This window comes from Sciurus vulgaris (genome assembly GCF_902686455.1).
Source record: "Sciurus vulgaris genome assembly, chromosome: 12".
Lineage (NCBI taxonomy): Eukaryota > Metazoa > Chordata > Mammalia > Rodentia > Sciuridae > Sciurus > Sciurus vulgaris.
Window position 1 is genome coordinate 58,134,324 of NC_136473.1, and position 132,546 is coordinate 58,266,869.

General features: G+C 37.9%; 2 protein-coding genes across 4 annotated transcripts; one reads left to right on the forward strand and one right to left on the reverse strand.

Annotated features, from left to right (window-relative positions):
• The first annotated feature begins 4,914 nt into the window (after positions 1-4,914).
• Positions 4,915-97,621, forward strand: LIN9 (lin-9 DREAM MuvB core complex component). Of its 2 annotated transcripts, XM_079106688.1 has the most exons (15): positions 4,915-5,246; positions 10,747-10,779; positions 13,097-13,191; positions 14,634-14,738; positions 25,302-25,435; positions 26,786-26,911; positions 32,928-33,085; positions 53,032-53,165; positions 55,550-55,669; positions 55,947-56,048; positions 58,223-58,303; positions 91,218-91,343; positions 95,873-96,052; positions 96,207-96,304; positions 96,786-97,621. In XM_079106688.1, the coding sequence occupies exons 1-15, from the start codon at positions 5,168-5,170 to the stop codon at positions 96,889-96,891; spliced, it is 1,677 nt and encodes a 558-aa protein (XP_078962814.1). In that variant the 5' UTR covers positions 4,915-5,167; the 3' UTR covers positions 96,892-97,621. The 2 variants fall into 2 exon arrangements, with proteins under 2 accessions (XP_078962814.1, XP_078962815.1); XM_079106689.1 differs by lacking the exons at positions 4,915-5,246; positions 10,747-10,779; positions 13,097-13,191; positions 14,634-14,738 and adding an exon at positions 22,215-22,346.
• Positions 97,622-101,989: 4,368 nt separating this feature from the next.
• On the reverse strand, positions 101,990-105,037 carry MIXL1 (Mix paired-like homeobox; the record flags this gene model as incomplete). Of its 2 annotated transcripts, none has more annotated exons than XM_079105968.1 (2): positions 101,990-103,388; positions 104,624-105,037. In XM_079105968.1, 2 exons carry the CDS (start codon positions 105,035-105,037, stop codon positions 103,086-103,088), a joined length of 717 nt encoding a protein of 238 aa, XP_078962094.1. In that variant the 3' UTR covers positions 101,990-103,085. The 2 variants fall into 2 exon arrangements, with proteins under 2 accessions (XP_078962094.1, XP_078962093.1); XM_079105967.1 differs by having other exon boundaries at positions 104,600-105,037.
• Positions 105,038-132,546: the final 27,509 nt, after the last annotated feature.

The following is a 132,546-nucleotide window of genomic DNA, read 5'->3' on the forward strand; positions in this document are numbered from 1 at the left end:
ATTTTGCCAAGAACAATGTCTTTAGAAGCAGTATTTCGGAAAGGAACTGACAACATTTTGTCCCTTCTGGGTACAGCTTAGGAAAGCAGGACATAAGATAGAGTGGTAGAGGGCTGGTGTTCATGTGCTGGGATGTGAGCCAAGTATTTTACATAAGTGATCTCATTTAATTCTCACTATAGCCCTAGGAGATAGGTTTAATGATCTCCTCCTCCACTTTAACCAAATGGTCCTTTTACCTGAGTCTCAGGAGATACAGGTATTTGATGACCCTCCTAGGACTTGTTCTAAAAAAACAGGGTCTGTTAGGAATTCAGTTTGCATCTTCCTGTAGCCACTTGGGTCCAACAGGAAAAGCAGTTTCTTTTTCTAGCATATTTGCAGGCTAGTAAGATGTTTGGAAAAAAAGTCAGAGTGGAAAGGATAGCAGTTTAATGTCAGTCTTTTATTTGTACCAATCATTTCACATCTCCCAAAAGAGTGCCTCTTTGACTTATTTTCATTGAGTGACTTAGAAAGGGATCTGGTACAAAAAAAACAAAGATTTTAGATGGAGACAAATCCTAATGTCTGTGCTATGGTTTGGATCTTGAATGTTCACCAAAGGCCCATGTGTTAAATGCTTGGTTCCCAGGGTGGTGTTATTGGGCAGTGCTAGAACCTATAAGAGGTGGGACCTAGTGAGCTGTTGTTAGGTCACTGGGGATGGATATGCCCTTGAAGGGGGTTGAAGGACCCCAGTCCCCTTTTCATTCTTTTTTGTTTCTGGCCATGAGGTGAACAGTTGTGTTCTGTCATATGCTACATTGCCACAGGCCCAAACCAATGGTCCAATGAACCATATATTGGAACCTCCAAAATGTGAACCAAAATAAACCTTTTTCTCTTTGTAATTTGACAAAGTGACAAAACTGATTAACAGTCTGAAAATGAGATTTTTTTTGGCAACAGCTTTATTGAGATATAATTCATATATAATTCACCAATTTAAAATGTACAACTCAATGGTTTTTAATATATGCAAAGAATTGTACAACCATTACCTCGGTTAGTTTTAGAACATTTTTCTCACCCCAGAAAGAAACCCTGTACCCTTTACTAATCACTCCCCGTTCCGCCCTTCATCCTCACCAGCCCCTGGCAACTGCTGATCCGCTTTCTGTCTTTATAGAATTGTCTATTCTGAACTTTTTATATAAATGGAATCATCCAATATATGCTCCTTTGTGACTGGCTTCTTTTACTTAGTATGATGTTTTCAGGTTTCATCTATACCATAACATTTATCAGTAGATTCTTGTTTGGCTGAATAATATTCAGATATTCAGATAATAATATTCAGATATATATCATTGGTATAGATATACCACTTTTTTTCTATGGCTGTTTTTATTATAAAAGTATTTTAAAATTTTACTGTAAAAAAGTTATGAATACATGTATAAATAAAAATCACCCAAATCCCACCATCCAGAATCAGCCACCATTAACATTGGGTATCTTGTATTGTTTAGTCTATGCAAATATATTTAGTAAATTGAATTATATTATGAGTGATATTTGTATAATATGAATTTTTTAAATTGTGGTTGCTGTTTTTTGAACGTGTCCCCAGACACTGGGCAGAGTGGCACATACCTGTAATCCCAGTGATTTAAGAAACTAAGGCAGGAGAATCATAAATTTGAGGCAAACCTGGGCAAATTTAGTGGGACCCTGTCTCAAAACAAAAAAATTATAAAATATCTGGAGTTGTAGCTCAGTGGTGGAGCACCCCTGGGTTGAATCTCCAGTCAAAAAAAAACAAAAACAAAAAACAAAAAATATGTCCCCTAAAGTTCATGCATTGGAAACTAAATTCTCAATTCAACAGTGTTCAAAGGTAGGAACTTTAAGAGGTGATTAGGTCATAAGGGCTCTGTCCTCATGAATGGAAACCTAATGTTATTGTGGGAGTGGATTAGTCACCAAGAGAGTGGGTTCCTGATAGAAGTATGAGTTCAGCCACTTCCCTCTCTCACATGAAACCTCTTTCCTTTCTGTTTTCTACCATAGGATGATGCAGCATAAAATAAAATTCAACATTTATTTAATTAGTTTAGGTACTTGGGATTGAACCCAGGGGTGCTTTACCACTGAGCTATATCCCCAGTCCTTTTCATTTTGTGTTTTGAGACAGGTTGTGATGCGTTGCTGAGACTGGGCCTTGAATTTGTGATTCTCTTGGCTCAGCCTCCCAAAACACAGGGATTACAGGCATGAGCCACTGTACTCATTTTATTATCTCAATTTTTTTCACTTTATCTTCATATTATAATCTAGATAGTACAGTGTGTAAGTCAGTTTTCCATTACTATAACAATACCTGAGCCAGTTTTTTTTTTTTTTTTTTGTGGTGCTGAGAATTGAACCCAAGGCCCTGTGCATGCAAGGCAAGCACTCTACCAACTGAGCTATATCCCCAGCCCTGATCCAGTTTTAAAAAGCAGATTATAGGGGGGAAGGGAAAAAAAAAAATAACAGAACGAATCAAACAACATTGCCCTATGTAAATTTATGATTTTTGATAAAAAAAAAAAGAAAAAAAAAAGCAGATTATAGGGGGAAGTGTCTAAAAATATTGATTCAATCAGCAACCCTGCTGTAATATGTATGTAAAAACTACCTCAGAATAAAACCTAGTTTACCTTGGTCTAACAATACTCCAACAATCATGACATCACAGAACTTCTTCTCTCACACCCCCAGTCTCCTTCATGTTTGTTTCTATTTTATCATTCTAAGAGGGTAGATTTTTCATAATCTCATCTCCAAATTGATGGTGAAAGGCAAGCTGCTGAGGCCCCCCCAGGTGCTAAGACCAGTTTTCATCTTAGAGAGATCAGAATGTGTTAGAAGGCACAGGAGGGGTTAAATTCACTGTGAAGGATTACTTTGTCAAATTAAAATTCCACCCTCCTTGCTTCCCTCCTATTGTTGCTCAAAACTTGGTCCTTGTCCCCAATGCCAATTCAAATAACAAGGACACGGTTTTGAGAAAAAAGGAAAAAGGTTTATTGCTTTGCTAGCAAAGGAGAAACACAGGAAACTCCTGTCCAAGAGGCTGTGACTCTACCCATCAGCAGGAATAGGGGGCTTTAAAGAGGTGATTCAAAGGCTACATTATGTGTTGTCTGTTGAAGTTGTAATTCACTTGCTAATTTGGGAGACAGTCATTTCTGAGATCTTCTAGTGCCATCCCCCTGTCTGGATTACTTTATTCCTATGGTTGATGTGTGCTCCAGGGCAGATAAATTTGCCTAAAATGCGTAAGAAAGGTAATCCTGTTTCCCCTGAGAATAGGTAGGATCAGGAAGAAAGGAAGAGAAAAATGTCTATTTTAAAAGTAAGTTGTAGTGACAAAGCACCAGGGGATATATCCAAGGCATTAAGTGGACCACATTACACTATCCTAGTACTTAAGTTATCCAAGGAACAAATTGGCTTCACCAATGATACTCTTCCCCACACCAGAGTGACTCAGCTAGCCCTTTCCCCCCATACTTCCACATTTCTTTGAGAGGTGGATTTCACCCCTACAACCTGTCACATTCTATCCAGTGCCATAGAGGCGGTAGTAGTGGCTAACTGTTGCCTGCTAGTAAGCTATTACAAGGTCTTTACATCTATCAACTTATTTAATCCTCAAAACAACATTCTTACTACCTGCATTTTACAGATAAAAAGTTGAGGCACCCAGAATTAAGAAGCAAACTTGCCTGAGATTATACAACTAGCAGCCAGAATTCCAAGCAGGTCTCTGCACAACCTCTGAATTTCTACAGCCAGGAGAGGAGGCATCTCTCTGCTGTCCTTCACTTGCCCCAACAGCCTTCCTTCTGCCTGGTTCCCAAACTCTCATCTTGTTCCTCTTCAATTCATTTCTCACATTTTTTGTTTTAAAACAAATGCAAACACGCCACCCCCATTATTTAACACCAACTTCTTCATTGCTCCAGTGCTTTCAGCAAGTTCAATTTCTTAGCCTAGGCAGGCCTGTGCTCTGTTCTCATCTTCATCTATTATCTTTAACTTTTGAGTTTCTGGAATTCATCCATGTGGTTTTTTCAATTCTTAACTCTCCTATCCCTCATTCACCATACATTCCTGGAGAAAAAGCTCGGAACTCACAAACATTTGTTAAAGGAATTGTCGAAAAACAACAGTGGTTTATTACTGGAAAGTGTTACAAACAAGAATTTGTGAAATCTTTCCGTGGGCTTCTTTCAATAAAGGATAAATTCTCATCCAGTGTCCTCATTTGGATCAGGGTACTTAATCACCTTGTAGTGCCACTGTTAGTTCTAGTATGTATCCTCACGAAGCCATCAGTTACTCTTTTAGTAATTCTCTCCCAGCTCACTTCACGTATTATTGTCTTAAGGATGAACAAGCTGAGCAGAAACAGTCCTTAGTTGCCGGCCTAAATGACTAACTTCACGACCTCTCAAGGTCTCTCTTTCCGGGCTGCATGGGCAGCTCACGTTTCAGCCTTCAGGAACTGAGGAGTCCCCGGCTCACCAGAGGCCGCTGGGACCCCCCAGTCCTGGACCCACACGTTATGTGGCCGCTGCAGTCTGAGCTCAGGGCTGGAGGTGACCAAGGAGCCCGAGAAACGTGGGTCTGGGCAACCCGGAACATTTGACTTCGTGGAAAGCCCCCTTGCGTAACGTGATCAAGAACTATGGGCTTCTCGCTCCGCGCTGAGGCCACAGGTGCCCCCTCCCTGCCCCACGCCGCGGTCCGCCGGGGCCTCCCTCCCGTTCGCCTCCCGGAACAAACAGCTTGCAGTTCCCGCAGCTGCAGCGCGAGCCGCGAAACGCGCGCCGGGAGCGAGCCCCGGCGAGGGCGGGCGGCTCGGCCCGGGCGGGACACCCGAGCTGGCGTTGCGCCCCCCGCGCTCGGGCGCCGGGCCTCTCCGCGCGGCCTCCCTCCTCCCACCCTCCGGCCCGGGGCGGGAGCGAGGGCGGAGGGCGAGGCGCGGCCACCCCGCGCACCCCCTCCCCGGGCAGGCGCGGGCGGAGCAGGGCCAGCCTTGGCTGGCCGCGGCGGGAGAAGCGCGGCGCAGCGCCGCGGGCAGCGAGCTCCGCATTCGAACCTCCCTCGCAAAGACAGTCTCCGCCCCACAATGCACCGCGGCGGGCAGCCTTTGAAAAAGCGGCGCGGCTCGTTCAAGATGGCGGAGCTCGACCAGTTGCCTGACGAGAGTGAGTAGCACCTCAAAGCACCCCCCTCTTCCCGCCGGCCGCCTGTCCCGCGGCTGCACCGACTGGGATAGGCTGCCGTGCTTTCCGGCGGGCTGGTGGGCTGACTGCCAGCTCCATCGTGGTCCCCTAGTCCTCCTACTCCGGTGTTGCCGCCGCGTCGCCGCCTTTGTTATGGTGTCTGTGTGTTGGTTTCTGGGGTTGTGCGAGCGCCAGGGCCGGAAACCGAAAGCCCGGGAGTCCAGCCTGTGTTGGGCGGAGGCGGTGGCTGCTCCCCTGGCCCGACTCCAGCCCCCGGCGGAGGTGGGGAAAGAGCAGCCCCCGGTCGCGGGGGCTGCCCTAGCCGCCTGCACCACTCGCCCGGCGCCGAGAGACGCCCGCCGGGGTTATGTAACTCGCCTGTCCGGGGGGCCGGGGGAGGGCTTGGGCTGGGCACTGGGTGGTCACAGCCCCCTCCTCTTGCCCCAGCCTCTGATCTTGACAGCTCCTGCCTCTGCAGGCACTTGTGATCTTCACTACCCACCCCCCATCGCGTCCACCCCTGGAAGTGTTTCCGTGTCAGAGGGTTGTCCCCTTCCCCAGGGACCACAGGTGGCTGTGGACCTTTCTGGAGGTAATCCAGAATGGATACACAGTGTTCAGGTAACCCCCATCCCGCAGGCATTCTTCTGTTAGGATGTATCTTAAGAATCATGGGGGTGTCTTTACACATGGAGGTGACCAGCACAGCATACATGTACTGTTCTCTGCCTGACACCCACTCCTGTGCATTGCCTCATTTATCTGTGTTTACTCACCCCCGCCTCTTAAGACACGGATGCCCATTTGTGTGGACTGGGCATCAGTGCCATAGTTGAAGGACAATGAAACTGAAGTTTGCAATTTTCAGTATTTCATAAATTATACGAAAAGGCAGGTATTTCAGTTTAGCTAATTACAAAATGGTCCTGAATTCCCACTCACTGTTCAGTTTGTGTATGTGTATCACTTGGAGAGAGTTTTAGTATAAGAAAAAGCTTAATCGCTGTTAAATCTATCTGCACACAAGGCAGATAGACTTTAAAAAATGAGAGCTCAAGATATTGCCAATGCTCTTTACTTTGTGAGGGCATATATTCTTAATGTATTATGAAGTTAAAAGTTCAGGTTGCCAATCTAGTGAAAAGTTGTACTGAAATGTTTGGGTTTTTAAATGTGATCTAGACTAGCACTAAATCCCAAAAGAACTTTGTCAGTGTTGGAAATATTCTTTTTTGCAATGCCCAGTAGAGTAGCCATTAGCCATATGTGGAACACTTCAAATGTGGCTAAGGAACACTTAGAATGTGGCTACTGTGTTGGACAGGGCACAGCTATAGACCATCCAAGAGTTTTATTATTTCTTTTTTGGAGAATACAATTGATTGTGACTTAGGATGCTTGCAAATAAAGGTGGGCCTAATAATCACAATGTATTTATCATCTAAAAAACTTTTTCTTACTGTGGTTCTTTGTAAAGACTTGGAATTTATACAGAGTTCAAATTCCAACTACATTCTCAAACTGAATAACCTAAACATTTGTATTACTGTGTGACATCTCTGGTACATAGGTGTGTTGGGTGGGGGGCATGCAAACTTGTTTGTGTGGTATATGTCTTGTTTAGTCAGACTACACCTTGGTTGAAAGCCTGAATTGCTTTACCTGCTTGTCAAATATACATAAATACATGATTTATATGGAACCAAATGTGGAGTAGTAGGCATTATTAATTAAAATGGACAGGATCTTTTTTTAAATTTTGATTCATCGTACACAAATGGGGTACAACTGTTGTTTCTCTGGTTGTACACGAAGTAGGGTCACACCATTTGTGTAATCATACAGGCACATAGGTAATGATGTTTGTCTCATTTTGTTATTTTTCCTTCCCCCTACCCAGGACAGGATCTTCAAAAAGAAAAGCGATTTCAGTTTAATACTGGAAATAGCAAAAATTTTTTTGCCAAGTTTAGTCAAGGGAGCTAGCTAATATATTAATTAATAGCCACTGAAACATTATCAGTTATAAAAACTATCATTAATAGAGTACTTAGCTATGAACCAGATGCTGTGCAAAATGTATTACATGTATTTGCTCATTTAATCTTAATTTGAATTGATGCAAGTATTGGAGGACACTGAAGCTATCTTTAGCCCAGATCTTTCCTCTGAGCTCCTCCTGTTCTTCATAATCTCTTGTTATTTCATATCTCTTTTTGGATACTTCAGAAGCCCCCTCAAACTTCACAGGTTCAAAATTCACCTCATAATCCCACCCTAGGACATAGATAACTTTCATTTATTCTTGTCTTAATGAATGGTTCCACTTTGCATTCAGCTGGCAGAGCAAAAACCTAGAGGTTATCTTTGACACTTCCCTCTGTTTCATTTCACATGTTTAAACCTTTACTAAGTCTTGGATCTTTTACCTTCTAAATGTCTCAATTCTGCCTGCTTCTTACCATCACCAAGCCCAAGTTGTCACCATCTCTTCTCTACACTAATTACTTCAGCCTTCCATTAATCTACTCCCTTCCCTCATATACAGGTCAGGGGGATTCCTTCAAAATGTATACATGTCATCCTTCTGTTTAAAACCTGTTTGTAGCTATCTATGAGGCCCTTTGTGATCTGGCTACTCCCTGCCTCTCCAGCTTCACTATCACCCTCTCATTTTGCCCCTTTGAGTTAAATTGGACCTTTCTCATTCTCACCAGGGTCTTTTCTGCAGGGCCTTTGCACATGCTTTTCTCAACTGGAATACTCTTTATTCCTCTCACTTCCTGTTAACTTCTAGTTATCCTTTAGACCCCATTTTGAACTTCTTCAGAGAGTTATTTTTCTGTCCTCCTGGACTAGGTTATGTCTTTAATCTTTTCATGCCACAGTGTAATTTCTTAGTGGCAGCTGTCATAGTTGCAGTTTCTTGCTTGTTTATGTGATAATTCAGTTAGTAGCCTAACCAGACCAAAGCAGGTACTGTTTCTGTTTTCCTTTATATTACATTTCTAGTTCTATGCATAACACCTGGCTTTCCCTCTGACCTTTTCTCTTACTACTATTTCCTTGTAACCTCCCCCCAGTACTCCCCTCCTCTTTCTTATCATTTTTATATTCTAACCTCTCTTTTTAGGACTTTTTCTGTTTCTTCTGCCCATACTGCATGCTCTGACTCCTATGCTTTCATAGCTAGCTCTTTTCAGATGTCACCACCTCAGAGAAGCCTTCCCTAACTACTCTATATAAAGTAACTTCTCCCACACAAATATCACCCAGTTCATTTTCTTTATAGCAATTATCACAAACTGTAATTATTATTTTATGTACTTGTTTATTGTATGTCTCTTTCCACTAAAATACAAGCTTCCTGAGAGCAGAGGCTTTGTCCATCTTGTTCCTTGAGTAACCTCAGTCACTAAAACAGTGCTTATGGAATGCTGGGGATGTTGTTCAATGGTAGAGCACTTGCCTAGCATATGAGAGGCCCTGGGTTTGGTCCCCAGCACTGCAAACAAAACAGTGCTTATGGGAAGCATTCAGTAAATATTGGTTGAATGAATACCCAGTTACAGCAGGATTCTAAATCAGATTCACTTGCCTTTAAAATTCATGTTCTTTTTTTTTTTTTGCGGTGCTGGGGATTGAACTCAGGGCCTTATGCTTGCAAGGCAAGCACTCTACCAACTGAGTTATCTCCCCAGCCCCAAAATTCATGTTCTTAACCTAAAAAGATTTATAAATCGATCAAAGCAATACTAATAGTAAGCACTATGAAAATTAGCCATGTAATGTGTACACTTTTGCACATAAGTTAACTTATTTACTTATTTGCAAATGAAGAAACAGCACAGAGAGGTTAAGTAACCTTGGGGAAGTAACATTGTGAGAGTGACAGAGCCAGGATTCAAACACAGCTAGTCTCAATCTAGGACCTGTTATTTTGACCACTAGACCATACTGCCTCTCAGAAAAAGAAAAAAAGCTGGTAGGTCAGAGTTCCTAAGATATGGTTCCTGTGTTCATGGAGCAGAAATGAATATCTTTGTGACTTATGCTTCTTTCTTCAGATCCCTGCTCCAACATCACCTTTCAGAGCAGCTAATTATGAGCAATTTATATAAAAATAGTCTGCCCTTCCCCTACTCCCACACTCCCTAGCCCTGTTATCCTGCTGTACTTTTTCCATAGTGCTCACTGCCACCTGATGTGTATTTGTTTGTTTATCTCCCCCCAGTAGAATGTAAGTTTCAGAACAGGGACTTAGTCTGTTTTGCTTTCTATTGTATCCCTATTGCCTGGAGCAGAGACTGGTGGGCAGTCTGCACTCAATACATTCTCACTGCATGAGTGAATGGTTACTACTTTTTTCTCAAATGAACTATATTTGTCTTAGTAGCTGCAAGGATATGTGCGCTGTCTGCTTTGCTGCTTCCCTGTTGTGTTGTGTTGTTTGAAGTTTTTTAGCAAGATTTTATGGCATTCGTCCCCAACTCCTCTCGTCCTTGATTTTACTGCCTTTGGTCATTATACTTCAAAAAAATTTTTCCCTATTGCTTCTCTTACACCCTCCATCCATAGATATTGTCCTTTATTCACACCAAAACCTATAGCTTAGTGTTTCTCAAAGTGGATTACCTACAATAGATCCTCCTTTATTAATAATATGGATTCTGTGTGTATGAGGAGCTTTCTGGTTATTCTAATATACCGTAAAGTTTGCTTTATCTAGTGAATCCCTCCAAATTTATACTGGCCCCTTTTGTCTGTTTTAAACTCCTTTTTCTAGTTTGGATCTTTTAAATATCATGCATACCTACATTCTAGTCTTTCCAGGGACTTATGGCCTGCTATGACAGTCTCTGAATCGTTTCCATTTTGCTTTTTCCACTCCATTATCTCTTCCGATCTTTCCTGAATAAATGCCATTTCAATTTCTCTTTTCCTTAGGATCAAAGTACTTTTTGAATGAAGATCCAAAATTATTTCTGTCCCTATTCTTTTTCCCTCTCTCCCTACATTTTCCTCTCTGGGAATGGTTTCCAATTCTCACAACTTCAACAAGACTCCCTGATGTCTCTCCAGTTTTTTCTTACCCTATTTGAGTTCTGAATTATAGTTTGAATTGTGTACTAGTTATTTCCTGGATACTGGGACACTTTACCCTTAAGCTTCATCCCCAGCCCCCCTCCCTGTTTTTTGTTTGAGTTTGGGTGTTTCATATTTTGGGGGGCGGGGGGAGACAGGGTCTCTTGAAGTTGCCAAGGCTGGCCTTGAATTTGTGATACTCCCAGGTAGCTCTGATTACAGGTGTGTACCACTGTCCGGCCATCCACTTATTTCTAATTGCACGTGCCAACATCACTTCAGACGCAACACTGCTCAAATGAAATGGATTACTTTTACCCTCAAATCACATTCTTTTTCTCTCACTTTGATTTTGAAATGATTATTGATTTTTTTTTTTTTTTTTTTTTAATTGCAGGCTCTTCAGCAAAAGCGCTTGTCAGTTTAAAAGGTAAGAATTATATTGTTTTTAGGGATGTTATAAGCTAGAAATTCAATTCATAAAATTAATTTGGATATTATTTCTTTTTTCCTTCTAAGTTATGATTTATTTTAGTTTTTCAGTATTGATTTTTACTGATAAGTTGAAATTCATATGCTTTTAGAACATATGAATGGGGCTGGGGATATAGCTCAGTTGGTAGAGTGCTTGCCTTGCAAGCACAAGGCCCTGGGTTCAATCCCAAGCACCACAAAAAAAAAAAAAAAAGAACATATGAATGGTCCTGAGTTGTTAGAAATTAAGTTTTTTTCTTAAAATTATTGATTAAAGGACTTCCTAACTACACATTCTAGAAAAATCTTATTTAAATTTAAAACATTTATTAAGTTTGTGCTGAGCTGTATGTTTGCATAATGGTTTATCTTTCCTTCTAAGTAATAAGGCAAGTTCCTTGTAATAAAAGAATAGTACTTTTCTCTTTCTGAGAAAAAAGCTAGATAACTTTCCTTGATCTTGTTTTGATTAGATATAGTAGACTAGCCCTCTTAATATGGTTCACTTTAAATTTTACATCTTGGTTAAGATTCTACTAGGTAACGAAATTGGGAACCAAGCTAAATATTCTCAAAGTTCATTAGTACTTTGTGTCTTTAAAACTACTGTGTTGTGCTTTGGATTAGTGATTTACCAAATGAAGACCTGCTTGAGACAACTTATCTTAAAGAATTCCTTGGTCAATTTGCGAAGAAGGATCAATTCCATCCCCCCCCCCTTTTTTTTTTTTTTTTTGGTGCTGGGGATTGAACCCAGGACATCATCACCTACTGTGACACTGAGCTTTATCCCCAGCCCTCCACCTTGTTTCTTTTGTGCTTCTTAAATTGTACATGTGGGACTGAGTGCCCATGCCTGTAATCCCAGTGACTCAGGACACTGAGGCAGGAGAATTGCAAGTTTCAAGGTCAGACTCATGCAACTTAGTAAAACTCTGTCTCAAAATAAAAATTAAAATTAAAAAGGGCTGGGGGTATAGCTCAGAGTGCCCCTGGATTAAGTCCCCAGTATCTCTCTCTCTCTCTCTCTCTCTCTCTCTGTCTCTCTCTCTCTCTCTCTGTCTCACACACACACACACACACACACACACACACACACACACACACACACACACACAAATATCTGTCTGCAGGTAGATCAGTCAGTCTAGGAGTTTGGGGTATATAATGGTAGAACACTTTTCCTAACATGTGTAAGGCACCCTGGGTTTGATCCCTAGTAGTGGCGCCCACCCTGCAAAATACAAATGTATATCTGAAAAAGCATTCCATTCTTTTTCTCTCTGTATTAAATCCATTTTTATTTTTATTTTTGTTTTTGAGACAGATCTCCCTGTGTTGCTCAGACTAACTTTGAACCCCTGGGCTCAAGGTATCTTCCCAAGTAGCTGCAGCTGTAGGTGTGCACTACCATGCCTGGCTATGTTTTATCTATTTTGTATGTGTGTATTTTTTTTTGTTTGTTTGTTTATTTGTTTGTGGTGCTGGGAATCAAACTCAGAGCCTCATAGAGAGCAAGCACTCTACCACTGAGTCATACCCCCAGCCCTATTTCTTTTTTAAAAAAGAATTATACAATTAATATAAATTTCTTTTAGAAAAAAATAGAAAATACTGATGAGCAACTAGAAAAGACTAAAAATAACCATCCTGTCTATATTCATCCCAGTTTTCTGTGTTTCTCTATATGGTTAAATATCCCTTTCTACAAAAATTAAACTCACTCCCTTTTATTTTTATAATATATTTAATCGATCATTTGTTTGGATTCTTCCTGGTTGTGTACAGCTCCAAAGACATTTCTTTGAATTAAGAAAAACAGAAACATCACACTAATTTCAATTTTCATATGTCAAGGATTCCACATATTGAAGCAAAAAAACATGTAGAGATTTGTCCTAAATTCAGAGTTAGAAGGGCTTTTTTCCATTTTCAATTGCCTGCTTTCAGTCAATTCTACCAGGAATTTTGAGTTTTTGGCAATTGAAGTGAAAGAATTATTAAAAACCAAAAAGAAAGAAAAAAGATGGTATATGTTTCAGTATAGAAATTTAATACCTTTAAGATGTATCATTTTATCAAATTATTAAGGGAATTGAACAGAAAAATACAGATAAGATTTTTCATTCATAATAAACTGAGATTATTATTACATATTTTTTCCACATTGGTGTATATTTCAGATATATTGCTACCATTAAATAGATAATGCTCCTGGTATGAAATCCTCTGAACTAAACTTATATTTTATTAGTATTAATTATTTATTACAGAGGGAAGCTTATCTAACACATGGAATGAAAAGTACAGTTCTTTACAGAAAACCCCTGTTTGGAAAGGCAGAAATACAGGCCCTGCTGTGGAAATGGTAAGGAATGTGTTTTTCTTAGACTTTAGAATAATTATAGCTAACTTTTATTATTGTTATTTATAAATTTTTATAGCACAGGAGAAAAATTCCAAGGTTTTTTCCTAACCACCGGCCTTTGAGTCTTTAAGTGAAGTGTCATTGAATACTATTTGACCTTAGATAATTGTCTGTAGCCAGTGATATCTGGTCATAATTAAGTATTTTTAAAAGAATTATAGTATATTTAAATAGGAAAAAACAAACAGCAAAACCCCAGCAACAGCCAAAAGTCTTATTTTTATTAGATACACAGAAAGTTTTATGTGACTCTTGTTCCTGCAACAAGATATATAAATAAGTGATAAGGTATTAAAATCTTGTGTAGGTCAAAGATAAGTGCATTTTAGAGGTAAAAAGTAGAGATGAGCATATAATTGCATAACTAACAATTTTAGATCCTCTGTCTTTTGCCCAGTCAGGTAGCTAGCAGGTCAGTCATGAAACAAGTCTAGAACTGGAATGGACAGCAGCAGTAGCCTGGGCAGTGGCCCTAGTGAATGTGGGGAATTTTTCCTCACTCTTTCGGTTCCATCACATCAGTTTCATTATTCTCTTCCCCTCTCTACTCATGGTCCAAGAAGGGGCCAGGGTAGAAGGAATTTATGGGCTATGAAGTGTGAAGATTCAGTGGGTTTAATTTTAATTTGGTCAGTTAGTTACTGACCATATTAGCCCTCTGTATACATTTCCCTTCTAAAAAGGCCTGAAAATCTTTCTTGAGTGGAGGAAAAGCCTTTTGAAAAAAGATGTGGGTCTTATTGGGCTCTTATTTCTGTTGTGTCTGTTCAAGAAACTTCTAAACCTAAGGTGAACTATAAATTTTTTTAAAAAATGTTACCAATTAGTGTATTATGTACTTTTGCTACTTAATTTTTTTTTTAGTTCTAAATGTAGTTTTCAAGTATCTGTTATATGTATCTTGTATTTTTTCTTACAAATGGAAATTCAGTTAATAATTTTTGACAGCTGATTAATATAATATTATATATATTTAGTCATATTATTCTAGAGTCAGTTAATGTCTTTGTCCCAGCCCAGCTTTATGCAGCAGACATGTAATACACCCTATTGGTATTAACCAACATAATTTGAACTGGAATTTCTGGAACTTACTTTCCTATCTTCATAATCCAACTCCCAGACTACTAAGGAGAGTTAGAGTTTAGTTTTAGTTTAATCAGAGAAGTGTTGCATTTGTGAACACACTGCATAAACATGTATTTTAATACTTTCTAAATCTAAGATTATTTGGCTTTGTGTACTTTGTATTACTTGTACTTAGTCCTTCTATTACTGCTGATAATCCAGAGTTAGCTATATTTTCCAAATATAGGATTATATTTTGGAACAAAAAATGAGGAGTATTCTGTTTCTTCATTAAATAAAAATTTATATCATAGCCTTTTAGAAATTCAAAACGAAGTCGACTCTTTTCTGATGAAGATGACAGACAAATAAGTACAAAGTCACCTAAAAGAAACCAGAGGGTTGCAATGGTTCCACAGGTATGTGTGTGCTAAAATTTTGTTTCATGTGAAAGGAAGTAAACAGTTGCTCAACATGAAGTTTATATTCATTCTTTTACATTTGTGTAATAATTTCTTTTCTTTAAATCAGTACTGCTACTCAGCTCCTATTTTAGTGACCTAGAAAATTTTGTGGTTTTTTTGGTTGACTTTAAACCAGAGTAGAAAGCCAGTCATCATTCTGTAACCATGAAGATAGTGAACATTAAACAAATTTGATTTGGCAGTATGGAATCAGTTTGGAATTTTACATGGAAATAAGTGGGGGAAATGTTTATCATAAAGAGAAATATTTTCTTTATCCAAAAGAGGAAAATACATAACATGAAATCAGATTTCCTTTTTTATTTTTATTTTTTGGAGGTACTGGGGGATCAAACCTAAGACCTTAGACATTGTCAAGCACTCCACCACTGAACTACACCCCCAACCCTTCTTTTGTATTTTTGACATTTTTTAAAAAACTCATTGGAGGGCTGGGGTTGTGGCTCAGTGGTAGAGCACTTGCCTGGCATGTGTGAGACACTGAGTTTGATTCTCAGCACCATATATAAATAAATAAAATAAAGGTCCATTAACAACTAAAAAAAAAAAAAAACCTCATTGGACATGTAAGAATCAAAGGAATGGAAATTAGACAAGAAAATATTAACTTTAAAAATAATGTAATTTTTCTCTTATCAAATTTATAACTTGATATAATTATTCTTATTTTCATTTTTTTCAAAAAGTATTACAAAGCAAAAATTTTTTTCAATATAGTAATAGAAGTTTCCCATCAAATAAAGACATGCCCAGTAATATGCCTTACTCCAAAAACTCTTACCTTTATGATAGTCTTAAAAAGTAAAATATGTTCGTGTTTTGTAGAATGAAAAAACTGCATATTAAACTTTTTTTAAGTATCAAGAACAAATGTATAGAAACACCTGACATGCAATTTAAAATTTTTATCTCATTGAAAGTAAAATGTATTGTGTTTCTTGGCTTGATAGGTATTGAATACAAGGTCAAATGAATACAAGAATAGCTAAATAACAATTATGTTAAGACTTTGGAAGAACTGTGTCACTAGAAGTCTGGATGACTCACACATACAGAAAACTTTGGTCTTTATGATCCCGAAAAAGCCCTGTCCCAGCTTTTTCTTCTGTCCTCTTTCTCAGGAACATTACTCCTTCTAGGAATGTTTCCAAAGTCCTTTCTACTTCTGAGCAGTACAGAACAATTATAAGACAAACATGATGTGAGATTTTTTTTACATATGGGAAAAGTTTTTATATCTTCCTGTTTTCTCTTTACTAGTCTTTATATCCCTCAGTTCTTTGCATTTTCATTTATGTGATGTGGTTTATTCTCTTACCCTTCTAGTCCTAGTCTCTAAATCTGTATGTTTTGACTATATGTTTGTTTGTTTGTTTGTTTGTTTGTTTTTGTGGTGCTGGGGATTGAACCCAGGACCTTGCACTGCCACGCAAGTGCTTTGCCTCTGAGCTACATCACTAGCTTCTCTGTATGTTTATTTAAAGGATACCATCCAAAACTCAAAAACTATGAAAATCAACTTGCATTGAGTACTTCCTAAGTGCCAGATCCTGTTCTAAGCATTTCATATGTATTACTTTGATTTAATCTTCAGGCTGGGGATATAGCTCAGTTAATAAAGTGCTTGCCTCACAAGCACAAGGCCCTGAGTTCAATCCCAAGCACCACACACAAAAAAAGAGGAATATTAGATTTAATCTTCAACAACCCCATGAGATAGATTACTATTCTATTGCTCCCCATTTTTCAGATGAAAAAGCAGACATACAGAAGTTAAATACCTTGCTCAAGATCAGAAAGCTGGGAAGTGAAGGCTGATACTAAAATGGTAGGCAGCCTGTCTCCAGAGTCCTACTTTTTTAAATGAACAGGTTTATTGAGATATAATCACATGTCAGATAATTCATCCACTTAAAAGAATATGCTTTAATACAAAAATATATTAAAAAGATAGTGCACCATGATCAAGTGAGTTTTATCCCAGGGTTGCAAGGTTGGTTCAACATCTGGAAATCAATAAATGTCATTCACCATATCAACAGACTTAAAGTTAAGAATCACATGATTATTTTGATAGATGCAGAAAAAGCATTCGATAAAATACGGCATCCCTTCATGCTCAAAACACTAGAAAAAATAGGGAGAGTGGGAACATTCCTTAACATTGTAAAGGCCATCTACACTAAGCCCATGGCCAATATCATTCTAAATGGTGAAAAACTGAAAGCATTCCCCCTAAAAACTGGAACAAGGCAGGGATGCCCTCTTTCACCACTTCTATTCAACATCGTCCTTGAAACTCTAGCCAGAGCAATTAGACAAACCAAAGAAATTAAAGGGATACGCATAGGAAAAGAAGAACTCAAACTATCCCTGTTCAATGATGACATGATTATATATTTAGAGGAACCTGGAAATTCCACCAGAAAACTTTTAGAATTCATAAATGAATTCAGTAAAGTAGCAGGTTACAAGATCAGTGCTCATAAATCCAATGCATTTTTATACATTAGTGATGAATCTTCAGAAAGAGAAGTTAGGAAAACTACCCCATTCGCAATAGCATTGAAAAAAATAAAATACTTGGGAATCAATCTAACAAAAGAGGTAAAAGATCTCTACAATGAGAACTACAGAACACTAAAGAAAGAAATTAAAGAAAACCTTAGAAGATGGAAAGATCTCCTATGTTCTTGGATAGCCAGAATTAATATTGTCAAAATGGCCATACTGCCAAAAGTGCTATACAGATTCAGTGCAATTCCAATTAAAATCCAAATGATGTACCTTACAGAAATAGAGCAAGCAATTATAAAATTCATCTGGAAGAATAAGAAACCCAGAATAGCTAAAGCAATCCTTAGCAGAAAGAGCGAAGCAGTGGGTATCGCAATACCAGATCTTCAACTCTACTACAAAGCAATAGTAACAAAAACAGCATGGTATTGGCACCAAAATAGACAGGTAGATCAATGGTACAGAATAGAGGACATGGACACAAACCCAAATAAATACAATTTTCTCATACTAGACAAAGGTGCCAAAAATATGCAATGGAGAAAAGATAGCATCTTTAACAAATGGTGCTGGGAAAACTGGAAATCCATATGTAGCAGAATGAAACTAAATCCCTATCTCTCACCCTGCACAAAACTCAACTCACAATGGATCAAGGACCTTGAAATCAGACCAGAGACCCTGCGTCTTGTAGAAGAAAAAGTAGGTCCAAATCTTCACCTTGTTGGCTTAGGATCAGATTTCCTTAACAGGACTCCCATCGCACAAGAAATAAAAGCAAGAATCAACAACTGGGGTAGATTCAAACTAAATAGCTTTCTCTCAGCAAAGGAAACTATCAGTAATGTGAAGAGAGAGCCTACAGAGTGGGAGAAAATCTTTGCCACTCATACTTAAGATAGAGCACTAATTTCCAGAATATATAAAGAATTCAAAAAACTCTACACCAAGAATACAAATAATCGAATCAACAAATGGGCTAAGGAAATGAACAGACACTTCACAGAAGAAGATGTACAAGCAATCAACAGATATATGAAAAAATGTTCAACATCTCTAGTAATAAGAGAAATGCAAATCAAAACTACCCTGAGATTCCAACTCACCCCAATCAGAATGGCGATTATCAAGAACACAAGCAACAATAGGTGTTGGAGAGGATGTGGGGAAAAAGGTACACTCATACATTGCTGGTGGGACTGCAAATTAGTGCAGCCACTCTGGAAAGTAGTGTGGAGATTCTTCAGAAGGCTTGGAATGGAAACACCATTTGACCCAGCTATCCCACTCCTTGGCCTATACCCAAAGGACTTAAAATCAGCATACTACAGAGATACAGCCACATCAATGTTCATAGCTGCTCAATTCACAGTAGCCAGATTGTGGAACCAACCTAGATGTCCTTCAATTGATGAATGGGTAAAGAAACTGTGGTATATATATAATGGAATATTACTCAGCCATAAAGAATAATAAAATTATGGCATTTGCAGGCAAATGGATGTATTGGAGAATATCATGCTAAGTGAGATAAGCCAATCTCAAAAAACCAAAGGACGAATGATCTCGCTGATAAGCAGATGATTACACATAATGGGGGTAGGAGGGGACAGTGTTAGGGTTAGGGTTAGGGTTAGGGAGGGGGGCAAGAATGGAGGAAGGAAGGACTGTATAGAAGGAAAAGAGGGGTGGGAGAAAGGGAAAAAATAACAGTGAATCAAACAACATTACCCTATGTAAATTTATGATTACACAAATGGTATGCCTTTACTCCATGTACAAACAGAGAAACAACATGTATCCCATTTGTTTACAATAAAAAGGACAACAACAAAAATAAAATGAAGAGTGTTACGAAAAAAAAAAGGAATATGCTTTAATTGTTCTTAGTATATGCAGTCATCACCACAGTTTTAGAACATTTCATTACCCCAAAAAGAAACCTTGTGCCTACTAGTAGTCACTCCTCATTTTTCATTTGTTGAATCGATCTCCAAAGTGTAGTTGCTATAAGAATATTTACATTTAAAATTTGGAAGATACTATCAAATAATTATCCGTAAAATTGTAATAGTTTGAGTATATTTCCTCACACCCAACAGAAGGGTCTTTAATAATTTTATTATATGTTACTGGATGTATATAATATACATTGGGTATACGTCATATATCCAATGAGACACCAATATCTTATTTAAAAATGTGGGTCACTACATAGAAATGGCACTTTTCGTTGTAAGAATATGTGATGGTAACTTGGTTGTTTTTTATGCTAAACATTTCCTGAATTTCAAACTTATTATTTTTACATTAAAATTTTAATTTTCATACAGCCAGAGGAAGGAGAAGTTGTGCTCCATTTGTGTACAATGTGTCAAAATGCATTCTGCTGTCATGTATAACTAATTAGAACAAAGTAAAAGAGAAAAATTAATTTTTTAAAAAAAGTTTCAAGTATGAGATCCTGAATGGATTCTAAAACAGAAAAATTGGTATTAGTTTTTTTAAAAAAGTGGAATCCAAATAAAGTTCTTACTTTAATACTGTTATTTTGTGCTGACAATATAGCTCATCTTGTAGAGCGCTTGCTTTGGAGGCAAAAAGACCAGGGTTCAAATCCCTAGAGCGGCAGAATGGAGAGAAAAAAAAAAAAGAGAGAAAAAAATACTGTTATTTTGACAAATACACCATGATTATATAAGATGTTAACATTAGGGAAAGCTGGGTGAAAGGCAAATGGGAACTCTGTACAATCTTTGTATCTTTTCTGTAAATACACAATTTTTCCAAGCTAAAAAGTTTATAATAAAGAATTGACCTCAATTTACCATCCTCCTAATCTTCTATTTCCCTTATCCAGTGATAGACACTATAATTAGTTTGATTATTCTTTTAAGACCTGTAGTCATAGGAAATATGTAACAGTATTTAACACTTGTAGTTTTTTAAAATATAAATATTTTTCCAATTACACTTTAGCATCATTTCCCTAATAGTATTTCTTGCATCATTTTGTGTCTTTTTTTCCCCCCACTCAAAAGTTTTTGGGTTTTTTTGAGCCAGACAAAATGGTGCACACCTGTAATTGCACCTATTCAGGAGGCTGAAGCAGGAGGATCACAAGTTCAAGGCCAGCCTGGGCAATTTAGTGAGGCCCTGCCTCAAAATAAAAATAAAAAAGGCTGGGGATATTGCTCAGTGGTAGAGTGCCCTGGGTTCACTATCCAGTACCACAGAAAAAATACTTTTTCCTTGAGATCTGGCTACATTGATACATAGGCAAACAGAATTCAGTATTTTGCTTCTTTTTACCAATGTATAATATTCAGTCTTATACAATACCATAATTTATTTACAAGTTCTCACATTTGGGAGCATTGAAATGGTTTCTAAGTTTTCACTCTTACAAACAATGCTGCAGTGAACATCCCAAGCATGTTTGTATGAATTTGCAAATGTTTTTCTAGGACAGATGCCTAAAATGTGGAATTACTGGATCATAGGATATGCACATTTAAAGTTTTTAAAGTAGTGCCAAATTATGTTTTCAACCAGCAATAGAGCAGTCTTAATTTTCCCAGATGCTGGCCAACTCAGCATATAACCAAACTTCCAGATTTTTCTAATCTGTAGAAATAAACTCTCCCCTCTAGTACTGGGGATTGAATCCAGGGCCACTCTACCATTGAGCCATATCCTGGGCTCTTGATACTTTTTATTTTGAGACAAGGTCTCAGTAAGTTGCCAATTCTGGCCTCAAATTTGGGATTCTCCTGCCTCAGTCTGTTGAGTAGCTGGGATTACATGTGTGTGCCACTGTGCCTTGTTTCTGTTGGCATTTCATCTGTGAGTGAGGTTGAGATACAATTCAAAAACTATTTCTTCTGTAAATTGTCTTTCTCCTGTTTTTCTGTTGGATTTTGGTTGTTTTCTTGCTACTGATAAGACTTTTTTATATGTATTAAGAATATTAACCCTTGCCTGTTTATATTGGTTATAATTTTTTTTCTTTTTTAGTTCTTGTTTTGCTTTTGCTTTTATATTGTCCAACAAGCAGGATTTTATAAAAATTTAAGGATCAAATATAACTTTGCTTTTTATAACTTCTTGAGTTTGTCATGCTTGGAAAGGCCTAATTCCCTAACCTAAAATTTATAGTTTCAGAATTCTTTGATATTTCCTCTTACTTCAGTTTTTTGAATGTTTAAATCTTCAATACATTTGGAACTTATTTTGGATTAAGGAAGGAAGGAAAACTGCAACCTATTTTTTTTCTCCCAACTTCTATTAGTTGGCCTGGTAATATTTATTATAATCCAGCTTTTATATATTGATTTAAAATGCTTTCTTCATCACAAACTAAATTCATATATATATTTAACTAAATTCATGTATATATTCATATACATATATATATATATGGGGTTACTTCTAGGCTTTCTATGTCTAGTATGTCTCTTTATGTGCTAATATCAAATTGTTTTTACATGACTTTGTTATGTTTTAATGTCTGGCAAGATATTATGTATTCTTATTTTTTTAGATTTTTTTTTGCTAAGTATTCTTGTGCGTTTATTTTTCCATATGAACTTTAGAATCGACTTGAATAGGAAAAAACTTTATTGTATTTTTATTGAGATTGCATAATATTATAAACTGAATTGTAGGAAATGCCATATATGTAAAATCAAGACTACCTATCCAAGCATTGGTTGTGATTCCACTTATTTTAGTCCTTAATTGCTTTCAATAGTTAATTTTTTTTCCATTTCTTTGCACATTTCTTAGGTATATTCTTAGGTACTTAATTTTTGTTCTTATCATTTTTGCTACCATAAACAGGATTTTTCTTGTTTTTGCTCCATCCCCCTTACTGGGGATTGAACCCAGAGGTGCTGTACCACCAAGCTACATCCCCAGCCCTTTTTATATTTTATTTTGAGACAGCATCTCTCTGAGCTGCTGAGGCTGGCCTCGAACTTGCAGTCTTCCTGTCACATCCTCCTGAGTTGCTAGGATTAACAGGTGTGTGTACTCAGCTTTTCTTGTTTTATTATCTAACCAATTCTCATTTATTTTTAGAAAAGACAGTGACTTTTATATTGACTCTTTAGGATACTGATTTTTACATATCAAATTTGTATTCACCTACTTTATTAAATTTTCTTAACTTAATGATTACAGTTGATTTTTTTTTTTTTTTTTTTTTCACTTTTCTGGGGCAGTCATGTCACTTTCATATAGTGGTAATTATCTATTTTTTATTCCTGTTATCTATTTGGCCAATTCCTTCAAAATCATGTTTAAAAATAATGGTAATAGTTTATATCTTGTTCATATTCCTCACTTTAATTAAACTGCTTTTAGTATTTTATTTTTTAGTACCAGGGATTGAACCAAGGATGCTTAACCACTAAGCCACATCCTCACCCTCTGTATTTTTAATTTTGAGACAGGATTTCTCTAAGTTGCTTAGGGCCTCACTAAATTGCTGAGGCTAGCTTTGAACTTGAAATCCTTCTGCCTCAGCCTCCCTAGCCACTAGAATTACAGGTGTACGCCACACACTCCCAGCTGTTTTTGGTATCTTAACATTAAAAATGATACTGATTTCTTTTTCCCCCAGTACTGGAGATTAAACCTAGGCCCTCAACTTGCTAGGCAGGGGTTTTACTACTGCACTACATCTCCAATCAAATACAGTTTTTTGGACTGGAGTTTAGAGAAATGTGTTTTATCAAGTGTCTTAGTCTGTTTTCTGTTGCCATAATTGACTACCAACAACTGATTATTTATAAAGAAAAGAAGTTTATTTTGGCTCATGGTTCTGGAGGTCTTAGAGGGTAGTATTGGCATCTGCTCAGCATCTGATGAGGGCCTTCTTGCTCTGCTGGATTATGGCACAGCAGATCATATCACATGCCAACACAGAGCCAGGGTGCCAGAGAGATCTTGCTTTTATAACAAAGCCACTCTCAACTACCCATTAATCTATGAGTGGATTAATCCATTCATAAGGGCAGAGCCCTCATGATCTAACACACCTCTTAAAGGTCCAGCCGCTCAAATACCATTAACTTGTGATTTGGGGAATTAAGTTTCTAACACATGAAATTTAGTGGACACATTCAACCTATTGCATCAAGTTATGAAAGGATCTGTTTATTTTTATTTCTTTGGTCAGTCTAGTTAAAGGTTTCTTGATCTTTTCAAAGAATTTGTGGTTTCACTGATTTTTAAAAAAAAAATTTTTTCTATTTTTCTTATTTCTGCTTTAATCTTATTTCCTTCTTTCAGGTTGCTTTGTATTTATCTTGCTTTCCTTTTTCTTGTTTCTTAAGATGGAAAGGTAGTGCTGTGGTTTGTTTCCCCACAGTTTCATGTGTTGAAATATAATCCCTACTGTGAGGTATGAAGATAATAGAAACTTCATCTGATATGGTGTTTAAATGTGGGGCTTTTGGGATGTGATTAGATTTAGATAAAGTCATGGGGTGGGGCCTCCATGATTGAATCCTCTTGACTTTATAAGAAGTTGGAGAAAGACCAGACTAGTGCTTAGACACAAAATCCACAAGCTCCCTGACTTTTACCACATAATGCCAAATGTGGCCCCTTGGCCTTGGACCCCCAAAACTGTAAGCTGAAATAAACCTCTTTATAACTCACCTACTCTATAGTGCTGTGTTATTGGCAACAGAAAAAAGGTTAATATTGGTAGTTTGAGATCTTTCTTCTAATAGAGTTTAGACTTAAAACTAAAGTTTATAAATTAAATTTTCCCCCAAGCACTATATTAGTCTATCATGAAATTTTTGGTATGTTGTATATTTGTTTTTTCAGGAATCTATTTCTGTTCTAGTAAGTCTGGGTTTGGTTTTGTTTTTGATACTGAGGATTAAATCCAGGGGTGCTTAACCACTGAGCCACATCCCCAGCACTGTTTATATCTTGTTTTGAGACAAGGTCTCGCTAAGTTGCTCAGGGCTTCCCTAAGTTGCTGATGCTGGCTTTGAACTCGAGATCCTCGTGCCTCGGTCTCCCAAGCCGTTGAAATTACAGGTGTGCACCACTGCACCCAGCCTGTTAAGTTTGTTTTTAATGGGTATTATTCAGATGTCTTTAGCATCAACGGAGGTAACTTTTCTTATTTTGATTTATTAATAATGGAAGTACATTAATACTTTCCTATTACTGTATCATCCTTATATATTTGATATGAATCCCACTGAGTTGTGTTGTATTCTTTTGATGCTCCAATGTTAAAGTTTTGTTTTTTAATTAAGTTTTATTAAGGATTTTAAAAATCTATATACAATACATGAATGATATTTTCTGAAGTTTTCTTTTATTATACTTTGGCAGCTTTTGTTATAATGTTGACTTAACACTAGGGAAATTTTTTTTTCTTTCTTCAATAATCTAAAATATTTGGATGGCATTAGAGTTCTCTGACTTGGTATAGAGTTCACTTCTGGGCCTAGTGCTTATCTGCATGCATATGTGCATTCCCTCTTTTTGCCTTCTCAGCAGAGTACCTTTACTATTTTTATTTTTTTGGTTGCTGGGAATTGAACCCAGGACCTCACGCATGCTAGGTAAGTGTTCTGCCACTGAGCTACACACCTGGCCCAGCAGAGTTCCTCTTACTGAACTCTTTTGACCCGTGACGGGTAGGAATATTTCATATAAGTCCCTTCTTCCTATATATTTAAATTGATAATGTATTGCACAATGTGAACATGGTGGGGGTAAACATTTCACCTTCTGGTAAGACTATGTTATGAAACTTGAGGCTTTAACTTTGTCAGAAATAATCAGGATGTTTGTTTATTAAACAATAATTTTAAAATTTCATGTTAAGTACTATAAAAAATTTTTGAGTACTTAAATATAACTTACCTTTTTTATTCACTGTTTTAAATGTTCATTTTTACTAATGGAGCTATAATTTATCTTTTTTTTTTTTTAATCATATAGAAATTTACAGCAACAATGTCAACACCGGATAAGAAAGCTTCACAGAAGATTGGTTTTCGGTTACGGAACCTACTCAAGCTTCCCAAAGCACATAAATGGTGCATATATGAGTGGTTCTATTCAAATATAGATAAGTATGTATCATGGCTTATATCATGAATATTACCTGAACTAGAAATTTTAAGTTTTTCAAATGTTATGAGCTGCAACTTTTCTATAGGTCTATTTTGATCTTAGATCTTATTTTTTCCGAGTTCACTTTTCTTTTTCTCTCTTTTTTCTTTTCTTTTTATACATGGTCTTGTTATTATTATCCAGGCTGGTCTCAGTTCCTGGGCTTAAATGATTCTTCTATCTCAGCCTCCCAAGTAACTGGAATTACAGGTGTATGCCACCAGCAGTTGAATCCAGTTTTCTATTCCTCATTTCAGTTGGATTCATTTCTGTTTTTCATCGTTTTCTACCCTACCCCTTTGGGGGAAGTAGTTATATATTTTTGTTAAAAATTAAATGAAAGTATAATTTCTACATTATAGTTAACAAAGACTATAGAGATACCCTAATCAAAGCTCCATTATTTGCAATGAATGAGATTTATTTTATAAATCCACTGCTAGTATAATAATATAGAAACTATTACTAATGGTAAAAATGACTCAATAAGATGTTTTAGGAGGGTAGTCTTTATATTTTAGGAATGATACTTAAGCACTTTAATTATACGTACGTTTTTAAGTAAAAGAGATTTGGCTGAAATCTTGTTATTTGAAAATAGAAGTTAATGAGGAAAAGTTCTGATTTCTAATCCATCCTTGTATGTCTGTTATTGGTGCATATTATGCTAGCTGTTTATCTTTCCTTCTAGTTTCCAAACCATTACCTACTCTGAAGCTTGTGAATCTGAGGGGTGTACTTTGAGCCAAGGCACTATTGTATCATTGTTAAGACTGGATTCCTGGTTTCTCACACTGTGAATAGTATTTTTTTTTTTTTTCCCCACAGCTTATGAAAGCTTTCAGGGTATCTTAGTGTGATCTGAGTTCTTCTGGGATTCCCTAAAACTAATCTAATCCTCCGGCATCCTCCAGGGTTAGTCACAAAGAGTGATGATATTACCCTTAGGACAAAGATACTTTATTAAAGCTGGCATTATTGCTTGTCTTTACCAGATATAATGCCTGGACCAGGACAGCATCCCAAAATATATAGTCATATAGATGATTGAACAAAATCAGTTTCTTCTGGAATCTCAATCACAGACAGTATTTCTTGAATAACTTACATATGTCAGTTGTTTCACAGTGCCAAGGATTTAGTTTTAATATTTTGAATTTGTACCTGTTTTGTCTATAGATAAGGTCAGTGTGAAAGTTTGACATTTTGTGATTAGTATGGTGTGGAAAATTGGAATGCATATTTTGAATTTTGTGTCTGTTAAGAAAATAATATGTATTAACCAATAAAATACCATTTCTATTTTACAGACCACTTTTTGAAGGTGATAATGACTTCTGTGTATGTCTAAAGGAATCTTTTCCTAATTTGAAAACAAGAAAATTAACAAGAGTAGAATGGGGAAAAATCAGGCGGCTTATGGGAAAACCACGGAGGTAAAAAGTGATTTTTTTTTTTAAATAAAAGTAATAAATAGGTGATAGTATCACTATATTAACTCTGTGTGTGTGTGTGTGTGTTACTAGGGATTGACCCAGTTCTTTGCTCTACCATTGAGCTACATCCTTAGTCTTCTTTATTTTTTGTTTTGAGGCAAGTTGCTGAGGCTGGCCTTGAACTTGCAGTTCTCCTGCCTTAGCCTTCCTACTCACTGGGATTACAGGTGTGCACACTGTACTTAGCCATTAATTTTTTTTTAATCTTCTAGATAACTAGAATAATTTTCAGAATACTTTATATGTCATTTATATTGTTAGCAAACTTTAATGAAGGTGCTTTTTATATTTATCATCTTATGATTAAATGTACAATTTTCGTTCTGAACACAGGTTTTAAGCATAATTCTGTTTTGTTTTAAATATTTTTTGTTGTAGATGGACACAATACCTTTATTTTATTTATTTTTTGTTGTGCTGAGGATTGAACCTAGTGCTTCACACATGCCAAACAAGTGCTCTACCACTGACCTACAGCCCCAGCCCCATAATTATGTTTTAAACATAATTTTACTATTTTAAATTACCTGAGTCCCACTGTGTTCCAAAAAATATTTAAGAATGTCCTAGAAGTATTTAAGGAAGCTCTAAAATTAGGTGTACATTGTTATTGTTTGAAACCCTCATCACTTCAAGAGGTTTCCTTCAATTACCTATTTTACTTTATATAAAACATTTGAAAAGTTAATCTATCCAGTGTTACTTTTTCAAAATGTTTTTTCATGCAAAATGACTTTCCCTTTTCTAGTGTTATCTTGGTAACACATTAGAAACCTTATATTACTTTTGAGTGAAATTTTGAAATATGTCAGAAGCAGAATTAGATTATTCTTTGTCTGCTTAGTAAAAGCATGTGTAAGACTTTTTCTTTTCAATGGTGGGAAAGTTCAAGAGAGGCCTAGAAATATAAAGTGACTTAGACAAATAGAAATGGAATTTAGTTTTAACAACTTCTGTAGATGATGATGAAATGCAAGGAGACCCAGCAGCTCGGAAGGCTGAGGCAGGAGGATCCCAAGTTCAAAGCCAGCCTCAGCAATGGTGAAGCACTAAGCAACTCAGTGAAACCTTTGTCTAAAAAAAAAATACAAAATAGGGCTGGGGGTATGGCTCAGTGGTTGAGTTCCCCTGAGTTCAATCCCCGGTACCCCCGCCCCCCCCCAAAAAAAAATGCAAGGAGAAATTTTTAATTGAGGGTTGGGGACTTTAACTCAATGATAGAACTCTTGCTTAATATGCATGAGTCCCTGGATTCAATCCCCAACACCACAAAAAAAAAAGAAAGAAAGAAAAAGAAATTTTAATTGAACTTCTAATAGTATTTTATCTGTCTTTTATAAGATGATCTCGCTGATGATGTTTTTAATATTTTCAACATTTATAAGAACAAAATTAAAATTTAGTTTATTACTTGATGTGTTTCATACAGAAAATATATGATCTCAGGCTATTTGGGATTTTTTTGGATGGATTTTGTGTGTTTTAGCATATTGAGCTACACTATTTCTTTTTTTTTTTTTTTTTATTGTAAACAAATGGGATACATGTTGTTTCTCTGTTTGTACATGGCGTAAAGGCATACCATTTGTGTAATCATCAATTTACATAGAGTAATGTTGTTTGATTCACTCCGTTATTTCTTCCCTTCCCCCCACCCCTCCCACCCCTCTTTACCCTCTATACAGTAGTTCCTTCCTCCATACTTGCCCCCCTCCCTAACCCTAACTCTAACCCTAACACTAACCCTTCCCTCCCCCCCATTATGTGTCATCCTCCACTTATTAGTGATATCAGTCGTCCTTTGGCTTTTTGAGATTGGCTTATCTCACTTAGCATGATATTCTCCAATTTCATCCATTTGCCTGCAAATGCCATAATTTTATCATTCTTTATGGCTGAGTAATATGAGCTACACTATTTCTAATTATAGAAGATAGGATATTAGTCACTATTTATTTTACTGTTTTAATTCTGTAGTTTTTTTGAGTACATATTTCTCTTGTTAATTTATCCTCTATTCTTACTTACCTCTATTACTTAATCTTATAGTCCTTTAATTCATCAAGGTTAATTGAAAGTTGAGGTCTTTTTTTCAACAACAGTTTATACTTTTTCTTTCCCTAAAGAAGTCGGAATATAATTCATATTATTCATACAATATACTTTTTGAAATATTCTAATCTTAAAAATCAACTGGTAAAACTACATCCAGTTAGAAGATAAAAAGGAGCTGGCACAGTGAGTGGCACATTGCCTATAATCCCAGTGACACTGGCGGGCTAAGGTAGGAGGACCAAAAGCTCAAGGCCAGCCTGGGGAACTTACTGAGACCTTGTCTCAAAATTAAAAATGAAAAGGGCTGGGATTGTAACTTGGTGGTAGAATGCCCCTGGGTTCAATCCCCAGTACAGTACCACAAAAAAAAAAAAAAAAAAAAAAAAAAAAAAAAGGAAGATACAAATACATCTGAACAAGTGGGAAGACACCCATGATCTCAGAAAAGAAGACACAACATCCTAAATTCATCTGTAAATTAATCAGTCCCAATGAAAGTATCAGTAACCTCTTTTTTTTCTTTTAAGCTAATAATTCTAAAATTCACATTTGAAAAGGAAAAATCAAATAGAGAAATTCTGAAAATACAACTAATGAAGAGAGACCAATTTATCAGCTGCTAGTTGAAGTATTGAAATAATCACTAGGATTAAGATTGAAAACATAAGGGCTAGAGCACAAAATAGGTTAAGTGACCATAATTAAAACTGTGAGAGTGGTACATAAATAGAAAATTAATTAAAAATAAACAGTCCACACACAATCATGGAAGTCTATTGGAATTTAGTAAAAACAGAGTGGTTACCTCTCAAGTACATGGAGAAGGAGAATGAATTATTGTTTGGTTTGGTACTGTGGATTAAATCTGGGTTTGTTTTACCTTTGAGCTATCACCCCAGCCCTATTTTATTTTTATTTTTTTGAGAGAGCGTCTCACTAAGCTGCTGAGGCTGGCCTGGAACTTGCGATCCTCCTGCCTCAGCCTGGGATTATGGGCGCACACCACCATGCCCAGCCGATTGTTTAATAGAGATTGAAAGTACTGTGTAGGGCTGGGGTTGTGGCTCAGTGGAAGGACACTTGCCTAGCTAGTGTGAGGCACTGGGTTCGATCCTCAGCACCACATGTAAATAAATTAATTAAATAAAGACCCATGGACAACTAGGGAAAAAAAAAAAAAATATATATATATATAAAAGAGAAAGTACTGTGTATAAATCTGGAGAAAAAGCAAGTGGGTCTCATACCTTATACCAGGAAAAAATTGAAAAAAGATAAAAGATTTAAATATGTTTTAAATGAAACAACAAAACTATTGGAGAAAAACAGCAATTTGTGTATCTTGAATTGGAAAGTGTTTTTCTAATAGGCCCTAAAGCTAGGAGCCATAAGAAAATATCAATAAATTTGACATCCTAAAAATAACGTTTTTCATGACCAAGAAACAACAAAAAGTCAAAAGATAGTAACAGAAATATCTATAATTTTTATTACAGAGGATTAACTCCCTAATTTGTAAAGAACTCCTTAAATCATAGGAAAAAATCAAATAACTCATAGTAAAAACTGATTATAAATAGGTAATTCAAAGGAAAGGAAAAAAATAGCTCTTAACATGAAAAAATTGCAGTTTTCCTCATGGAGAACTCCAAATTAGGGCTGGGGTTGTAGCTCAGTGGTAGAGTACTTGCCTAGTATGTGTGAGATGCTGAGTTTGATTCTCAACCCTGCATTTAAATAAATAAAGATTTATCAACAATAAAAAGAAAAGTCAAAATCAAAATATGCTGGAATACTGTTTTTTAATTTTCAAATTGACAAAGTTCATAAAGTTTACCATATTGGGTTGGCAGTGTTAGGATAAAATAGTCATTTCTTTATGTTTTGCTGGTGAGAGATTACTTGTATATAATCTCTGTGGGGGAAAATTTGATAAAAATTGATCAAATTTACAAATTTTCATATTCTTCAACCTAACTGTTCTGAGTTCATACCACAGAAATACTTGCACATAGGTGAAATGACATGTGCAAAGGTACTTATTACAGTACTATTTGTAGTATCAAAAGATTGGCAACAATCTAAATGTCCATAAATTTGGGAAAGATTAAAATATGTTACTTAGAATAGAAAATTTGAAACCATTTAATGTAAAACAAAAACATGAACTGAGAGTGTAGTTCAATGGTAGAGTACAAGCTTAGCATGTGCAGAACCCTGGGTTCGATACCTGGCAACAGAAACAAAAACAGAAGATGCTCTTTGTGTATTGGTAATAGATTAATTGATAAGATATATTAAGAAAGAAATGCAGAATACATAACAGCATATTGTAGCCATTGAGAGAAGTAGAGGAAGAATATAAGCTTTTTTTTTGCTTATATATGCATAAAATATCAATGAAAGACAAAAGAAATGTATAATAATGGTTCTCTGGGAAGCAGACTGGGTAATTGAGGAACATGGATATTAAAATTTTCAGTACCTTTTGAAAATCTTTTAAATTGAAAACCATGTTAAATACATTAAATATGCAAAATATTATGTTTAAATAAAATTTGACTAATGGAAGCATGTATATGATAACCAAAATGTGTGAAGAACGCTTCAAAATTCAGTCAAACTTAAATAGCCCAGTTAGCAAATTGGCAAAAGATTTAAATGATGCTTTACCATAGATATAAAGATATTGGGCCGTGCACGGTGGCACACACTTGTAATCCCAGCAGCTTGGGAGGCTGAGGCAGGAGGATCGTGAGTTCAAAGCTAGCCTCAGCAAAAGCAAGGTGCTAAGCAACTCAGTGTGATCCTGTCTCTAAATAAAATATGAAATAGAGTTGGGGATGTGACTCAGTGATCAAGTTCGCCTGAGTTCGATCCCTGGTATCCACCTCCACCAAAAAAAAAAAAGATTGAATAAGCACATAGAATGATGTTCAACATCATTAGTTCTTAATAAGACACAAATTAAACTGCAATGTCCAAAATTTACAAGACTGAACATACCAATTGTTGGTGAGGATATAGGGAAACTTACAGTCTCCTACACTGATGGTGGGAATGTAAAATGGAAAACAGTTTGGCTCTCCTAGGTGGAGTGGAATGAAAGGATATGTTTATACAAAAACTCATACACTAATGTTCATATCAACTTTTTTTTTTTTTTTTGTGGTGCTGGGGATTGAACCCAGGTCCTTGTGCTTGCAAGGCAAGCATTCTACCGACTGTCTCCCTCAACTTTTCAATAGCAAACTGAAAGCAGCCCAAATGTCTGAACAAATTATGAAATATACAGTAGAATATTATCCATAAAAAGAATGTACTGTTGATACATGGCAACAACATGGAACTTGTGAACCTCCTGCCTCATCCTCCCAAGTAGCTGGGATTACAGTTTTGCACTCTTCTAAATGCTTTGAATCATCTTAGAATTTGAAAATGGAAGTAAGATGGGCCCTAGAGTTAAAAGTGAATTCATTATTCATACTTAAAGGCAGGAAGTATGATTAATTAAAAGTTCATATACTGGCAGGTCTCATCTTTAAATCTACATTGGTATGCTTACTGGTTCAGAAAGAAAATGTCATATTCTTCTGAATAGAATATTGAAATTGAACTTTATCTTTAAAAGGAGACCTAGGATCCAGACAGTTTTGTCAAAGGATGGTGAACAAATCCTACTTTGTAGGAGGAATAATCTAGAGCTACATATCTTTGTCTTGCAACACTGTTTTTTTTTTTTATTAAAAGTAATTTACAGAGAAATAATTTCTACAATCCCATTTTTAAATATAGCACTCAAAAAATGAGAAGGAAAAGGAAACAGTGAGATGGATGGTCAGACTTTAAGTTTCTGTGTAGGATAGTTATCAGTTTATATGATTTTTATAATTTATTCTAGATGTTCTTCTGCATTTTTTGAGGAAGAGAGATCAGCATTAAAACAGAAACGACAGAAAATAAGACTCTTACAACAAAGGAAAGTTGCAGATGTTTCACAATTCAAAGATCTCCCAGATGAAATTCCTTTGCCCCTGGTTATTGGAACCAAAGTTACAGGTAAGTGAAGAAGATGAGCTTGTTACTATTGTGACTTGTCATTTTTAGACAAGATAATCCCTATTAGAGATTTAAAAAAATAAAGATTCTGCAGTAATTTACTGTATATGTTACTCTCTTTTCATGTATGAAATACACTTTTTAAAGTAATCAGTATACTGGTTCAAATTAACATGCACAGCATAAACTAAAGCAAACTACTATGAAGATAAAATTTTAAATTCATTAAAATAAGTACAGCTATGAATTGTTAAAATTTTTAAAAAATTTCTTAGGAGGCTGAAGCAGGAAGATTGCAAGTTGGAGGTCAGCCTCAACAACTTAGTGAGATCCCATCTCAAAATAAAAATAAAAAAGGGCTGGTGAGTGAAGCCCAGGGGTAGAGCACCACTGGTTCAATCCCCAGTGCCCTCCCATACACACACTTGCACTCTAATTAATTAACTTTTAAAATTTTTAATTTATTCTTCTTTGCCTCTACATCATTCGTTTTCCTTTCCTAACCATCCTTGTCTAGGTAGCTCAGAAAAACCAGCCTGGGCAACATAACTATAAAAAAACAAAACAAAACAAAACTCATAAAGTGTAAAAACTGTCAATTTTATAGATGTGATTCTTTGTATATATCTGGGATTATATGAGAACTCAGTAGTTTCTACTCCGTTTTGTTCTGAACCTAAACCTACTCTAAAATATATATTTTTAAAAGTTACTCAATAAATTTAAAACATCATATCACCATATATACCAAGAATAATAATAGTCCTATCAAATAAATACCAAAAGTCACTTGATAGTACTAATACTCATTCATTTGTGCTAGAACTGGAATTTCCTTAACCTGATAAAGTTCATATACAAAACTACTGACTGCTATATACTTATTAGTGAAGTTTTTTAATGTTTTGCTATTAAAATTAGGAATGATGTAAGGATGCTCACCATTTCTATTCAACATTCTATTGGAGTGCTATGAAGCAAGATTACAGATTAGAAATAGATCCACACTCAATATACGCAGTTAGCTTCATAATGGCACCAAAGCACTTCAGTGGAAGGATTAGATACCTGTATGGAAATAAACTTAATCTAAGGGTGACCAGTGGGTTGAACATAAAAGCTGAAACTACAAAGCTTCTAGAATCAAGTACAGGAAAACATCTGTGTCATCTGAGCATAGGCAAAGATTTCTTGGTGTGGACAAAGAGTTACCAAAAACACAAAAGATGATTCAACTTTATTTAAATTAAAATCTTCTGTGCATTAAAGGGCACCATTAGGAAAATAATAGGCAAACCACAGACTGGGGGGGAAAATGATTCCAGGACATATCTGAAAAAGGACTTAAACTAAAAAATATAAAGAACTTCATAAATTGGTATTAAAAAGACAATTCGATTTTTAAAAATACAGCAAACCTTTGAATAGACATTTAGCATTTCCCAAAGAAAGATCAGTGAATAGCCTTTATTGGCACATGAAATGCAAATTGGCAAAAATATGGAACTTCCATATCTTTGTGGGATTATAAAATGGTATATACCACTTTGGAAAAAAGCGTGACAGGTTTTTTTTTTTTTTTTTTTTTTTTTTTTTTTTTTATAAAATTAAATACCTGCCCTAATTTCCAGTGGTTCTGCTTCTAGGCATTTCCTAAGAGAAGTGAAAAACAACTGTCCACATGATAATTTGTACAAGAAAGTTCATGGCATCTTTCAAGCACTCTAATCATTCTAATCTTGTAGCCAAAGTTGGAATCAACCCATCATGAGGATACTAGATAAACAAAATGTAATTTCTTGGAGTGGAATACAACTCAACAGTAAAAAGAAATGAGCTACTGACATTATGCTGAGCCAAAGAAGCTAAACACTAAACAATGCTTACATTGTATGCATTGTATTGCTCCATTTGTACAAAGTCACAAAATGGGCAACACTAATTCATGTTGAAAAAAATCAGAAAAAAATGGTTGTTTCTGAAGAGGGACTTAACAGGGAAGAAGGAACCTTCTGAAGTGATTACCATTCTGTAACATGGTAAAGGTGTTTTTTTATGGATATATTCAAAATGAAAAGGACTGGGTATGTAGCTCATTGGTAGAGTGGTCCAGTCCCCCAGTACCACAAAGAAACAGTGACTGAACTTAAAAAAAAAAAAAAAAAAAACAGGAGTTTTAAGGTATTCAAAGTGATAAAAAATTTGAATGGCAGATAAGTGTCCAGATATGAAACTTTAGCTACATTATACAAATATCAATTACTGTGAACTCTGTGAAGTGAAAGAAATTACTTGAAAAAGGATTAGTTCCAAGAGTTCAGTTCTTCAAATATCTCAACAAATTGATACAGGTACATTAAAATAGTTTGGAAATTATAATCTAGAACTTATATATCTTTATATATGTCTGTATATGTTTGTGTGTGTGTGTATGTGGAAATTTTTTTTCAAGTGCTCTAACCATTCACTTATTACTTTCCTCAAAAGAATAGAATCAGGCTACTAGTGGGGCTCAGTGGAGAGCACTTGCCTGGCATGCACAAGGCTGAGTTTGATCCCCAGCACCACATGCACACAATAAGAATAGAGCTCTAAAAACATATTATTTATCTCAGAATGACCATAAATGATATATTTGTTTTATTTTTTTAAAATGTTTTTTCTTCTTTATTTTTTATTCTTTTTATATATACATGACAATAGAGTGTATTTTGACATATTATACATGCATGGACTACAATTCTAATTAGGATCCCATTTTTGTGGTTGTAAATAATGTGAAGTTTCACTGGTCATGTATTCATAGAGAAACATAGGAATGTTATGTCCAATTCATTCTTTTCTTTTCCCACCCCTCCTCCTTTCCCTTCATTCCTCTTTGTCTAATCTGCTGAACTTCTATTCTTCCCTTTCCATCCCCTTCCCATTGTGTGTTAGTATCTGCATATCAGGGAGAACATCTGGCCTTTGGCTTATTTCACTTTAGCACTTAGCATGATAGTCTCCAGTTTCATCCATTTACCGGCAAATGCCATAATTTCATCTTCTTTATGGCTGAGTAATATTCCATTGTGTATGTATACCACATTTTCTTTATCCATTCATCTCTTGAAGGCACCTAGGTTGGTTCCAAGCTTAGCTGTTATGAATTGAATGGCTATAAACGTTGATGTGGCCACATAACTGTAATATGCTGATTTTATGTCCTTTGGGTATATACCAAGGAGTGGAATAACTGGGTCAAATGGTGGTTCTATTCCAAGTTTTCTGAGGAATCTCCATACTGCTTTCCAGAGTGGTTGCACCAATTTGCCGTCCCACCAGCAATGTGTGAGTGTACCCTTTTCCCCACATCGTCACCAACATTTATTGTTATGCTCTTGATAATTGCCATTCTGACTCAAGTGAGATGGAATCTCAGTGTAGTTTTAATTTGCATTTCTTTGATTGCTAGGGATGTTCAAAATTTTTTCATATATTTGTTGACCATTTGTATTTCTTCTATGAAGTTCCTGTTCAGTTCCTCTACCCATTTATTGACTGGGTTGTGTTTTTGATGTTGAGTTTTTTTTTATATATCCTGGAGATTAATGCTCTATCAGGTGGCAAAGATTTTCTTCCATTCTGTAGGCTCTGTCTTCATGTTCTTGATTATTTCCTTTGCTGTGAAGAAACTTTTTAGTTCGATAACCACTCCATTTCCTGATTCTTGATTTTACTTCTTGTGCTTTAGGAGTCTTGTTGAGAAGTGGGTTCCTAAGCCAACATGATGGAGAGTTGGGCCTACTTTTTCTTCTAGTAAGTGCAGGTTCTCTGGTCTAATGCCTATGTCCTTGATCCACTTTGAGTTGAATTTTGTGCAGGGTGAGAGATAGGGTTCAGTTTCATTCTGGTACATATGGATTTCCAGTTTTCCCAGCTCCATTTGTTGAAAAGCTATCTTTTCTCCAGTGTATGTTTATGGCACCTTTGTCTGGTATGAGATAACTGTATTTATGTGAGTTTGTCTCTGTGTCTTCTGTTCCATTGGTCTTCCTGTCTGTTTTGGTGCCAACACCATGCCATTTTTGTTACTTCAAGTGTAGTATAATTTAAGGTCTGGTATTATGGTGCCTCCTGCTTCACTTTTCTTGATAAGGATTGCTTTGGCTATTCTGGGCCTCTTATTTTTACAAATGAATTTTTTTTTTTTTAATTTATTTTTATTGTAAACAAATGGGATACATGTTGTTTCTGTTTGTACATGGAGTAACAGCATACCATTTGCATATTCATAAATTTACATAGAGTAATGATGTTTGATTCATTCCATTTTTTTTCCTTCCCCCCCCACCCCTCCCACCTCTCTTTTCCCTCTATACAGTCCCTCCTTCCTCCATTCTTGTCCCACTCCCACCCCCCATTAAGTGTCATCATCCGCTTATCAGTGAGATCATTCCTCTTTTGGATTTTTGAGATTGGCTTATTTCACTTAGCATGATATTCTCCAATTTCGTCCATTTGCCTGCAAATGCCATAATTTTATTATTCTTTATAGTTGAGTAATATTCCATTGTATATATATACCACAGTTTCTTTATCCATTCATCAATTGAAGGACATCTAGGTTGTTTCCATAGTCTGGCTATTGTGAATTGAGCAGCTATGAACATTGATGTGGCTGTATCTCTGTAGTGTGCTGATTTTAAGTCCTTTGGGTATAGGCCAAGGAGTGGGATAGCTGGGTCAAATGGTCGGTCCATTCCAAGTTTTCTAAGGAATCTCCACACTGCTTTCCAGAGTGGCTGCACTAATTTGCAGTCCCACCAGCAATGTATGAGTGTCCCTTTTTCCCCACATCCTCTCCAACACCTATTGTTGCTTGTGTTCTTGATAATCGCCATTCTAATTGGGGTAAGATGGAATCTTAGGGTAGTTTTGATTTGCATTTCTCTTATTACTAAAGATGGTGAACATTTTTTCATATATCTGTTGATTGCTTGTACATCTTCTTCTGTGAAGTGTCTGTTCATTTCCTTAGCCCATTTGTTGACTGGGTTATTTGTATTCTTGGTGTAGAGTTTTTTGAATTCTTTATATATTCTGGAAATGAGTGCTCTATCTGAAATATGAGAGGCAAAGATATTCTCCCACTCTGTAGGCTCTCTCTTCGCATTGCTGATAGTTTCCTTTGCTGAGAGAAAGCTATTTAGTTTGAATCTATCCCAGTTATTGATTCTTGCTTTTATTTCTTGTGCTATGGAAGTCCTGTTAAGGAAGTCTGATCCTAAGCCAACAAGGTGAAGATTTGGACCTACTTTTTCTTCTATAAGATGCAGGGTCTCTGGTCTGATTTCAAGGTCCTTGATCCATTGTGAGTTGAGTTTTGTGCAGGGTGAGAGATAGGGGTTTAGTTTCATTCTGCTACATATGGATTTCCAGTTTTCCCAGCACCATTTGTTAAAGAGGCTGTCTTTTCTCCATTGCATATTTTTGGCACCTTTGTCTAGTATAAGAAAATTGTATTTATTTGGGTTTGTGTCCGTGTCCTCTATTCTGTACCATTGATCTACCTGTCTATTTTGGTGCCAATACCATGCTGTTTTTGTTACTATTGCTTTGTAGTATAGTTGAAGTTCTGGTATTGCGACCCCCCTGTTTCATTCTTCCTGCTAAGGATTGCTTTAGCTATTCTGGGTTTCTTATTCTTCCAGATGAATTTCATGATTGCTTGCTCTATTTCTGTGAGGTACGTCACTGAGATTTTAATTGGAATTGCATTGAATCTGTATAGCACTTTTGGCAGTATGGCCATTTTGACAATATTAATTCTGGCTATCCAAGAACATGGGAGATCTTTCCATCTTCTAAGGTCTTCCTTAATTTTTTTCTTCAATGTTTTGTAGTTTTCATTGTAGAGATCTTTTACCTCTTTGGTTAGATTGATTCCCAAGTATTTAATTTTTTTTGAGGCTATTGCAAATGGAGTTGTTTTCCTCATTTCCCTTTCAGCTGTTTCATCGCTTCTGTATAAAAATGCTGTAGATTTATGCATGTTGATTTTATAGCTTGCTATTTTGCTGAATTCATTGATGAGGTCTAGAAGTTTTCTGGAGGAGGTTTTTGGATCTTCTAAATATAGAATCATGTCATCCGCAAATAGTGACAGCTTAAGTTCCTCTTTTCCTATTTGTATCCCTTTAATTTTTTTAGTCTGCCTAATTGCTCTGGCTAGAGTTTCGAGGACAATGTTGAGAAGAAGTGGTGAAAGAGGACATCCCTGTCTTGTTCCTGTTTTTAAAGGAAATGGTTTCAGTTTTTCTCCATTAAGAATGTAGTTGGCCATGGGTTTAGCATAAATAGCCTTTACAATGTTCAGGTATGTTCCTACCATCCCTATTTTTTCTAGTGTTTTGAGCATGAAGGGGTGTTGTATATTGTCAAATGCTTTTTCTGCATCAATTGAAATAACCATATGATTCTTATCCTTAAGTCCATTGACATGATGGATTACGTTTATTGATTTACGGATGTTAAACCATCCTTGCATTCCAGGAATGAACCCCACTTGATCGTGGTGCGCAATTTTCTTAATATGTTTTTGGATACGGTTTGCCAAGATTTTGTTAAGGATCTTAGCATCTATATTCATGAAGGATATTGGTCTAAAATTTTCTTTCCTTGATGTGTCTTTTCCTGGTTTGGGTATGAGAGTGATATTAGCTTCATAGAATGAGTTCAGTAGGGTACCCTCCTTTTCTATTTCCTGGAATACTTTGAGAAGTATTGGAATGAGTTTTTCTTTGAAGGTCTTGTAGAACTCGGCTGAGAATCCGTCTGGTCCTGGGCTTTTCTTGGATGGTAGGTTTTTAATGGCTTCTTTTATTTCATTGCTTGATATTGATCTGTTTAAATCATGTATGTCCTCCTGGTTCAGTTTGGGAGGAGCATATGTCTCTAGAAATTTGTCAATGTCTTCGGTAGTTTCTATTTTGTTGGCATACAGATTTTCAAAGTAGCTTCTCATTATGTTCTGTATCTCAGTGGTGTCTGTTGTGATATTTCCTTTTGCGTCATGTATTTTAGTAATTTGAGTCTTCTCTCTCCTCTTGGTTAGTGTGGCTAAGGGTTTATCTATTTTGTTTACTTTCTCAAAGAACCAACTTTTTTTTATGTCAATTTTTTGAATAGTTTCTTTTGTTTCGATTTCATTGATTTCAGCTCTGATTTTAATTATTTCCTGTCTTCTACTACTTTTGCTGTTATTCTGTTCTTCTTTTTCTAGGGCTTTGAGCTGTAATGTTAGGTCATTTAATTGTTGACTTTTCATTCTTTTCTGGAATGCGCTCATGCAATGAATTTTCCTCTTAGTACTGTTTTCATAGTGTCCCAGAGATTTTGATATGTTGTATCACCATTCTCATTGACCTCTAAGAATTTTTTAATCTCCTTCCTGATGTTTTTTGTTATCCATGTTTCATTCAATAGCATATTATTTAGTCTCCAAGTCTTGGAGTAATTTTTGTTTTTTATTTTGTCATTGATTTCTACTCTCAGTCCATTATGATCTGATAGAACACAAGGCAGTTTCTCTATTTTTTTGCAATTCCTAAGGGCTGCTTTGTGGCATAACACATGGTCTATTTTCGAGAAGGTTCCATGTGCTGCTGAGAAGAAAGGGTATCTGCTCGTTGATGGATGGAATATTCTATATATGTCTATTAAGTCTAGGTTATTGATTGTGTTATTGAGTTCTATGGTTTCTTTGGTTGGATTTTGTTTGGAAGATCTATCTAGCGGTGACAGCGGTGCGTTAAAGTCTCCCAGAATTATTGTGTTGTGGTCTATGTGATTCTTGAAATTGAGAAGGATTTGTTTGATGTACAGGGATGCACCATTGTTTGGAGCATAAATATTTACTATCGTTATGTCTTCCTGATTTATGGTTCCCTTAAGCAGTATGAAATGTCCTTCTTTATCCCTTCTGACTAACTTTGGCTTGAAGTCCAGTTTATCTGATATAAGGATGGAAACCCCTGCTTTTTTACTGGGTCCATGTGCGTGGTAGGTTTTTTCCCATCCTTTCACCTTTAGTCTGTGGATGTCTTTTTCTATGAGATGAGTCTCTTGCAGGCAGCATCTTTTTGGATCTTTCTTTTTAATCCATTCTGCCAGTCTATGCCTTTTGATTGATGAGTTTAGGCCATTAACGTTCAGGATTATTATTGAGAAATGATTTGTATTCCCAGTCATTTTGCTTATTTTTGGTTTTTAAGTTGGCTTGGTTTCTCCTTTGAGTGGTTTTTCTCTAAGGTAGTTCCTCCTTTTGCTGACCTCCATTGTTGTTTTTCATTTCCTCCTCATGGAATATTTTGTTGAGAACATTCTGTAGTGCAGGCTTTCGATTTGTAAATTCTTTTAACTTTTGTTTATCATGGAAGGATTTTATTTCATCTTCAAATCTGAAGGTTAGTTTTGCTGGGTATAGGATTCTTGGTTGGCAACCATGTTCTTTCAGAGCTTGAAATATGTTGGTCCAGGCCCTTCTAGCTTTTAAAGTCTGGGTTGAGAAGTCTGCTGTTATCCGTATTGTCTCCCCCTATATGTAATCTGATGCTTTTCTCTCGTGGCCTTCAAAATCCTATCCCTATTTTGAATGTTAGGCATTTTCATTATAATGTGCCTTGGTGTGGATCTGTTGTGATTTTGTGCATTTGGTGTTCTGTAAGCCTCTTGTATTTGATTTTCCATTTCATTCTTCAGGTTTGGAAAATTTTCTGATATTATTTCATTGAATAGGTTGTTCATTCCTTTGGTTTGTATCTCTGTGCCTTCCTCAATCCCAATAATTCTTAAATTTGGTCTTTTCATGATGTCCCATAGTTCTTGGAGACTCTGTTCATGATTTCTTACCATCTTCTCTGTTTGGTCGATTTTATTTTCAAGATTAAATATTTTGTCTTCATTGTCTGAGGTTCTGTCTTCCAAGTGGTCTAGTCTTTTGGTGATGCTTTCCATTGAGTTTTTTATTTGGTTTATTGTCTCCTTCATTTCAAGGATTTCCGTTTGGTTTTTTTTGAGAATCTGTATCTCTTTGATGAAATGATCTTTTGCTTCCTGCAGGTTCTCTTTCAGCTTATTGGTATTATCATTCATTGCCTGCATTTGCTCTCTTATCTCATCCTTTGCTTCATGAATCATCTTAATCATGTATAATCTGAAGTCCTTTTCTGACATTTCTTCTAATATACTGTCATTGGATTCTATTACTATAGAATCTAGATTTGTTCGGATCATTTTATTCCCTTGTTTTTTCATGTTGTTCATGTATCTTCCCCTCGAGCGCTGCAGATCTGGGGTATTGCAGGTTTCCCCCTATAGGGTTATAGTGGCCCTATAGGTTTCCAAAATCCTTTCTTTAAGGGGAGATGAATATTAGCAGTGCCCAAATCAGACACTACGCAATTCTAGACCAAATAGCCCCTATGGGGACAATGACATCATGTAAATAAGGGAGAAAGCGACTCTGAGGGAACAGGTAAACAGAAGGAAAAGAAAGCAAGAAACGTAAAGAAATAAAAACTTAAATTTTTTTTTTTTAAAAAAGGAGAAAAAAGAAAATCTACTGTATAATAGTCATATGCTAATGAAACCTCCCAGTGTTCAGTAGCCTGATGTATGAGAGGTACCTGACAATGAGCTTCAAGCCTCCAGCAGGCGTCTCGGGTGGGATTTGCCCCACTCGAAGATCAGAGCTACAGCTTCCAGGATTATCCAAGATGGCTGCTTTGGCTTCAAATGTGTTGGCAAATGGGGAGCTGCAGCTCAGGGGTGGACGTGGTCAGCTGGAGGTCCTGGAGACAGGATGCAGTTGGTCCGGCAGTGGTCCTAAAGGTCAGGTGTGTTTGGTGTGGTTGTGGGATCCAGGAGGCCGGATGCAATCAGTTGGTCTGGGTTCCCGGTGATAGGGCACAGTCAGTTGGTCTGGGGGTCCGGGCGGCAGGGAGCAGTCCGGTGATAGGGCGCAGTCAATTGGTCTGGGGGTCCTGGTGGCAGGGAGTAGTCAGTTGATGTGAGGGCCCCAGAGGCAGGGAGTGATCAGTTGGGCTGAGGGATCCTGGAGACGGGTCTCAGTCAGTCCGGCCAGGGGTCCTACAGGGCCTGGCTGTTGTCTCAAAATGGCGGCAGCCACATGTATTCAAACCTGCAGGTACTGTAACAGTGAACTTCCAGGCAGCAGCAGGCAGCTGGTGCTCCACTGGCGGTCTGCGGTCAATATGCTGGCCGCTGTCGGACAATCAGGAGGTGAACCTCGAGCGTTGGGTGATGGATAGGGGTAAGGCAGGCAATGGACAGGCGAGAGGCAGGCAAATGGCAGATGATAGACGCCTGACAGTGAGCAATCTGCTCTCAAAAAAGGCGTCGATGTGCTGGCAGATTGCAGGTGATCACAGCAGACAAATGGGGTAAAGAGCAGGGGATCGATAAGCAGCAAAAACTGCCTCACCGAGAAACAGGTATCCTCTGCTTGAATCTGGCGTTGCGGAGCGACAAGGAACGCAGCCTCCCTCTAGACCGCCATCTTGGATCCCTACAAATGAATTTCATGACTGCCTTTTCTGTTTCTATGAAGAATGTCATTGGAATTTTAATAGGGATTGTATTAAATCTGTATACCACATTTGGTAGTATGACCATTTTGACAACATTAATTGTTGGAGGTCTAAGAATGTGGGAGATCTTTCCATTGTCTAGGGTTTTCTTCAATTTCTTTAGTGTTCTGTAGTTTTCATTGTAGTGGTCTTTCACCTCTTTTGTTAGATTGATTCCCAGATATTGTTTGTTTATTAGTACCATGGATTGTCCTGAGGGGCATTTAACCACTGAGTCATATCCCCAGCCCCTTTATATATTTTATTTAGAGACAAGGTCTTACTGAGTTGCTTAGGGCCTTGCTAAGTTGCTGAGGCTGGCTTTGAACTCACAGTCTTCCTGCCTCAGCCTCCCGAGCCACTGGTTTTACAGGCATGCACCACTGCACCTGGCTTGCTTGCTTACTTGCTTTATTTATTTATTTATTTAGTTAGTTAGTTAGTTAGTTTAAGTCTATTGTAAATGGAATAGTTTCTTAATTTCTCCTTCAGTTGATTAATCATTGGTGTATAGGAATGCAGTTGATTTATGGGTGTTAATTTTATATCCTGCTACTTTGCCAAATTTATGAGTTCTAGAAGTTTTCTCATGGAGTTTTTTGGGGCTTCTAAACAAAATCATGTTATCAGTAAATAGGGATAGTTTGAGCTCTTTTCCTATTCATATCCCTTTAACTTCTTCATTTTGCCTAATGCTCTGGCTGGAGTTTCAAGGACTATGTTGAATAGAAGTGGTAAAAGAAGGCTTCCTTGTCTTGGTTCCATTTTTAGAGGGAATGCTTTCCATTTTTCTCCATTTAGAATGATATAATGTTGGCCTCGGGTTTAACATGTATAGCTTTTACAAATGTGAGCTATGTTCTTACTATCCTAGTTTTTCTAGGATATGTTTTGAGTATGACTGGATGCTGTTTTTCATCAAATGCTTTCTCTGCATCTATTGAGATAATCATGTGATTCTTGTCTTTAAGTCTGTTGATGTGATGAATTACATTTGTTGATTTTCTTATGTTGAACAATCTTGCATCCCTCGAATGAACCCCACTTGATCATGGTGCACTATCTTTTTAATATGTTCTTGTATGCTATTTGCCAGTATTTTATTAAAATTTTTTTATCTATGTTCATCAGGGATATTGATCTGACGTTTTCTTCTTTGATGTGTCTTTGTCAGATTTTTGTATCAGGGTGATACTAGCTTCATAGAATGAGTTTGGAAGGGTTCCTTTCTTTTCTATTTCATGGAATAATTTGAGGAGGGTTGGTGTTAGTTCTTCTTTGAAGGTGATAGAACTTGGCTAAGAAACCATCTGGTCCTGGGCTTTTCTTTGTTGGTAGGTTTTTGATGGAGTCGTTAATTTCATTGCTTGAAATGGATCTGTTTAAATTTTCTATGTTTTCCTGATTCAATTCGGGTAGGTCATATGTCTAGAAATTTGTGGATGTCTTCACGATTTTCTGTTTTATTGGAGTATAAATTTTCAAAATAGTTTCTGATTATCATCTGTATTTCAGTAGTGTCCTTGCTATTATTTCCTTTTTCATCATGAATTTTAGTAATTTGAATTTTCTTTCTTTATCTTTGTTAGGTTGCTAAGGGGTTTATCAATTTTATTTTTTCGAAGACCCAACCAACTTTTTGTTTTGTTGATTTTTTTTTTTAATTTCTGTTTCAATTTCTTTGATTTCAGCTCTAATTTTAATTATTTCCTGTTTTCTGCTTTTGGCGTTGTTATGTTCTTTTTCTAGAACTTTGAGATGCAATGTTAGGTTACTTGGTGATTTTCTATCATTTTTATGTGTTCCTTTTTGATGTACATGAGAGTAGAGTATATTTTGACATATATACATGGAGTAAAACTTATTCTATGGTTGTATGTGATGTGGAGTTTCACTGGTTGTGTATTCATATACAAACATAGGAAAGTTATGTCCGATTCATTCTGCTGTCTTTCTTATTCCCATCCCCCACCCCTCCCTTTATTCCCCTTTATCTAATCTAAAGAACTTTTATTCTTCCCTCTTTCTATTCTTTTAATGAATAAATATATGTTTGTTTTTCAATTTTAAGTTTTTTATATGTGTCCTATGTATGTCACAATGGAACATAATAGGTTGAAATTGTTGGTTTGTTAAGAAATTGTCAGAATCTTAAATTCTCAGTAAAATCAACAGTAATTCCATAACAGATTTTCTATAGCTTATCTAAAGGGTAAATGGAAAAAGAAATCATAAGGGGACCTGAAAGATGATTTGTAGAAGTAAATGTAAAGGTGGGAGTTAATAGCTCCTGGTTAACTCGATCCTAATCTGTTGTTAAAGGCTCTCATCAGTAATCTTTAAAACAGTCCCTTTATGCTTATAAGGGAAATTACTTTCAAGACTTGGAATTTTTGGATGCCATTAGGAATGTTCACCACACCCCATCCTCATCTGATGTGCTTGAAGTATTTCTCTCTCTCTCTCTCTGTCTCTCTCGGCATTATATATCTGAGCTTAGAAGATAATCAAAGAAATAGAGTAATTGTATAATTTATCAAAGGCAGGCATACTTTTGAGAATAAAAGGAGATGTTAATAATTTCACTACAATAATAGGTGTAACCAAGAATACAAATAACCCAGTCAACAAATGGGCTAAGGATATGAACAGACGCTTCACAGAAGATGTACAAGCAATCAACAAACATATGAAAAATGTTCACCATCTTTAGTAATAAGAGAAATGCAAATCAAAACTACCCTAAGATTCCATCTCACCCCAATTAGAATGGCGATTATCAAGAATACAAGCAACAACAGGTGTTGGAGAGGATGTGGGGAAAAAGGGACACTCATACATTGCTGGTGGGACTGCAAATTAGTGCAGCCACTCTGGAAAGCAGTGTGGAGATTCCTTAGAAAACTTGGAATGGACCTACCATTTGACCTAGCTATCCCACTCCTTACCTATACCCAAAGGACTTAAAATCAGCATACTACAGAGATACAGCCACATCAATGTTCATAACTGCTCAATTCACAATAGCCAGACTATGGAACCAACCTAGATGTCCTTCAATTGATGAATGGATAAAGAAACTGTGGTATATATACACAATGGAATATTACTCAGCCATAAAGAATAATAAAATTATGGCATTTGCAGGCAAATGGATGAAATTGGAGAATATCATGCTAAGTGAGATAAGCCAATCTCAAAAAACCAAAGGACGAATGATCTCCCTGATAAGCAGATGATGACACATAATGGGGAGTGGGAGTGGGGCAAGAATGGAGGAAGGAGGGACTGTATAGAGGGAAAAAAGGGGTGGGAGGGATGGGGGGGACAGAAACAATAACAGAATGAATCAAACATCATTATCCTATGTAAATGTATGATTACACAAATGGTATGCTGTTACTCCATGTACAAACAGAAACATCATGTATCCCATTTGTTTACAATAAAAATAAATTTTAAAAAAATAATAGGTGTAACTAGATATTGTCCTGAGGTAATTGGTATATATGGTCAAACTACTTAGTGCATGTTTTTTTAATTTTTTGGATTGTATAAAATAATCTCAGAGCCTTAGGATAGTGCCAGTAACTATAATAATATGATTTTTTCTTTCTTTTTTTTTTTTTTTTCCTGAATTTGGCATTCTGACCTGATCTATGCTTTGTTTTCCTGAGTGATCACATATACTAACTTAGATTGTTGCTTTTGGTGATTTTGTTTCGTTTTTTTTGTTGTTGTTGTTGTTGTTTTGTTGTGCTTTTGGGTACCAGGGGACCATTAAGCCACATCCTCAGCCCTATTTTATATTTTATTTAGAGACAGGGTCTCAGTGAATTGCTTAACACCTTGCTTTTGCTGAGGCTGGCTTTGAACTCATGATCCTCCTGCCTCAGCCTCCTGAGCCACTTAGGATTACAAGTGTACACCACTGTGCCCAGCTGCTGCTTTTGTTTTTATTTTTTTAGCTTTGCATCATCAGTGCATATAACTCAATACAGAAATGGCCGTTAAGGAGAAAGCAACATTAGAGACAAAGAAGTTTAAACAAAATTTCATCATCACTTGAATATATACATTTATGATAAAAGGGGAACCTGACCTGTGCTTCAAATATAGATCTGTAGAAGAAGAAAATAAGTATCATCCACAGATAGTCTTATAAAAATGTGGAATTGTCCTTCATTTCTTGATTTATAAAAGTAATACAAGGGCTGGGATTGTGGCTTAGTGGTAGAATGCTTGCATGGCACATGTGAGGCACTGGGTTAGATACTCAGCACCACATAAAAATAAATAAAATAAAGATATTATGTCTATCTACAACTAAAAAAAAAAAAAAATTTTTTAAGTAATATCCCTCCAACCCACTGAAGTACATAGAAAGTGAGCTTCCCCTGAAACATATTTCTCCCTCTGAATTTTGGTGTATTTAAACATTTCAATATAGAGCAGAATATATGATGAATCATCTCCCCTAAATTTTCCCTCAAAAAAAAAGTGAGTTGCTTTCTATTTGAGGTCTTATGTTTTTCATGTTATAGTTATATTCTCAATTAGTCTATTTTGCACAACCTGGGAATGTTTTGTGAGGGCTCACTGTTTTTTCTAATTTTGTTGTCATTGGAAAATGCACTTCGTATGATTTCAGTTCTTTTAAAATTATTGAGACTTGTTTATGGCCTAGCATATATATAATCTATCTTTGAGAATATCCTACATGTGTTTCAAAACACTGAATTTTGCTGTTGGATTGAGTTTTCCATATGTGTTTGTAAGAGCAAATTAATTGATAGTATTGTTCAACTCTTCTATATCCTTAGACTGAGAACATCTTATTGTATTGATTACTTAGAAAATAATATTAAAATCTCCTTTTTTAATTGTTGAGTTGGGCAGGATTGAGGGGTTGAAATTTCAGTCCCATCCCCCAACCTCCAGGGAAGGGAAAGGGGTTGAAAGCTAAATTGAATAGCAGTGGTCAATGATTTAGTCAATCATGCCCATGTGATAAAGCTCCAGTAAACCCCAAGAGGACAGAGTTGACCACTTGAAGGTTCCTGGAGAGGGGATAGGAGCTATAACACACACTTTCCCCTATACCTCACCCTATGCATTTCATCTGTATACCTTGTAATAGCATTTATAATAAACCAGTAAACTAAGTTAATATTTCCCTGAATTCTGTGAGCCACTGCAGCAAATTAATGGAACCCAAGCAGGAGTTGTAGGAACCCCAATTTATAGCTATTCCATGAGAAGTGCAGGTGAAAGGATACTCAACTAGTGCCGACTGCTGCAGCATTGTTTGCTTAGTGTATTTGGGGGAAATTCCACACAAATCTGGTGTAAGAAGTGTTGTGAGAATATAGTAGAAGAAACTGAGTCAGAGTTTGATTTTCCTCTATATTATTGGAATGAGGCACAGAAGGAAAGATACTATATGAGCTCACTCATATATTATCCTCAGAATGGTGGTTGGTTGCTAGGGGCTGAGGTAGTTACTGGGTGAGGGAGGTTGGAGAGATGTTGGCAAAATTGCAGTGAAATAGAAGGAATAAGTTCAGGAGATGTATTTTATAATATGGTATTTATAATTAACAGTTTATTCTTGAAAATGCTAAGAGAATAGATTAAAGCATTTATTCACAAAATGATAATTATATAGATTTAGTTATTCCACAGTGTGTATATACTTAAAAACATCATGTTGTATCCAGTCACTATATACAATTTTATCTGTCCATTTAAAAATTACAAATAAGAAATGGCACAGTGACGCATGCCTGTATTCCTAGACACTTGGAAGGAGGATCATAAATTCACCTTAGTGAGACCCAATCTCAAAATAAAATATAAAAAGGACTGGGAATGTGGCTTCATGGTGAAGCGCTCCTGAGTTCAATTCCTGGTACCAAAAAATTAAATTAAAATTAAAAATAAGAAAAGAACATAGACTTGCTACAATATATTATCTAAAATTTTTACTGATTCTTTGGTCTGCTCTCTCAAACCTACTGATGAATCCCTGTAGTAAATTTTTCATTTGTTTGTATATGCTATAATTCTAGAGTTTCCTTTTAATTCTTTTATAACCTCTATTGAGATTTCCTATCAAGTCATTATCATCATTTTTCCTTTTAATTCTTTGAACATATTTGTAATCGTTGCTTTTTAAGTCTTTGCTAAATGTATCATATCTATCAATTTTTTTTTACTATACTTTTTTCCCCGAGTAAGAGTCATGTTTTCCTATTTTTTTTACACACCTAGTAATTTGTGGTTGAAAACTTATTACAGCAATTCTGTATTCTAATTATTTTGTAGTGTAGTTGGATTTGCTTTAGTAACTTTATGCAACCACTGATGTCTCATTTTATTTATGCTTGACTTCATCATAGTTACCCCTGTGTCTGTATAACTTAGTGGTCAGCCAATGATTTGGGCAGAGGTTGTGCTCAACTATCTTGAACCTAAAAGGCCTCAACTTGATCTGTAAGTTGGGGAATGTACACAGTTTCAGCCAGTTATCAAGTTGTCCTTAGCTGTTGCTTTTTGCAAGACTATTGAGTCTTGCCAGTCCATTTGAATAGTTTCCCTGTTAACTGGTGATGAGTAAAGAGCTTATTTCAGCCCTTTTATGGTTCTCTAGGTTCCATATTCTCCTTATTAAACTTCTGGCTAGTCTACCACACATTTCAAATTTCAACCAAGACCATATTTTGGGCTTCCAAAGCTGTGATTTTCCCATTCTTTCTTGATCAAGTTCATTTTTTTTTTTGTTTGTTTTTTTTTGTTTTGTTACCCCAAGGGCACTTAACCATTGAGTCACATCCCCAGCCTTTTTTATTTTTTATTTGTACACAGGGTCTCACTAAGTTCTTAGAGCCTCACTAAGTTGCTGAGCTGACTTTGAACTTATGGTTCTCCTGCCTTAGCCTCCTGAGCCACTGGGATTACAGGCGTATACCACTGTACCCAGCATCAAGTTTACCACTTTTAACTGTCAGTCCCAGGTTTTTACCCATTAGTCCATATCAAGTCTGGCACTTCTGACAACATTGCTGGGTTTTGTGACCAACCCTGCCCTAGTAAAATCAATTTCACCAACCATGTTGATGATAATGGTGGGGATGTGAATAACCTCATGCAAAAAACCACACTGACTCTTCCAATCCTAACCTAGCAGTTTTTCAACAATAAGCATTTATAGTTGTTTTATGCATTTGATCTATTTCCAGTACCCTGGAGTGGTTGTTTTTTTGATCATCTTGTTCATCTTCTCTTGTGGAGAATAATCACCAAATCTCCTCGTGTTGTATTAACTATAAGTCCCTTTATATGTTTGTTTGTTTAGCTTTATTACTCATCCCTGTTCTCTGTTCCCTTAGTTGATCTGTCAGAGACTGAGTGATACTTTAGTCTCTGATGATGTTTTTATCAATTGATCCTTTTAATTTGATTGTGTTGAATATTTCTGTACTTTTTGGTCAGTATAAAATGTAAATTTTGCCCAGCTGAAAAACATAAATGCTCTCTTTTTTCTTTTTCTTTTTTTTTTTAAGTTGAGGTATTGTCTCACTGTATTGCCCAGACTTGCCTCAAACTCACAGTCCTCCTGTGTCAGACTTCCAAGTAGCTGCAATTATAGTCATGCACCACTATACCCAAACTCACTACAATTCTTAAAATTTTCACTCATGCTGGATATTTCTTTGGATTTTCCTGATGTTATTTCAGACTGGACTTTTGATGTTATTGTTGTTACCACATATTGAACCTAGGGACGTTTAACCACTGAGCCACATCCTCAGTCTTTTTTATATTTTATTTAGAGTCAGGGTCTCACTAAGTTGTTTAGGGCCTCACTAAATTGCTGAAACTGACTTTGAACTTGGGATCATCCTGCCTGTTTTCTGAGTCGCTGGGATTACAGGCATGCACCACTGTGCCCAGCTCAGACTAGACTTTAATAGTGACAAGAATTCATCTTTTCAACAGTCCCCGAGACTCCTAACTCACTGGAATCACTGGGAGTGCCCAGCACATACTTGTATTCATGGCTAAGATATTACAACAAAGGATGCAAAGCAAAATTAGCAAAAGTAAAAGGTGCATGGGGCAAAATCCAAAGGAAACCAGATACATCCTTCTAAGAGTCTCTTCTAATAGAGTCACACAGGACTTATTTAATTCCTCCAGAAATAAATTGTCATTTCTGAAGTGTGTGGACCAGGGAAGCTCATTAAAGTCGGTGTCCAGAGTTTTTATTGGGGACTGGTCACATAGGCAACTCCTGCCTAGTGCACACTGAAATTCTACATTCTCAGGAGGAAAGCAGACATCCAGCATAAACCACATTATTTGCACAAGTTATCTAAGCATAGTAAACCACCCTTATTAATTAAGAAACAGAGGGAATATTCCAAAAATCTGAGTCTCCAGATGCTAGCCAAGGACCATCTTTGCAGGTAGACCTTTCTAAGAATAGCAATCTCTGTCCTGTTAAAATAATTCTTTTTTAAAAATATTTTTTAAATTATAGATGAACACAATACCTTTATTTTATTTATTCTGATTATTTCTGTCTATGTAATGCTGAGGATCAAACCCAGTGCCTCACATGTGCAAGGCAAGCACTGTACCACTGAGCCACAACCCAGCCCATATTCTTTTTTTGTGCAGCATTCTTGTCATCATTTGTCATTGTCTTCCTCTTTCTTTTCTCTTTTTTCTCTTTATCTTCCTCTTCCACCCCTACCCCCTTTATTTATTTATTTTTATTTTGCAGTACTGGGGATTGAACCCAGGACCTTGTGTAGGCTAGGCAACTGCTGTGCCACTAGCTACATCCCCAGCCTTTTATATTTTATCTTGAGACAGGGTCTTGCCAAGTTGCCTAGGCCTGCCTCAAACTTGCCAGCCTCCTGCCTCAACCTCCTAAACAGATGGGATTACAGGCACATGCTATCACACCCAACCACTCTTTTTTTTGGTCGTTGTTTTTGGAACTACTCCGTTTTGCTTATGAGTGTAATGGCCAAAGTTCTTTTGTTGACTTTTTAGAGATTTAAACTTTTAAAATATTTTCCCCTTAGTTTGGTAGCATATGATTTCACTGATTTATCATATTAAGGAGCATCATAGTTTTGTTTCAAAAAAGCTACTTGTTTCTCTCAACTTAAAAGTGTGTTTATGTTGAAACCAATAGACAACAACATGTACTTTATGGTTTAAATTACATGCTTGGAAGTTTTATATTTGAAAATTCTTTGTATCACTTAAACATGATAATGCCTTTGTTTCTTTCCTTAGCACGATTACGTGGTGTTCATGATGGCCTGTTCACTGGACAAATAGATGCTGTGGATACTCTGAATGCTACGTATAGAGTAACTTTTGATAGGACAGGGCTTGGGACTCATACCATCCCTGACTATGAAGTCCTTGTGAGTAGTATTTTATAATATATTTGTGTTTTATGCTTTTTTTTGGGGGGGGAGTGCTGGGGTTTGAAACCAGGGCCTCATGCTTGGTGTTTTATGCTTATTAAACCCGTTGGATAACCTTTCCTATAAACTGTATTTTACAGTGGAATCAAAGTTTCAGTTTGTAGAGGAGGAGATCCTTAGGGATTCCCAACCCTGTCTACTAGTCCCATGGAGCAGAACTATATTGAAGTCTTTTGTTTTTAAGAAGTTAGGATCTCTTTGTACTTTAACCACACAATACTTTAAGTGTAATGGAATTAATTACTTCTAAGTTATCTTTGGGAAAAACTACACATATTTATTCCTGCTGTTAGGTAAGTTATAGTTTTCTTGTAGAATGCTTTTGAAAGTATGAAGAGGCTGGAGTTGTGATTTGGTGGTAGAGCACTTGCCTGGCATGTGTGAAGCCCTGGGTTGGATACTCAGTACCACATATAAATAAATAAAATAAAAAGATTCATGACAATTTAAAAATATATATATTTATTTATTTGGTACTGAGGCTTAAGCCTAAGTGTGCTTTACCCCTGAGCTACATCCCCAGTCCTTTTATTTTTTAAGACAGGTCTCGCTAAGTTTTTGAGGCTGGCCTTGAACTTTCAGTCCTCTGGCCTCAGCCTCCCAGGTACAGAATTACAGGCATTTACCATGGAGCCTGGTTGTTTTATTCTTTATTTTGAAACAGGGTCTTGCTAAATTGCAGAGGTGGTCCTCAAACTTGTAATTTTACTCCCTTAGCCTCCCAAATTGCTGGGATTACAGGCAGGTGCTATCACACTTGTCTCATGATCACTCCTGATTTATACATGTCATGGAAATTACACATCATCTCTGCATGTGGCACTAGTCATCAAACCCAAGATTTTATACATGCTAAGTGGGCACTCTATCAGTCCTATACAGCTTTCTAATAAGTTAAAGTAATTTTAAGATCTAAAATAACTCTGCAATCTGGGGCAGGCTTTTGAAAATAAACAATGTGCTGGATGTGATGATGCACATCTGTAAGTAATCCCAGTGGCTCAGAAGGCTGTAGCAGAAGGATTGCAAGTTCAAAGCCAGTTTGGGCAACTTAGTGAGATTCTCTCAAAACAAAAAATAAAGAGGTCTGGGGATATAACTCAAGTGGTAGAGCACCCCTATGTTCAATACTGAAAAATAAAGAACTTCATATAATGAAAGGTTTTCTTCTAAGCATAATGGAAATTAAGTTGTTTGCTTTTAGCCTCCTTTTTTTCATTTCTTCACTATAAACTTGATTTTTAAGGATTATGACCTTGTAATTAAAACTCTTTATTTCCTTAATGCAAAAATAGAATAATCTTCCTTTTCTGTTAGAGACTTTTTTAAAACTGTGAGCCCTTTTTACTGTGAGCATTTCCTTATCAAATATCCCTTTTAGAGCTGGGCACGACTTAGGAGACTGAGACAGGAGGATCACGACTTCAAAGCTAGCCTCAGCAATTTAGCAAGGCCCTAAGCAACTCAGTGAGACCCTTTCTCTAAATAAAATATAAAAAGGGTTGGGGGTGTGGCTCAGTGGTTAAGTGCCCTGGGTTCAATCCCTGATACAAAAAAAAAAATCCCTTTTAGAGAGAAACTGTAGAGGAGAAAGACAATTTGGACTAAATAGAACAAAATACATCACCCCTTAAGTTTTTATTAAAGGATGAAATCTTCAAAACTCTCTTTCAGAAAAGGAAAATTGCTTTCCTGTTTAATTGAGATCATCCAAAAATTGTTGCCTGGCTAAATAAAAATTGACTTTAGCTAACTGGGTGGCACACACCTGTAATCCTACTGACTTAGGAAGCTGAGACAGGAGGATCAAAAGTTCAAAACCAGCCTCAGCAACTTAGCAAGACCCTAAGCAACTTAGTGAGACCACATCTCAAAAAAAAGTACTAAAAATAGGCAGGGATGCTGCTCAGTGGTTAAGCACCCCTGGGTTAAATCCCTGGTACCAATTTTTTAAAAATTGACTTTAATGATAGTAGAATATGTTCAGATAGTCTAAACATAAGTAACCAAAGGTGGCCGTAGAACACTTCAATGTTAATTGTTAATTCTCTAACCTGTTTTGATCCTTTGACCATTTTCTTCTAATTCTCTTTTGTGGGTTCAACCTTTTGGCAGTGGTAGTGTTTTCATTCTCTGACTTAAGTTCTAGCCTTTAATATTTGTAAAATAATATATTCAATGATAAATTGTAGAATATGCTTTGTATACTGCCATGAATCATAGACTCCCAAGTAAATATCTCAGCTGAAATATAGTGTTTATAAATCTTAAATGATTAGTAAATTTCATTAAATATTATGGATTATTCTCTTTTCCCAAAGAGTAATGAGCCTCATGAGACAATGCCAATTGCTGCCTTTGGACAAAAACAGCGGCCTTCTCGATTTTTTATGACCCCACCACGGTTACATTATACTCCTCCTCTCCAGTCACCAATTACAGTGAGTAATATTTTAGAAATGCTATCAGTAATTTAATTATTAGTATGAACACATACCGTGTTATTATGAAGTACACATCTAATACAACAACTTCAGGTGTTACTCATGTTATTTTGAATTTCAAATGTTAATAAAATAAATAGATCCAACTCTGGATGTTTTCCTTTTTATTGGATTTTAATATAATATTAATTATAATAGTGATTAATTTTACTTTATCTAAAAATACTTTCTTTTGAACAGTCAATGATTAAATGATTCCTTTCTATTCTGATAGGATAATGATCCTTTATTAGGACAGTCACCTTGGAGAAGTAAAATTTCTGGCTCTGATACTGAAACATTAGGTGGTTTTCCAGTAGAATTCCTTATCCAAGTGGTAAGAATTTCTCTGAATATCTTACTCTGTTTGAAAACTCAATTGTCTTTTGTATTATTTGTGGTGAAAATTTTCCTAGGGCAACATTTTTTAATCACTGTATAGATTTGAAGGACTGTAATTTCTAATAAAACTTGAAAATAAAAGTCATAACAGCCAAAAAGATTTAGAGATCTTCCTTGATGGACTTTTCTTTCTCTTCTGTGACTAGGAACAGCTGTTCACTTGTTGAGAATTTAGGGATTAGACACTTAATAATCTAAATTTAAGCCAGAGGTGATAGCGTCGCCTATAATCCCAGTGGCTCAGGAGAATCAAAAGTTGGAGGCCAGCTGTGGCAATTTAGCAGGACACTGTCTCAAAATAAAAAGTAAGGGATAGAATTGTAGCTCACTGGGAGAGTACCCCTGGGTTCAATCCCCAATCCCCAATATGGGGGCGGGGGAGAAGAAGAAGGGGTAGAAGTATTATATGGAACAATTTTCCTGAATAACCTAACTCTTTAAAATGTAATGAGCTACTGAGTTTGAAAATTTGATTAAATTATGTAAAGTATAATGTAATGCTGTTTTAGTTTTTTTCTTTTACTGTTTTTAAAAATGAAAATTACTTTGACCTGAGATAGTCTTTATTAATAAAGATGTGTATAACATAATCCATTGAAATGTTCACAGTGTTTACCTTTTGCAGTTGATGTTATTTTGAGGAAAAAGTCATTTGAGTGCTTGTGTGTAGCATTCTGTTTTAACCATATATTGTTCATTGTCCTTGTAATATAAAAGTTCTTATGCCTTTTGGATTCCAAAGGTAAATAAAATATTTTTATATGAAAGTTTGAAAATATAAGAATAGTCAAGATTTATCCCTTATACAGATGGAATACTTACTGTATTTTTGAGAGATATTTCCAGAGAGAACCATAAACAAAGGGAGCCACAAACTAAATACTATTGTATTATAGCCAGTATTGATATTTGTATTGATGTTTATATGTTTGAATTTTTTTTAGTTTAATAGGTTTTATTTTTTTAGAGCCCCGTTAGGGTCACAGCAAAATTGAGAGGAAGATACAGATATTTCTGATAGTCCCTGCCCTACACTCGCAGTTCTCTTCCCATTACCAGCATACTCCACCAGAGTGGCACATTTGTTACCACTGTTGAACCTATGTTGATATATCGTTTTCATGCAAATTTACATTAGGGTTCACTCTTGGTATTCAATGTTTTAAGGGTTTGGAAAAAAGTATCACCCATTAAGTTTCCACCATATCTTTTTGTGACTTGATAGCTCATTTCTTTAAGCATTGAATAATATTCTACCATATGACTATGTCATCATTTATGTATTCATTCACCTAAGTGAAAGACGTCTTGATTGCTTCCAAGTTTTGTCAGTTATGAATTGGGACTCTGCCATAAATATCTGTGTGCAGAGTTTTGTGTAGATATGTTTTTATCTCTTTTTGTACCTCATAAACTGGATTTAGAAGTTTGGTTAGATTTTTTTTCCCTTTGATTATTTTATTTGTTTTTATGGGACAGCTATACTTTTATAGGTGTTTTTCTTTGTTCTTCTGATAGGAGGCCCATAATATAAACTCTTATTTTTAAAGTTAGATGCCATTGGTGATCAATGCCTAGATTTATTTGTTCATTGGGCCTGCAAAATGGTGGTGTTTCATTCGATCATTGTTTCTTTGCTTATTTGCTGAAGTAGTCTTATAAAGAAAATTTTTCCATGGTCTATTGTTTGGGTACCCTGTGGTATAATTTATGTAGGACAGACAAGATAAATATTTGATGCTTTCTCTTTGCTTCCCAATTTACAAAATAATGAGTTTGATTACTAGCTTTCTCTAACAGTTGTTAATTTTTTTAAATTATAATTGTAAACTAATGGATTTTTACACTTGCACTTCAGTTCTTTGCAGTTATTTTTCTTATTGTTCTACAAACTATCCTGGTTTGAATTGTAAAAGCTTGTTCAGGTTGATTCCTTAGTAAACATGTCCTAGTTATTTTAAAATAACATTTTGTCACCTAATCAAATATATAAAATAAAATGCTATATTTATATTGAAACACTAAAATTTCCTCTAAAGTATCTTAGTGAAAAATCAAAAATTTGATGTCTGAGTGCCTCTATTTATTACAATCATTTCTTCTTTGTAGACTAAATTATCAAAAATTCTCATGATTAAAAAGGAACATATCAAGAAATTAAGAGAAATGAATACAGAAGCAGAAAAACTGGTAAGGATTTACTTTTTTTTTTTCTTTTTCTTTTGCTCGCTTGTCTAATTTTAAAATGGCAAGGCCTTCTTTAACTAATGTTTTTAAAATGTCTTAAGGAAGAAAACCTTGAGATATGCTATTTTGAAATCATTTGCTATTTCTTGTATATTGAACACATGCTAATAAATTAGCAATGCAATTCAGTGTATTATCACAGTCCCTATTATGCCGTTGACTCTACAGTTGAATAGGATTAATGGGTATACTAGGTTCTTTTTTTTTTTTTTTTTTTTTCTGGTGCCGGGGATTGAACCCAAGGCCTTGTGCTTGCAAGGCAAGCACTCTACCAGCTGAGCTATATCCCCAGCCCCTAGGTTCTTAAATAGTTTTCATGAGTGTAGTATCTGATTAATGAAGTTCTAATATCAGAGATTATAAAAAGTGTTTCAGAGTAAGTAAAATCAGGAAGTATATGTCATAATCTTAAAGGTATTTTGATAGAGTTTATTTCCTGTTTTATTAATCTAACAAGTCAAAAAATGAGTCAATTTTGTTCATAAGAAAGACTTGGATTATTTTGTGTGTTTTTTAAAACCTATTTATATAGAGAATATTTACTAAGATAGTCTTTGTGGCCAGGCATGTTGGTGCACACCTGTAATCCCAGCTACTCAGAAGACTCATGTAAGAGAATTGCAAATTTGAGAACAGCCTGGGCAATATAGGGAAACCCTTTCTCCAAAATAAGATTTTTAAAAGGCTGGGGATATAGCTTAGTGGTTGCCTAGCTTCTGCAAGGCCCTGGGTTTAAGTCCCAGTACTGTCAAAAAAACAACAAAAAAACTTTAAATCATAACGAAACAACATCTTTCTTAGGGATGTGTAGGATGGCAAATAGGTTTCATCTCAAACACTATCTCTGATTGATTGAAAATGGCTGAATAGAAGTGTGAGATTAAGGGAGCAAAGTGCTATGACTGATTGTGTTATCTGTCATGAGTACAGGAATGGGGAATAGAAGCACTAATCATCTCTCTAATGGAATATTGTAAGGGGTTAGTTAGGTGTACAGGTAGATCTCCAACTGCATGAAAAATAATCTAGGATTATAGAATTTTAATCTGAAAATGATTAAATTATCTAATATCTTTACATTTTATGGCATTGTAAACTAAAGACCAGAGATATCAGGTGAATTTCAGTCCAGAATCATACTACTGTATGTGCTTACTTCTTTCCTACTGGATTCTAATTCTTATCTTCATTCTATCAGTTCTATATATACCCTTTATGCTTTTTCTGACACTGGGGATTGAACCCAGGGGTGCTCTACCATTGGGCTACATCCCCAAGCACTTATTAATTTTTTAATTTTTGAGATTAGGTCTCACTGAGTTGCCAAGGCTGACCTTAAACTTGGAATCCTCCTGCCTCAGCCTTCAAGTAGATGAGATTATAGGTGTGCACCACCATGCCCAGCATCCCTTTATGCTTTTTCAGTGCTCTCCCCACTGTGTGTTCCTTTGCTCTCTTAATCATCTCTCCTGTCCTTATGTATAACTGAATTATTTCCATTTAATATTACTAGCTAAGACTTTTTTCTGTGTCTGAATCAAGGCAATTCTCTTGCCTCAGCCTCCTGAGTTGCTAGGATAACAGGCATGCACCACTACATCTGACTTATTGTGTAGTTTTGAGTGAAAATTATCTTCTAACAAGAATGGAATTATGTCATTTACATATTCTCTCATCTTTCAAAATGATTGTATTGTACCATAATTAAGCAGTTTCCTACTAGTGGATATTATTATTTCCATTATGTAACTAAAATAGTGCTACAGTCAGTGACCTTATTCATATAGCTTTGTACATTTATTTGTGTCTAACTGTGGGATAAAACTTTTAATTAATGTATAAAAATTGTACATATTTATGGAGTATCATGTAACCTTTCAATACATGTAGCCATTGTATAACATTCAGATCAGGGTAAACATATGTTTCCTCAAACATTTATCATTCCTTAGTGAAAATATTCAGTCTTAAGGTAAATTCTTATAATGGTGAGGTCACAGTGTACAAAGCTGTTAAAGATTTAATGAAACTTCTAGTGTAAGATGGTAGACTGAACACATTTGTTTGGTTTTTCCTATCCTTTACAATTGCACACAAAATACAAAGTTTTCAAAAGAATTTGAAAAAATGGATGCATCTGCTTAACAATGTGAGATTTCATATTGTTAGGTGAAACAGAAATCTTGGCTACAAGGAGGTTGCATATTGGAACTCTGAAGAGAATGTAGGCCCAGAATTGGCAAATAAGAAGTACAGGAGTGCGATGCAGTATTTTCAAAAGGGGATTAATTCATGGTCTGCTTTCTCATTCTTCTTCATCCCAGTGACAGAATTCAGTTGTGGTGTTTACTCTAGTTTAAAGGAGAGAAAGGAACAGATAGTACCTTAAGGAATTTGAACATAGCTATTTGGGAAAAGTCAAGGTTTCTTTTTCTGTTTATGGTAGTGGTAGACTTGGTAATATAGATTAACCTTCCTACTAAGAACAACTAAAAAACTACTTAAATAGCCTAATGTCTTGATGATACCAGGGATTTACAAGGCATTAAAGAATTAGAGTTTGTAGCAGCTCAGGAGGCTGAGGCAGGAGGATTCCCAAGTTCAAAGCCAGCCCTAGCAACTTAGTGAGGCCCTCAGCAACTCAGTAAGACCCTGTCTCTAAATAAAATACAAAAAAACGGGGCTGGGGATGTGGCTCAGTGATTAAGCAAGCACCCCTGAGTTCAATCCCTAGTACCAATAAATAATCTAATTAATTAATTAATTAATTAACAGATAAATAAAATATGTTGCTTTTGGATCTGGGAAAAGAAGGAAACTGAAAAGGGAGAGCCCAGTGTTTAGGATTGCTTTTTCCTTGGGGTCTTCTGCAAATGCTGGAAAAGGTAGCTGAAAAGCTGAGTAGCATTCTCAATAAGTTTATATAAGTAAGTGGGGAGGACAAAATTTGAATCCAGAAACTAAGAGTGGAGGAAATTGGCAACCCATCCACTCTCTGGATTGGAACACCAAAACTTGGCAATGACATTACAAGACAAAGAATTAAGCTACTCTCATTCATGAATATAGATGCAAGAATCTTTTTTTTTTTTTTTTTTTTTTTTTTTTGGTTGTTGGTTTACCAGGGATTGAACTCAGGAGCACTCAACCATTGAGCAATATCCCCAGCCCTATATTATATTTTATTTAGAAACAGGGTCTCACTGAGTTGCTTAGTACCTCCCTTTTGCTGAGGCTGGCTTTGAACTCTAGATCCTCCTGCCTCAGCCTCCCAAGCTGCTGGAGTTATAGGTGTGCACCTCCGTGCTTGATCAGATGCAAGAATATTTGCAAATGGAACTGTTAGTATATTCAGAAGGCACATCATAAGAGCAGAGTAGTGTTTAATCCAGGAAGGCAAGAGTGATTTTACATTCAGAAATTAATTAAGTGGAGTTAGGATCACAGAAGATGATAGTTTTCACGAACAAATTATAAAAAACAAAAGACCTAGGGGTTTTGCTCAGTGTAGAGCAATTTCCCAGCATGCATGAGACCCTGGATTTAATTCCTAGCAGCAAGCACACACAAAAGCTCAGAAGTTCTTTCATTAAATTTGTAACAAAATTTAATTATGAATACAGTAAGTATTTCCTATGATTATAGATGCAAAGAATATGCAATTGGTAGCAAAATGGCAAGTCACATAGTGTTAGATACTTCAGGAATTAAGATGTCTAATTGTTTCCAAAGAAAATGTAAAACTTTTAAGCACCATCAAAATAATAGAGAGCACTTTTTTTTTTTTTGTAATTTTTAGATAAACATGATAGTACAGACAAAGGTTTTTCAAAGATCTCAAACTTTCCTTAAAAAAAATCTTCCACTCATTTATGTTAATATCTGGATTATCACAGTACAAAATACCCAAGCACTTAATAAAAATTCCAACTGGTATTGGCAATAAAATATTATGTACACACATTTGATTTCCTTTTTTTTTTTTTTTTTTTTTTTCCGGCGGTGCTGGGAATTGAACCCAAGGCCTTGTGCTTGTGAGGCAAGTACTCTACCAACTGAGCTATATATCCCCAGCCCTAGGTTTTCAGATAACAGGTGGAAAAACATACCAGAATTTTTTTTTTCTTTTCAAGACATTATGACTTAAACATAAACTCAAAGAGCTGGAAGTGACTCAGTAAGTCCTAGGTTTGATCTCAGCACCAGAAATAAATAAATAAATAAACATTTCTATTTATTGATGAAATATATGTACAGTACCTTGCAGAGTTTCTAAAAATAAAAATAATTATATATTTTAATATAAACCCATTTTATTCTATTTTGAATGTTATTTGCAAACTGGAATTTTATGAGAAAAAAATTGGAATTTTACCTATTATCTCATTGATGAATATACATTATACAAATTATCTAATTAGTGTAATTCCTTCTGCAAAGAAGAACCCTAGGTGTTGTAATAGGAGATTTTACTTTCAATATCTCCAGGACTGTTATTTAAAAAGACCTTCAGAAATCGTCCAGACATGGATTACACATTATCTTGTTTTATATCTGTTTATTTCTTTCTTATTCCTTATTTCTTTATTCCTTGTAAAATCTTTTTTCTTTACTTTTCTGTGAAGCTTCAGGTTAAAAGCACTGAGCTAACAAAACACAAGCATTTTTAAAATCAACTGTTTTAGCACGAAGGATGGGTAATTTTATTTGCCCTATCCCTACCTCACCTCCATCCTAACATATAGCTAATTTTATTTTATTAAGTTTTTAAAATTTAATTTCTAAATTGAAAGCCAATTTATGTCCAGCTTTTACCAAAATGACCTAAATGTTCACTGTTTTTCACCTTGAAGGATTGCACATATTACTCTGTTCAAGGTATACTTCCTTTAGATTTTATGAAAAAAGAAAATTGGTCTGGTAAACGCTTTTAAGTTTTTTCACAAATCCAAAGCAAACCAAAGCCAAAGTAGTCAAAACATGAATATTCAAACCTTTTATTTGTAAAATGAATGGGGAATGAGTTTAGATTATATTAAAATATTCACTTTGTATCTGATACAATAAGAACAAATTTCTGTATATCTGACAAATTTTTATCAAATCAGTTAAAGCTTTGAGGTACCTTTGATGGTCTTTGAAAGTTAGTCAATGAAAGTTAGTCTAAGCTTATTACTTTCAACATGACTTTACCGTTTTAGATTTTTCAGATATGCTTTAAATATGTTAAAATGATACAGAGCAATCACATGTAAACTAATAGTGCATAAATTTTATTAGTTTCTAATTGCCTTGGCATTATATATAAAAGGATATTGAACTACAAATCTCAGTCTCACTTATGATTGCTTTTCTGTCTTGAAAATTTGTCATACATGGGCATTAGTAATAATGCAAGAATGAGAAAGAGGATTTCCCTCTGAAAAGCTCTATTTTAATCTTTTTTTAGGTCCTCTGGATGTTAGGAAACTCTGGATACTATATTATCTGTGCTTCCTTCCCCTATGTCTGCTATGAAAGTTGATTTGCTTTCCCCATATATGTTGTTAGAATTTTCTCTGTAATATTTTTAGTCTTTTTGTTGTTGTTTTGAGGATTATGTCTCTCTGCAGACTCTGCTTTCCACTTAACCAGTCTTCATAGCAGACTCCATATTGTGTTTCATACTCAACCTGCATGTGGCAAGCTAAAGCACATTGGTTGATTATAGTAATATTTATAAGAGGGCAGGTTTTTGTGTTTTTTTCAAAATAACAACTTTATTGAGAGTCACATACTATACAATTCATCTATTTAAGGTAAGTGAGCAGTTCAGTGGTTTTTGGTTTATAATTCATTTCATGGGGTTTTGCAGTTATCACCAAAATTTTAGAAATTGTCATCTTCTCAAAAAGAAACTCAGGGTATAGTAACATAACGCCTCTAATACCAGTGACTTTCCAGGAGGTTGAAGCAGGAGGAACACAAGTTCTAGGCTAGTCTTGGCAATTTAGGGAGAACCTGTCTCAAAATAAAAAATAAAAAGGGCTGAGGATGTAACTCATGAAAATATAACTCATAAAAAATAAAAAAGGCTGAAGATAGAACAATTGTAATGGTATCCTGTCATAAAAGTTAACTGAATGTGGGGTCTTTCTGTGTCTCCCTCTGTCTCTCTCTGAAAATATCTTATTGTACCATACTCACCCTTCTTGTATCATCATTGTAATGCTTGTGTAATGAGATGAAGTGAGGCAAATGATGTAGGTGTGATGTCCTGCTATGTAAGGGTCTTGAACACAAGCACTACAATACTGCAACAATCTAGTAATCAACGTGGCTACCAAGTGACTAGTGAATCCAGCAATACAGAGTGGAATAGCATAAGATTTTATCATACTACTGAGAAAAAGTATACAATTTAAAATTCACAAATTGTGTATTTCTGGAATTTTTCCATCCAATATTTTAAAAAGGTGATTAATTTCAGTTAACTGAAATCTCAGAAAGTGAACATATAAGGGGGAACTACTGTATATACATAGTTACACTTGCATCTCACAGAGGCTTCGAAAAAAGTAAAACACCAGGGAATCTCAGAGAAACTACTACTAGCCATTTCTTTATTAAATATGGACAACCAACCAAAGAGTCTGGCCATACATGAAAATAAGTATGAAATAAAAAGATAACTAACTTCTAAACTTTAATTCAGACAAGAGGAGATAAATTTGAATTTATGTAGAACTAGAAAAATATTGCTAAAGACTCAAAGTTTCAGTTACAATGAATAAATTCTGGAGATCTATTATACAGCATGGTAAATATAGTTAATAATAATATATACTTGAAAACTGCTAAAAGTATAAATCTCAGATGTTCTCATCACAAAGATATGTCAGTGATGGATGTGTTTATCAGTTTGATATAATCATCCCAAAGTGTGTGTGTATGTGTGTGTGTGTGTGTGTGTGTGTGTGTATCAAAGTATTGCATTGTATACCACAAATAGATATAATTTTTATTTGATATACCTTAATGAAATCATATACTTGAAGACTCAAGAAAATACTGTGTTGCTGAGTGTGGTGGCACATGCCAGTAAATCCCAGCAGTTCAGGTGGCTGAGGCAGGAGGATGGCAAGTTCAAAGCCAGCCTCAGCAATTTAGCGAGGCCCTCAGCAACTAAGCAAGGCCCTGTCTCTAACTAAAAATATAAAAAGGGCTGGGGATGTGGCTCAGTGGTTAAGTGTCCCTAAGTTCAATCTCCAGCACAAAAAATATGGGTGTATATGTGTGTATGTATACATACATATATGGTGTTTAAATAGGAGACTATTAAACAACCAAAAAAATTCATGGATTTAAAGAATGTCAAAATTTTATAAACATGATTCAAAAGTCATAGAAGATTAATAAATTTGCCTATATAAAAAGGAAAAATTTCCTCAGGATGAGAATCACAACGTCAAAAGGGAACAACTTGAAGGAAATTTGCAGCTTTTATTACAAGGGACTAATTTCCATAATATACAAAATGCTCCCTCAATGCAGTAAGATGAAGACAATGAGCAAAAGGTGTGAATAGACAGTCCTTGGGAAACAAACAAATAAAAAGCAGTGTTTCTTGAATATATGGCTGGCAAAAACAAAAAACTTTAGCCGGGCATGGTAGTACAGTAGCCCCAGAAGTTTGTGAGTTCAAAGCTAACCTAAGCAACTTAGACCCTCTCTCAAAAAATAAAAAATAGGGATCCAAGATGGCGGACTAGAGGGAGGCTGCGTTCCTTGTCATTCCGTAGCTCCAGTTTCAAGAAGAGGATATCTGTTTCTCGGTGAGGCAGTTTTTGCTGCTTATCGATCCCCTGCTCTTTACCCCATTTGTCTACTGTGATCACCTGCAGTCTGCCAGCATATCGATGCCTTTTTTGAGTGCAGATTGCTCACTGTCAGGTGCCTGTCATCCACCATTTGCCTGCCTCTTGCCTGTCCATCGCCTGCCTTTCACCTACCCATCAGCCACCACCCCAGGTTCACCTCCTGATCATCCGACAGCTGCCAGCAGACTGACCACAGACTGCCAGTGGAGCACCAGCTGCCTGCTATTGCCTGGAAGTTCTCTATCACAGTACCTGCAGGTTTGGTTACACGTGGCTGCCGCCATTTTGAGACAACAGCCAGGCCCCGAAGGACCCCTGGCTGGACTGACTGAGCCCTGTCTCCAGGATCCCTCAGCCCAACCGATCACTCCCTGCCTCTGGGGCCCTCATATTGACTGACTGCTCCCTGCCGCCAGGACCCCCAGACCAATTGACTGCGTCCTATCACCGGGACCCCAGAGCGACTGATCGCACCCGGCCTCCAGGATCCTGCAACCACACCAAACACACCCGACCTCCAGGACCCCTGCCTGACCAACCACACCGCGCCTCCATGACCTCCAGCCAACTACGTCCACACCCCAAGCTGCAGCTCCCTTTTTGCCAACACATTTGGAAGCCAGACTGGCCTACTTGGATAATCCTGGAAGCCATAGCTCCAATCTTTAGGTGGGACAAATCCCATCCTGAGACGCCTGCTGGAGACTTGAAGTTCATTGTCAGGTACCTCTCATGCTTCAGGCTACTAAAGACTGGGAGGTTTCAATACTATATGACTATTATAGTGTACATTGTCTTTCTTCTCCTTATTGAACAATAAGTTTTTATTTCTTTACTTGTTTTTTGGCTCTCTTTTCCTTTTGTTTACCTGTTCCCTCAGAGTCTCTTTCTCCCTTTTTGCATGCTAACATCCAATTTCTTTTGATTACACTCTCACCCTTTCTGTTATCTAGAACTTCTGTATATTCTTTCCTTATCCCATTAACACCTATATCCTACATTCCTCCACATCCTCTTTGTCCTCCATTAGAAACTGCAGACCTTATTGCAAATCTCTTTGTTACACTGAAGATAATATTTGAATTCATTCTGTTTATTATGACAATTTTGTTATTGTCCTCATAGGGGCTATTTGGTATAGGATTGCATAGTGTTTGAATTAGGCACTGCTAATATTGATTTCCCCTTAAAGAAAAGGTTTTGGAAACCTATAGGACTACTATAAGCCTATAGGGGGAAATCTGCACTACCCCAGATCTGTACTGCTGGAAGGGAAGATACATGAACAACATGAAAAAACAAGGGAATAAAATGATCCAAACAAATCTAGATTTTATATTAATAGTATCCAATGACAGTATGTTAGGAGAAATGTCAGAAAAGGACTTCAGATTATACATGATTAAGATGATTCGCAAAGCAAAGGATGAGATAAGAGAGCAAATGCAGGCAATGAATGATAATACCAATAAGCAGTTGAAAGAGCACCTGCAGGAAGCAAAAGATCATTTCAACAAAGAGATAACAATTCTAAAAAAAAAACGGAAATCCTTAAAATGAAGGAAACAATAAACCAAATGAAAAACTCAATGGAAAGCATCACCAAAAGACTAGACCACTTGGAAGACAGAACCTCTGACAATGAAGACACAATATTTAATCTTGAAAATAAAGTTGCCCAAACAGAGATGGTAAGAAATCATGAACAGAATCTCCAAGAACTATGGGACATCATGAAAAGACCAATTTTAAGAATTATTGGGATTGAGGAAGGTACAGAGATACAAACCAAAGGAATGAATAACCTACTCAATGAAATAATATCAGAAAATTTCCCAAACCTGAAGAATGAAATGGAAAATCAAATACAAGAGGCTTACAGAACACCAAATGCACACACAACAGATCCACACCAAGGCACATTATAATGAAAATGCCAAACATTCAAAATAAAGATAGGATTTTGAAGTCCATGAGAGAAAAGAATCAGATTACATATAGGGGGAGACTAATACGGATAGCAGGCAACTTCTCAACCCAGACTCTAAAAGCTAGAAGGGCCTGGAACACCATATTTCAAGCTCTGAAAGAACATGGTTGCCAACCAAGAATCCTATACCCAGCAAAACTAACCTTCAGATTTGAAGATGAAATAAAATCCTTCCATGATAAACAGAAGTTAAAAGAATTTACAAATAGAAAGCCTACACTACAGAATGTTCTCAACAAAATATTCCATGAGGAGGAAATGAAAAACAACAATGGAGGCCAGCAAAGGGAGGAACTACCTTAGAGAAAAACCACTCAAAGGAGAAACCAAGTCAAGTTAAAAACCAAAAATAAGCCCAAATGACTGGGAATACAAATCATATCTCAATAATAACCCTGAACATTAATGGCCTAAACTCATCAGTCAAAAGACATAGACTGGCAGAATGGATTATAAAGAAAGACCCAAAATGTGCTGCCTGCAAGAGACTCATCTCATAGAAAAAGACATCCACAGACTAAAGGAAAAAACCTATCACGCACATGGACTCAGTAAAAAAGCAGGGGTTTCCATCCTTATATCAGATAAACTGGACTTCAAGCCAAAGATAGTCAGAAGGGATAAAGACGGACATTTCATACTGCTTAAGGGAACCATAAATCAGGAAGACATAATGATAGTAAATATTTATGCCCCAAACAGTGATGCATCCCTGAACATCAAACAAATCCTTCTCAATTTCAGGAATCACATAGACCACAACACAATAATTCTGCTGTCACCACTAGATAGATCTTCCAAACAAAAACCAAAAAAAGAAACCATACACAATAACACAATCAATAACCTAGACTTAATAGACATATATAGAATATTCCATCCATCAACAAGCAGATTCACTATCTTCAGGGCAGCACATGGAACCTTTTTTTTTTTTTTTTTTTTTTTTGTGGTACTGGGATCGAACTCAGGACCTTGTACTTGCAAGGCAAGCACCCTACCAGCTGAGCTATCTCCCCAGCCCTTGAAACCTTCTCGAAAATAGACCATATGTTATGCCACAAAGCAGCCCTTAAGAAATGCAAAAAAATAGAGTTACTGCCATACTGCCTTGTGTTCTATCAGATTATAATGGACTGAGAGTAGAAGTCAATGACAAAATAAAAAACAAAAATTACTCCAATACCTGGAGACTAAATAATATGCTATTGAATGAAACATGGATAACAAAAAACATCAGGGAGGAGATAAATTCTTAGAGGACAATGAGAACGATGATACAACATAAAATCTCTGGGACACTATGAAAGCGGTACTAAGAGGAAAATTCATTGCATGGAACGCAATCCAGAAAAGAATGAAAAGTCAACCACTAAATGACAACATTACAGCTCAAAGCCCTAGAAAAAGAAGAGCAGAATAACAGCAAAAGTAGTAGAAGACAGGAAATAATTAAAATCAGAGCTGAAATCAATGAAATTGAAACAAAAAGAACAATTCAAAAAATTGCCAAAACAAAAAGTTGGTTCTTTGAGAAAGTAAACAAAATAGACAAAGCCTTAGCCACACTAACAAAGAGAAGGAGAGAGAAGACTCAAATTACTAAAATTCGTGATGAAAAAGGAAATATCACATCAGACGCCACTGAGATACAGAACATAATGAGAAGCTACTTTGAAAATCTGTATGCCAACAAAATATAGAAACTACCGAAGACATTGACAAATTTCTAGAGACATATGTTCCTCCCAAACTGAACCAGGAGGACATACACAATTTAAACAGATCAATATCAAGCAATGAAATAGAAGACGCCATTAAAAACCTACCATCCAAGAAAAGCCCAGGACCAGACGGATTCTCAGCCGAGTTCTACAAGACCTTCAAAGAAAAACTCATTCCAATACTTCTCAAAGTATTCCAAGAAATAGAAAAGGAGGGAACCCTTCCAAACTCATTCTACAAAGCCAATATCACCCTCATACCCAAACCAGACAAAGACACATCAAGGAAAGAAAATTTTAGACCAATATCTTTGATGAATATAGATGCAAAAATCCTTAACAAAATCTTGGCAAACCGCATCCAAAAACATTATGAAGATAGTGCACCACGATCAAGTGGGGTTCATCCCTGAATGCAAGGTCGGATCAATATCCAGAAATCAAAAAACGTAATCCATTACATCAATAGACTTAAGGATAAGAATCATATGGTTATTTCAATTGACGCAGAAAAAAGCGTTCAACAAAATACAACACCCTTTCATGCTCAAAACACTAGAAAAAATAGGGATAGTAGGAACAAACCTCAACATTGCAAAGGCTATTTATGCTAAGCCCATGGCCACCATCATTCTTAATGGAGAAAAACTGAAAGTGTTCCCTTTAAAAACGGGAACAAGACAGGGATGTCCTCTTTCACCACTTCTTCTCAACATTGTCCTCGAAACTCTAGCCCAGAACAAATAGACAGACTAAAGAAATTAAAGGGATACAAATAGGAAAAGAGGAACTTAAGCTGTCACTATTTGCTGATGACATAATTCTATATTTAGAGGATCCAAAAACCTCCTCCAGAAAACTTCTAGACCTCATCAATGAATTCAGCAAAATAGCAGGCTATAAAATCAACACGCATAAATCTACAGCATTTTTATACAGAAGCGATGAAACAGCTGAAAGGGAAATGAGGAAAACAACTCCATTTGCAATAGCCTCAAAAAAAAATAAAATAAAATACTTGGGAACCAATATAACCAAAGAGGTAAAAGACCTCTACAATGAAAACTACAAAACATTGAAGAAAAAAATTAAGGAAGACCTTAAAAGATGGAAAGATCTCCCATGTTCTTGGATAGCCAGAATTAATATTGTCAAAATGGCCATACTGCCAAAAGTGCTATACAGATTCAATGCAATTCCAATTAAAATCCCAATGATGTACCTCACAGAAATAGAGCAAGCAATCAGGAAATTCATCTGGAAGAATAAGAAACCCAGAATAGCTAAAGCAATCCTTAGCAGGAAGAATGGAACAGGGCGTATCGCAATACCAGAACTTCAACTATACTACAAAGCCATAGTAACAAAAACGGCATGGTATTGGTACCAAAATAGACAGGTAGATCAATGGTACGGGATAGGGGACATGGACACAAATGCAAATAAATACAATTTTCTCATACTAGACAAAGGTGCCAAAAATATGCAATGGAGAAAAGATAGCCTCTTTAACAAATGGTGCTGGGAAAACTGGAAATCCATATGTAGCAGAATAAAACTAAACCCCTATCTCTCACCCTGCACAAAAATCAACTCAAAATGGATCAAGGACCTCGGAATCAGACCAGAGACCCTGCATCTTACAGAAGAAAAAGTAGGTCCAAATCTTCAACATGTCGGCTTAGGATCAGACTTCCTTAACAGGACTCCCATAGCACAAGAAATAAAAGCAAGAATCAATAACTGGGGTAGATTCAAACTAAAAAGCTTTCTCTCATCAAAGGAAACTATCAGTAATGTGAAGAGAGAGCCTACAGAGTGGGAGAAAATCTTTGCCACTCATACTTCAGATAGAGCACTAATTTCCAGAATATATGAAGAATTAAAAAAACTCTACACCAAGAATACAAATAATCCAGTCAACAAATGGGCTAAGGATATGAACAGACACTTCACAGAAGATCTACAAGCAATCAACAGATATATGAAAAAATGTTCAACAGTTCTAGAAATAAGAGAAATGCAAATCAAAACTACACTAAGATTCCATCTCACCCCAATTAGAATGACGATTATCAAGAATACAAGCAACAATAGGTGTTGAAGAGGATGTGGGGGAAAAAGGTACACTCATACATTGCTGGTGGGACTGCAAATTAGTGCAGCCACTCTGGAAAGCAGTGTGGAGATTCCTTAGAAAACTTGGAATGGACCCACCATTTGACCCAGCTATCCCACTTCTCAGCCTATACCCAAAGGACTTAAAATCAGCATACTACAGAGATACAGCCACATCAATGTTCATAGCTGCTCAATTCACAATAGCCAGACTATGGAACCAACCTAGATGCCCTTCAAGTGATGAATGGATAAAGAAACTGTGGTATATATATATACAATGGAATATTACTCAGCTTTAAAGAATAACAGAATTATGGCATTTGCAGGCAACTGGATGAAATTGGAGAATATTATGTTAAGTGAGATAAGCCAATCTCAAAAATCGAAAAGACGAATGATCTCACTGATAAACAGATGATGACACATAATCGGGAGTGGGAGGGGGGCAATAATGGAGGAAGGAGGGACTGTATAGAGGGAAAAGAGGGGTGGGAGGGTATAGGGCGAGCAAAAAATAATGGAATGAATCAAACATCATTACCCTATGTAAATGTATGATTACGCAAATGATATGCTGTTACTCCATGTACAAACAGAAACTACATGTATCCCATTTGTTTACAATAAAAATAAATTTAAAAATAAAAATAAAAAATATAAAGGGCTGGGGATGTGTCAGTGGTTTAAGTGCTCCTGGGTTCAATTTGTGGTACCAAAAAAATTTTTAAATAAAATAAATAATTCACTTTAACAAAAATGTTATATTGGTGAAGATATAGAGAAATAGGAATTCTTACACATAAATTAATACATTCTATGAAGGGTGTTTTGGCAATATCTATTGAAATTTAAAATGGACAAGACCTTTGATTTAGCATTGGGCTTCTGGGAACTTCTGTGTTTATATTTGCCTTTGTTCAAAATACTGCACAGTTATTTGTTACAGCATTGTTTGCAATATCATGAAAACAGTCAGAATGCTGATCAGTAAAGAACTGGTTAATTTTGTAATGTTTATACAGTGCGGCACCATGTGACTTTAAACAAACAGGGAAGCCCTTTATAAAATATCAAGAATAACCCTTAAGATCTTAAAGGAGAAAAACAAAGTGCTGAGCATGTTTACCGTATGTTCCCACTTGTTTGGAGAAAAAAAATGGCCAAAGCCAGGTGGTGGCACAGTCTAAGGCAGGAGAATCACAAGTTTGAGGCCAGCCTCAGCAACTTAGGGAGATCCTGTCTCAATATAAAAAGGGCTCTGGGTAGGGGTAGCGGCATAGCTTAGTTGTAAAGTTCACCTGGTTTAAATCCCTAGTACCACCAAAAAATAAAAGGCAGAATCAAGGGAGGAGAAAAATATGCATCTTTTTCCTTTTGTAGAAATACTCTATCTCTGGAAAAAATGCTAAAGATACTGATAATATTTGCTGCTTCTGAAGAGAAGAAAATGAATTATAAGGGAGCTGAGTTCAGGGGAAACTTAACTCTTGAATTTTCAACCATGCAAATGTATTTTCTATTCTGAAATAATTTGGGGCAGCAATTGAACCCAGGGGGGCACTTAAGTGCTGAGCCACATCCCCAGCCCTTTTTTATATTTTATTTAGAGACAGGGTCTCCCTGAGTTGCTTAGGGCCTTGGTAAGTTGCTGAGGATAACTTTGAACTCATAGTTCCCCTCCCTCAGCCTCCCAAGCCACTGGAATTAACAGGTGTATACCACCACACCAAAATTAAAATTATTATTTTTCAGTAAGAAAAAAAAATGTTGAACTGACCCAGAACATATTATTGAAAACCAGAAATGGAAAATATGAGAAAAAAATTAAGAGACATAGAGGGCCAATCTAAAAGTTTCATTCAACCAATAGGATATGCAGAAGTGGAGCACACAGAAAATGGAAGTGTGTTATCAAAATAATAAGGGAAGCAAATTTCCCAAAGCTGAAGAAGAAAGAAGCGTCCTAACCCTGTTCATTCTTAATATTGACCCAGTAACTTTCCTACCTTAGTCCTAGTCTTACCCTCTGAAACAAGATGTAGCAGACTAACTGGGGTTTAGAGGGTAAGACTTCTGTGTGGTAACTTTTAAAATATGTGAAGATAGCTTACACCTCTCCATCTTCTTCCTTTTCAAACAAAATATTCTATTCCTTCCATTGTAAATATTTCAAGTAAAGCATTGGTGAGTATGTGTATAAGTGGGCATACTCATACACTATAGGTGGGAATGTAAGTTACTGAAGTCTTTCTGGAAGGCAGCGTGGCCATATTGATAAATCAAATTCTACTTCTGGAGTATCATTCTCAAAAAGTAATCACATATAAGGCTGAGGTTGCGGCTTAGTGGTAGAGTGTTTACCTAGCATATGTGAGGCACTAGGTTTGATCCTCAGCACCACATAAAAATAAACAAAATGAAGATATTTTGTCCATCTACAACTAAAAAATATATTTAAAAAAAGTAATCACATATAGGTATAAAGATGTGCATACCAAGGATGTTCACTGAACCATTGTTTGTAATAGCAAACAATTGCAAATGGGTTAAATGACCATCTGTAGAGAACTAATCTAAATCCACTTTCTTACACAATGAACTTGTAGATCTATTATATCCTCTCTTTTACCCTCAGAATATTTCTTTATAAAATGTTTGCCTTCAACATTACCTTATAAGCCACGCAAGAAAATTATTTATTACTTCGTGGTCCTGCCGGCTTTGTGGTTCAGATGTTTCACCTTATTCGTGTAGTCTTTTTTTTTTTTTTTTTTTAGTTTTCAATGAACCTTTATTATTTTTTATGTGGTATGGAGGATCAAACCCTGTGCCTCACACATGCTAGGCAAGCGCTCTGCCACTGAGCTACAACCCCAGCCTATGATTTGTGTAGTTTTAATGTCATATTTTTGCCTTTTTAAAATATTAATTTGGATTATGCATATAAACCTGAATGTATTTTTCTTTTTATTAAAATCTTTTTTATTTTTACAGACTGCATTTTGATTCGTCATACACAAATGGGGTACAACTTTTCATTTCTATGGTCTTACACAATGTAGATTCACACCATTCATGTAATCATACATATACATAGGGTAATACTGTCTGTTTCATCCTACTATTTTTCTGTCCTCCACCCCTTTTCCCCTACACCATCCAAAGTTCCTTCATTCTTCTCTCCCCCCACCACCACCAGCCCTCGTTATATATTGACATGCACTTATCAGAGAAAACGTTCGGCCTTTGGTTTTTTGGGCTTGACCTATTTCACTTAGCATTATATTTTCCAACTTCATCCATTTACCAGCAAATGCCATAATTTTATTCTTCTTTATGATTGTGTATATATACCACTTTCTTTATCCATTCATCAATTGAAGGGCATCGAGGTTGGTTCCACAATCTAGCTATTGTGAATTAAGCAACTATGAACACTGATGTGGCTGCATCACTGTAGTAGGCTGATTTTAAGTCCTTTGGGTATAAACTGAGGAGTGGGATAACTGGGTCAAATGGTAGGTCCATTCCAAGTTTTTCTGAGGAATCTCCATACTTCTTTCCAGAGTGGCTGCACCAATTTGCAACTCCACCAGCAATGTATGAGTATACCTTTTTCCCCACATCCACATATTATTGCTTGTGTTCTTGATGATAGCCATTCTAATTGGAGTTAGATGAAATCTTAGGGTGGTTTTAATTTGAATTTCTCTAATTACTAGGGATGATGAGGACCTTTTCATATATTTGTTGATCACCTGTATATCTTCTTCTGTGAAATGTCTGCCCATTTTTTTAGTCCATTTATTGATTGGGTTCTTTGTATTTGGGTTGTAAAGTTTTTTAAGTTCTTTATAAACTTTGGAGATTAGTGCTGTCTGAAGTGTATGTGGAAAAGATTTTCTCCCACTCTGTAGGCTCTCTTTTCACATTATTGATTGTTTCCTGTGCTGTGAAAAAAACTTTTTAGTTTGAATCTATCCCATTTATTGATTCTTGGTTTTATTTCTTGTGCGATGGGGGTCTTGTTAAGGAAGTCTGGTCCTAAGCCAATGTGATGGAGATTCAGGTCTACCTTTTCTTCTGTTTGGTGAAAGGTCTCAGGCCTTATTAGTAGATCCTTGATCCGTTTTGAGTTGAGTTTTGTGCAGGGTGAGAGATAGGGATTTAATTTCATTTTACTGCATATGGATTTCTAGTTTTGCCAACACCATTTGTTGAAGAGGCTGTCTTTTTCTCCATTGTAAGTTTTTGGCACCTTTGTCTAGTATAAGATAACTGTACTTATGTGGGTATGTCTCCGTGTCTTCTATCCTGTACCATTGGTCTACCTGTCTATTTTGGTGCCAATACCCTGCCGTTTTTGTTACTATTTCTCTATAGCAGAGCAAGGTCTGGTATTGTGATACCTCCTGCACCACTCTTCGTACCCAGGATTGCTTTGTCTCTTCTGGGTCTTTTGTTCTTCCAGAAAATTTCATGATTGCCTTTTCTGTTTCTATGAGAAATGTCTTAGGGATTTTATTTGGAATTGCATTAAATCTGTATAGCACCTTTGGAAGTATGACTTTGGAAGTATAATATTTTTTTTTTATTTTATTTTTTTTATTTTATTGTAAACAAATGGGATACATGTTGCCTCTCTGTTTGTACATGGCGCAAAGGCATACCATTTGTGTAATCATAAATCCACATACAATAATGTTGTTTGATTCATTCTGTTATTTTTTCCCCCTTCCCCCCACCCCTCCCATCCCTCTTTACCCTCTATACAGTACTTTCTTCCTCCATACTTGCCCCCCTCCCTAACCCTAACTCTAACCCTAACACTAACCCTTCCCTCCCCCCCATTATGTGTCATCCTCCACTTATTAGCGATATCATTCGTCCCTTGTCTTTTTGAGATTGGCTTATCTCACTTAGCATGATATTCTCCAATTTCATCCATTTGCCTGCAAATGCCATAATTTTGTCATTCTTTATGGCTGAGTAATATTCCATTGTGTATATATACCACAGTTTCTTTATCCACTCGTCAATTGAAGGGCATCTAGGTTGGTTCCATAGTCTGGCTATTGTGAATTGAGCAGCTATGAACATTGATGTGGCTGTATCTCTGTGGTATGCTGATTTTAGATCCTTTGGGTATAGGCCAAGGAGTGGGATAGCTGGGTCAAATGGAGGGTCCATTCCAAGTTTTCTAAGGAATCTCCACACTGCTTTCCAGAGTGGCTGCACTAATTTGCAGCCCCACCAGCAATGTATGAGTGTACCTTTCTCCCCACATCCTCGCCAACACCTGTTGCTTGTATTTTTGATAATCGCCATTCTAATTGGGGTGAGATGAAATCTTAGGGTGGTTTTGATTTGCATTTCTCTTATTACTAGAGATATTGAACATTTTTTCATATGTTTATTGATTGCTTGTAGATCTTCTTCTGTGAAGTGTCTGTTCATTTCCTTAGCCCATTTGTCGATTGGATTATTTGTATTGTTGGTGTAGAGTTTTTTGAGTTCTTTATAGATTCTGGAGATTAGTGCTCTATCTGAAGTATGATTGGCAAAGATATTCTCCCACTCTGTAGGCTCTTTCTTCACATTACTGATAGTTTCCTTTGCTGAGAGAAAGCTTTTTAGTTTGAATCTATCCCAGTTATTGATTCTTGCTTTTATTTCTTGTGCTATGGGAGTCCTGTTGAGGAAGTCTGGTCGTACGCCGACATGTTGAAGATCGGGACCTACTTTTTCTTCTATAATCTGCAGAGTCTCTGGTCTGATTCCAAGGTCCTTAATCCATTTTGAGTTGAGTTTTGTGCAGGGTGAGAGATATGGGTTTAGTTTCATTCTGTTGCATATGGATTTCCAATTCTCCCAGCACCATTTGTTGAAGAGGCTATCTTTTCTCCATTGCATATTTTTGGCGCCTTTGTCTAGTATTGGAAAGTTGTATTTATTTAGGTTTGTGTCCGTGTCCTCTATTCTGTACCATTGATCTACCTGTCTATTTTGGTACCAGTACCATGCCGTCTTTGTTACTATTGCTTTGTAATAAAGTTGAAGTTCGGGTATTGCGATACCCCCTGCTTCATTTTTCCTGTGAAGGATTGCTTTAGCTATTCTGGGTTTCTTATTCTTCCAGATGAATTTCATGATTGCTTGCTCTATTTCTGTAAGGTACGTCATTGGGATTTTAATTGGGATTGCATTGAATCTGTATAGCACTTTTGGTAGTATGGCCATTTTGACAATATTAATTCGGCCTATCCAAGAACATGGGAGATCTTTCCATCTTCTAAGGTTTTCTTCGATTTCTTTCTTTAGTGTTCTGTAGTTCTCATTGTAGAGGTCTTTTACCTCTTTTGTGAGATTGATTCCCAAGTATTTTATTTTTTTCGATGCTATGGTGAATGGGGTGGTTTTCATAATTTCTCTTTCTGAGGATTCCTCACTTATGTATAAAAATGCATTGGATTTATGAGCATTGATCTTGTAACCTGCCACTTTACTGAATTCACTTATGAGTTCTAACAGTTTTCTGGTGGAATTTCCTGGTTCCTCTAAGTATATAATCATATCATCCGCAAATAGGGATAGTTTGAGTTCTTCTTTTCCTATTCGTATTCCTTTAATTTCCTTGGTCTGTCTAATTGCTCTGGCTAGAGTCTCAAGAACGATATTGAATAGGAGTGGTGAAAGAGGGCATCCCTGTCTTGTTCCAGTTTTTAGGGGGAATGCTTTCAGTTTTTCACCGTTTAGAATGATATTAGCCATGGGCTTAGCATAGATGGCCTTTACAATGTTAAGGAATGTTCCCACTATCCCTATTTTTTCTAGTGTTTTGAGCATGAAGGGGTGTTGTATTTTATCAAATGCTTTTTCTGCATCTATTGAAATAATCATGTGGTTCTTGACTTTAAGTCTATTGATATGGTGAATTACATTTATTGATTTCCGGATGTTGAACCAACCTTGCATTCCTGGGATAAAACCCACTTGATCGTGGTGCACTATCTTTTTAATATATTTTTGTATGCGATTTGCTAAAATTTTATTGAGAATTTTTGCGTCAATGTTCATTAATGATATCGGTCTGAAATTTTCTTTCCTCGATTTATCTCTGTCTGGCTTGGGTATCAGGGTAATATTGGTTTCATAGAATGAAACCAATATTATTGGTTCATGGAATACTTTGAGAAGTATTGGAACGAGCTCTTCTTTAAAGATTTTGTAGAACTCGGCTGAGAACCCGTCTGGTCCTGGACTTTTCTTTTTTGGTAGGCTTTTGATGACCTCTTCTACTTCATTACTTGAAATTGATCTATTTAAATTTTGTATGTCCTCCTCGTTCAATTTAGGCAATTCATATGTCTCTAGAAACCCGTTGATGTCTTCGAAATTTTCTATTTGGTTAGAATATAGATTTTCAAAATAGCTTCTAATTATGTTTTGTATTTCAATCGTGTCTGTTGTGATATTTCCTTGTTCATTCCGAATTTTGGTGATTTGGGTTTTCTCTCGTCTTCTCTTTGTTAGAGTGGCTGAGGGTTTATCAATTTTGTTTATTTTTTCAAAGAACCAACTATTTATTTTGTCAATTTTTTGTATAGTTTCTTTTGTTTCAATTTCGTTGATTTCAGCTCTGAGTTTAACTATTTCCTGTCTTCTACTACTTTTGGTGTTGGTCTGTTCTTCTTTTTCTAGGGCTTTGAGCTGAAGTGTTAGTTTGTTTATTTGTTGATTTTTACTTCTTTTATTGAATGCGCTCCATGAAATAAATTTTCCTCTAAGTACTGCTTTCATAGTGTCCCAAAGATTTTGATATGATGTTTCTTTGTTCTCATTTACCTCTAGGAATTTTTTAATTTCCTTCCTAATATCTTCTGTTATCCATTCATCATGTAATAGCATATTGTTTAATCTCCAGGTGTTGGAGTAGCTTCTGTTTTTTACTCTTTCATTTATTTCTAACTTCAATCCATTATGATCTGATAGAATACAAGGTAGTGTCTCTATCTTCTTGTATTTGCTTACATTAGCTTTGTGGCATAATATATGGTCTATTTTAGAGAAGGATCCATGTGCTGCTGAGAAGAAAGTGTATTCGCTCTTGGTTGGATGGTATATTCTATAAATGTCCGTTAAGTCTAAATTATTGATTGTGTTATTGAGATCTATGGTTTCTTTGTTCAATTCTTGTTTGGAAGATCTGTCCAGTGGTGAGAGAGGCGTGTTAAAATCACCTAGTATTATTGTGTTATGGTCTATTTGGTTTCTGAAATTGAGAAGGATTTGTTTGACATACATGGATGAGCCACTGTTTGGGGCATAGATGTTTATGATTGTTATGTCTTGCTGATTTATGGTTCCCTTAAGCAGTATGTAATGTCCTTCTTTATCCCTTTTGACTAGTTTTGACTTGAAGTCCACCTTATCTGTAATGAGGATGGATACCCCAGCTTTTTTGCTGAGTCCATGTGCATGATATGTTTTCCCCCATCCTTTCACCTTTAGTCTATGTGTATCTCTTTCTACGAGGTGAGTCTCTTGCAGGCAACATATTGTTGGATCTTTCTTTTTGATCCAATCTGCCAGTCTATGTCTTTTGATTGATGAGTTCAGGCCATTAATATTCAGGGTTATTATTGAGATATGATTAGTATTCCCGGTCATTTGGTTCATTTTATTTATCTATTTATTTATTTATTTATTTATTTATTTATTTATTTATTTATTTATTTATTTATTTATTTAGAGACGACTTGGTTCTTCCTTTATTTGACAATTCCTTTAGGATGGTTCCTCCCATTGCTGATTTGTTTCTTTGTTTTTCATCTCTTCCTCATGGAATATTTTGCTGAGAATGTTCTGTAATGCTGGCTTTCTTTTTGTAAATTCTTTTAGCTTTTGTTTATCATGGAAGGATTTTATTTCATCATCAAATTTGAAGGTAAGTTTTGCTGGGTATAAGATTCTTGGTTGGCATCCATTTTCTTTCAGGGCTTGAAAAATGTTGTTCCAGGCCCTTCTAGCTTTTAGGGTCTGGATTGAAAAATCTGCTGATATCCGTATTGGTTTCCCCCTGAATGTAATTTGATTCCTCTCTCTTGCGGCCTTTAAAATTCTGTCTTTATTTTGTATGTTGGGCATTTTCATTATAATGTGCCTTGGTGTGGGTCTGTTGTAATTTTGTATATTTGGAGTCCTATAAGCCTCTTGTACTTGATCTTCCATTTCATTCTTCAGATTTGGGAAATTTTCTGATAGTATTTCATTGAATAGATTGTTCATTCCTTTGGTCTGTTTCTCTAAGCCTTCCTCAATTCCAATAATTCTCAAATTTGGCCTCTTCATGATATCCCATAGTTCTTGGAGATTCTGTTCATGATTTCTTACCATCTTCTCTGTTTGTTCAACTTTGTTTTCAAGGTTAAATATTTTATCTTCAATGTCTGATGTTCTGTCTTCCAGGTGTTCTATTCTATTGGTTATGCTTTCTATGGAGTTCTTAATTTGGTTTATTGTTTCCTTCATTTCAAGGATTTCTGTTTGGTTTTTTTTCAATATCTCTAACTCTTTATTGAAGTGATCTTTTGATTCCTGTATTTGCTCTTTTAACTGTCGATTGGTGCGATCATTCAGTGCCTGCATTTGCTCTTGCATCTCGTCATTTGCTTCCCTGAGCATTTTAATTATGTACATTCTGAACTCCCTTTCTGTCATTTCTTCTGCCATGCTGTCGTTGGGTTTCATTGATGTAACATCTAGATTTGTTTGCAGCATTTTCTTTCCTTGTTTTCTCATATTGTTCAGGTATCAGTTGACCGCTGTGATATTGCAGATTTCCTCTATTGTCTTATAATATCCCTGAAGATTTCTATTATATCCCCTCTTAGTCTTCAGTAGCCTGAAATCTTGGAGGAAGTTGATAATGCAGTGCTCCACAAGGGAGTTGACTCCCTAGGGGTGGTGGCCTTCTGGTGGGGTATATTCCCTGCTAGTGGGCAGAGGTACCTTCACTTGCTGATGAATGGTCATCCAGAAGGGAAGTAGGTTGTGGGCTGATGCAAGACCAGTTTGGGCCTGTGTCTCTGATTTTACGGTCCTTTTGGGAGAACCTCACCCAACAGGGAGGAGTCACCCGGTGGGGAGGTCTCGCTGGTCGGTTTTCCTCCCAGAGGTTCCGTTCAATTCACAATTACCGCCTGGGCTGGGCAGCCTTCTTCTGCAATGATCCCAGGGACCCGGACCTACTTCCTGGGCCTGGAAGCCTCACCCTTCACAAACGAATCTCCTTCGGCTGCCTCTCCTCAGAGAAGCTGCCTGCAGTCCTGGAGCCTTCGCTCCGCCCCTCAGTTTGTCTGTGGGGCCCTTCTACCAAGAAGCAGTCTAGGACCCTGCACTGCACTTTTCGCCTGGCTATGCGGCCCCTCCTCTGAGCAGCCACCTGGAGCCCCTTACAATCGCTCCGAGTCCCAGTGACCCGCCACACGCCTTTTCCTCCGGCAGCCACCTGTTGTTCCGTGCGGTCGCTCTAAGACCAAGTGACCCACCACGCACCACTTTCTCCACCAGGCAGTTACCCAGAGATCTGGTGCGTCACGAGTCCCAAGAACTCACTGTGCACCTTCTTGTCCCGACTGCCTCCCGTAGCCCTGGTGCAGTCACTTCGAGCCCAAGCACCCCGCCGCGCTCCTCCTCCTTCTCCAGACAACCCCCCTATGTTCAGGGGCGGATGCTCTGGGACCAAACCACTCACCACGCTGTTCCACCGGATAGCCGCCCAGAGCCCTGGCGCAGCTGTTCCAATTCCAAGCGACGTGCCGAGCCCGTATTTCTCCTTCTCCTCTGGGCAGCCCCCTGTGTTCAGGGGTGGTCACGTTCAGTCCAAACAGCTCACCAAGCACCTTCTCCTTTGGGCAGCCTCCCAGAGTGCGGGTGGGTTGCGCCGAGTCCAAGCGCTGTGGTGAACAGCCACCTCTTCAATGCTCCCAGCTGTCTGCGATCACAGCTCCGGCGGGGGGAGGGGCGCCTCGCCGGCAGTTCTACTTTGCAAAGATCCCTGCTTTCGGGGCTACCGCCCTGTCCGGGGGCTACCGCCCCGTCCGCCTGCCCAGTGGGAAACACTCACCCGGCTGTTTTGAGTTGGTCCCAAGTCTCTCAATATCTCCTTTTCTTGAGTCCTGAGTCCACGCTGCTCCTCCGGATAGCCGCCCGGAGCCCTGGCGCAGCTGATCCAATTCCAAGCGACGTGCCGAGCCCGTATTTCTCCTTCTCCTCTGGGCAGCCCCCTCTTCAATGCTCCCAGCTGTCTGCGATCACTGCTCCGGCGGGGGGGAGGGGCGCCTTGCCGACAGTTCTACTTTGCAAAGATCCCTGCTTTTGGGGCTACCGCCCTGTCCAGGACTCCTGCCCCGTCCGGGACGCCTGCCCAGTGGGAGGTTCTCGCCCGGCTGCTTTGAGTTGGTCCCAAGGCTCTCTATATCTCCTCTTCTTGAGTCCTGAGTCCTGGAGCAACACGAAACGCAGCCACCCTCTAGTCCACCATCTTGAATCCCTCCCCGGAAGTATAATATTTTGATAACATTAATTTTATCCAAGAACATGGGAGATCTTTCAATCTTCTAAGGTCTTCTTCAATTTCTTTCTTCAATGTTCTGTAGTTTTCATTGTAGAGATCTTTCACCTCTTTGGTTAGATTGATTCCCAAGTTTTTTTTTTTTTTTTTAAGACCATTGTGAACGGTGATGTTTTCTTCATTTCTCTTTCAGATGTTTCATCACTTATATATAAAAATGGTTTAGATTTATGTGTGTTGATTTTATAGCCTGCTATTTTGCTGAATTCATTGATGAGGTCTAGAAGTTTTCTGGAGGCGGTTTTTGGATCCTCTAAGTATAGAATTATGTCATCAGCAAATAATGACAGCTTCAGTTCCTCTTTTCCTATTTGTATCCCTTTAATTTCTTTAGTCTGTCTAATTGCTCTGATTAGTATTTAAAGGACAGTGTTGAATACAAGTGGTGAAAGAGGACATCCCTGTCTTGTTCCCGTTTTTAAAGGGAACACTTTCAGTTTTTCTCCATTAAGAATGATGTTGGCCATGGGCTTAGCATAAATAGCCTTTACAATTGAGATTTGTTCCTACCATCCCTATTTTTTCTAGTGTTTTGAGCATGAAGGGGTGTTGTATTTTGTTGAACGCTTTTTTCTGCGTCAGTTGAAATAACCACATGATTCTTATCCTTAAGTCTATTGATGTGATGGATTACGTTTTTTGATTTCTGGATATTGATCCAACCTTGCATTCCAGGGATGAACCCCACTTGATCGTGGTGCACTATCTTCATAATATGTTTTTGGATGCGGTTTGCCAAGATTTTGTTAAGGATTTTTGCATCTATATTCATCAAAGATATTGGTCTAAAATTTTCTTTCCTTGATGTGTCTTTGTCTGCTTTGGGTATGAGGGTGATATTGTTTTTGTAGAATGAGTTTGGAAGGGTTCCCTCCTTTTCTATTTCCTGGAATACTTTGAGAAGTATTGGAATGAGTTTTTCTTTGAAGGTCTTGTAGAACTCGGCTGAGAATCCGTCTGGTCCTGGGCTTTTCTTGGATGGTAGATTTTTAATGGCTTCTTCTATTTCATTGCTTGATATTGATCTGTTTAAATTGTGTATGTCCTCCTGGTTCAGTTTGGGAGGAACATATGTCTCTAGAAATTTGTCAATGTCTTCGGTAGTTTCTATTTTGTTGGCATACAGATTTTCAAAGTAGCTTCTCATTATGTTCTGTATCTCAGTGGCGTCTGATGTGATATTTCCTTTTTCATCACGAATTTTAGTAATTTGAGTTTTTTCTCTCCTCTTTGTTAGTGTGGCTAAGGGTTTGTCTATTTTGTTTACTTTCTCAAAGAACCAACTTTTTGTTTTGTCAATTTTTTGAATAGTTTCTTTTGTTTCAATTTCATTGATTTCATCTCTGAATTTAGTTATTTCCTTCTACTACTTTTGCTGATGTTCTGTTCTCTTTTTAAAGGGCTTTGAGCTGTAATGTTAGGTCATTTAGTTGTTGATTTTTTATTCTTTTCTTGAATGCGCTGCATGCAATGAATTTTCCTGTTAGTACCGCTTTCATAAAGTCCCAGAGATTTTGATATGTTATATCATTGTTCTCATTGGCCTCTAAGAATTTTTTTATCTCCTCCCTGATGTTTTTTGTTATCCATGTTTCATTCAATAGCATATTATTTAGTCTCCAGGTGTTGGAGTAATTTTTGTTTTTTATTTTGTCACTGATTTCTACTCTCAGTCCATTGTGATCTGATAGAACACAAGGCAGTATCTCTATTTTTTTGCATTTACTGCTGCTTTGTGGCATAACCTGTGGTCTATTTTCGAGAAGGTTCCATGTGCTGCTGTATGCACTTGTCAATGGATGGAATATTCTATATATGTCTGTTAAGTCTAAGTTATTGATTGCGTTATTGAGTTCTATGGTTTCTTTGTTTAGTTTTTGTTTGAAAGATTTATCCAGTGGTGACAGCGGTGCATTAAAGTCTTCCAGAATTATTGTGTTGTGGTCTATTTGATTCCTGGAATTGAGAAGGATTCGTTTGATGTACATGGATGCACCATGTTTGGGGCATAAATATTTACTATCATTATGTCTTCCTGATTTATGGTTCCCTTAAGCAGTATGAAATGTCCTTCTTTATCCCTTCTGACTAACTTTGGCTTGAAGTCCACTTTATCTGAAATAAGGATGGAAACTCCCACTTTTTTACTGAGTCCATGAGCATGGTAGGTTTTTTTTTTCCCTTCCTTTTATCTTTAACCTGTGAACATCCTTATCTATGAGATGAATCTCTTGAAAGCAGCATACTGTTGGGCATTATATTGTTTCTTTTTAATCCAATCTGCTAGTCTATGTCTTTTGATTGGTAAGTTTAGACCATTAATGTTCGGGGTTATTATTGTGGCATGATTTGTATTCCCAGTCATTTGGGCTTATTTTTGGTTTTTAACTTGACTTGGTTTCTCCTTTGATTTATTTTTCCTTTAAGGTAGTTCCTCCCTTTGCTGACCGACATTGTTGTTTTTCATTTCCTCCTCATGGAATATTTTGTTGAGAACATTCTGTAGTGCAGGCTTTCTATTTGTAGATTCTTTTAACTTTTGTTTATCATGGAAGGATTTTATTTCATCTTCAAATCTGAAGGTTAATTTTGCTGGGTATAGGATTCTTGGTTGGCAACCATGTTCTTTCAGAGTTTGAAATATGTTGTTCCAAGCCCTTCCAGCTTTTAGTGTCTGGACTGAGAAATCTGCTGATATCTGTATTGGTTTCCTCCTATATATAATCTTATGCTTTTCTCTTGCAGCCTTCAAAATCCTATCTTTATTTTGTATGTTAGGCATTTTCACTATAATGTGCCTTGGTGTGGTTCTGTTGTGATTTTGTGCATTTGGTGTTCTGTAAGCCTCTTGTATTTGATTTTCCATTTCATTCTTCAGGTTTGGGAAATTTTCTGATATTATTTCATTGAGTAGGTTGTTCATTCCTTTGGTTTGTATCTCTGTGCCTTCCTCAATCCCAATAATTCTTAAATTTGGTCTTTTCATGATGTCCCATAGTTCTTGGAGATTCTGTTCATGATTTCTTACCATCTTCTCTGTTTGGGCAACTTTATTTTCAAGATTAAATAATTTGTCTTAAAGGATAAATGATATTGCTAATAAGTGGATGATGACGACACATAATGGGGGGAGGGAGGGGTTAGGGTTAGAGTTAGGGTTATCGAGTGGGCAAGAATGAAGGAAGGAAGGACTGTATAGAGGGAAAAGAGGGGTGGAAGGGGTGGTGGGGAGGGGAAGAAAACAGAATGAATCATACAACATTACCCTATGTAAATTTATGATTACACAAATGGTATGCCTTTATGCCATGTACAAACAGGGAAACAACATGTATCCCATTTGTTTACAATAAAAATAAAAATAAATGAATAATTAATTAAAATATTTTTTTAAAAAAAGACTGCGACATCCTAAGCAAAAAAAAAAAAATATGTTGTCTTCATTGTCTGAGGTTGTGTCTTCCAAGTGGTCTAGTCTGTTGTCGATGCTTTCCGTTGAGTTTTTTATTTGGTTTATTGTCTCCTTCATTTCAAGGATTTTCGTTTGGTTTTTTTTGAGAATCTCTGTCTCTTTGTTGAAATGATCTTTTGCTTCCTGCAGTTGCTCTGTCAGCTTATTGGTATTTTCATTCATTGCCTGCATTTGCTCTCTTATCTCATCCTTTGCTTCGTGAATCATCTTAATCATGTATAATCTGAAGTCCTTTTCTGACATTTCTTCTAACATACTGTCATTGGATTCTATTAATATAGAATCTAGATTTGTTTGGATCATTTTATTCCCTTGTTTTTTCATGTTGTTCATGTATCTTCCCTTCTAGCAGTGCATATCTGGGATATTGCAGATTTCCCCCTATAGGCTTATAGTGGCCCTATCGGTTTCCAAAACCCTTTCTTTAAGGGGAGATCAATATTAGCAGTGCCCAAATCAGACACTATGCAATCCTAGACCAAATAGCCCCTATGAGGACAATAATGAAATGTTCATAATAAACAAAATGAGTTCAAATATTATCTTTGGTAAAACAAACAGGTTTGCAATAAGGTCTGCAGTTTCTAATGGAGGACAAGGAGGATGCAGAGGGATGTAGAATGTGGCTGTTAATGGGATAAGGAAAGAATATACAGAAGTTCTAGAAAATAGAAAGGGTGAGAGTGTAATCAAAAGAAATCGGATGTTAGCATTCAAAAAAGGGAGAAAGAGACTCTGAGGAAACAGGTAAACAAAATGAAAAGAGAGCAAGAAAAGTAAAGAAATAAAAACTTAATTTTTTTTAAAAAGGAGAAAAAAGAAAATCTACTGTATAACAGTCGTATACTAATGAAACCGCCCAGTGTTCAGTAGCCTGTTGCATGAGAGGTACCTGACAATGAGCTTCAAGCCTCCAGCAAGCGTCTCAGGATGGGATTTGCCCCACCCAAAGATCGGAGCTTCGGCTTCCAGGATTATCCAAGATGGCCGCTCTGGCTTCCAAATGTGTTGGCAAATGGGGAGCTGCAGCTCAGGGGTGGACGTGGTCAGCTGGAGGTCCTGGAGATGTGATGCGGTTGGTCCGGCAGGGGTCCTGGAGGTCCGGTGTGTTAGGTGTGGTTGTGGGATCCTGGAGGCCGGGTGCAATCAGTCGCTCTGGGGTCCCAGTGATAGGGCGCAGTCAGTTGGCCTGGGGGTCCTGGTGGCAGGGAGCAGTCAGTCGATATGAGGGCCCCAGAGGCAGGGAGTGATCGGTTGGGCTGAGGGATCCTGGAGACAGGGCTCAGTCAGTCCATCCAGGGGTCCTACGGGGCCTGGCTGTTGTCTCAAAATGGCGGCAGCCATGTGTAATCAAACCTGCAGGTACTGTAACAGTGAACTTCCAGGCAGCAGCAGGCAGCTGGTGCTCCACTGGCGGTTGGCGAACAGTTTGCTGACTGTTGTCGGACAATCGGGAGGTGAACCTCGACCGTTGGGTGTAAGGCAGGCGATGGACAGGCGAGAGGCAGGCAAATGGCGGATGATAGACACCAGGGGATCGATAAGCAGCAAAAACTGCCTCACCGAGAAATAGATATCCTCTGCTTAAAACCGGCTTTACGGAGCAAAAGGAACGCATCTTGTCCTCCAGTCCGCCATCTTGAATCTCAAGCTTGTTTTTGATGTTGTGGTACAGAAAATTTTATTTTGATGTTGTCAGATATCAATCTTTCCACTTTTCTGGTTTTGGGGTTTTATACCTTGCTAAAAATAACTTCTTGGAACTGGGTTGTGGCTCAGTGGTTAGAACACTTGCCTAGCATCTATGAGACACTGGGTTCAAACCCCCAGTACCATATAAAAAAAATAAATAAATAATAAAGAAAGAAAGGTATTTTTTAAAGGATGAGAAATTAATTTTAAAAAATAGCTTCTCTAGCTCTTTTTTGTAAGCATCCTCCTAAATCTTGTAATACTTTCATAATTTTTTATACATAGACTTCCAATTCATCCTAAAATTACTTTTGTGAATGATGTGAAGTAGATATCTTTTTTCCCCAAGTAGTTTTCCCAATTTATTAATAATTCATCCTTTTCAACTGATTTGAAAGGCCAATTTTATACCAAATTTCCATACATATACATACATGTATACACACACAAGCATAAGTGCCAAGCATACCTGAGCACACATGTGGGAATTCAGGATATATTAAGGACTGGCCACAATTCTTTTCCATTTATGTATTTGTTGCCCATGACAGAATTACATTGTTCTGATACCAGGACAAGTCCCCCATTTACCCTTCTCTTTCAAAATTGGTTTGATTGTCCTTGTACATTTTTTCTATATTAATGCTTCATAATTTGTATGTTTAAATAGATAAGTTAAGAAATTTTTCATCATTTAGGATATTTAAAAAGATAAGCTGAAGACTTTGAGAACAGTTCCTTTTGGGGACTCCAAAAGTGTTTTGAAATGTTAGAGATACAGCCTGATGATGGGCTTACATGTGTATTTAGTTTTAGAATTTATGGTTCATTAGTCACATCACTCTATTATCTAACATCTTAGCCCTCTCCTAACTTTGTACATTTTGATGTCTATGTGAAAAACCTCTTTATGTCTTTATTTATTTATTTTGGTACTTGAATCGAACCCGGGGGCACTTAAACACTGAGCCACATCCCCAGTCCTCCTTTTATATTTTGACACAGGGTCTCACTAAGTTGCTTAGGGCCTTGCTAAATTGCTGAGGCTGGTCTTGAAATTGCAATCCTCCTTCCTCTGCCTCCTGAGTCCCTGGGATTACAGGCATGTGCCAACACACCCAACTGTGTCCTTAAAATTTTGAACACAAAAGATGAGGATAGAGACTTTTGACACTCTCTAAAGAAATCTTTGCAGGATGATACTGAGCCATTAATGATTTTTATTTTGATTAACTAGCTTGAGTCTGCCAAAGTATGTCTTTATCCTCAGGATGAGGTTTGATCACCAGGCATGGTGGCACACACCTGTAGTCCCAGTGACTCAGAAGGCTAAGACAGGAAGATTGCAAGTTCAAAGACATCTCACCAACTTAGCAAGATCCTTCTCAAAATAAAAAGGGTTGAGTGCTCCTGGGTTCAATCTCCAGTACTGATGTGATATTTTGACACATTTACATTGTGTAATGATTGGATCGGAATAATTAACGTAAGGAGGGAATAAAAAGAGTATTGTTGCTTCCTCAGTACATGATGATTTGTTTTCTCAGAAATCCTGAAAAGGGTCCTAAAGGTTAGCTTTGATTGGAGAGGTCTCATTGCCAGTACATATAGCTAGAGTAATGGAAAGTAATTTATTGGAAGTATTGTGAAGAGGATGAAGGAATTGACATCAAAGTCCATTAAATACATGTTGTTAGAAAGCAAATATTAAATGATGGTAATGATTTTTTAATAAGTATGTATTAAGCATTTTTTATATAGGAGGCATAGTGCTAGCACATGTCATTTAATCTTTGCAATAACTCCATGAGATAGGTATTTTTATTATTTTCATTTTGCAGATGAGGAAACTGAGGCAAAGGGAGATTAAGGAGCTTGCTTAAAGTTACTAAGCTAGTAGCTGATAGTTGGAATGTGAACAAATATCTGATTCTAGCACCCATGCCCTTAACCATTATGCTGTATAGGACTGATTCCAGGTAGAGAATTAATTGAATTTAAACAACTAGAACACTTCATAGGAATGTATGCAACTCTTCAATAACTTCATATTTTGAAAAAGTTGAAAAACTAAGGATTATACATAGAAATTTCACCAATTAACATTTTACTTCATTTAATTTCTCTGTATAGATATAAAAATCTCTTGTAAAAAAAAGTAAATGTGAGACATCATGACACACCTAAAGAACAAGGACAATCTCCTTAATAACCATACCATTATCAAACTTAAGAACTATAACACTGTGTTTAGGCAAGTTTAATAAATGTTAGCTTGTTTTAGATATAGCAAATCTTTTAGATAATTTGAAATTGCATTACTAAAAAACAACCTTACCAACATATGAATTTTTTTCTTCTCAGAAATCATATTCCATGCCCATTGGCATTGAATTTCAGCGGAGATATGCAACAATTGTTCTAGATCTTGAACAGCTGAACAAGGACCTAAACAAAGTTTTGCATAAAGTTCAACAGTACTGCTATGAGGTAGGTGATTTGTATGAATTTCCCTCCATTTTTTTGAAGTTTAGTACTTTTACCTTCACAATTTAGAAAGTCCAAACTAAGTCCATACCTTTATAAGGCCCTTTAGCAGACCCATAATTGGTATAGATTTTTACTCCTGACTTCAGTATTGAAGAGTGCTTTATACATAGTAAGCCATCAATTTGTAGTTACCAGATTACAAATGATATAGCTCTCAAAAAATTTATTTTCAGGGCTGGGGCTATAACTCAGTCGCAGAGCACTTGTCTAGCATGTGTAAGGTACTAGGTTCACTCCTCAACACCACATAAAAATAAAAAATGAAAAAAAGGTATTGTGTCCATCTATAACAGAAAATATTTTTTTTAATTTTTTTTTCAGAAAAAAATAATTATTCTTAATTCCAAAGACCATGTTTAGTTTATTTCCTCTTGGATTTTTTTGGGGGGGTTTTTTGTACCAATACCTGCTTTTTTTCAGAAAGTTATAATCATGCTGTGTATAAAATTTTATTTCCTCCTCCTTTAAACTTTACATTGGTGCTGTGAGTTCGTGAACTTCAGATATGTAGATCAGTTTTTTGTATTTATCATTCATATACAATTTTATTTCTAAGGGTATTTTGACAGTTTGTTCAAAAATTGGGAGTTTTTACTACAAGATAAGAAATTACTGAGATACATTTAGAATACTCCTGAATTTGCATTCTTTGAGATTGTGTGTTTCCAGTGAAGCCACCACTGTGAGATTCTGAAATGGGTGGCTTTTTGTTCTAATAACCTCATAGATAAGTCCCGAAATTTTTCCTTAAGGTAATATCTGTCCACTTGAATTGAACTGAGGGAATGAATGGTCACTTATAATTAAACCCTGAGTAGAGTTCACTCATTTCTTTAACCATTCATTTACTGTCATTTATTTTTATTTTCCTAATCATTGTCCATCATGTATACAATGATATGTGTTGTTCTAGTAAACAGATTTTTCTCCCCTGGACTAGTAACTTTCCACAAGAAGTATAGACCAAGCACTTCAAGATGATACATAGCAAAGCTAATGATGCATGCAGAAATAGATTGATCATCATATCTTTTTATAGTCCTCAAATTCACTGGTGGTGATAGACTCCTTTCCTAAGAGGTAAAAGGATTTAATTTTCACAAAGCTCTTGTGAAAGTACAATATTGATATTTAAATAAGAACACATCAGAGAGAATACTATGATTAAGCAGTTCTAAAGCTAAATATATATGAATATAGCTTTACAAAAAGATATACAGTAGAGTGATCATAGCATTATTGTTCATTATCATGGAAAATTAGGAACTACCAAATAACCCGTCAATAAATGTGGTAAAATTACACAATGGAATACTACCCAGTAATAAGAATGAACAAACACAACTGCAACACAGCTCCATGAGTGAATCTAACAAATACAGTATTGAACAAATAAAGTTTGGCACAAAAGTATAAATAATTTATGATTTCCCTTCTTTTTATTTTTTTATTAAAAATCATAAATTTACATAGGGCAATGTTGTTTGATTCATTCTATTATTTTTTCCCCTTTCCCCCCCACCCCTTCCACCCCTCTTTTCCCTCTATACAGTCCTTCCTTCCTCCATTCTTACCACCCTCCTTATCCCTAACCCTAATCCTAACGCTAACCCCCTCATACCCCACATTATATGTCCTCATCCGCTTATCAGCAAGATCATTCGTCCTTCAGTTTTTTGAGATTGGCTTATCTCACTTAGCATGATATCCTCCAATTTCATCCATTTGCCTGCAAATGCCATAATTTTATCATTCTTCATGGCAGAGTAATATTCCATTGTGTATATATGCCACAGTTTTTTTATCCATTCATCAACTGAAGGGCATCTAGGTTGGTTCCACAATCTGGCTATGGTGAATTGAGCAGCTATGAACATTGATGTGGCTGTATCTCTGTAGTATGCCCAGTGGCGCAATCGGTTAGCGCACGGTACTTATAAGACACTTCTCTTTTTTTGCAGTACTGAGGATTGAACCCAGGGGTGCTTTACTCTGGAGCTGCATCCCCAGTCCTTTTTATTTTATTTTGAGACAAGGTCTCACAAAGTTGCTAAGGCTGGCCTAGAACTTACAGTCCTCCTATCTCAGCCTCCTGAGTTGCTGCAATTACAGACATGAGTCACCACACCTGACTCATGGCTTATTTTACATTTTTTTTTTAATATATTTTTAGTTGTCCATGGACCTTTATTTTTATGTATTTATTTATATGTGGTGCTGAGTATCAAACCCAGTGCCTCACACATGCTAGGCAAGTACTCTACCGCTGAACTATAACTCCAGCCCCTTTATTTTACTTTTGTAATATAAGTGTAAATGTGTATCTATGTCTGCAGAGAGACCTAGGAACAGTGATACCCTTAATAGTAAAGAACACACCTAGTATCCAGACCTTGGTCTAAATATTGTCCTCCAATAAAAGGACATAGAGCTCCTTAAAAATAGAATGACTGTAGGCCTATGGCAGAGAAAGCAGATGATGAGCCTGGATCCTCTTACTAAACCAGGTAGGTAAAATGTACCCTCGGAATCATGGTGATATATCAGAGGAATCCAGCTGACAGAGTTCCTGCTGGCCAAATCTGAGACACTTTGACAATCTAAGCTTCAAAATAAGCATATACAGTAAGTTTATAATCCATAGAATAAAAAAATGCATTAATCCATACTCATATTAACAAACTCATTCATTCTCAAGGGAAAAGTTATTTATAATAAAATGCCAGGACTGAGGTTGTGGCTTAGTCATAGAGCACTTGCCTAGCATGTATGAGGCATTGGGTTTGATCCTCAGCACCACATATAAATAAATAAATAAAATGATGGTCCATCAACAACCAAAAAAATAAATAAAATGCCAGCTAAGTAGAAGAAATAATAAGATTAAGGAAAATACCATTTGGGGCGGACCATGGTAGCACAGGCCTATAATCTCAGTGGCTCAGGAGGCTCTGGCTGGAGGATTGTGAGTTCAAACCAGCCTTAGCAACTCAGCATGAACTTGGCTTAAACTAAAATAAAATAAAAATGGCTGGGGATGTGGCTTGTGGTTAAGCACCCCTGGGTTCAATCCGCTGGTACCAAGAAATAAAAAATACTGTTTAGGTGGGGGCATAGATCAGTGATAGAGCACTTACCTAGAATGCACAAGACCCTGGGTTCAGTCCCTAGTACCACGAAAGAAAGAAAGGGAGCATAGAGGGAGAGGGAGGGAGGGAAAAGAAAAAGACCACTTGGTAACCATCATAATAATTAAACAGACAAGAATGTTGAATGGATGCTAAAACTGGCAGGTAAGTTCAATGACAAACAGCTTTACATAGCCTCAAAGAATCTCTTCATAAACATTTATTAATTACAAAGGGCAAGTTCTTTTCTGTGGGGAAATCTGGAAGACACTTTAACTACCTAACAGTAATCAAAGATGTCATCACCACTAAGTTGCTTTCTGATAATGATACAAAGAGAAGAACTTGGTATCATGCTTTGGTACTCCTGCCAAAAATGTATAACTTCAGTCTAACCATGAGGAAACAGACAAACCCACACTGAGGGATGTTACAGAAAATAGTCTGGCACACTGCAAAAATATGAAGACTGTGAACAACTGAGGAACTATTCCAGCATAAAGAAGTGTTAAAGAAACAATCAAGTGTATTATGGGGAAAAAAGTAGCTGCGTGTAGGACATTGTTTGGACAATTAATAAAACTTTCATATGAACTTTGGATTAGAAAATAGTATTATATCAATGTTAAATTTCTTGATTGTAATCATCACACTATGTATGTAAGAGAATATCTCTGTACTATATTTAGGGGCAAAGAGGTATAGTGTTTGTAGCATATTCTCAGATGGTTAAGAGGGAAAATAATACATACAAACAGAGTGGAAAAGCAAATGGCAAATCTTTTGTTCTTCAGTTTTGGTTTTGTTTTGTTACTGGAAATCGAACCCAAAGGTGCTTTGCCACTAAGCTATTTACCCAGTCCTTTTAATTTTTTTTTTTTTTTTTTGGGTGCTGGGGATCGAACCCAGGGCCTTGTGCTTACAAGGCAAGCACTCTACCGACTGAGCTATCTCCCCAACCCCCTTAATTTTTTATTTTGAGAAAGAGTCTCATTAAGTTGCTCAGACTGGTAACTGAATCCTAACTGTAATCCTCTTGTCTCAGCCTCCTAAGTCACTAGGATTATAGACTACAAATGGCCAATCAAATGGAGTAAAGCAGTCAATTAGTAAATTTGGGTTAGGACTTATCAAGAATTTTCTTTTAAAAGTTTTGAAAAATATAAAACATCAGAAAATAAAAACTGTTGGAGGAAAACATCTCCAAATGTAAGAGGAACATTGCTTTAATTATAAATACTAGTTTTGTGAAAAATACAAAACTGAAAACAGGACACAAACAAGAGAAATAATCATGACCTTATTATTTACACTGTGTTTTTCAATCCTATCTGTATTCAGCTTGCCCCAGACCAAGGACTCCAACCTGCAGATCAGCCAACAGATATGAGGAGAAGGTGTGAGGAAGAAGCACAGGAAATTGTTCGGCATGCAAATTCCTCAACAGGACAACCCTGTGTTGAAAATGAAAATCTGACAGACTTGATCTCTAGGCTTACAGCAATTTTATTACAAATTAAGGTAAATTTCAGAGAAAATGATTTTCTTAATTTTGACACTGAGCAAACTATGCTAATTTGTTGCTAAGAAATCATAATTCATAAATTATATCAAGTATTTTATCTCTATTTTTGAGCTATAATTCAATTAAATTTTCAAATTTTTTTCCCTTTAGTGTCTAGCAGAGGGAGGAGACCTGAATTCCTTTGAATTCAAATCACTTACAGATTCATTAAATGATATCAAGAGTACAATAGACGCCTCTAATATCAGGTAACTCATTAGATATACTCTAAGCATTTTTATGTTAAATTCATAGTGATTTTCAGAACAAATTTTAAGAATTTTGCATATTTTTGAAGTATGCACTAATATTTTTTTATCCTTTGAATATGTTTTAAAAGACCTTTCGGTTATACCCATTCTATTGACAGAATAAAAATTCTGCATGGATTTTCTATGTAAAGGAATTGGGAGACACAATATTTAATTTTAGCTTAGGGGAAGGTCAACTTAGAAGTAGACCTTCCCTAGTGAAGAAGAGGTTTGTTCGCTGCTCATTTGCTGCTTTACTACATAGCTTTTCAGTACTACCAGAGTAGAATTACGGCCAATACATAAGAAGGGATGTATTCCTTCTGTGAAGTCATTATCTTAGCTATTTCCTAATTAAAATTCAGCTCTTCCTTTTTTAAAAATTGTTTTTCATAAGTTTGTGAAATGAAATCTTTAACCATGTTTCTTCTTTCTTTAGTTGCTTTCAGAATAATGTAGAAATCCATGTTGCACATATTCAGAGTGGCTTGAGCCAGATGGGAAACTTACATGCCTTTGCAGCAAATAACACCAACAGAGACTGAGTAGAAGACTTAAATATTCCAACTGCATAGGACATTGTTTTTGAGAAGTTCTTTTCCTTTAAATAGGCTTCCAACACCAAATAACCTAACTGCTGGAAAACAAGGGAAATTTTAACTCCAAATAAGGCATTTTAATATACTGTACTGCTTCTTAAACCAGCATTGCTGACCAGCATATATTTATTTTTCTTTTATTATTCAAATGCAGTAGCATTGCTTCTGTTACATATGTTTATTAGCAAGTATTTTTAAACTGAAAATATCTAAACATAATATAATTTCATGGAAGAGTATGTTCACCATTTTTAAAAACATGCATGAATTCAACCCAGCACATGCAGACAACTACTGCAACGAAGAACATGGAAAAAGCATGGTCTTTTTGTGCATAATGGTGGCAATGTGGAAATTCCATCTGGAAAATTACCACTCCAGTGGATTTAGTTGACATCATCTTGGTCTTCAAAAGATAACATCATGAGGTGTGGGAAGCCCTCGTTTTCAGGAAGCCACTGGAATATAGATGGGAAGTATGGACTTTACAAGTATATGTGATACATACTTGCAATGTGACATGGTTCTATAGATCATTTTATAATAATAAATATTTTAATTTATCATAATTTATAAAAGAATCTTTTGTTGTTTGTCTGTTGAAAGAAAATGAAGGAGCAGGAAAAAAAAAAACCACACTGCAAAATGCTAAATTTCAACAAGTGGATTTGGCATGTTTTTCCCGTTTGATTCAGGGCAAAAAGTACTATTGTTATGAGATTAAAAGAAAAAAGACTGATAACACACTATTTTCATATTTTTGTTTATTTGCACAACTTTTAAACCAGATTACTGGTTAAAATCCAACAGTACACAATTTATAAAGTAAAAATATTTTATAAGGAAAACAAAATCACCAATGTTGTGAAGTGCAGAAGAAAGGTTTGGTTTTGGTTGATTGTTTCATTTGTTTTTTGTTTTTCTTTTTTAAGGAAAACCCTGCCTAAAATGTTAACCTTGTAAAAAGTATGTATTTCAATTTTTCTTTGTTTTAATATAGAATATTATAAGTCAAAATACAATAAATTGTTTTCAGATTTGAAGTTTAAGACATAGCTATAGAGGTGGTCTTGATTCTTTTAGATGGTCTCATAAGATGAGACTTTTTATATGTTAATGTATAATAAAACTGAAGATTATTTTCCATTTGAAATTTTTGTATAGTTTAAAAATGCTTCTGTATTCTTTGTTGGTATTGTGCCACTGCAAAACTTTAGTGCAGAGTTTATATTTAGCTAAACTGTTATGTTAATTAAGAAATGCATAAATCTTTTATTCTTAATATTTGTAATTCTAAATAAATTGATCTATGAAAATTAGTATTATCTACATTCTCATTCAATACAAATTAATAGATATTCCTTCTATTTTAACATTTGAAGAATTATAATGTCTACTAAGTTTGTAGGGGAAGCAATGCAGATTAATTACCAAATCCTTGTTTTATGCAGTATTTAGGGATTGAACCCAAGGGTACTCTACCACTGAGTCACATCCCCATATTTCATTTTTGAAAAAGGGTCTTACTAAGTTGCCCAAGCTAAATTCAAACATGCGATCATCCTATCTCAACCTCCCCAGTAGCTGGGTTTACTGGCAAGCACCATTGCACCCCCCTCCATTCCCAGCTTTTTCTTTTTTTGAGAAAGAATCTTGCTGTGTTGTCCAAGCTTGTCTTGAACTCCTGGGCTCAAGCAGTGCTCCCTACCTCAGCCTCCTGAGTAGCTGCGACTAGAGACACATACCACTGTACCTGGCTCTACCAAGCCACTTTGAAGTGTGCTACCATCTAGTATTATTTTAGGGAGGGCATTTTCCAATCTGTGAGGAAATCACTGTAGAAACACAAAGCAAGTAAATGATTTGGCCTGGTATAGACCTTGTGAAAGTTGACTTCAATATATTCTGCCTATAATTGGGAAGTAGTTTTTATATTTTTATTTTATATTCCTTAAGGTTCACTCATCACTTAATGCCTCATTTTATGCATATTTAATTAAGCATCATTTGCCTTTCAGTGTTGACAATACAGACTGCCTAATAATATAGTTGAATTATATTTTTGTTTAGGAAAGAAGAAATACATTAAACTCAAAGCAGTCATTTTGAGTCAGCTATACATTGATTTGAATAATGCTGTCACTGCTTAACACCTTTTAGGAGCCCAAAGAAAGCTATCAAAGTCAGATTGACCAAACAAGCAAACATATAACAGAGTTTTTACTTAAATAGATGTGGTTCTGAATTACATTAAACTAGTTCCTAAAATCATATTTCCTTGTTACCATTAGGAATCTACAAAGAGATTTGCCTTTTAATGTTTCCTCTCTTGAATCCTTTCTCCACCTTCATCACCACCGCTACTCAAAGCCCACTGTCGTCATCACTAGTTTGGATATTCTTAAAATGTAGAACAGATCATGTTATTTCCTGTCTATAAACATCTCTGAAGTCTGTGGCTCTCAGGACAAATTCAGAATGCATAAGACTGAAAAGCAGCCAGGCATGATGGTGCATGTCTATAATCCCAGGAGGCTGAGGCAGGAGGATTGCCAAGTTCAAAGCCAGCTTTAGTGAGGCCCTAAGCAATTTAGTGACACCCTGTCTCAAAATAAAATATAAAACCAGCTGGGGATGTGCCTCAGTGGTTAATTGCCTCTGAGTTCAATTCCCAGTACAAAAAAAAAAAACACTGACAAAACCACACATGATCTGACCTGTGTGACCTGTTTCTCCATCCTGCTCCTTACTTCACAGGGCCTTTGCACTGTCCCCTCAGTTACCTCTGATCATCCTGCAGATCCAACTTTAAGCATCATTTTCTCAAGGAAACTTTCCTTGACACCAAGAAGCATCTATTCCAGTTTCTAGATTGCATCCCTCTCCTTCCAGCATTTGTTATATTTGCAATTTTATATTTCTTGGAGTGGTCTTTTGTCTCCATACTGGCCTCTGTTCCATAAGGGGAGGGACTGTTTCTGTTTCTTTTTATTGCCAGGTCCTAAAAAAGTGCCCGGTTGTAGGCACCAAATATTTGCATAATGAATGAACAAGTGTCCAAAGAGCTCTAAGCAACATTATTTTCATTAGAATAAGAGTGTATTCTTCTGATTACTTTGAGGGATGGGACAATATCCACTTGCATATAGAAATTCTGATTTGGGTATGTTTTTAAACCTATCTACCTTTTAGTCCTAACTAAAACGGCCAATCCAATATGGAAGGTATTATATATAGTAAAGGTGGGTTGAGTTAGTCCTAGGTTTGAGTCCTGGCCATTGCTATTCACAGTCCTGTAGATTGTGAACCACTACTTAGGTTGAGTTTCTTGATGTTTAAAATGGGAAGAATAGTCCCTATCTTAGACATTATGTGTGAGTGTTAAATATATAATGCTTGGAACACATTTAGCAGTTGGAGTCACTGAGAGACGTGTAGTCTACTTCTGTTCTTAGAGGATCCACAATTTTTTTTTTAAAGTGTGACAATAGAATTTAAATATTTAGATTTTTTTCTAATTGCTCATTTGAGAAAACAGTATTCACAGAGTAATACAATTAATAAGTTACAAGTTTTATTTTTGACTGTGAGTCTTAGTGGATCATAAGCTTAAAGTGTTATGTCTTTCAGTCTTGTGAATGTTTTGGTTATCATCTCATTTGACCATGTCACAGGTTTAAATATGATGCTCTGTGACTGTGAGACCTCCTAACCACCCCAGTGCAGGCCCTGAGCACACTACTTGAGTGCATGGTATGTACTTACACGATCTAATATTTATTACCTCATTTTTTTGGTTTCAGTTTTCAAGGGGTCAGAAGTCCAGTTTGCTCCTAGGCTTGAACTCCCTTGGTTTCTTCAGTGCACACACCCAGTACTGGGGATTGAACACAAGGACACTCTACAACTGAATTACATCCCCAGTTCTTATTTTTTATTTTGAGACAAGGTCTTACTGAGTTGATGAAGCTGCTGGGTTTAGGGGTGTGTGCCGCTGCACCTAGCTCCTTATGTTTTTGTTTGTTTTTTGTTTTTGTTGTTTTGTTGGGGGTTGGTTGGTTGGTTTTTGTTTTGTTTTATTTTGTTTGCAGTGCTGGGGCTCAAATCCAGGGCCTCACACGTTAGGGAAGCACTTTACCACAGAACCACATCTCCAGCCCCTCCTTGGTTGTTCTTAATAGTGAATTTGCTACTCTGAGAAGTACAAACTACTTGAACATCCCTGAAAGCCAGAGCATTTGGCATGTCTAATCTCTAAGACATTGAGAGTTCAGGTGAGTTCAGGTCACCATTAAGACATGATGTTCTGGCCCCTCACCATGGCTTCCCAGGAGCCACCTTCTACAAAGCACAATTTACAGAGAAACCTTACCTGTGGGCGCCTCATAGAGAATTTCCTTTGTCTATAAGGAGTCTGAAACCTCAAAATCTTAGTATAGTATTTGTATTGATCTTAGGCTAACTTAGGAACTCATTTACATACACTAAAAATTATAAATTGGAAATCTCTCCAAATCAAAATACTCCTAAATGTTACTAAACTTTAAACAAGCAAAAATATATCTTTTTTAAACCAGATTAAATTTCTCAACATAGTTGCCTGCTGATAATGATTAGTGGCTATATTTGCAGAAACTTTTTTAGAAATGTTTTTCATGGCAATTTAATATGTACTGAACAATTGTTCAGCAAGGCTAAAAGCTATCTAAAGGACAGAGTTCATGTAAATAGAAATTACATTGAAACATTTGTGAACATTTAATAATCCACTGAAGTTGCACAGGAAATACAATAACAAGTGCTAAGGGTAATGTTGGAGTGATCACAATAACAGGTACAAAAATCAGATTCAAGTGTCAGATTTCTGAAAGGATAGGTCTCAAATGTTTTGAAATACAAAGGTGTTAGTCCAAAATCAAAAGAAATGAGTTTGAGGGCTGGGGAGATAGCTCAGTCGGTAGAGTGCTTGCCTTGCAAGCACAAGGCCCTGGATTCAATTCCCAGTACCACAAAAAAGAAAGAAAGAAAGGAATGACTTTGAGACAGAAACACATTATAGAGAAGGTGAAGATTTGCACAGCTGTCCTGTAGGCTAAATTATGACATCAGTTATCAGAGAGTGAAAAGATTTTATAATTTGATAGCAACTGGAGATTCCTCCAAATTTCTAAAATATAATATATTTTATCTAAGTGAGAAGCTAGAAGCTCTTGAAATGATCTTGATGTAGAGTCATTAATGATTGAGTGTGAAGATAACAGGCCAAATGAAAACAAAAGGGGAGATTAGGGACATCTTGGTCAAAGGACACAAAATTTCATTTAGGAAGAACAAGTTCAATAGATCTATTATTATAGGACTGGACATACAGCTCAGTGGAAGAGCACTTGCCTAATATGGTCAATGCCCAGGTTCCAGCCCCAGTACCAAAAACATCTACTGTACATCATGACTATAGTTAATAAACATACGTTGTATACTTGGAAATTGCTAAGAGTATATTTTAAGTGTTTTTACCCCAAAATGTGAAGGACGTGAGGTAATACATGTTAAATAGCTTATTTGGCCATTCCACAACATATACATATATCAGAGCATCATCGTATGCCATAAATACAATTGTGTATTCCATAAATACAATTTTTACATATCAATTAAAAAAATAAAATACTCAGTTTTTTTAAAGTAATAAATCTTGGTGATAGAATGAGGATAGGGGAGGTGGGTTAGAGTGAGCTTAAGGTTATAAGCCTTGGAAGGACCATGAAAAGGTGGCCACTGTCAGGGACAAAGGAAAACTGAGGCAACCCGAGGGGTGCTTGTAAAGAAAATAATCATTTTTGAACAACCAGTCCAAAAAATAACAATAGCCCTGACAAGAAGGCACAGGTTTGCAGACCAAATTGAATGTGCAGACTTGGAGATACCGAAGTACAAATGAGTGCCCGAACTCCTGGGTGGGGAGGTAAGTAGCTATAGAGAATGAATAGGCCACACGTAAAGATTCATTGAAGGTTCTGGTCAAAATCATCAAGGTTAATAGGACATTTCCCTAACATGGAAGTCAGACAAGACAGTATTCTGCGGTGGATCTGTCAGTCATGGCTCCTCTGAGCTTATCCTAAATTCTTCCAGAATCCTCAAAAATTACCAAAGGTAGAAAAGATATGTTCCTCCCATGAGTCCAGCTTTGAACCAATGTCTTCAGAGACAGAACAGGTTTCAAAATTCTGACCTTGGGAGCCAGAGTCAGAGATACCCCCTCCAGCCCTACTGGGATCGGGGAGGCCGTTCACATCTACCTCAAGAGGCAGCTGGGGCTTCAAACATTTCATTTCAGTCCCTGGAGCAGAGTGGTGGAGAAAAATCTCAGGCCTCCCTGAAGGTTGAAAGGATTTCCCATTTTGTCGTCGTGACTTGGCACGTCTGTTCTGGAACCACACCTGGAAGATGGAAGATATAAATGTCGTTGGGTTGGAGTTCTTGTGCATAGTTCATAAGAAGTTCCTGTTTAACATCTCGTCTTTCTGCTCCAGAGCTTTATGGTTTTCAGAAAGCACTTTAGCTGAGTGTTAAAAGTTCAGAGCAACTGGTTTTCTCTGCCTCACCATTCCACAATGCTAATATTGGAATTATGCCCAGTTCTATCTATGCTTTTTATAGGGACATTTGTAATGAAAAAGGGAGCCAAAGAAATAGAAGCACTTAAAATTCTTGGGGGAAAAATGCTACTACACTTAAGATGATCAGCATTCAAATTATTTAGAATTAGCTTTTGAAAGTATTTCTATTTTCAATAACATCATTTCAATAACTCCATTTTCAATAACATCAGTATTTTGCTCAGTGGACTTACATTTTTCTGCTATTTCCCATGAATACCGAAGGTGCCCCGCATAGGAGGCTTCCCTGTCAACTGTTGAAATTGACAACTGTATGACTGCCAGGGGTACAGATTAAAAAAAACAAGTACACACCCTTCAGGAGTTAAAAAAAAGAGCTCCTCATTAAAACTGCACTTGGACACAGACCAACAAGCTACAGACTAATAAGCAAAAAGGCAGGCTTCTACCACTCCAGGATTCTGATCAAAATTACATAAGACAAAAAGCACACTTTGCCCTCGGTTTTAGAAACAGACCGCAAGTTACAGATGCTTCAGGCTTTGCCCCAAAATGCTACTTCCTTTTGAACCCAAATCCCAGAACCACTGCCTGCCAACAAAGTGGCCAACTTCGTAAGCCATTCCTACTCTCTCAGCTACCATTCCGGAACCCAAAGACAGAGGGAGACTCCACTGCACCTCCCTCTTCTGTGCCTTCCCGCATAAGGAAAAAATGTAAAATTACTTCCATATCACTTTCCTGCTGTTAATTTAATTTCTGACCATTTCTAGGGATCTGCTGGCCTCCTGGACCCAGATTATACTTAACACGAGATATGTCATTGAGTGCGTGCCTAAATTATTTCACTTAAGCCTTGCAAATCACCTTACACAACAGGCACTGATATTATCCCTATATTGCAGTCTAGAACGCTGGGGCTCAAAAGAAAGCAACTAGTTCCATGTCCCCCAAGTAAGTAGTCACCGGCGCGTGGCCCATGGAGCCCAAGAATCCTGGCTTCGACTCAGTTCTTTCACACAAGAGGGCACCTGTGAATGTGGCGAGCAGCTCACCTGGATCCTCGACTCCGGTAGCTGAGTGTGCGCTGCCAGGCGCTCGCGCAGGTGGATGTCGGGGTACATGGTCTGGCGGAAGACGCGCTCCAGCAGCTGCAGCTGCTCCTGGCTGAACGACGTGCGCTTGCGGCGCTGCGACGCCGACTGGGCGGCAGCGCCTTTGGGGGGCGCAGGTGAGCCCAGGCCGGCGGGTGGCTGCGCTGCGGGTCCGGAGACCCTGCCCAGAAAGCCCGGGAAGGGCGCCGGGGCGCGGCTCCCCGGGCCGGGACAGGGGCCAGCCGGGGGCGCGGAAAGCAGGGCTGCGGCGGGACTCGGGGGAGGCAGGAGCGCCCCGCCGGCGTGGGCCGGCCGGTATGCGGGGAACGCGGCGCCCTCTGGGAACTGGAGCTGCTGGGAGTCTGCTGCGGCCATCGCTCCAGGACCCCAGTGCGCCTCCCGGGACCCTAGTGCGCCTGCAGTTATACCGACCCACGAGCCGAGGGAGGGGGCTGGCGGTGGCGGCGCCATCAAAGAAGTGGGCGCGGGGAGGCCCGTGTCTCTTCGCGGTGCGGGCCCGCCCCCAGCCCCGCCAGACGCCGGTGGGAATAATCGTTTCCGCTGACCCTGGGATGGAGGGAGGGAGGCGTGAACTTGGGCCGGGGGCCCCCGCGGTCCCCTCGGCCGTACATCCGCCCCGTCAGCCCAGCCACCTCAATCAACATCCTAAGACCCTAAGGCGAGCTTTGCTCGGGGAGGGTCCGTCGGGAGAGCGGAGGCCGAATGCGGGCAGAACCTCCTGCTCTGAGTCAGATCGCCCCCTCAGAGCGACGGAGGGCCTGGCCTAGGAGTCACATGGCCTAGGCTTTGAGCCTTGCCTGCTGTCTCGCCTGTCATCATCAAAGATATTTATTTACCTCCTCCCCCTGCTATGTGCTAGACCCTATACCAGGTTGGTCAAACAGCCCGGCCCCTGTCCTAATACATCCTGAATCCCAGGGGGGTAGGAGAGAAAAGATAAAGGGACCTCAAAGACGGGCAGGACACTCATCCTGAAAAGGGGGGTTGGCGCCTCCTACCTGGAATATCCGCATGACCTGCCAGTAAGGATACCCGAGGCGGGGCAGGGTTGACAGTATAACCCCGTTTTAGCTCCTGCCCCCGCCCCCGCCGGCTCCAGACAGGCCTAGCCGCACGAGGAGATAAAAGGCACTCCATGAAGTTTGAGTTCCTCTGAAGTAACTATTCTTTCCTTTGTCCTTTGGGACTCGTTTAAGGCTCCCATTTTATCCTGATTAGTACTTTGATTATGGTTTATGTATCTCTTTCCCCTCATTCATACATTCAAATCTATTAAGTATTACACCCTCAATGAATGTCTATTGAATTGGATGTCACTGAGTTGCTTTATAGAAAGAGAGATCCGTGGCCTGAATGCCATAACGTGCAAGCCCTCGGGAGAGGAGCACCGAGGCCCAGGTCCTCATGCCTCTAGCACCTGAGTGCTGATTCCACCCGGAGGATTCACTGTCTCATTGTCAGACTCAAAGGGGGCTCTTTACTGTCTTTATTCTAGAAAGATAATAGAAATCTCGAAAGAGCTTGGCTGTTTTCATCCTGGGCAGACACTGCAGGTGTCCAAGCAGAAAGTTTTCTGGGAGCTGCTGCAAAGAGGAGCTCTAGGCTTGAGTCTTGCCTAGTTGGGGTGGGGGTGGGGCCATCAGAGAGTGTGTCTGAGACCCCCTTCCAGTCCTTGAGATCCTCTTAAGCAGCCCGACAATGCTCCTACCCTGCTCTTCCATACACCACAGGCTCCCACCCCCTCTCCTTTTTCTCCCAGATCATTTCCTCTTTTATATCTTCTCCAGGTCACTGGGACTTTCAGGCCCAGAATGGGAGGTCAGACTTTTTTTCTATGCTCATTCATGCTTTAATCCATTACCTCAAAAAAAAAAAAAAAAAAAAAAAAAAAGTAATGAAGTGTCACTATGCCATGCTTTATGTGTATTCTTATGAATAGTTTATTCTTGTCCCAATTTTACAGATAAGTAAATATACCAGAATCCAGGCAGAGACCCAAAGAACTGGGAAACCAGAGCACCACACTGACCTCCAGACATGATTCCTGTGGACACACTGAGCTTCCCAGTCACCCTTAGGAGGAGTGTGAAGCTCTGGCCCCTTTACAATCTTTCAGGCACATGAGACTCATTAGGTTCCTGGTCCAGGCAACAGTGTTAGATGCATTACTGTAGCTACTGGTGAAAGAATGAACATTTTTTTAAGCTGTTTTAAAGAGTGAACATTTTTAAGCTGTAAGCTGTTCTAAAGAATGAACATTTTTTTATCTCAACTCCCTAAGGTCTCCTGCCCATTGTCTTAACTCTCTGATGTCACCCTCCTGGTTATCTTAACTCCCTGAGGTCACCCTCCCAGTGATGGGAGCAAAAGCCCCTAAAAGCTGTTCCAGGAAATAGCCCCAAACAGAGGGTAAAAGAGTAAATTGGGCTAGATGACTAAATAGTGCTCAAACAGTAGGATTACCAGAAACTATTGACCAGAATCTACAGCCTGTTGTAAAACATTGTGAAACATGTTGTCAGCAAACCCAGACCCCCTTTGAAACTTCCTGGCAGCTTTGTCCCCCTTTTCCCTTTCATGTGTGACCCCTCCCGATGTGTGGTTTCTGCCTTTATAAACCTACAAGATTTTCTGCTAGGGACTCGACTCCTGGAGTTGGGTCCCAGCGCGCTGGAATAAACACCTCTTGCGGTTTGCATCAAGTGACGCCTCCTGCGGTTGATTGGGGTTGCCGTCCATCCATGGGACAGAGTTGGGGTTTCCTTTTTGGGGGCCTTACATTTGGGGGCTCGCCCGGGATAAGATGGCCCCCCCTCATCCGCGGAGTCGACCTTGGAGGTAAGAAGGGGTACCCCGAAGTTGTCTGTCTTTGTCTTGTGTTTTGTTAGTTGGTCTGGTTCTGTGAGCGCGCTTTCGGTTTCGGTGGCAGCCGTTCGGTGACTCGTGAGAGTGACCGAACAGTGGCCGGCAGACGTGCCTGGGGGGCCACAGGTTGCAGCCCTGGGGGACGCCCTAAGGGTGGAAGGAGAGCCAGGGACGCCTGGTAGTCTCCGTCGGTAAGGGCGCTGATGGGGTTCAATTGGTGGATCAGAGATTGGCGCCCGTCTGTATCTGGTTCTGTTGTGTGTTTGTGGTGGACAAGGTGGAGGAAGGGTTGGAACAACTGGGGGGTTCTCGGACCGGGCTACTCTCGGGTGGACCCCAAAGGTTCCTTCTCTGGACTCCCCCTCCCAACAGCCCTGAAGGATAACTTAGCAAAGTAGCTTCAGTCTCAAAAGTAATGAAAAATAAGGTCTCATAATTTTAACATCCAACCTGTCCTGATGAGGTGGCTAAAATGCCTTAGACACAGAGTTTCTGTTAAAACCTGTTAGATCCTTCCAGATCTCAGTCAAGGCTTACATTGAAATATAAATAAAAGAAGCCTAAAGGCTCAGTAGGAGACCGGTCTCAAACCCAGGGAAAGAAAAGGTAAAAAGAGTCTTTAAAACTCCAGCAAAGTAAATGCTATATTTTTATTATATGTTTTTTTGAGCTCATGATTTTTTGATCAGTTCTATTTTTTATTCAACTAGAGTTTTTGAACATCTGTTACACTACAATGGAGATTCACCTATAAAGTTACAAGGGCTTGATTTTGTGTTATTTGTATGTTGTGCTGTCTGATGTCATGTTTTGTCTGTATCAAAACTGAGCGCTCCTAAAATTAAAATTTTAAAAATGGATCCAGATACTTTTAATTCACGTAATTTAAAAAAGGTTCAAATTGGGTAAACTAATAAGAGTAAAATGTCTTTGAAAATAACTTGCAAGTCTCTAGGTGGTCAAGCTAATAAAATATTGATGTTAATAAAATGTCTAATATCAATTGTTTCTAGGACTTTTCTTCAACAGGGAAGAGACAGCAAATACTGTTCAGGACACTTGTCTGATATCTTGGTTTTTTTTACAGAATAAGTGAATTAGAGTTAACATGTATGGGATTACTCTAATGTGTTTGTAGAGACATCTGATTAATTTACAAAGTTAAAATGCTAATTGTTAAATAACATCGAGTACTTTTAACTCATTAAATTCCATGGGGTATCATACTTAAACATTATTGGTGTTTTCATAGGTTGGTAAATAAAAGGGTTTAAACTTGCTTTGTGTCATCACTAAACTAAAAACAAGGTTACTAAGAGTTATGTCCTAACAAGTGCAATTCTATATACAAAGGGTCCCAAAAGTTTCAACTGTGTTTCAATTAGAGTACTATAAACAACAGAATATTTAATCTTATTAAAATAGAGTAATTTATCTAAATTCAGAAATTTCATAAGAGTTGTTTCAGAATGTGAACAAAAAGGGGTCAACGAATAGGAAAGAGAAAATAAAAGGTTCTGGGTATGGAAATATATTTAGTAAAAGGAAAAAGGAAATGTTTCTGGGTAAGAAAGTGCTTGTGTGATGAAATACATGAGGGTCTAAGTAAGAGCTAAGAAAGTCTGTGTAAGTAAAGGGCAAGTTTCAACAAGTTTGTGTGTAACTAAGTTGGTTATATGTATGTGAGACAGCTAAAACTATTGAAGGTTTTTCCTAAGGTGAAATACTAACGTTCTGATATAAACCAAAGTTTAATCTATATGGTAGAATGACATGGTAAAATGACAAGGATTTGAAACACTAATTTACTCTTAACTTTGTGTCTATTAAGTTTATTCTTTAGAACAATTAGTCTTAAAAATTGGGGTGTATACAATTATGGTTAAACAACTATTATAGAGTATTGTACTTTGTTACAGAGTATACATTTCTCTTTAAAAACTCAATTTGGTAAGATAAAAGTGTCAAGGTATTTGTGAAATGGTCACTAGTTGTATATTAAATGTGTTCATATTTTTCAGGACCACAAGTTTTTAAAGCAAGGAATTTATTAAGCTCTGCTATCCTCCAGATTAAACTTGTCTGTAATGGTAATCTTAAACTTATAAAGAGTAAATTTTATTGGGGATTTATTTCTATCATTTAATGTTCTATTATAGGACCTGCTATCAATAGGGTATGTGTAAAATTTGTTACTTTTTACACTGAGATAAAGAATTTCAAGTGTAAATGTATTTCTAAACATTAGAGTCTGATTTGTTTAAAGGTTAATATTGTGAAATATGAAAGAAACATGAAAACATTTTGCCACTTAATCACACAAAAGGAAAGTTAAAAGCTCTCTCAGCCTTTCTTTGATTCATGTTTTAGATACTATGTTAAATTGTGTTAATTATAAAGTTTATATAAACTCAGGAAACAGTATATGTAAACTACTTAATGGTATTTAAGGAAAAGAAGCAAAGATCAACATCAGAATTAGAACACTTAAGATCTGTAAAGAGCCCTGCCTTACCTGAGATAAGGCTCTGCCTCCCATCTCACTGCATGTTAGAGTGACTCCAAAATAAGCCAGACTTCAGCTTATTTAAAGTTATAGTCAAAAGATTGGTTTTTGTTGTAAAAGTACTGTGATCTCAAATAGGGGATATGATGTGGTTCTCAGTCAAAATTCAAGATAGCTATTATACAAGCTGAATATATTTTTACTCTTGCTAATTTCATTTTGTAAAACTGTTACCTGTTAATGTTTTGCAGAAGTAGCTGCTCCAAGAACAAACAACCTAGGTAACTTGTGATAATAAGCCATCACCTATAGAACAGATAGTGGTAACTTCCAGTACTAATGCAGACTCCAGTTAGATAAAAGGGTAAATAACTGTAAAGTTATGGACATTAAAGTTAAAGCCCATTACTCTTAATTTATGACTGGTGAGACTGGCTTGCTGGATAATTAAGATCAAACTTAGAAATTGGAGTTAAATACAGAGGTCAAGAAAAGTCCATATTTGGGTCTTGCCCTCAATGTTAGCCTGAACCCAGGGAGTAAGAGAACTTCTCTAAGGAGCGTTGCAACTCTGGGTCACACAACCTCCTGATCAAGGAGATTGTTGAGACTAGAGGATGAAAAATTATCCAGTGCATCTGCTGCAGAGGAGGGTCATGGAAAAGGGGAAACATCCCTTGATGTTTCTAAAGGAAGTCACCTCATCAAGAGACCCTGCCTAATCAAAGTCACTGGTGGAGCTAAGGAGCCGCTCTTAAGTTCTGTACGAGTGACCCCTGTGGGAACTCAGCTGACTCTTTAACAAGACAGGAACCAGGTCAATTTGACCAACTTGATCTTAGATACCCAGCAAAACAGTTAAAACCAAAATATAGCCATTCTTGGGCATTTAAAGGAAATAATAATTAAATGTAACTTAAGATGTACACTTGTATTAGCCCACTAGAATAAAGGCTGGAAGCTACAAATGAAAGAAAGATTCTTCAGCAAATGTGCCTGATAACTATCAAGAGAAACTGCCAGAGTCAGAAGTTTTTAGTCAGTTTAAGACCTTCCTAAGCTACACAGGTAGACTTAATCTATGTTTGTTAGTATGATTATCTATTCCTAAGTAACAGAAGTATAGAGATCTCTACTAAACACAGGTTATACCAATAAAGGGATATTTTACAAAATCAGATGACATTAAGTAGCTTAACTATATTTTCTGGGGACATCTATGACAATGTTAAAGTCCCCAAATAAAGGCCTTGTTCTCTCCAGCCTTTGCTAGGCCTAGTTATGGGAACAATTTCTCAGTTCTTCCACATTCTGGTGAGAGATTAACTTCTGTCATTTTCATGATACTCAGTGGCATGTTTCAGATGCTGCAACATTTACTTTGTGCTAATCTCATTTCAGTACTCATGTCTTTTTGTTCTTCTATCATAGAAGCAGCCGCCCCCAGATGACTTTACAAACTGCTCTTCCCCAACCAGGCTTCTTCCTGGGACCCCTTGATTGACCCGATTTTTAGAAAAGGAACTCCAAGCTGCTTGCCCCACGCCACCCACTTCCAGCTCGAAGAAGCTAGAGCGGTCATCGACCTCCTTCCCCAGCAGCATGGAGTTCCTGAGATTAGAGGGGAAAATAAAGCCAGAATTGGAAACAGGTAGTTAGTGTAGAAATAGGGGATCGGGTCAAATCAAGGAAATGGCCATAAAATCATCTGCCTCTGGAAGTTGGAGACTGCCCCTGGAAGAATGGAATGTCAAGGATCTCCGGAGCCCATTGATTACCAAATTTACCTGCCTTTATCAAGGACTGTTTACCAAGGACTGCAAACAAGGGGCTGCTAATTGGTGGCCCGCCCCCTCGGCTCTTGCCTGCCTGAAATCGCCTAGTTACCTTCATCAGGGAAAGAGTAAATGCTGTACAGGTGCTAATGCTCAGGCAACAATATCAGTCCCTCCGCCAAGGAAACAATTTGGGGGAAGAATATGTAGAGACAGAAGTTCCATGATTAGAACTTTCCGAAAAGAAAATGGGGAAATGAAAGAATGAACATTTTTTTAAGCTGTTTTAAAGAGTGAACATTTTTAAGCTGTAAGCTGTTCTAAAGAATGAACATTTTTTTATCTCAACTCCCTAAGGTCTCCTGCCCATTGTCTTAACTCTCTGATGTCACCCTCCTGGTTATCTTAACTCCCTGAGGTCACCCTCCCAGTGATGGGAGCAAAAGCCCCTAAAAGCTGTTCCAGGAAATAGCCCCAAACAGAGGGTAAAAGAGTAAATTGGGCTAGATGACTAAATAGTGCTCAAACAGTAGGATTACCAGAAACTATTGACCAGAATCTACAGCCTGTTGTAAAACATTGTGAAACATGTTGTCAGCAAACCCAGACCCCCTTTGAAACTTCCTGGCAGCTTTGTCCCCCTTTTCCCTTTCATGTGTGACCCCTCCCGATGTGTGGTTTCTGCCTTTATAAACCTACAAGATTTTCTGCTAGGGACTCGACTCCTGGAGTTGGGTCCCAGCGCGCTGGAATAAACACCTCTTGCGGTTTGCATCAAGTGACGCCTCCTGCGGTTGATTGGGGTTGCCGTCCATCCATGGGACAGAGTTGGGGTTTCCTTTTTGGGGGCCTTACATTGGGACCAGGAGGTTGACCCCAGGAGAACACCAGAGGCTTGCTGGTTGCTGGCTGCCTATGGAAACTTAAGAGTTGGTGAAAGCCTGAGTAACCCAGACATTCTGCCCAGGGGTCAGGGGTCAGGGGTCACAGGAATCTCCAGCCTATTTTGTGGGAAATTCCCCAGGGTCCTCCATCCAAGCATCATTCCTCTGCCATCATCTGTTCTCTCGCTGAGGGGACCCCTAGCCTACCTATTTTGTGATAGGCCAGGGAAATGGACCTGGGGAGATGAGTGGAGTGCCTGCTCATTCCTGCAAGCTCATGGTGTTTAATGACTCTATCCAAACATGTAAGGCTGTCTTTCCCTGTCTTTTAAACTGATAGTAAGAAATTTCATCTTTTAATTTGCAGTTTGGTAATTCTCCAAAACTGCAGATTATTTTCTTATAACTATTTTCCTGTGGATTTGTGTTGTATTATAATCTTCCATTTGGGATAAGATTTCAGTCTCTCCCATTCTTTTCTCTTTTTGCTCTAAATTAAGTTCTTATTGAGTGTGCTTGCATGTGCCTAAAAAATAACCCATACAGTGGAAACTCAGGGTTGGAATTAGGAGTGAATGGTTGGAGAGACTTATATACTTCAGTACTCATTTATTGCTATTTTTAATCTGTGCATTTATTATTGTTCTAACTATGTTTTTTAAACAATTGGTACTAGGGATTTAATCTAGGGGTGCTCTACTACTGAGCTACATCAGCAGCTCTTTTTTATTTTATTTTTTAATTTTGAGACAGGATCTTGCTAAATTACTGACCTCGAACTTGCAATCCTGTCTCAACCTCCAGAGTAACTGGAATTGCAGGCATGTGCCACCATAACTGGTTTGTAAGTACATTTTAAAATCCTTATTTTTTAATGTTTTTTAATGCCTAAATGTGATGTGGTATTCTGGATATAGTACTGGAAAAGAAAAAGAACACTAGTTACAAAGGGGGAGAAATTTGATTTTAAAAAATGTATTATACAAAATTGAAACAGAAAAGGCAATATGACATTCCTGAAACGAGATAATACATCACTATGCGAATGGATTTCCCAAGTTGCTTGGAATTTTCAAGCAACTGTGGTTGGGGAGATAGAACCGTTATAGAGTCTACAAAAGCCCAATGTACATTTACTTGAAATAAACATCTTCTCCTTCCCTTTTGAGTAGTTTTCATAAAATACATGTTCTTGATTCCTTACTCAATTACCCTGCTGCAAACATACAATGGATACTTGGTTATTCTTTTATACCTATTTCCCCAACTGGAAGAAAAAAAAAAAAAAAATGAAAAGAGCCCACTCCTTGGCAGTAACTTTAAAAAGTTATTATTGCAAGTTATTTTCCAAAAATAGATAATCTGTGAAATTTAAAACTTCATAAAGTATTTTGTTCTTCAGAAGCATGTCAGTTTGCTAATTTCAGAATACCAAAGTGAATTTCAAAGTTAGCTGAAAACAACAATCACTAAGATTAGGGTCTGGAGTCCCCATCTCTAACACAGGGGCTAGCTTACCGCTTGATTTGCTGAACACTTTTGGCCATTATTCTTATTTGGTCTGTCAGTAACATCTGTTGAAACAGACACAGGTGAGAACACAGTGAAATAGAAGACAATTCTCAGACACACTTCCTATGTCATGGGAGAGGGCCAGTAAATAAGAGTAAGAAAGTCACTATTATCTGGATCCAGGTTCACTCTAGGGCAGCCTAGGCTGGAAAGGACAGAGCCACTCGGGGCCACCTTCCCCATTCTGCATCCTTAGCATTTCCCATCAGAGTTCCTGTTAGCGACACCCAAATATCACAGTGACCTGCCTTTCCTCCTCAAGTGCTAAGTACTCTCTTCCCCAGCTCTTTGTTGTTCAAGTCTGTCCTCTCGCCGCCTAAGACCTGGCAGAGGAGCCCTGGGGGTTTATTAAAGGGAAAACCAGGAAAAGGCAGCCAGGGGCTCTACTTCCACCCTGAGATCCACAGGACTATTTGCCCCTTTGATCCTGGCCCAGCTTTGATTTGCTGTCCTCTTCAGTTTCTGAAGTTTATTTTGGAGCCAGTGGTTTGAAAAGACCAAAAGACAGCACCCTCCCAAAGGTATTAATGTGCCAGGAAAGTGATAAAAGGTGAAGAAGTCTTTTTGTGTTGGTTAAGCACCACTGTATAAATTCAAATAACAAACAAAATAGATTTTGAAACTGACATGCTGAGTTTTTAAAAAGAATGATTCTTTTTATTCTTCCAATTATTTGTACCCTGTGACTCACTCTTCTGTGACCTGATTCCCCAAAGCTAACCCATAAGGTTGCAAAGAATGTTTCAACCTCAGAGAAAGGAAACAACTAATTCTCCAAGCTTATGTTTACACGTGGGAAATGAAGGTCTGAAACTGAATATTTCTCAGCTTAATATGTCTCTTTCTGCAACATGCCTCATGAGCACTGAAAATGGGAATATTGGCTACTGTGAATACCTGAATTTTTTTTCTTTCCTTTTTTGTGGTGCAAAGTTTTGAACCAAGGGCCTCAAACATGCCAGGCAAAGGCTTTAACATCCCCAGGCCTATCATTTGATTTTTTTTTTTTTTTTTCAGTACTGGAGATTGAACCCAGGGATGCTCTACTGCCGAGTTACATTCCCAGTTCTTTTTATTATTTTTTAAAATTTTAAGACAAGGTCTTGCTATGTTACTGAGGGTCTTGCTAAATTGCTGAGGCTGTCCTTGAACTTGCACTCCTCCTGCTTCAGCCTCTGGAGTATCTGGGATTACAGGTGTGAGCCACTGTACCTGGCAGTTTCATTGGAATTTTTTATTTTATTTCATATTAATTGATTTAAAGTTATGAGCAAATATTTTACCATCATCTGTCAAATCATTTTTCTGTGCATATATAGATGTGTCTACTTGGTGCAAAAATCATATACTGCATTTAAATTCCAGATTTCCATTTTTTGGGGGGTGGGTACCAGGGATTGAACTCAGGGACGCTCGACCATTAAGCCACAGCCCCAGCCCTATTTTGTATTTTTATTTAAAGACAGGGTTTCACTAAGTTGCTTGGTGCCTCACTTTTGCTGAGGCTGGCTTTGATCCTCCTGCCTCAACCTCCTGAGCTACTTGGATTACGCTGCACCTGGCTAGATTTCCATTTTTATTGTTTAAACAGAACTTTGGGTCATGGAAAATGGCCACCTTATTTTATACCAGTCTTGCATAGATTTGGCTGAATAATGTGTTAAATAATACTGTTGTGTTCATAAGTGGTATTTCTTCAAAAGTAGCAATTTGCAGAGAAACAACATGTATCCCATTTGTTTACAATAAAAAAAAAAAAGTAGCAATTTGGAAGTAGCCTAAGGTGATCTGTGAAAATGACTCACTACTGTCTTGACCCAGAAAACTCCACAAAAGCATGCAAATCAAGAGGTTGAAATCTTCATGTTCACTTTAAGAATACCAATGAAACTGCCCAGGCCATCAGGGGTATAGTATCCAACTACCTGAAAGATGTCACTTTAAAGAAACCAACTGTGCCATTTCAGCATTACAATGTGGAGTTGGCAGGTGTGCCCAGGCCAAGCACTGGGGCTAGACACAGGGTCCATGGCCCAAAAAGAGTGCTCAATTTTTGGTGCACATGCTTATGCTTAAAAATATAGAGAATAATCCTGAACTCTGACCGTTAAACACATCCAGAATAAAATACCCAAATGCTCTGCCACACTTAGAGTTCTTGACCTAATTAACCTGTACATGAGCTCCCCTACCACACTGAGGTAATTCTTACTGAAAAAGAACAAATTGTTGCCAGCTGCAAAGGCACTGGCCTGCAAGCCAAGCTACTCAGGAGAGAGTTCAAAGCCAACCTAAGCAATAGTGAGGCACTACACAACTCAGTGAGACCCTGTCTCTAATAAAATACAAAATAGGACTGGGGATGTGGCTCAGTGGTGGAGTGCCCCTGAGTTAATCTCTGAAAAAAAAAAAAAAAAAAAAAAAAAGAACAAATTGTTCCTAATCCAGAAGAGGGGTTTACACAGAAGAAAAAGATATCCCAGAAGAAACAGAAAGTTTTGACAGAGGAATAAATTCAGCATAAAATAAATGCAAATGAAATTTTTTAAAATGTGGCAATTCGAGATCACGGTGTTAAAGGTTTATGATGCTACAAGTTTAACATAGTTGCTTGACAATGACTTCCTTTAGTTTGGGTGTTTTTTGTTTGTTTTTGGCAGTACTGGGTAAGGAACCCAGGGCTTCCCGCATGCTAAGGGCTCCACCTGAACTACACACCAGCCCACTTGTTTAGTTCTGATCATTCTGTTCTCTTCTAACTGTAGAGTGAAACTACAGAAGAAGAACTACGGAACTACAAAATAAGTTCTTCGGCTTTCCATGGCATGTGACATGTTGTTGAATTAGTGTATATCATGTATCCTGTGTGCAAAGTCATTCTGGACAAGGACAAGTAAAGAGAGAAGTTCAAGAGAACACAAAACCTGCCAATACCTGTCTTTTCTGCTCTCACATAATTTATTAATGTGTTAGCAGATGCCTAGAGTAACTTAAGATCAGTCTGAACTCTGCCTCAGCCTACATGTATTGGATGTGTATCTCCAAAATACTGTTTTTTTAGTGGGTTGCCTATATTATCAGGGGGCTATCTAAGCAGACGAAATACCACCTAAGTTGGTCTAATCACTTTGGTACATGGAGGATATAAGAAGATACGTTTGAATGGATTCTAAACCTTTTTTGTTTGGTTGGTTTTTGGTGCTGGGATCAAACCCAGGGCCTTGTGCATGCATATTACTGAGCTAAATGCCCAGCCCCTTAAGAATTGCCATTAACATTTTCTTTAATGCGGTGCTGGGGATTGAACCCAGGATCTTATGCATGCTAGATAAGCACTCTACCACTGAGCCATGCTCCCAGCCCCTAGCCCATTTTAGTATGCTCTAGAAAGGTATGGCTTTATTTATTTATTTTTTGCAGTACTGGGGATCAAACCCAGGGCCTTGAACATGCTATGCAAGTGCTCTACATCTAAGTTGTATCCCCAACCCAGCCAGGAATGAGTGATTTTAAATAAACCGTTCCACTCTCTCAGGCAGCTGGGCATTTAGTTTTCATAGAAACCTGAACTTTCTCTACTTGTTTAAATGGAGGAGAAAATAACTCTGACCTCTTCTTCCTTATGATGGTACTTACCTACTCTGTTTGCCAACTGCATGGCAGGCAGGCCCCAGGTTGCAGTGTGTGAGGAGAATTCTGTTCACAGCTTGGGTAAGTGGCTGTCCTGACTGGAAGCCTGTCTAGGTTAGCTGACTTAAGCCCCGTGGAGACCTCAGACCCAGACTCAGCTCACTCCTATATAGTACCCAAATATGCTTTCACTTTAGGTTTATCACTTGTACATAGATCACCACACAGTACCCTGTAACTTGGTTGCTTATTCTAAGACTATTTAAATGTATTAACCCTGAGGATTTGGTTTCTATATACCATTTCCCACTAAAAGGAAAAAAAATGCTCCTTTGAAAAATGGCTCATTCTAGGCTTATGAGAGCAAATATATAATCCTGGAATAGTTAGGCCATTGCAAACTACTGAGGTAATTATTTCTCAAGATACAATCCGAAGAGACTCCTCCCCTCCCCGCCCACCAACATAAACAATGTAAGCATTAAAAGAATAATAAGGGGCTGGGGTTGTAGCTCAGTAGTGGAGAGCTTGCCTAGCAAGTGCAAGGCTCTAGGTTCAACCTCAGCTTGGAGGAGGAGGAATAAGAGCAATAGAATGAAACATCAAACATGTTAAAATCCATCATTTCATACTGATTATTGAAATTTTGAAAATTGGTCACTGTTGGCAGGCTCTAGGGAACAAATCCATTATTCTGAAAAGTGGTAAGCAAAGGGGAAAGAGCAAACATATCTTGCCTTTTCTGCATGAGTGTAATTCAAGGTAAGCAAACTACAAGAAGCAAGTTTTGTCTTTTAAAAGTGTTCTGCTCATAAATAAAGAAGGAATGTTGGGGCTGGAGATGTGGCTCAGGGGTAGAGCCCTGGCCTGGCATGTAAGAGTCCTGGTTCCATTCCAAGCATGGGGGGCAGAGACAGGCAGACTTTTGAAAAAAGTGGAAAACATTGAGCATGAGAAATGAAAGTATCCTTTGAGGACCACAAGGTCTGGCCTCAGCTTCTCTGTTTGGATCCTAGGCCTGGAGGGCAGCACAGCAAATGAGCATGATTAGGAGCTGATTTTTGCCTCTAGGAATCTGCCAGAAGTCAGGCCACCCAATTCACAGCTACCAAGCCTGTATTTACTATGTTCCCAGAGAGCACTGTGCCTGGAAGACACCCTGAGGTGGAGAGTCAGAGGAGGGTTGTCTTTGGAGGGGAGAGCTTCCTTGATGAGGGGATGGCTGCCAAATCTCAAAGGACAGCAGGGTTTGGGAAGGTTGAGAAGACACTGCCAGCAAAGGTGTTAACCAAGTACGGAGCAGGCAAGGACTAGAGGTCCAGCGTGGGTAGGTGAGGCCTTGCCTTGTGCAGGGCCTGAACTTTACCCACAACCCTGACTTGAAGCTAGGGCAAGGACCCTGGAGGATGATATAGTCCACGTAGAGAAGGAAAAGCCAGGTTCTTTCTCTACTTGGGACCATTTTCTCCTTTCACATACAATCTTTTACACAGGAGGCCACAGGTTCTATTTCTCCCTAGTTCCTATTGTTCTGTGCATGTTTCTGGGGACTCTGGTTTGAGTTCTAGAGTGTCTCTAGAAATTTTGTGTGTTGTATTTGATTCCCATAAAATGGGGAGGAGCTAGAATCATGCCAGCTTCAGTAGCAAGAAAACCCAAATCAGAGGATCAACTTAGAACTGATCACTCACAAGTCTGATGAAGAGATTTGCCCAGTTACGGCCCCAACAGCAACCCAGAGTGAGGTGGAGGAAGTCTACTACACTGCCCCATTCCTACTTCCCACACAGCAGGGACATCCCTCCAGCAGCCAGGGCAGGGAAGGGTGCATAGGCTGGATCCCACCTTGAGTCCTGGCTGTGGGGTTACCTTGGAGGGCCACTCCTGTCCCCTGCTCACCTGGTCCTGGGCTTTTAGGCTGGAGACATGGGTACTTCTATGCAGAGTGCTGAGTTCAGGGGTCCACCTGAAAGCTTAGGAGCTTTCTAAGCATAGGGAGACCATGTTTAGTTCGCGGCAGTAGCACATCATGTCACAAATTCTCCACATTGCCTATGGTAGGCCTAATGGAGGATTTACCAAGCACTGCTCCACCTGGAGGTCCCTGAGTGGCCCTTGGAGGCAGGGACTCTGACAGGTCTTTCTGCATGTGATTTCACGGTTGTGACCAGTAGGGTGAAAGCCGAGGCTGGAGTGTGGCTCAGTGGCAGAGGGCTTATTTAGCATGCACAGATCCCTGTGTTGGATCCCCAGCACCACAAAAACAAGAGGAAGTGGATTCAGGAGGCTCAAGTTGGTGGGGATCATGCCAGGGCCTGGGCCACCTGCTCCCTCTTTAGGCTATCCCTTTTCCCCTCTAAAACCCCACTAGTCCACTCCCTGCTCCTCTTCTAGGCTAATGTACTGCCTCCTCCTGATGATACTTGTCACAAATCTCACTCACCCTGTGAGAACAGGTTCAAGTCCTGCTTCTCCTGGAAATCTTGGTCTCTCTACCTGAAATTGCCCACCTCACAGTTCCTTAGCTAATTACATGATGTTCTCTAGTCTTCTCATGTTAGTCTTATTTTCTGTAATGTCTGATGGTAATTTCCCATCATTATAGAAGGGAATTATAGAATTACTGTATTCTGTGCCTATTACAGAGAAATAAAATACAAGCCATAGAAAAAAGAAAAGACCCATAAATATATCTATCTAGAGGCAGCCACTATCAAGCCTTTCATGTAAAGCTTTTTCAGTGTATTTATATATTTTTTTCATGTACAGTTTTTATGTAATTTTGTTTCTCTAACCAAAATATAACTTATTTGTGGTCCTAAATGTTTAATATTACTGTGTCTTTGCCTATTTTCTGTCACTATAACAGACTGTCTGAGACTGGGTAATTTATAAAGAATAGAGGTTTATCTTAGCATTCTAGAGGCTGGGAAGTCCAACAGCCTGGCACTGACAAGGGTTTCATGCTGCTTCAGCTCATAGTGGACAGCAGAAAGGCAAATGGGCACAAACAGGAGGGGTAGTCTCATTTCATAACAACCCACTCACACGGTAACTAATTCATTCTTTTTTTTTTTTTTTTTTTTTTTTTTTTTTTTTTTGGCAGTGCTGGGGATTGAACCCAGGGCCTTGTGCTTGCAAGGCAAGCACTGTACCAACTGAGCTATCTCCCCAGCCCTAATTCAGTCTTGAAAGAACTGCATTAATTCCTTTTAATGACCTAGTCACTCTCAAAGTTCCTACCACCTCTCAACATTTATATTGGGGACCAAATTTCAACATGAGTTTCAGACGGAACAAACTATTTTCGAACCATAGCAAATTGTGCCCCTCATGTGCCTGGGACACTATAAAATCTATAATAGGTTCTCAATATTTATTTGATCAAATAATTGAAAGACATCTCTGAGCTCATAATCCAAAATTTGTGTATACACACATTCCCTAGAAGGAAAGGAATTGAATGGGAGTGGGGCTTTCATACTTCATTTACATTCTTTTAAAATACTTGTATTTTTTACATTGAGCATGTCTTAAACCCTTATAATCTTCTGTGAGTTCTAAATTTGAAAGGACTCAGGATACTTCAGGGAAATTACCTGAATACACTAGTTCTGAGAAGACCTTGCCATTACCAGGGCTAATCCTGCTTTGGACTCATCTAACACTGACTTTGAGGGTGGGAGAAGAACAAGGTTAAATAAGACTCCAAGAGGGTCCTGAGGGAGGTCTTTCTAAGCTGGGGTCTTTGGGACAGCCTTTGTCTTGACCCAAAAGTGTTTTGGAAGTCAGAAAATGCTTAGCCATGTGAACAGCCTCTGCCACCTAGAGCATCTAGGAAGAGAATTAGCATAAGTGGAGGAATTAAGGGTTGAGGACAGGTGCATTTGTTCCTTAGGACTTCATGAGCACCTTGAGTCTCAGGGCTAAAGGGGTCAAGTCAGCCAGGCCTGGGTGAGGAGGGACTGGATGAGGTTGTTTGGCAGCATCTATTTCAGACTCTAAAAGGCCTTCCCCCTGTTAGAGGCCCATGGCTTTTCCATGTTCAAAATGCCCGGGTGTCTTCTGCACTCTGGAGCTAGCTCCATCCCAGTGACTCCCGCTTCCACCCACATGGTCATCAAAGTTCTTAACTTGAGCTAGATGGATAGCTTGAGGTTCTCTCCCACATAGAAGTATGGGTACCTCACACAACTGTAACCCCAATTCATAGGCTGATGCAGGAAGATAACAAAGTTCAAGGTCAGCCTGGGCAACTTAGTGAAACCCTGTCTCAAAAAAAATAAAAATAAAAATAAAAAGGACTGAGGATGTAGTTCAGTGGTAAAAGGTGTCCTGGGCTCAATCCTCAGTACCATGAAAAAAAGAAAAAAACAAAAACAAAACTGGGTACATGAACATCTGAAAGGTGCCCTGATCAGGTTAAGGTCCTCTGCTGGGCACTGTCCATCATTCCTTATCCCCATCCTTACTGGTCTAACTAGACTTGTGCACTTGTCCAGTTTCCTGAGAATATTAGAAACAGAGCCTGGTATCATTACCATACCCCCAACGCCAGCCCAGAATCTGGTACATAAGAAAGACTTGGTAAATATTTCACGAAAGAATAAACATGGAAGAGTTCAGGGTGTCTGAACTGCAGCCGTTCCCTCCCTCTCTAGGTCAAGACTCCAACCCCATGAATGGTGCGAATTCTTTAATTCATTTTTATTTTAGTCCCTCATCAGTTGTCAGTCCTCAGGCAAGTCCCTTAACCTCTCTGAGATTTGGTTTCCTCCTATGCAAAATGTGCCTGAGAGGAGCCAGATGCTTTTTAAACTGGATAGCTCCACTCAAGCCATTGCTGATGCATGCATGGTACTGAACATGTTAAAATATGTCGTTTTTGGATCCGTCCTTTGTGAGTGTTGGTGCCAATGCAGTTGATGCTGCAGATTGAATGGGGTAGAGGGACCAGCGTACTCACTTGGGATCTGCTCGTAGCTCTGCCCGTAGCTCTGCCTGCTGTCTCTGGTCTCCACCTGGCCAGGCCCCTGGCAGGCACCAGCATGGCTGGCCCTGTCTGTCACATCTCATTGCACTGCTTTGCAAAGTCACTGTTTTTTCAGGTGTGCTCCTCTTGTCTCCCATCTGGTCTGTGAGCTCCTGGGGGCAGTGAGCTCCTGGGGTCAGGTCCAAAGGTGGATACTCATGCCATGGTTATATGAGGAGCTGGGACCTTGAACTCATGAGGGTGTCGAGGTAAGGAAAGCACCCACCTAGGGTGCTGAAGTACAAGGGGATGTAGGAGGTGTCCATCCAACAACTGTCTGATACCCTATCTCTTTCTGGAGGACTCAGTAGGGTTCTTTTTAGCCCCTGCAAGTTTCTGTCAACTGCTTTATCTCAAGAGGAACTGAAGTGCTCAGCTGAAGATTTGCAGCTCTACAACTGGGGCTACTGCCAGAGCTTCTCCCAGAGCCTCAGTTTTGCCAGCAGCAAAATGGGGAAAGGGGAAAGTGATACCTGCCTGCTACTTCTTCCTGGGGCTTCTTTGGTAATTGAAACTTTTTGCCACACTTAAAAAGGCTCAGATGAAAGGCAATGATGGGATGAAAGGCTCTTGGGGGCCATATTAAGTTTCTCCCAGGTTTTTGAAGGCTTGGCAGAGTGACTGGAGGAAGTGGTTCTCCAGCTAACAGGTAGTTGTGAAGCCACCTGGAGGGTGATGCAGAGGGGAATTAGCATGCCAATCAGCCACACCTAGGGCGTGAGGGCTGTGGGGAGCTGAAAGGGGAACCCTTATTAGGAATGAAATCTGTCATTTCCCTGAGGAGGGGAGACTGGGACAACATGCTGAGGAAACCAAGCCCAAGGGATGGAGGCCAAAAAGGCAGCCCTGGTTACCTTGGACAGGCCCTCACCCTCTCTGAGCCTCAGTTTCCAGATGTATGAAAGGAGAAGACTGAGTATAGCAGTTCCCCAACCTGGCTGCATATCACAATCTCCTGGGGATTGACTTTCTTCCCTTCCCTTCCCTTCCCTTTCTCCTTTTCCTTTTCCTTTTCCCCTTCCTTCCTTCCTTCCTTTTTTTTTCTTCTTCCTTTCTCTTTCTTTCTTTCCTTTTCACTCTCTCTCTCCTCCCCCCCCCCGCAGCCTTTTCCCTCCCTCCCTCCCTCCCTCCCTCCCTCTCTCTCTCTCTCTCTCTCTCTCTCTCTCTTTCTATCTTTCTTTCTTTCTTTCTATTTTTGGTGCTGGGGATGGACCCAGAGCCTCAAACATGTTCAGCGTGCACTGTACCACCAACCTACACCCCCAGCCCCAGAACTCAATTATTAATTTTTCCAATCATATCTCAATTATACATTAGGAGGCAAAGTATGACAGAACTGAAATCCACATATATAATCTTTTCTTATTTTTATTTTTTGGTTGTAAATGGACACAATATCTTTATTCTATTTATTTATTTTTATGCAGTGCTGAGTATCAAACCCAGTGACTCACACATGCTAGGCAAGTGCTCTACCACTGAGCCACAACCCTAGCCCCCACATACACAATCTTTACATTACTTTTAAAGCCAGGTTTTATTCTCCCCCTTGACCAATTATTTTTTAAAATTCGGGTTGCAAATAGATAATCTCATAAAACTATTCTGAGTTTCCAATCTCTTCTTTCTTCCAGGTTCTCTTTGGTGGAAATTTGAAAGCCAACAGAGGGAAGGTGGGAGGAGTGACAGAGATTGTCCACAAACTCTCAAATTAACAGAAGAAGGAGAGTTTTTGAAGCCTGAAATCTGACCTGTCTCCCCCTCTCTGCCTCAGAAGGTCCAAATCATTCTTCTCCCTGCCCAGAACAGACTTGGATGAACCGTGGACCCAGGATGGGTCTTTAGTTCTGCCCCAGGGGACTTGGGTGCAGAGAGGAGACCCACAGTGCCAGGGCCAAAGAGACACAGAGGCTAATCCAGTAAAGATCCCACCCTGTCCTGTGCATAGTGCAGGAGCATCCTGCTCAGAGGGATACTTAGGCCATCTGCCCTAGACAGCTCAAGGAAATGGAAAAAAAGCCAGTGCTGTATTTAGAGTTGCAGAGGCTGAGGAGACAGACAGATGACCAAATGCCAGGTGGGTTTTTCATTTGGACTAAGTTCTTCAGCACCTGGCCTCCTCCGTCTCCCCGTTTCCCCAGTGTTCTAGGGTCCTCCCACTCCCCAAATGTCTGGGGCTTTTTAGAAGGCCCTAAGTTATGCCCTGGTTGTACATCACATCACACAAAGTCTGGCAGGTCAAAAGTGGCCTTCAGCTGACCAGGCAGTCCCCTTCATTTCCACCTCTCTCTTAGGAGATGCAGCCATATTTTTATCTGACAGCTAATAAAAACCTTAATGACTATATACATTGGGATTTTTTTCCTACACAATCTTTCCATAGATCTGACCAGCAGTGTACTTCATGTAGACCTCAGTTACAAACCTGCTTAGGAGACTTAGCTCGCATATACACCCGCTTAGAAATGAACGGCGACTCTGTATAATCCTATAGGAGCCCTATTTCACTTCCTGAGAGGAGGAGGAAGCAGTGGCTCTACCAAGTTAGGCACTGTTCTGCACAAAGGACTTCTAATTCCCCAACAAGCCATGCTGCCTCTACCATTACTCCCATTTGACAGGTTGGGAAACTGAGGCTCTGAGAATTTAATGACCAGTCTAAGATTCCATAGCGTATATGTAGTGGAGATGGATTTGCCCACACTGCCAAACTCCACTCAGTTCTTACCAGAAACTTGTGAATGCCAGCTCTCCACTGGGGACCAGTGGCAAGCCAAAGTCACCTGTCTCAGAGCTCCCCTACCTCCTGGCAATTGTTTAGAATTGTGGAGAAATCAAGCCATCCCCCTTTTGGGTATTCCAAAGAGATTGAATCTTGAGACAATAACAAATTTGGGAAGTAAACAGATATTCCCTGACTCTACTGTAGCCTGCCATCTGGTCAGCATCCCCTCCTTCTTGCCATCTCTCAGCACCCCTAAAGGAGAATCCAGTTACCATTTAAAGTGTATAAGTGTGGCATTTAGCATATCCAAAATATTGTACGATTATCACCTCCATCTGATTCCCAAATAATTCTGTCATCACTAAAGAAAACCCCATATATAAGCAGTTACTCCCCACTCCTCACAGTTTGTGGCAACCACCAATTGGTGGGTTCTGTCTCTATAGATATGCCTATTCTGGATATTTCAAAGGATGCCATCATACAAGAGGAGACCTTTCATGCCTGGCTTCTTTCACTTAGTACAGTATTTTCAAGGTTCATTCAATGTTGTGGTATATATATCAGTAGTTCATTCATTTTTATGGCTGAATAAAATTCTGAGGTTTGGATATCACCATTAGCCTGTTTTACAGATGAGTATACTGATGCTTTGGGGCTGGGGCCAGATAACTAAAGCCTGGTTATTCCATTTACTTAGTGGCTAAGACTGGGCTTGAACCCAGGTCTGTTTGACACTATAGACTACCTCCTCACGACAACAGTCCTCTCATATGCCCTCACTTCCTTCTCTGAACTCTGGTATTATACTCCTCCAGTATAGAGAGACAGTCTCTGGTCATTTGTGGTGTGGTGTATGCAAACCTTTGGCTTCCTGAAGAGCAGGACCATCACCCACACTTCTTTCCTCCCTTTGGCAACTGGACATAGAAGAGGTACACAGGAAATACGTTAGTTGGTACCTTAACCTTTTACATCTGATTCAATTATAAACCAGCACAAGCAGAGGACTGGTTGGGTGAATTATGGTACATCCATAAGACAGAATGCTATGCAACAATTTTAAATGGTGCTGTGAGCTTGGTGTGGTGGTACATGCCTGTAATCTCAACCACTCAGGAGGCCAAGGCAGGAGGATTGCAAGTTTAAGGCCAGTCTGGGCAACTAAGTGAAACTCTGTCCCAAAATGAAAAATAAAAAGCCAGGGATGTAGGTCAGTGGTAGAGCATCTCTGGGCTCAATCCCCAATACTACAAAAAGGAAGGGGAAGAAAGGCACTATGAAGTAGCAGGGTTTTGGTTCTGGAACATTCTCTGACAGCTCATATGTTAAAGTCAATGCAGCAATTTCCAGAGGTGGGGCTTATAGGGGGTAATTGGATCATGAGGACACTAATCTCATCAGTGGATTAATCTATTTGATGGATTAATAACTTGAATGGACTACTGGGTGGCAACTGTAGGTAGGTGGGGTATGGTTGGAAGAAGTAGGTCACTGGAGGCATGACCTTGGGGTCTATATCTTGCCCTTGGTCCCTTCTCTCTCTCTCTCTCTCTCTCTCTCTCTCTCTCTCTGTCCCTGTATCTCTCTCTCTCTCTGTCTGCTTCCCAGCTTCCATGAGCTGAGCAACTTTCCTCTGCCATGTCCTTCTACCATGATGTTCTGCCTTGGAGTCAGTCAACCATAGACTGAATCCTCTGAAAACATGAGCCAAAATAAACTTTTCCTCCTTTAAATATTTATGACAGGTTATTTGGGTCACAGCCATGAAAAGCTGACACATATGGGAAAATGATACATTTTCTGAGAGAAACAAACTATACATTAAAACCATGGAAAAGAACATTTTTCTTGAAGTAAAAAGATACACATGTACATATTCACAGAAAAATTTCTGAAGGGGTATCTTCCAAAATTTTAATTGTGTTTATTTTTATTTAATTAATTTATTTACGAGTACTGGAAATTGAACGCGGAGACATTCTTTCACAGAGCTACACCCCCCAATCTTTTTCATTTTTTATTTTGAGACAGGGTCTCACCAAATTGCCCAGGCTAGCCTTGAACTTGAGATTCTCCTGCCTCAACCTCCTGCATCACTGGAATTACAGGCATGCACTTTGTGTTTATTTTAGAACGTGAGATTATAGGTCATACTCATTTATTAGATTTGTATAAAAATATTCTAAATAAACATTATTTTTTAAATCAGTCAATCAGTGTGGGGTGTGGTGCTCCATGCTCCACTGAGGCAGGAGGATCACAAGTTTGAGGCCAGCCTCAGTAACTTAGTGAGAACCTATCTCAAAATAAAAAAATAAAAAGGGTGGGGGTGTGTAGTTCAGTGAAAAAGTGCCTCTGGGTTCAATCCCTGGTACCAAAAAACAAAACAAACAAACAAAAAAATCAGTGAATCAGATCAATTTGCCCCAGAAAAAAATTCCTAAAAGGTCACTCACTGCTCTATCCCCACTCCTCAGGGAAGGCCTTTCCATGGTTTTCATAGCTCTTACTGGGGCCTTGAGGATGTGTCTAGGACCAGGAGAATTCATCCTCCGATGGAAGGCCAGAATGGTGTAGCATCCAGGTGGGGAATGAGGCAAGGGGAGGGACTGATATCCTGAGTAGATCTGTGGGTGAACCAAGCACATGGGACTTTGGTTAAATATGGGCCCTTCCAACAGGTGGTGGTGACTTGGACCAATTCTCAGCTCCTCAGATTTCTTATCCATATAACATGGGCACTGTCTACTAGGTTCCTTCCAACTCCAACTCAAACCCTGACCTAGCTAGCTCTGGGGAAGGCATAGTTACTGACAAAGATTCTTTGCTTGGCCAAACTTTACTCAGGCTCCTGACACTTCTCCTAGGCCCATCTGTGTTCTTCCTTATAAAATCCACTTTTAGCTAAGAACCTTGCTAAGTCAGTTTAACTAGAATCTTCTATCCTTGATGTCTGAACACGCTTGATATCTGATCAAGTTCCTCATCCCCCACAATCCCTCAGGTAATGTCTGATCACCCTGGCCTGTCTTCAGCCAGAAACCTGTTAGGTCAGTTTGGTCAGAATCCCCCTTTCCTCTAATAGTTCTTCTTAGTCATTTTCCATCCATTGATCCCTGCCCTGCTCGTTGGAATTCCCACTTGCCTCTGCTGTTTGGAATTGAGCCCTCTCTCACCCCCAGAGTAAGGCTGTGGTCTCTGTACCTGAAAACAGATGTCCTTACCAATCTTTTACAAATGTCATTTAAAAATAGTTTTTTCATTACCCAATACAACCACCTTCTGGGGTGTGGCCCCCCTGTCTTTCCCAGGTGTGCCTGATAATCTCCTACATGGGTGAGTTCCGCATGCCTGTTTGCTATGCCCCGCCCCCCAAGGTCCAGAGTGCCTATTCCCTGGTTAAACAAACTGGCCTACACTGGCACAAAGGACATCTAGACCCGACAAAAAGAAGTTATGGCTTTAAACATACCATTATGGAAAGAGGATCCCTAAGATATTGTGAAATGAGAAAAGCAAATTGCCAAACAGGATGTATATACTAAAAGCCCATTTGTGCTGGGTGTGGTGGTTCATACCTGTAATCCCAGGGACTCAGGAAGTTGAGGTAGGAAGATCACAAGTCCGAGGCCAGTCTCTGCAATTTAGCTATCTCTTTCTCAAAAATTAAAAAGGGCAGGGGATGTAGTACTGGGTTCAAGCTGCAGTAACAAAATAACAATGAAAAAAATTTTAAAGCCCATTTTTATGTTTTTAAAAAGGATTTATGAGGGCTGGGGATATAACTCAGTTGGTAGAATGCTTGCCTTGCAAGCATGAGGCCCTGGGTTCAATCCCCAACACCGCAAAAAAAAAAAAAAAAAAAAAGGATTTATGCTGTCTAACATGTTTATATTTGCATGTGCATAGAAAAACTTTCAGGAAAAGATGCATAAAAACTCTTACTTCTGGGACAGGGGACTAGGGAATTACAGTGGGGGACCTGAATTTTACTTTCTAGTCTTATACATTTCTTTGAGTGGTATGTGAATTTTTTTAACCTCCACTCTATGTTATTTTGTGGTTAATTAATAAGTAAGTACGTTAGAAAGAAGATAATTAAAAATAAAAGACATTCCCTAATTCATTAGTAACATTAATATTTATATGCTTATATTAATTATTCTATTATAGTTATGAATATATATTTTACATTTCTTAAAATATGATATATTGACTACATACTTAATATTAAGGATTAATAAATAAAATTCATAAGAGGTCAAAAGAAGAAAATATTGTCTCACATCACAGTCTGGCTCTTGCCTGCTGGTCTGTTCTCTGAGGTTCTGTCTATTCTGCATCCTCACTGAATAGCAACCAGAACACTGCTTTCCCTACAGCTTAAAAAACATTGCTCTTACATATTTAAAGAATATTTTTAAAGTTTTTTTTATTTAGAAAGGCAATGTTTATTGTGTTATGTTTGAAAGTCACGGAGAACTATAAAACAAAAACATTAAAATCTCCTGAAATCCCATCCCTCAGAGAATATTGCATTTTGAGTTGTCAGAGAACTTCCTTCAATTGTTTTTTTCCCATAATAAACAGACATTTGTAAAGGAGTCATAATTAGGATTATGCTGTATACAATGTTAAGGTTCTGATTTTATTACTATTTTCCTTGCCAATAAATATTCCTTGAAAACATTATTGGTAAAGACATTGCAGCATTCTCTCCATTACACACACATATGAAAAGCATTCCCCTCCTGTTGGGTGTTTAGGTTGTTTTAGGATCATAACTTTTCATTTTGCTATTGCACATGATGCTGCAGTGAACAACAGGATGGCATCTGTGAATAAGTTGGCAGGGTAGGCAGGGCCCATGGTAGTGGGTGGGGTAGACAGAAAAGGATGGGGGAATGTTGCTTTTAGCAACTAGATGTAGTAACTCACGCCTGCAGCCTGCAGTGCCAACTACTGGACAAGCTGAGGCAAGAGGATCCCTTGAGTCTAGGAGTTTGAGGCCAGCTTGGGCAACATAGACAGATTCTATCTGATTAAAAGAGAAGAAAAAAAAATGTTGTCTTTGAAAAAATGAATAGATGTAGCCTGGTACACAGGCCTGTGCTCTGGGGGGAGGGAGTAGCAGGTCTGCATTCTTGGTGCTTAATATAAGGTCCTTTATAATTGAGGCTTTATTTGATTATCACCTTCATATCTTTCTCAGCCTGGAATCCTGCTGTCTGACACCTGGGAAACCAACACCCTGGCCCAGCTCTGGGGCTTGCACACCACATTTTCCTGGGTGTCAGAACTTCCTGCTGTTTGAAGATATGCAGTGACAGAGGAAAGCTTCTGACTTTAGTTACTGCCTCACCTGGCCCCAGCGTTCTCAAAGGGTACAGGCATTCCTGCTTTGCTCAGCCCTAGGACAGCAGAATTTGGTGGCTGATGGATGGGGCAGAAACTCTAGATGTTTGGCAGTGCATGGGTCCATTCTACCATCTCAGGTATGGTTGGACAGTCATGGAGACTAAAACATAGTCTGTAATGATCTGAACAGAGAACCTGCATTTCACAAATAAGCACAATGAATTTGTACCTGGTTTTAACTTACATTAAAATTTCCACGGGCTGGAATTGTGGCTTAGTGGTAGAGAGCTTGCCTGGCATGTGGAAGGCCCTAGGTTCAGTTCTCAGCACAACATATAAAATAAATAAATAAAAGATCCATTGACCATTAAAAAATATTTTTAAAAAAATTTCCTGAAAAGCCAGGGGTTGCGGCATATGCCTGTAATCCCAGTGACTCGGGGGTCTGAAACAGGAGGATCACAAGTTCAAGATCAGCCTCAGCAACTTAGTGAGGCCCTTGGCAACTTAAATAGATTCTGTTTCAAACTAAAACATTTTTCTTTTTAAAAAGGGCTGGGGATGTAGCTCAGTGGTAAAGGGTCCTTGTGTTAAATTCCAAGTACCACAAAAAAAAAAAAAAAAAAAAAAAAAAAAAAAAAAATCCAGGAAAGTGTCAGCTATATAAACTGATTTTTTTCTTAAGGGTTGTTTAAAACTCACAAGATCATGTTGCTAGACTGGGGATGTAGTTCAATGGTAGAAGGCTGGTCTAGCATGCATGAAGCCCCAAATTTGATTCTCAGCACCAAAATAATAACAATAATAATAAAATAAAATCTAAAACCAAGAAGCAAAGATCACCTCACCTACAGAGATACCGCTCGTCACTATCTGTCTGCATCTGTAGCAGATGTTTGGGTGGTTCCATGGAAAGAGGCTCAAGCATCTGACCTCTTCATTATTGTGGCAGGATTCATGCTCAAACGTTCAGTTTTGCTCATTGCTTTCTCTGTATTTACCCTTTATATTTCAATTAGGACATTTCCAAATTCTCTATGTTGTTTGTTCTATTAATTTCCTCCAGGTAGTAAAACGGAAACTAAGAACAATCAGATGAAGAACCTTTGTGTCTTAAAGGGCTAAGATCTCAAAGTACACTGAGCAGAGACTACCCCATAGTCCCTGCACCTGGAATATGTGGAAGGCATTCAAACATTTGTGGAATGAATAACTTCACTAGGACGATCTTTTGGGGAAGTTAACACCAGCCCCTTGTCCTGTGCATATAGTAAGGGATCAATAAATATTTCTTAAATGAATATGTGAAAATGGTTGTGCTTTGGACAGAAGAAGGCTGCAAAAATTATGCTTAAGATAATTTTGTCACTCAAGCTGCTCTTTGGCAATTGGGAGAGCATTTGAGGAGTTGGTGCAGTTAACTTAATTCAATAAATAGTCGGGAGGAAATGAAGATAAGGAAGAAATGCTTTTGTATTTCCATATTTTTTCATCCACTGAACAAATGTTTGTT

Coding starts and splice junctions, on each gene's coding strand:
- LIN9 (XM_079106688.1), top strand. CDS start 5,168: ATGCACCGCGGCGGGCAGCCTTTGAAAAAGCGGCGCGGCTCGTTCAAG. Junction 53,166..55,549: donor TCCCTGACTATGAAGTCCTT/GTGAGTAGTATT, acceptor CTTTTCCCAAAG/AGTAATGAGCCTCATGAGAC. Junction 96,305..96,785: donor ATAGACGCCTCTAATATCAG/GTAACTCATTAG, acceptor TTCTTTCTTTAG/TTGCTTTCAGAATAATGTAG.